Consider the following 144,179-nt stretch of genomic DNA (forward strand, 5'->3'; position numbering starts at 1 on the left):
TCCTCTACCGTCTCCTATCCACTATCCTATCCTATCCTCAACCCTATCCTATCCTCAATTCAATCGTATACTCCATACTATCCTATCCGCTATCCTATCCTATCCTCTATCCTATAATATCCTCTATCCTATCCAATCCTCTATCCTATCCTCTATCCTATCCTCTATTCTATCCTATCCTCTATCCGTATCCTATCTTCTATCCTATCCTATCCTCTCTCCTATCCTATCCTCTATCCCATCCTATCCTCTATAATATCGTATCCTGTATCGTATCCTGTCCTCTTTACTATCCTATCCTCAATCCTATCCTATCCTCTATCCTATCCTATCCTATATCCTATCCTATCCTCTATCCTATCATATCCTCTATCCTATCCTATCCTCTATCCTATCCTATCCTCTATCTTATCCTATCCTCTATCCTATCCTATCCTCTATAATATCGTATCCTGTATCCTATACTGTAATCTTTCCTATCCTATCATCAATCCTATCCTATCCTCTATCGTCTCCTATCCTCTATCCTATCCAATCCCCTATGTTATCCTCTATCCTATCTTATCCTCTATCCTATCCTATCCTCCATCCTATCCTATCCCCTATCCTATAATATCCTCTATCCTATCCAATCCTCTACCGTCTCCTATCCTCTATCCTATCCAATCCCCTATGTTATCCTCTATCCTATCTTATCCTCTATCCTATCCTATCCTCCATCCTATCCTATCCTCTATCCTATAATATACTCTATCCTATCCAATCCTCTACCGTCTCCTATCCTGTATCCGATCCAATCCCCTATCCTCTATCCTATCCTATTCTCTATCCTATCCTCTATCCTATCCTATCCTCAACCCTATCCTATCCTCAATTCTATCGTATACTCCATACTATCCTATCCGCTATCCTATCCTATCCTCTATCCTATAATATCCTCTATCCTATCCTCTATCCTATCCTCTATCCTATCCTATCCTCTATACGTATCCTATCCTCTATCCTATCCTATCCTCTATCCTATCCTATCCTCTATCCTATCCTCTCCTCTATCCTATCATATCCTCTATCCTATCGTATCCTCTATCCCATCCTATCCCCTATCCTATCCTATACTCTATCATATCCTATCCTCTATCCTATCCTATCCTCTATCTTATCCTATACTCTATCCTCTCCTATCCTCTATCCTATCCTATCCTTTATCCTATCCTATCCTCTATCCTATCCTATCCTCTATAATATCGTATCCTCTATAATATCGTATCCTGTATCCTATCCTGTCCTCTTTCCTATCCTATCCTCAATCCTATCCTATCCTCTATCCTTTGGTATCCTCTATAATATCCAATCATCTATCCTATCCTATCCTCTATCCTATCCTATCCTCTATCCTATCCTATCCTCTGTCCTATCCTATCCTCTCTCCTATCCTATCCTCTATCCTATCCTATCCTCTATCCTATCCTATCCTCTATAATATCGTATCCTCTATAATATCGTATCCTGTATACTATCCTGTCCTCTTTCCTATCCTATCCTCAATCCTATCCTATCCTCAATCCTATCCTATCCTCTATCCTTTGGTATCCTCTATCCTATCCAATCCTCTATCCTATCCTATCCTCTGTCCTATCCTATCCTCTCTCCTATCCTATCCTCTATCCTATCCTATCCTCCATCCTATCCTATCCTCTATCCTATAATATCATCTATCCTATCCTATTCTCGATCCTATCCTATATTCTATCCTATCCTATCCTCAATTCTTTCCTATGCTCTATCATCTGCTCTTTCCTCTCCTATCCTCAATCCTATCCTATCCTCTATCCGATCCTATCCTCTATCCTATCCAATCCTATATCCTATCCTCTATCCTATCCTATCCTCCATCCTATCCTATCCTCTATCCTATAATATCCTCTATCCTATCCTCTATCCTATCCTCTATCCTATCCTATCCTCTATACGTATCCTATCCTCTATCCTATCCTATCCTCTATCCTATCCTATCCTCTATCCTATCCTCTCCTCTATCCTATCATATCCTCTATCCTATCGTATCCTCTATCCCATCCTATCCCCTATCCTATCCTATACTCTATCATATCCTATCCTCTATCCTATCCTATCCTCTATCTTATCCTATACTCTATCCTCTCCTATCCTCTATCCTATCCTATCCTTTATCCTATCCTATCCTCTATCCTATCCTATCCTCTATAATATCGTATCCTCTATAATATCGTATCCTGTATCCTATCCTGTCCTCTTTCCTATCCTATCCTCAATCCTATCCTATCCTCTATCCTTTGGTATCCTCTATAATATCCAATCATCTATCCTATCCTATCCTCTATCCTATCCTATCCTCTATCCTATCCTATCCTCTGTCCTATCCTATCCTCTCTCCTATCCTATCCTCTATCCTATCCTATCCTCTATCCTATCCTATCCTCTATAATATCGTATCCTCTATAATATCGTATCCTGTATACTATCCTGTCCTCTTTCCTATCCTATCCTCAATCCTATCCTATCCTCAATCCTATCCTATCCTCTATCCTTTGGTATCCTCTATCCTATCCAATCCTCTATCCTATCCTATCCTCTGTCCTATCCTATCCTCTCTCCTATCCTATCCTCTATCCTATCCTATCCTCCATCCTATCCTATCCTCTATCCTATAATATCATCTATCCTATCCTATTCTCGATCCTATCCTATATTGTATCCTATCCTATCCTCAATTCTTTCCTATGCTCTATCATCTGCTCTTTCCTCTCCTATCCTCAATCCTATCCTATCCTCTATCCGATCCTATCCTCTATCCTATCCAATCCTATATCCTATCCTCTATCCTATCCTATCCTCCATCCTATCCTATCCTCTATCCTATAATATCATCTATCCTATCCTATCCTCTATCCTATCCTATCCTCTATCCTCTCCTATCCTCAATCCTATCCTATCCTCTATCCGATCCTATCCTCTATCCTATCCAATCCTATATCCTATCCTCTATCCTATCCTATCCTCTATCCTATAATATCATCTATCCTATCCTATCCTCTATCCTATCCTATCCTCTATCGTCTCCTATCCTCTATGCTATCCAATCCCCTATCCTATCCTCTGTACTATCCTATCCTCTATCCTAACCTATCCTCTATCCTATCCTGTCCTCTTTCCTATCCTATCCTCAATCCTATCCTATCCTCTATCCTATCGTATCCTGTATCCTATCCAATCCTCAATCCTATCCTATCATCTATCCTATCCTATATTCTATCCTATCCTATCCTCGATTCTTTCCTATGCTCTATCATCTGCTCTATCCTCTCCTATCCTCCATCCTATCCTATCCTCTATCCTATAATATCATCTATCCTATCCTATCCTCTATCCTATCCTATCCTCTATCGTCTCCTATCCTCAATGCTATCCAATCCCCTATGTTATCCTCTATCCTATCATATCCTCTATAATATCCTATCCTCTATCCTATCCTACCCTCTATCCTATCCTACCCTCTATCCTATCGCATCCTCTATCCTATCCAATCCACTATCCTATCCTATCCTCTCTCCTATCCTATCCTGTATCCTATAATATCATCTATCCTATCCTATCCTATCCTCTATCGTCTCCTATCCTCAATGCTATCCAATCCCCTATGTTATCCTCTATCCTATCATATCCTCTATAATATCCTATCCTCTATCCTATCGCATCCTCTATCCTATCCAATCCTCTATCCTATCCTATCCTCTCTCCTATCCTATCCTCTATCCTATAATATCATCTATCCTATCCTATCCTATCCTCTATCGTCTCCTATCCTCTATGCTATCCAATCCCCTATGTTATCCTCTATCCTATCCTATCCTATATAATATCCTATCCTCTATCCTATCCTATCCTCTATCCTATCCTATCCTCTATCCTATCGCATCCTCTATCCTATCCAATCCTCTATCCTATCGTATCCTCTATCCTATAAAATCCTATATCCTATCCTCTATCCTATCCTCCATCCTATCCTATCCTCTATCCTATAATATCATCTATCCTATCCTATTCTCTATCCTATCCTATATTCTATCCTATCCTATCCTCAATTCTTGCCTATGCTCTATCATCTGCTCTATCCTCTCCTATCCTCAATCCTATCCTATCCTCTATCCGATCCTATCCTCTATCCTATCCAATCCTATATCCTATCCTCTATCCTATCCTATCCTCCATCCTATCCTATCCTCTATCCTATAATATCATCTATCCTCTATCCTATCCTATTCTCTATCCTATCCTCTATCGTATCCTATCCTCTATCGTATCCTATCCTCTATCGTATCCTATCCTCTATCCTATCCTATCCTCTATCCTATCCTATCCTCTATCCTATCCTATCCTCTATCCTATCCTATCCTCTATCCTATTCTATCCTCTATCCTATCCTATCCTCTATCCTATCCTATCCTATCCTCTATCCTATCCTATCCTCTATCCTATCCTATCCTCTATCCTATCCTATCCTCTATCCTATCCTATCCTCTATCCTATCCTATCCTCCATCCTATTCTATCCTCTATCCTATAATATCCTCTATCCTATCCTATCCTCTATCCTATCCAATCCTCTACAGTCTCCTATCCTGTATCCGATCCAATCCCCTATCCTCTATCGTATCGTATCCTCGATCCTATCCTATCCTCAACTCTATCCTATCCTCAATTCTATCGTATACTCCATCCTATCCTATCCGCTATCCTATCCTATCCTCTATCCTATAATATCCTCTATCCTATCCAATACTCTATAATATCGTATCCTCTATCATATCTTATAATCTTTCCTGTAATATCATCTATCCTATCCTATCCTCTATCCTATCCTATCCTCTATCCTATCCTATCCTCTATCCTATCCTATCCTCTATCCTATCCTATCCTCTATCCTATCTTATCATCTATCCTATCCTATCCTCCATCCTATCCTATCCTCTATCCTATAATATCATCTATCCTATCCTATCCTCTACCCTATCCTATCCTCTATCCTATCCTATCCTATCCTCTATCCTATCCTATCCTCTATCCGATCCTATCCTCTAGCCTATCCAATCCTATATCCTATCCTCTATCCTATCCTATCCTTCATCCTATCCTATCCTCTATCCTATAATATCATCTATCCTATCCTATCCTCTATCCTATCCTATCCTCTATCGTCTCCTATCCTCTATGCTATCCAATCCCCTATGTTATCCTCTATCCTATCCAATCCTCTATAATATCCTATCCTCTATCCTACCCTATCCTCTGTCCTATCCTATCCTCTATCCTATCCTATCTTCTATCCTATCCTATCCTCTATCCTATCCTATCCTCTGTCCTATCTTATCCTCTATCCTATCCTATCCTCTATCCTATCCTATCCTCTATCCTATCCTATCCTCTATCCTATCCTATCCTCTATCCTATCCTATCCTCTATAATATCGTATCCTCTATCATAACCTATCCTCTTTCCTATAATATCATCTATCCTATCCTATCCTCTATCCTATCCTATCCTCTATCCTATCCTATCCTCTATCCTATCCTATCCTCTATCCTATCCTATCCTCTATCCTATCCTATCCTCTATCCTATCCTATCCTCTATCCTATCCTATCCTCTATCCTATCCTATCCTCTATCCTATCCTATCCTCTATCCTATCCTATCCTCTATCCTATCCTATCCTCTATCCTATCCTATCCTCTATCCTATCCTATCCTCTATCCTATCCTATCCTCTATCCTATCCTATCCTCTATCCTATCCTATCCTATCCTCTATCCTATCCTATCCTATCCTCTATCCTATCCTATCCTCTATCCTATCCCATCCTCTATCCTATCCTATCCTCTATAATATCGTATCCTGTATCCTATCCTGTCCTCTTTCCTATCCTATCATCAATCCTATCCTATCCTCTATCCTATCCAATCCTCTATGTTATCCCCTATCCTATCCTATCGTCGGTAATATCGTATCCTCTATCATATCCTATCCTCTTTCCTATAATATCATCTATCCTATCCTATCCTCTATCCTATCCTATCCTCTGTCCTATCCTATCCTCTATCCTATCCTATCCTCTATCCTATCCTATTCTCTATCCTATCGTATCCTCTATCCTATCCAATCCTCTATCGTATCCTATCCTCTATCCTATCATATCCTCTATCCTATCCTATCCTCTGTACTATCCTATCCTCTATCCTAACCTATCCTCTATCCTATCCTGTCCTCTTTCCTATCCTATCCTCAATCCTATCCTATCCTCTATCCTATCGTATCCTGTATCCTATCCAATCCTCAATCCTATCCTATCATCTATCCTATCCTATATTCTATCCTATCCTATCCTCGATTCTTTCCTATGCTCTATCATCTGCTCTATCCTCTCCTATCCTCCATCCTATCCTATCCTCTATCCTATAATATCATCTATCCTATCCTATCCTCTATCCTATCCTATCCTCTATCGTCTCCTATCCTCAATGCTATCCAATCCCCTATGTTATCCTCTATCCTATCCTATCCTCTATAATATCCTATCCTCTATCCTATCCTATCCTCTATCCTATCCTATCCTCTATCCTATCGCATCCTCTATCCTATCCAATTCTCTATCCTATCCTATCCTCTATCCTATCCAATCCTATATCCTATCCTCTATCCTATCCTCCATCCTATCCTATCCTCTATCCTATCCTATCCTCTATCCTATCCTATCCTCTATCCTATCGCATCCTCTATCCTATCCAATCCTCTATCCTATCCTATTCTCTATCCTATAATATCATCTATCCTATCCTATCCTATCCTCTATCGTCTCCTATCCTCTATGCTATCCAATCCCCTATGTTATCCTCTATCCTATCCTATCCTCTATAATATCCTATCCTCTATCCTGTCCTATCCTCTATCCTATCCTATCCTCTATCCTATCGCATCCTCTATCCTATCCAATCCTCTATCCTATCGTATCCTCTATCCTATAAAATCCTATATCCTATCCTCTATCCTATCCTCCATCCTATCCTATCCTCTATCCTATAATATCATCTATCCTATCCTATTCTCTATCCTATCCTATATTCTATCCTATCCTATCCTCAATTCTTTCCTATCCTCTATCCGATCCTATCCTCTATCCTATCCAATCCTATATCCTATCCTCTATCCTATCCTATCTTCCATCCTATCCTAGCCTCTATCCTATAATATCATCTATCCTATCATATCCTCTATCCTATCCTATCCTCTATCGTCTCCTATCCTCTATGCTATCCAATCCCCTATGTTATCCTCTATCCTATCCTATCCTCTATAATATCCTATCCTCTATCCTATCCTATCCTCTATCCTGTCCTATCCTCCATCCTATCCTATCCTCTATCCTATCCTATCCTCCATCCTATTCTATCCTCTATCCTATAATATCCTCTATCCTATCCTATCCTCTATCCTATCCAATCCTCTACAGTCTCCTATCCTGTATCCGATCCAATCCCCTATCCTCTATCCTATCCTATTCTCTATCCTATCCTCTATCGTATCGTATCCTCGATCCTATCCTATCCTCAACTCTATCCTATCCTCAATTCTATCGTATACTCCATCCTATCCTATCCGCTATCCTATCCTATCCTCTATCCTATAATATCCTCTATCCTATCCTATCCTCAATCCTATCCTATCCTCTATCCTATCGTATCCTGTATCCTATCCAATCCTCAATCCTATCCTATCATCTATCCTATCCTATATTCTATCCTATCCTATCCTCGATTCTTTCCTATGCTCTATCATCTGCTCTATCCTCTCCTATCCTCCATCCTATCCTATCCTCTATCCTATAATATCATCTATCCTATCCTATCCTCTATCCTATCCTATCCTCTATCGTCTCCTATCCTCAATGCTATCCAATCCCCTATGTTATCCTCTATCCTATCCTATCCTCTATAATATCCTATCCTCTATCCTATCCTATCCTCTATCCTATCCTATCCTCTATCCTATCGCATCCTCTATCCTATCCAATTCTCTATCCTATCCTATCCTCTATCCTATCCAATCCTATATCCTATCCTCTATCCTATCCTCCATCCTATCCTATCCTCTATCCTATCCTATCCTCTATCCTATCCTATCCTCTATCCTATCGCATCCTCTATCCTATCCAATCCTCTATCCTATCCTATTCTCTATCCTATAATATCATCTATCCTATCCTATCCTATCCTCTATCGTCTCCTATCCTCTATGCTATCCAATCCCCTATGTTATCCTCTATCCTATCCTATCCTCTATAATATCCTATCCTCTATCCTGTCCTATCCTCTATCCTATCCTATCCTCTATCCTATCGCATCCTCTATCCTATCCAATCCTCTATCCTATCGTATCCTCTATCCTATAAAATCCTATATCCTATCCTCTATCCTATCCTCCATCCTATCCTATCCTCTATCCTATAATATCATCTATCCTATCCTATTCTCTATCCTATCCTATATTCTATCCTATCCTATCCTCAATTCTTTCCTATCCTCTATCCGATCCTATCCTCTATCCTATCCAATCCTATATCCTATCCTCTATCCTATCCTATCTTCCATCCTATCCTAGCCTCTATCCTATAATATCATCTATCCTATCATATCCTCTATCCTATCCTATCCTCTATCGTCTCCTATCCTCTATGCTATCCAATCCCCTATGTTATCCTCTATCCTATCCTATCCTCTATAATATCCTATCCTCTATCCTATCCTATCCTCTATCCTGTCCTATCCTCCATCCTATCCTATCCTCTATCCTATCCTATCCTCCATCCTATTCTATCCTCTATCCTATAATATCCTCTATCCTATCCTATCCTCTATCCTATCCAATCCTCTACAGTCTCCTATCCTGTATCCGATCCAATCCCCTATCCTCTATCCTATCCTATTCTCTATCCTATCCTCTATCGTATCGTATCCTCGATCCTATCCTATCCTCAACTCTATCCTATCCTCAATTCTATCGTATACTCCATCCTATCCTATCCGCTATCCTATCCTATCCTCTATCCTATAATATCCTCTATCCTATCCAATACTCTATAATATCGTATCCTCTATCATATCTTATCCTCTTTCCTGTAATATCATCTATCCTATCCTATCCTCTATCCTATCCTATCCTCTATCCTATCCTATCCTCTATCCTATCCTATCCTCTATCCTATCCTATCCTCTATCCTATCTTATCATCTATCCTATCCTATCCTCCATCCTATCCTATCCTCTATCCTATAATATCATCTATCCTATCCTATCCTCTACCCTATCCTATCCTCTATCCTATCCTATCCTATCCTCTATCCTATCCTATCCTCTATCCGATCCTATCCTCTAGCCTATCCAATCCTATATCCTATCCTCTATCCTATCCTATCCTTCATCCTATCCTATCCTCTATCCTATAATATCATCTATCCTATCCTATCCTCTATCCTATCCTATCCTCTATCGTCTCCTATCCTCTATGCTATCCAATCCCCTATGTTATCCTCTATCCTATCCAATCCTCTATAATATCCTATCCTCTATCCTATCCTATCCTCTATAATATAATATCCTCTATCCTACCCTATCCTCTGTCCTATCCTATCCTCTATCCTATCCTATCTTCTATCCTATACTATCCTCTATCCTATCCTATCCTCTGTCCTATCCTATCCTCTATTTTATCCTATCCTCTATCCTATCCTATCCTCTATCCTATCCTATCCTCTATCCTATCCTATCCTCTATCCTATCCTATCCTCTATCCTATCCTATCCTCTATAATATCGTATCCTCTATCATAACCTATCCTCTTTCCTATAATATCATCTATCCTATCCTATCCTCTATCCTATCCTATCCTCTATCCTATCCTATCCTCTATCCTATCCTATCCTCTATCCTATCCTATCCTCTATCCTATCCTATCCTCTATCCTATCCTATCCTCTATCCTATCCTATCCTCTATCCTATCCTATCCTCTATCCTATCCTATCCTATCCTCTATCCTATCCTATCCTCTATCCTATCCCATCCTCTATCCTATCCTATCCTCTATAATATCGTATCCTGTATCCTATCCTGTCCTCTTTCCTATCCTATCATCAATCCTATCCTATCCTCTATCCTATCCAATCCTCTATGTTATCCCCTATCCTATCCTATCGTCGGTAATATCGTATCATCTATCATATCCTATCCTCTTTCCTATAATATCATCTATCCTATCCTATCCTCTATCCTATCCTACCCTCTGTCCTATCCTATCTTCTATCCTATCCTATCCTCTATCCTATCCTATTCTCTATCCTATCGTATCCTCTATCCTATCCAATCCTCTATCGTATCCTATCCTCTATCCTATCATATCCTCTATCCTATCCTATCCTCTGTACTATCCTATCCTCTATCCTAACCTATCCTCTATCCTATCCTGTCCTCTTTCCTATCCTATCCTCAATCCTATCCTATCCTCTATCCTATCGTATCCTGTATCCTATCCAATCCTCAATCCTATCCTATCATCTATCCTATCCTATATTCTATCCTATCCTATCCTCGATTCTTTCCTATGCTCTATCATCTGCTCTATCCTCTCCTATCCTCCATCCTATCCTATCCTCTATCCTATAATATCATCTATCCTATCCTATCCTCTATCCTATCCTATCCTCTATCGTCTCCTATCCTCAATGCTATCCAATCCCCTATGTTATCCTCTATCCTATCCTATCCTCTATAATATCCTATCCTCTATCCTATCCTACCCTCTATCCTATCCTATCCTCTATCCTATCGCATCCTCTATCCTATCCAATCCACTATCCTATCCTATCCTCTCTCCTATCCTATCCTCTATCCTATAATATCATCTATCCTATCCTATCCTATCCTCTATCGTCTCCTATCCTCTATGCTATCCAATCCCCTATGTTATCCTCTATCCTATCCTATCCTCTATAATATCCTATCCTCTATCCTATCCTATCCTCTATCCTATCCTATCCTCTATCCTATCGCATCCTCTATCCTATCCAATTCTCTATCCTATCCTATCCTCTATCCTATCCAATCCTATATCCTATCCTCTATCCTATCCTCCATCCTATCCTATCCTCTATCCTATCCTATCCTCTATCCTATCCTATCCTCTATCCTATCGCATCCTCTATCCTATCCAATCCTCTATCCTATCCTATTCTCTATCCTATAATATCATCTATCCTATCCTATCCTATCCTCTATCGTCTCCTATCCTCTATGCTATCCAATCCCCTATGTTATCCTCTATCCTATCCTATCCTCTATAATATCCTATCCTCTATCCTATCCTATCCTCTATCCTATCCTATCCTCTATCCTATAAAATCCTATATCCTATCCTCTATCCTATCCTCCATCCTATCCTATCCTCTATCCTATAATATCATCTATCCTATCCTATCCTCTACCCTATCCTATCCTCTATCCTATCCTATCCTATCCTCTATCCTATCCTCTCCTCCATCCTATCCTATCCTCTATCCTATCCTATCCTCTATGCTATCGTATCCTCTATAATATCGGATCCTGTATCCTATCTTGTCCTCTTTCCTATCCTATCCTTAATCATATCCTATCCTCTGTCCTATCGCATGCTCTATCCTATCCAATCCTCTATCCTATCCTATCCTCTATCCTATCCTATCCTCTATCCTATCCTATCCTCTATCCTATCCTATCCTCTATCCTATCCTATCCTCTATCCTATCCTATCCTCAATTCTATCCTATACTCCATCCTATCCTATCCGCTATCCTATCCTATCCTCTATCCTATAATATCCTCTATCCTATCGAATCCTCTATACTATCCTCTATCCTATCCTCTATCCTATCCTATCCTCTATCATATCCTATCCTCTATCCTATCCTATCCTCTATCCTATCCTATCCTCTTTCCTATCCTATCCTCAATCCTATCCTATCCTCTATCCTATCGTATCCTCTATCCTATCCAATCCTCTATCGTATCCTATCCTCTATCCTATCCAATCCACTATCCTATCCTATCCTCTATCCTATCCTATCCTCTATCCTATCCTATCCTCTATCCTATCCAATCCCCTATGTTATCCTCTATCCTATCCTATCCTCTATCCTATCCTGTCCTCTTTCCTATCCTATCCTCTATCCTCTCCTATCCTCTATCCTATCCTCTATCCTATCCTCTATCCTATCCTCTATCCTATTCTCTATCCTATCCTGCTCTATCCTATCCTATCCTCTATCTTATCCTATCCTCTATCCTATCTTATCCTCTATCCTATCCTATCCTCCATCCTATCCTATCCTCTATCCTATAATATCTGTTCCGTCCGATACGGAACACCGTACTTGGGGGTTCCCCGTGAGGGTGCATGGGGCACCGTACGGAGGTTTACTGCTTCCGCATGTCCGAGGGGTACCGCAATAAACCGCCGCTACGGGCCGAATTGGGGTAGTTTTAAGTTATAGTTAAGGCCTGCAAAATCATATTTCGAACCGTCCCTAGAACTCTCCGAAGGCCAACATGTGCAAGCCATATTTCCTTTACCTGCTGACTACCCCTATACACCCCGCTTCTCCTTTCCAACCATATATATTTGCCTCCACTTCCTTAAAGACGAGAGAAACACACTAACCGCGACGCTGAAAACAACGAAACTGTATCTCGATGCTTCTGTAAAATACAACAATTCAAACCTCCATCGACTCGTTCCACTAAAGTTCTTACAGTCCACTTAACATACAATTCGATAGGATTTCTACCGCAGAAATTCCTCCGCGTCGTTCGATCGTCGCTAAATTAATTGTCGACGCCGCGACGTACATACAATATCATGTATCCTATCCTATTCTCTATCCTTTCCTATATTCTATCCTATCCTATCCTCAATTCTTTCCTATGCTCTATCATCTGCTCTATCCTCTCCTATCCTCAATCCTATCCTATCCTCTATCCGATCCTATCCTCTATCCTATCCAATCCTATATCCTATCCTCTATCCTATCCTATCCTCCATCCTATCCTATCCTCTATCCTATACTATCATCTATCCTATTCTATCCTCTATCCTATCCTATCCTCTATCGTCTCCTATCCTCTATGCTATCCAATCCCCTATGTTATCCTCTATCCTATCCAATCCTCTAAAATATCATATCCTCTATCCTATCCTATCCTCTATAATATCCTATCCCCTATCCTATCCTATCCTCGGTCCTATCCTATCCTCTATCCTATCCTATCTTCTATCCTATCCTATCCTCTATCCTATCCTCTGTCCTATCCTATCCTCTATCCTATCCTATCCTCTATCCTATCCTATCCTCTATCCTATCCTATCCTCTATCCTATCCTATCCTCTATAATATCCTCTCCTCTATCCTATCCTATCCTCTGCCCTATAATATACTCTATCCAATCCTATCCTCTATCCTAACCTATCCTCTATCCTATCCTATCCTCTATCCTGTCCTATCCTCCATCCTATCCTATCCTCTATCCTATAACATCATCTATCCTATCCTATTCTCTATCCTATCCTATATTCTATCCTATCCTATCCTCAATTCTTGCCTATGCTGTATCATCTGCTCTATCCTCTCCTATCCTCAATCCTATCCTATCCTCTATCCGATCCTATCCTCTATCCTATCCAATCCTATATCCTATCCTCTATCCTATCCTATCCTCCATCCTATCCTATCCTCTATCCTATAATATCATCTATCCTATCCTATATTCTATCCTATCCTATCCTCTATCGTCTCCTATCCCCTATGCTATCATATCCTCTATCCTATCCTATCCTCTATCCTATCCTATCCTCTATCCTATCCAATCCTCTATCCTCTATCCTATCCTATTCTCTATCCTATCCTCTATCGTATCCTATCCTCTATCGTATCCTATCCTCTATCCTATCCTATCCTCTATCCTATCCTATCCTCTATCCTATCCTATCCTCTATCCTATCCTATCCTCTATCCTATCCTATCCTCTATCCTATCCTATCCTCTATCCTATCTTATCCTCTATAATATCGTATCCTCTATCATATCCTATCCTCTTTCCTATAATATCATCTATCCTATCCTATCCTCTATTCTATCCTATCCTCTATCCTAACCTATCCTCTATCCTATCTTATCATCAATCCTATCCTATCCTCCATCCTATGCTATCCTCTATCCTATAATATCATCTATCCTATCCTATCCTCTATCCTATCCTATCCTCTATCCTATCCTATCCTCTATCCTATCCTATCCTATCCTCTATCCTATCCTATCCTCTATCCTATCCTATCCTCTATCCTATCCTATCCTCTATCCTATCCTATCCTCTATCCTATCCTATGCTCTATAATATCGTATCCTCTATAATATCGTATCCTGTATCCTATCCTGTTCTTTTTCCTATCCTATCCTCAATCCTATCCTATCCTCTATGATATCGTATCCTCTATAATATCGTATCCTGTATCCTATCTTGTCCTCTTTCCTATCCTATCCTTAATCATATCCTATCCTCTGTCCTATCGCATCCTCTATCCTATCCAATCCTCTATACTCTCCTCTATCCTATCCTCTATCCTATCCTATCCTCCATCCTATCCTATCCTCTATCCTATAATATCATGTATCCTATCCTATTCTCTATCCTATCCTATATTCTATCCTATCCTATCCCCAATTCTTTCCTATGCTCAATCATCTGCTCTATCCTATCCTATCCTCAATCCTATCCTATCCTCTATGATATCGTATCCTCTATAATATCGTATCCTGTATCCTATCTTGTCCTCTTTCCTATCCTATCCTTAATCATATCCTATCCTCTGTCCTATCGCATCCTCTATCCTATCCAATCCTCTATACTCTCCTCTATCCTATCCTCTATCCTATCCTATCCTCCATCCTATCCTATCCTCTATCCTATAATATCATGTATCCTATCCTATTCTCTATCCTATCCTATATTCTATCCTATCCTATCCCCAATTCTTTCCTATGCTCAATCATCTGCTCTATCCTCTCCTATCCTCAATCCTATCCTATCTTCTATCCGATCCTATCCTCTACCCTATCCAATCCTATATCCTATCCTCTATCCTATCCTATCCTTCATCCTATCCTATCCTCTATCCTATAATATCATCTATCCTATCCTATCCTCTATCCTATCCTATCCTCTATCGTCTCCTATCCTCTATGCTATCCAATCCCCTATGTTATCCTCTATCCTATCCAATCCTCTATAATATCCTATCCTCTATCCTATCCTATCCTCTATAATATCCTATCCTCTATCCTACCCTATCCTCTGTCCTATCCTATACTCCATCCTATCCTATCCGCTATCCTATCCTATCCTCTATCCTATAATATCCTCTATCCTATCGAATCCTCTATACTATCCTCTATCCTATCCTCTATCCTATCCTCTATCCTATCCTATCCTCTATCATATCCTATCCTCTATCCTATCCTATCCTCTATCCTATCCTATCCTCTTTCCTATCCTATCCTCAATCCTATCCTATCCTCTATCCTATCGTATCCTCTATCCTATCCAATCCTCTATCGTATCCTATCCTCTATCCTATCCAATCCTCTATCCTATCCTATCCTCTATCCTATCCTATCCTCTATCCTATCCTATCCTCTATCCTATCCAATCCCCTATGTTATCCTCTATCCTATCCTATCCTCTATCCTATGCTATCCTCTATCCTATCATATCCTCTATCCTATCCTATCCTCTATCCTATCCTGTCCTCTTTCCTATCCTATCCTCAACCCTATCCTATCCTCAATTCTATCATATACTCAATCCTATCCTATCCGCTATCCTATCCTATCCTCTATCCTATAATATCAACTATCCTATCCTATCCTCCATCCTATCCTATCCTCTATCCTATAATATCATCTATCATATCCTATTCTCTATCCTATCCTATATTCTATCCTATCCTATCCTCAATTCTTTCCTATGCTGTATCATCTGCTCTATATTCTCCTATCCTCTATCCTATCCTCTATCCTATCCTCTATCCTATCCTCTATCCTATCCTCTATCCTATTCTCTATCCTATCCTGCTCTATCCTATCCTATCCTCTATCTTATCCTATCCTCTATCCTATCTTATCCTCTATCCTATCCTATCCTCCATCCTATCCTATCCTCTATCCTATAATATCATGTATCCTATCCTATTCTCTATCCTTTCCTATATTCTATCCTATCCTATCCTCAATTCTTTCCTATGCTCTATCATCTGCTCTATCCTCTCCTATCCTCAATCCTATCCTATCCTCTATCCGATCCTATCCTCTATCCTATCCAATCCTATATCCTATCCTCTATCCTATCCTATCCTCCATCCTATCCTATCCTCTATCCTATAATATCATCTATCCTATCCTATCCTCTATCCTATCCTATCCTCTATCGTCTCCTATCCTCTATGCTATCCAATCCCCTATGTTATCCTCTATCCTATCCAATCCTCTATAATATCCTATCCTCTATCCTATCCTATCCTCTATAATATCCTATCCTCTATCCTACCCTATCCTCTGTCCTATCCTATACTCCATCCTATCCTATCCGCTATCCTATCCTATCCTCTATCCTATAATATCCTCTATCCTATCGAATCCTCTATACTATCCTCTATCCTATCCTCTATCCTATCCTCTATCCTATCCTATCCTCTATCATATCCTATCCTCTATCCTATCCTATCCTCTATCCTATCCTATCCTCTTTCCTATCCTATCCTCAATCCTATCCTATCCTCTATCCTATCGTATCCTCTATCCTATCCAATCCTCTATCGTATCCTATCCTCTATCCTATCCAATCCTCTATCCTATCCTATCCTCTATCCTATCCTATCCTCTATCCTATCCTATCCTCTATCCTATCCAATCCCCTATGTTATCCTCTATCCTATCCTATCCTCTATCCTATGCTATCCTCTATCCTATCATATCCTCTATCCTATCCTATCCTCTATCCTATCCTGTCCTCTTTCCTATCCTATCCTCAACCCTATCCTATCCTCAATTCTATCATATACTCAATCCTATCCTATCCGCTATCCTATCCTATCCTCTATCCTATAATATCAACTATCCTATCCTATCCTCCATCCTATCCTATCCTCTATCCTATAATATCATCTATCATATCCTATTCTCTATCCTATCCTATATTCTATCCTATCCTATCCTCAATTCTTTCCTATGCTGTATCATCTGCTCTATATTCTCCTATCCTCTATCCTATCCTCTATCCTATCCTCTATCCTATCCTCTATCCTATCCTCTATCCTATTCTCTATCCTATCCTGCTCTATCCTATCCTATCCTCTATCTTATCCTATCCTCTATCCTATCTTATCCTCTATCCTATCCTATCCTCCATCCTATCCTATCCTCTATCCTATAATATCATGTATCCTATCCTATTCTCTATCCTTTCCTATATTCTATCCTATCCTATCCTCAATTCTTTCCTATGCTCTATCATCTGCTCTATCCTCTCCTATCCTCAATCCTATCCTATCCTCTATCCGATCCTATCCTCTATCCTATCCAATCCTATATCCTATCCTCTATCCTATCCTATCCTCCATCCTATCCTATCCTCTATCCTATAATATCATCTATCCTATTCTATCCTCTATCCTATCCTATCCTCTATCGTCTCCTATCCTCTATGCTATCCAATCCCCTATGTTATCCTCTATCCTATCCAATCCTCTAAAATATCCTATCCTCTATCCTATCCTATCCTCTATAATATCCTATCCCCTATCGTATCCTATCCTCGGTCCTATCCTATCCTCTATCCTATCCTATCTTCTATCCTATCCTATCCTCTATCCTATCCTCTGTCCTATCCTATCCTCTATCCTATCCTATCCTCTATCCTATCCTATCCTCTATCCTATCCTATCCTCTATCCTATCCTATCCTCTATCCTATCCTATCTTCTATCCTATCCTATCCTCTATCCTATCCTCTGTCCTATCCTATCCTCTATCCTATCCTATCCTCTATCCTATCCTATCCTCTATCCTATCCTATCCTCTTTCCTATCCTATCCTCTATCCTATCCTATCCTCTATCCTATTCTATCCTCTATCCTATCCTATCCTCTATCCTATCCTATCCTCTATCCTATCCTATCCTCTATCCTATCCTATCCTCTATCCTATCCTATCCTCTATCCTATCCTATCCTCTATCCTATCCTATCCTCTGTAATATCGTATCCTCTATCATATCCTATCCTCTTTCCTATAATATCATCTATCCTATCCTATCCTCTATCCTATCCTATCCTCTATCCTATCATATCCTCTATCCTATCGTATCCTCTATCCTATCCTATCCTCTGTCCTATCCTATCCTCTATCCTATAATATCATCTATCCTATCCTATCCTCTATCCTATCCTATCCTCTATCCTATCCTATCCTCTATCCTATCCTATCCTATCCTCTATCCTATCCTATCCTCTATCCTATCCTATCCTCTATCCTATCCTATCCTCTATCCTATCCTATGCTCTATAATATCGTATCCTCTATAATATCGTATCCTGTATCCTATCCTGTTCTCTTTCCTATCCTATCATCAATCCTATCCTATCCTCTATGCTATCGTATCCTCTATAATATCGTATCCTGTATCCTATCTTGTCCTCTTTCCTATCCTATCCTTAATCATATCCTATCCTCTGTCCTATCGCATCCTCTATCCTATCCAATCCTCTATCCTATCCTATCCTCTATCCTATCCTATCCTCTATCCTATCCTATCCTCTATCCTATCCTATCCTCAATTCTATCCTATACTCCATCCAATCCTATCCGCTATCCTATCCTATCCTCTATCCTATAATATCCTCTATCCTATCCAATCCTCTATACTATCCTCTATCCTATCCTCTATCCTATCCTCTATCCTATCCTATCCTCTATCCTATCCTATCCTATATCCTATCCTATCCTCTTTCCTATCCTATCATCAATCCTATCCTATCCTCTATCCTATCCAATCCTCTATGTTATCCCCTATCCTATCCTATCCTCTGTAATATCGTATCCTCTATCATATCCTATCCTCTTTCCTATAATATCATCTATCCTATCCTATCCTCTATCCTATCCTATCCTCTATCCTATCATATCCTCTATCCTATCGTATCCTCTATCCTATCCTATCCTCTGTCCTATCCTATCCTCTATCCTATCCTATCCTATATCCTATCCTATCCTCTATCCTATCGTATCCTCTATCCTATCCAATCCTCTATCCTATCCTATCCTCTATCATATGCTATCCTCTATCCTATCCTATCCTCTGTCCTATCCTATCCTCTATCCTATCCTATCCTCTATCCTATCCTGTCCTCTTTCCTTTCCTATCCTCAATCCTATCCTATCCTCTATCCTATCGTATCCTCTATCCTATCCAATCCTCTATCGTATCCTACCCTCTATCCTATCCTATCCTCTATCCTATCCTATCCTCTATCCTATCCTATGCTCTATCCTATCCTATCCTCTATAATATTGTATCCTCTATCATATCCTATCCTCTTTCCTATAATATCATCTATCCTATCCTATCCTCTATCCTATCCAATCCTCTATCGTATCCTATCCTCTATCCTATCCTATCCTCTATCCTATCCTATCCTATATCCTATCCTATCCTCTATCCTATCCTATCCTCTATCCTATCCTATCCTCTATCCTATCCTGTCCTCTTTCCTATCCTATCCTCAACCCTATCCTATTCTCAATTCTATCCTATACTCCATCCTATCCTATCCGCTATCCTATCCTATCCTCTATCCTATAATATCCTCTATCCTATCCAATCCTCTATCCTATCCTCTATCCTATCCTCTATCCTATCCTCTATCCTATCCTGCTCTATCCTATCCTATCCTCTATCCTATCCTGCTCTATCCTATCCTATCCTCTATCCTATCCTATCCTCTATCCTATCTTATCCTCTATCCTATCCTATCCTCCATCCTATCCTATCCTGTATCCTATAATATCATCTATCCTATCCTATTCTCTATCCTATCCTATATTCTATCCTATCCTATTCTCAATTCTTTCCTATGCTCTATCATCTGCTCTATCCTCTCCTATCCTCAATCCTATCCTATCCTCTATCCGATCCTATCCTCTATCCTATCCAATCCTATATCATATCCTCTATCCTATCCTATCCTCCATCCTATCCTATCCTCTATCCTATAATATCATCTATCCTATCGTATCCTTTATCCTATCCTATCCTCTATCGTCTCCTATCCTCTATGCTATCCAATCCACTATGTTATCCTCTATCCTATCCTATCCTCTATAATATCCTATCCTCTATCCTATCCTATCCTCTATTCTAACCTATCCTCTATCCTATCCTATCCTCTATTATATCCTATCCTCTATCCTATCCTATCCTGTATCCCATCCTATCCTCTATCCTATCCTATCCTCTATCCTATCCTATCCTCTATATTATCTTATCCTCTATCCTATCCTATCCTCTGTCCAATCCTATCCTGTATCCTATCCTATCCTCAACCCTATCCTATCCTCAATTCTATCGTATACTCCATACTATCCTATCCGCTATCCTATCCTATCCTCTATCCTATAATATCCTCTATCCTATCAAATCCTCTATCCTATCCTCTATCCTATCCTCTATTCTATCCTATCCTCTATCCGTATCCTATCCTCTGTCCTATCCTATCCTCTATCCTATCCTATCCTCTCTCCTATCCTATCCTCTATCCTATCCTATCCTCTATAATATCCTATCCTCTATCCTATCCTATCCTATATCCTATCCTATCCTCTATCCTATCCTATCCTCTATCCTATCCTATCCTCTATCCTATCCTGTCCTCTTTCCTATCCTATCCTCAACCCTATCCTATCCTCAATTCTATCCTATACTCCATCCTATCCTATCCGCTATCCTATCCTATCCTCTATCCTATAATATCCTCTATCCTATCCAATCCTCTATCCTATCCTCTATCCTATCCTCTATCCTATCCTCTATCCTATCCTGCTCTATCCTATACTATCCTCTATCCTATCCTGCTCTATCCTATCCTATCCTCTATCCTATCCTATCCTCTATCCTATCTTATCCTCTATCCTATCCTATCCTCCATCCTATCCTATCCTGTATCGTATAATATCATCTATCCTATCCTATTCTCTATCCTATCCTATATTCTCTCCTATCCTATCCTCAATTCTTTCCTATGCTCTATCATCTGCTCTATCCTCTCCTATCCTCAATCCTATCCTATCCTCTATCCTATCGTGTCCTCTATCCTATCCAATCCTCTATCGTATCCTATCCTCTATCCTATCCTATCCTCTATCCTATCCTATCCTCCATCCTATCCTATCCTCTATCCTATAATATCATCTATCCTATCGTATCCTCTATCCTATCCTATCCTCTATCGTCTCCTATCCTCTATGCTATCCAATCCACTATGTTATCCTCTATCCTATCCTATCCTCTATAATATCCTATCCTCTCTCCTATCCTATCCTCTATCCTATCCTATCCTCTATCCTATCCTATCCTCTATCCTATCCAATCCTCTATCCTATCCTATCCTCTATCCTATCCTATCCTATCCTCTATCCTATCCTATCCTATATCCTATCCTATCCTCTATCCTATCCTATCCTCTATCCTATCCTATCCTCTATCCTATCCTGTCCTCTTTCCTATCCTATCCTCAACCCTATCCTATCCTCAATTCTATCCTATACTCCATCCTATCCTATCCGCTATCCTATCCTATCCTCTATCCTATAATATCCTCTATCCTATCCAATCCTCTATCCTATCCTCTATCCTATCCCCTATCCTATCCTCTATCCTATCCTGCTCTATCCTATCCTATCCTCTATCCTATCCTGCTCTATCCTATCCTACCCTCTATCCTATCCTATCCTCTATCCTATCTTATCCTCTATCCTATCCTATCCTCCATCCTATCCTATCCTCTATCCTATAATATCATCTATCCTATCCTATTCTCTATCCTATCCTATATTCTATCCTATCCTATCCTCAATTCTTTCCTATGCTCTATCATCTGCTCTATCCTCTCCTATCCTCAATCCTATCCTATCCTCTATCCGATCCTATCCACTATCCTATCCAATCCTATATCCTATCCTCTATCCTATCCTATCCTCCATCCTATCCTATCCTCTATCCTATAATATCATCTATCCTATCGTATCCTCTATCCTATCCTATCCTCTATCGTCTCCTATCCTCTATGCTATCCAATCCACTATGTTATCCTCTATCCTATCCTATCCTCCATAATATCCTATCCTCTATCCTATCCTATCCTCTATCCTAACCTATCCTCTATCCTATCCTATCCTCTATCCTATCCTATCCTCTATCCTATCCTATCCTGTATCCCATCCTATCCTCTATCCTATCCTATCATCTATCCTATCCTATCCTCTATATTATCTTATCCTCTATCCTATCCTATCCTCTGTCCTATCCTATCCTGTATCCTATCCTATCCTCAACCCTATCCTATCCTCAATTCTATCGTATACTCCATACTATCCTATCCGCTATCCTATCCTATCGTCTATCCTATAATATCCTCTATCCTATCCAATCCTCTATCCTATCCTCTATACTATCCTCTATTCTATCCTATCCTCTATCCGTATCCTATCCTCTGTCCTATCCTATCCGCTATCCTATCCTATCCTCTATCCTATCCTATCCTCTATCCTATCCTATCCTCTATAATATCGTATCCTGTATCCTATCCTGTCGTCTTTACTATCCTATCCTCAATCCTATCCTATCCTCTATCGTCTCCTATCCTCTATGCTATCCAATCCCCTATGTTATCCTCTATCCTATCCTATCCTCTATAATATCCTTTCCTCTATCCTATCCTATCCTCTGTCCTATCCTATCCTCTATCCTATAATATCCTCTATCCTATCCTCTATCCTATCCTCTAACCTATCCTCTATCCTATCCTGCTCTATCCTATCCTATCCTCTATCCTATCCTGCTCTATCCTATCCTACCCTCTATCCTATCCTATCCTCTATCCTATCTTATCCTCTATCCTATCCTATCCTCCATCCTATCCTATCCTCTATCCTATAATATCATCTATCCTATCCTATTCTCTATCCTATCCTATATTCTATCCTATCCTATCCTCAATTCTTTCCTATGCTCTACCATCTGCTCTATCCTCTCCTATCCTCAATCCTATCCTATCCTCTATCCGATCCTATCCTCTATCCTATCCAATCCTATATCCTATCCTCTATCCTATCCTATCCTCCATCCTATCCTATCCTCTATCCTATAATATCATCTATCCTATCGTATCCTCTATCCTATCCTATCCTCTATCGTCTCCTATCCTCTATGCTATCCAATCCACTATGTTATCCTCTATCCTATCCTATCCTCCATAATATCCTATCCTCTATCCTATCCTATCCTCTATCCTAACCTATCCTCTATCCTATCCTATCCTCTATCCTATCCTATCCTCTATCCTATCCTATCCTGTATCCCGTCCTATCCTCTATCCTATCCTATCATCTATCCTATCCTATCCTCTATATTACCTTATCCTCTATCCTATCCTATCCTCTGTCCTATCCTATCCTGTATCCTATCCTATCCTCAACCCTATCCTATCCTCAATTCTATCGTATACTCCATACTATCCTATCCGCTATCCTATCCTATCGTCTATCCTATAATATCCTCTATCCTATCCAATCCTCTATCCTATCCTCTATACTATCCTCTATTCTACCCTATTCTCTATCCGTATCCTATCCTCTGTCCTATCCTATCCTCTATCCTATCCTATCCTCAATCCTATCCTATCCTCTATCCTATCCTATCCTCTATAATATCGTATCCTGTATCCTATCCTGTCGTCTTTACTATCCTATCCTCAATCCTATCCTATCCTCTATCGTCTCCTATCCTCTATGCTATCCAATCCCCTATGTTATCCTCTATCCTATCCTATCCTCTATAATATCCTTTCCTCTATCCTATCCTATCCTCTGTCCTATCCTATCCTCTATCATATCCTATCCTATATCCTATCCTATCCTGTATCCTATCCTATCAACTATCCTATCCTATCCTCTATCCTATCCTATCCTATCAACTATCCTATCCTATCCTCTATCAAATCCTATCCTCTATCCTATCCTATCCTCTATCCTATCATATCCTCTGTCCTATCCTATACTCCATCCTATCCTATCCGCTATCCTATCCTATCCTCTATCCTATAATATCCTCTATCCTATCCAATCCTCTATCCTATCCTCTATCCTATCCTCTATCCTATCCTCTATCCTATCCTGCTCTATCCTACCCTATCCTCTATCCTATCCTGCTCTATCCTATCCTACCCTCTATCCTATCCTATCCTCTATCCTATCTTATCCTCTATCCTATCCTATCCTCCATCCTATCCTATCCTCTATCCTATAATATCATCTATCCTATCCTATTCTCTATCCTATCCTATATTCTATCCTATCCTATCCTCAATTCTTTCCTATGCTCTATCATCTGCTCTATCCTCTCCTATCCTCAATCCTATCCTATCCTCTATCCGATCATATCCTCTATCCTATCCAATCCTATATCCTATCCTGCTCTATCCTATCCTATCCTCTATCCTATCCTGCTCTATCCTATCCTACCCTCTATCCTATCCTATCCTCTATCCTATCTTATCCTCTATCCTATCCTATCCTCCATCCTATCCTATCCTCTATCCTATAATATCATCTATCCTATCCTATTCTCTATCCTATCCTATATTCTATCCTATCCTATCCTCAATTCTTTCCTATGCTCTATCATCTGCTCTATCCTCTCCTATCCTCAATCCTATCCTATCCTCTATCCGATCCCATCCACTATCCTATCCAATCCTATATCCTATCCTCTATCCTATCCTATCCTCCATCCTATCCTATCCTCTATCCTATAATATCATCTATCCTATCGTATCCTCTATCCTATCCTATCCTCTATCGTCTCCTATCCTCTATGCTATCCAATCCACTATGTTATCCTCTATCCTATCCTATCCTCCATAATATCCTATCCTCTATCCTATCCTATCCTCTATCCTAACCTATCCTCTATCCTATCCTATCCTCTATCCTATCCTATCCTCTATCCTATCCTATCCTGTATCCCATCCTATCCTCTATCCTATCCTATCATCTATCCTATCCTATCCTCTATATTATCTTATCCTCTATCCTATCCTATCCTCTATATTATCTTATCCTCTATCCTATCCTATCCTCTGTCCTATCCTATCCTGTATCCTATCCTATCCTCAACCCTATCCTATCCTCAATTCTATCGTATACTCCATACTATCCTATCCGCTATCCTATCCTATCGTCTATCCTATAATATCCTCTATCCTATCCAATCCTCTATCCTATCCTCTATACTATCCTCTATTCTATCCTATCCTCTATCCGTATCCTATCCTCTGTCCTATCCTATCCGCTATCCTATCCTATCCTCTATCCTGTCCTATCCTCTATCCTATCCTATCCTCTATAATATCGTATCCTGTATCCTATCCTGTCGTCTTTACTATCCTATCCTCAATCCTATCCTATCCTCTATCGTCTCCTATCCTCTATGCTATCCAATCCCCTATGTTATCCTCTATCCTATCCTATCCTCTATAATATCCTTTCCTCTATCCTATCATATCCTCTGTCCTATCCTATCCTCTATCCTATAATATCCTCTATCCTATCCTCTATTCTATCCTCTATCCTATCCTCTATCCTATCCTGCTCTATCCTATCCTATCCTCTATCCTATCCTGCTCTATCCTATCCTACCCTCTATCCTATCCTATCCTCTATCCTATCTTATCCTCTATCCTATCCTATCCTCCATCCTATCCTATCCTCTATCCTATAATATCATCTATCCTATCCTATTCTCTATCCTATCCTATATTCTATCCTATCCTATCCTCAATTCTTTCCTATGCTCTACCATCTGCTCTATCCTCTCCTATCCTCAATCCTATCCTATCCTCTATCCGATCCTATCCTCTATCCTATCCAATCCTATATCCTATCCTCTATCCTATCCTATCCTCCATCCTATCCTATCCTCTATCCTATAATATCATCTATCCTATCGTATCCTCTATCCTATCCTATCCTCTATCGTCTCATATCCTCTATGCTATCCAATCCACTATGTTATCCTCTATCCTATCCTATCCTCCATAATATCCTATCCTCTATCCTATCCTATCCTCTATCCTAACCTATCCTCTATCCTATCCTATCCTCTATCCTATCCTATCCTCTATCCTATCCTATCCTGTATCCCATCCTATCCTCTATCCTATCCTATCATCTATCCTATCCTATCCTATCAACTATCCTATCCTATCCTCTATCCTATCCTATCCTCTATCCTATCCTATCCTCTATCCTATCCTATCCTCTGTCCTATCCTATCCTCTCTCCTATCCTATCCTCTATCCTATCCTATCCTCTATCCTATCCTATCCTCTATCCTATCCTATCATCTATCCTATCCTATCCTCTATAATATCGTATCCTCTATAATATCGTATCCTGTATCCTATCCTGTCCTCTTTCCTATCCTATCCTCTATCCTATCCTATCCTCTATCCTATCCTATTCTCTATCCTATCCTATCCTCTATCCTATCCTATCCTCTCTCCTATCCTATCCTCTATCCTATAATATCATCTATCCTATCCTATTCTCTATCCTATCCTATATTCTATCCTATCCTATCCTCAATTCTTTCCTATGCTCTATCATCTGCTCTATCCTCTCCTATCCTCAATCCTATCCTATCCTCTATCCGATCCTATCCTCTATCCTATCCAATCCTATATCCTATCCTCTATCCTATCCTATCGTCCATCCTATCCTATCCTCTATCCTATAATATCATCTATCCTATCGTATCCTCTATCCTATCCTATCCTCTATCGTCTCCTATCCTCTATGCTATCCAATCCACTATGTTATCCTCTATCCTATCCTATCCTCCATAATATCCTATCCTCTATCCTATCCTATCCTCTATCCTAACCTATCCTCTATCCTTTCCTATCCTCTATCCTATCCTATCCTCTATCCTATCCTATCCTGTATCCCATCCTATCCTCTATCCTATCCTATCATCTATCCTATCGTATCCTCTATATTATCTTATCCTCTATCCTATCCTATCCTCTGTCCTATCCTATCCTGTATCCTATCCTATCCTCAACCCTATCCTATCCTCAATTCAATCGTATACTCCATACTATCCTATCCGCTATCCTATCCTATCGTCTATCCTATAATATCCTCTATCCTACCCAATCCTCTATCCTATCCTCTATACTATCCTCTATTCTATCCTATCCTCTGTCCTATCCTATCCTCTATCCTATCCTATCCTCTATCCTATCCTATCCTCTATCCTATCCTATCCTCTACAATATCGTATCCTGTATCCTATCCTGTCGTCTTTACTATCCTATCCTCAATCCTATCCTATCCTCTATCGTCTCCTATCCTCTATGCTATCCAATCCCCTATGTTATCCTCTATCCTATCCTATCCTCTATAATATCCTTTCCTCTATCCTATCCTATCATCTGTCCTATCCTATCCTCTATCCTATAATATCCTCTATCCTATCCAATCCTCTATCCTATCCTCTATCCTATCCTCTATCCTATCCTCTATCCTATCCTGCTCTATCCTATCCTATCCTCTATCCTATCCTGCTCTATCCTATCCTACCCTCTATCCTATCCTATCCTCTATCCTATCTTATCCTCTATCCTATCCTATCCTCCATCCTATCCTATCCTCTATCCTATAATATCATCTATCCTATCCTATTCTCTATCCTATCCTATATTCTATCCTATCCTATCCTCAATTCTTTCCTATGCTCTATCATCTGCTCTATCCTCTCCTATCCTCAATCCTATCCTATCCTCTATCCGATCCTATCCTCTATCCTATCCAATCCTATATCCTATCCTCTATCCTATCCTATCCTCCATCCTATCCTATCCTCTATCCTATAATATCATCTATCCTATCGTATCCTCTATCCTATCCTATCCTCTATCGTCTCCTATCCTCTATGCTATCCAATCCACTATGTTATCCTCTATCCTATCCTATCCTCTATAATATCGTATCCTGTATCCTATCCTGTCGTCTTTACTATCCTATCCTCTATCCTATCCTATGCTCTATCCTATCCTATTCTCTATCCTATCCTATCCTCTATCCTATCCTATTCTCTATCCTATCCTATCCTCTATCCTATCCTATCCTCTCTCCTATCCTATCCTCTATCCTATCCTATCCTCTATCCTATCCTATCCTCCATCCTATCCTATCGTCTATCCTATAATATCATCTATCCTATCCTATTCTCTATCCTATCCTATATTCTATCCTATCCTATCCTCAATTCTTTCCTATGCTCTATCATCTGCTCTATCCTCTCCTATCCTCAATCCTATCCTATCCTCTATCCTATCCTATCCTCTATAATATCGTATCCTGTATCCTATCCTGTCGTCTTTACTATCCTATCCTCTATCCTATCCTATCCTCTATCCTATCCTATTCTCTATCCTATCCTATCCTCTATCCTATCCTATCCTCTCTCCTATCCTATCCTCTATCCTATCCTATCCTCTATCCTATCCTATCCTCCATCCTATCCTATCCTCTATCCTATAATATCATCTATCCTATCCTATTCTCTATCCTATCCTATATTCTATCCTATCCTATCCTCTATCCTATCCTCCATCCTATCCTATCCTCTATCCTATAATATCATCTATCCTATCCTATTCTCTATCCTATCCTATATTCTATCCTATCCTATCCTCAATTCTTTCCTATGCTCTATCATCTGCTCTATCCTCTCCTATCCTCAATCCTATCCTATCCTCTATCCGATCCTATCCTCTATCCTATCCAATCCTATATCCTATCCTCTATCCTATCCTATCCTCCATCCTATCCTATCCTCTATCCTATCCTATCCTCTACAATATCGTATCCTGTATCCTATCCTGTCGTCTTTACTATCCTATCCTCAATCCTATCCTATCCTCTATCGTCTCCTATCCTCTATGCTATCCAATCCCCTATGTTATCCTCTATCCTATCCTATCCTCTATAATATCCTTTCCTCTATCCTATCCTATTCTCTGTCCTATCCTATCCTCTATATTATAATATCCTCTATCCTATCCAATCCTCAATCCTATCCTTTATCCTATCCTCTATCCTATCCTCTATCCTATCCTGCTCTATCCTATCCTATCCTCTATCCTATCCTGCTCTATCCTATCCTACCCTCTATCCTATCCTATCCTCTATCCTATCTTATCCTCTATCCTATCCTATCCTCCATCCTATCCTATCCTCTATCCTATAATATCATCTATCCTATCCTATTCTCTATCCTATCCTATATTCTATCCTATCCTATCCTCAATTCTTTCCTATGCTCTATCATCTGCTCTATCCTCTCCTATCCTCAATCCTATCCTATCCTCTATCCGATCCTATCCTCTATCCTATCCAATCCTATATCCTATCCTCTATCCTATCCTATCCTCCATCCTATCCTATCCTCTATCCTATCCTATCCTCTACAATATCGTATCCTGTATCCTATCCTGTCGTCTTTACTATCCTATCCTCAATCCTATCCTATCCTCTATCGTCTCCTATCCTCTATGCTATCCAATCCCCTATGTTATCCTCTATCCTATCCTATCCTCTATAATATCCTTTCCTCTATCCTATCCTATCCTCTGTCCTATCCTATCCTCTATATTATAATATCCTCTATCCTATCCAATCCTCAATCCTATCCTTTATCCTATCCTCTATCCTATCCTCTATCCTATCCTGCTCTATCCTATCCTATCCTCTATCCTATCCTGCTCTATCCTATCCTACCCTCTATCCTATCCTATCCTCTATCCTATCTTATCCTCTATCCTATCCTATCCTCCATCCTATCCTATCCTCTATCCTATAATATCATCTATCCTATCCTATTCTCTATCCTATCCTATATTCTATCCTATCCTATCCTCAATTCTTTCCTATGCTCTATCATCTGCTCTATCCTCTCCTATCCTCAATCCTATCCTATCCTCTATCCTATCCTATCCTCTATAATATCGTATCCTGTATCCTATCCTGTCGTCTTTACTATCCTATCCTCTATCCTATCCTATCCTCTATCCTATCCTATCCTCCATCCTATCCTATCCTCTATCCTATAATATCATCTATCCTATCCTATTCTCTATCCTATCCTATATTCTATCCTATCCTATCCTCTATCCTATCCTCCATCCTATCCTATCCTCTATCCTATAATATCATCTATCCTATCCTATTCTCTATCCTATCCTATATTCTATCCTATCCTATCCTCAATTCTTTCCTATGCTCTATCATCTGCTCTATCCTCTCCTATCCTCAATCCTATCCTATCCTCTATCCGATCCTATCCTCTATCCTATCCAATCCTATATCCTATCCTCTATCCTATCCTATCCTCCATCCTATCCTATCCTCTATCCTATCCTATCCTCTACAATATCGTATCCTGTATCCTATCCTGTCGTCTTTACTATCCTATCCTCAATCCTATCCTATCCTCTATCGTCTCCTATCCTCTATGCTATCCAATCCCCTATGTTATCCTCTATCCTATCCTATCCTCTATAATATCCTTTCCTCTATCCTATCCTATTCTCTGTCCTATCCTATCCTCTATATTATAATATCCTCTATCCTATCCAATCCTCAATCCTATCCTTTATCCTATCCTCTATCCTATCCTCTATCCTATCCTGCTCTATCCTATCCTATCCTCTATCCTATCCTGCTCTATCCTATCCTACCCTCTATCCTATCCTATCCTCTATCCTATCTTATCCTCTATCCTATCCTATCCTCCATCCTATCCTATCCTCTATCCTATAATATCATCTATCCTATCCTATTCTCTATCCTATCCTATATTCTATCCTATCCTATCCTCAATTCTTTCCTATGCTCTATCATCTGCTCTATCCTCTCCTATCCTCAATCCTATCCTATCCTCTATCCGATCCTATCCTCTATCCTATCCAATCCTATATCCTATCCTCTATCCTATCCTATCCTCCATCCTATCCTATCCGCTATCCTATAATATCATCTATCCTATCGTATCCTGTATCCTATCCTATCCTCTATCGTCTCCTATCCTCTATGCTATCCAATCCACTATGTTATCCTCTATCCTATCCTATCCTCCATAATATCCTATCCTCTATCCTATCCTATCCTCTATCCTAACCTATCCTCTATCCTATCCTATCCTCTATCCTATCCTATCCTCTATCCTATCCTATCCTGTATCCCATCCTATCCTCTATCCTATCCTATCATCTATCCTATCCTATCCTCTATATTATCTTATCCTCTATCCTATCCTATCCTCTGTCCTATCCTATCCTGTATCCTATCCTATCCTCAACCCTATCCTATCCTCAATTCTATCGTATACTCCATACTATCCTATCCGCTATCCTATCCTATCGTCTATCCTATAATATCCTCTATCCTATCCAATCCTCTATCCTATCCTCTATACTATCCTCTATTCTATCCTATCCTCTATCCGTATTCTATCCTCTGTCCTATCCTATCCTCTATCCTATCCTATCCTCTATCCTATCCTATCCTCTATAATATCGTATCCTGTATCCTATCCTGTCGTCTTTACTATCCTATCCTCTATCCTATCCTATCCTCTATCCTATCCTATTCTCTATCCTATCCTATCCTCTATCCTATCCTATCCTCTCCTATCCTATCTTATATCCTATCCTATCCTCCATCCTATCCTATCCTCTATCCTATAATATCATCTATCCTATCCTATTCTCTATCCTATCCTATATTCTATCCTATTTTATCCTCAATTCTTTCCTTTGCTCTATCATCTGCTCTATCCTCTCCTATCCTCAATCCTATCCTATCCTCTATCCTATCCTATCCTCTATAATATCGTATCGTGTATCCTATCCTGTCGTCTTTACTATCCTATCCTCTATCCTATCCTATCCTCTATCCTATCCTATTCTCTATCCTATCCTATCCTCTATCCTATCCTATCCTCTCTCCTATCCTATCCTCTATCCTATCCTATCCTCTATCCTATCCTATCCTCCATCCTATCCTATCCTCTATCCTATAATATCATCTATCCTATCCTATTCTCTATCCTATCCTATATTCTATCCTATCCTATCCTCTATCCTATCCTATCCTCTATCCTATCCTATCCTCCATCCTATCCTATCCTCTATCCTATAATATCATCTATCCTATCCTATTCTCTATCCTATCCTATATTCTATCCTATCCTATCCTTAATTCTTTCCTATGCTCTATCATCTGCTCTATCCTCTCCTATCCTCAATCCTATCCTATCCTCTATCCGATCCTATGCTCTATCCTATCCAATCCTATATCCTATCCTCTATCCTATCCTATCCTCCATCCTATCCTATCCTCTATCCTATAATATCATCTATCCTATCGTATCCTCTATCCTATCCTATCCTCTATCGTCTCCTATCCTCTATGCTATCCAATCCACTATGTTATCCTCTATCCTATCCTATCCTCCATAATATCCTATCCTCTATCCTATCCTATCCTCTATCATAACCTATCCTCTATCCTTTCCTATCCTCTATCCTATCCTATCCTCTATCCTATCCTATCCTGTATCCCATCCTATCCTCTATCCTATCCTATCATCTATCCTATCCTATCCTCTATATTATCTTATCCTCTATCCTATCCTATCCTCTGTCCTATCCTATCCTGTATCCTATCCTATCCTCAACCCTATCCTATCCTCAATTCTATCGTATACTCCATACTATCCTATCCGCTATCCTATCCTATCGTCTATCCTATAATATCCTCTATCCTACCCAATCCTCTATCCTATCCTCTATACTATCCTCTATTCTATCCTATCCTCTATCCGTATCCTATCCTCTGTCCTATCCTATCCTCTATCCTATCCTATCCTCTATCCTATCCTATCCTCTATCCTATCCTATCCTCTACAATATCGTATCCTGTATCCTATCCTGTCGTCTTTACTATCCTATCCTCAATCCTATCCTATCCTCTATCGTCTCCTATCCTCTATGCTATCCAATCCCCTATGTTATCCTCTATCCTATCCTATCCTCTATAATATCCTTTCCTCTATCCTATCCTATCCTCTGTCCTATCCTATCCTCTATCCTATAATATCCTCTATCCTATCCAATCCTCTATCCTATCCTCTATCCTATCCTCCATCCTATCCTCTATCCTATCCTGCTCTATCCTATCCTATCCTCTATCCTATCCTGCTCTATCCTATCCTACCCTCTATCCTATCCTATCCTCTATCCTATCTTATCCTCTATCCTATCCTATCCTCCATCCTATCCTATCCTCTATCCTATAATATCATCTATCCTATCCTATTCTCTATCCTATCCTATATTCTATCCTATCCTATCCTCAATTCTTTCCTATGCTCTATCATCTGCTCTATCCTCTCCTATCCTCAATCCTATCCTATCCTCTATCCGATCCTATCCTCTATCCTATCCAATCCTATATCCTATCCTCTATCCTATCCTATCCTCCATCCTATCCTATCCTCTATCCTATAATATCATCTATCCTATCGTATCCTCTATCCTATCCTATCCTCTATCGTCTCCTATCCTCTATGCTATCCAATCCACTATGTTATCCTCTATCCTATCCTATCCTCCATAATATCCTATCCTCTATCCTAACCTATCCTCTATCCTATCCTATCCTCTATCCTATCCTATCCTCTATCCTATCCTATCCTCTATCCTATCCTATCCTGTATCCCATCCTATCCTCTATCCTATCCTATCATCTATCCTATCCTATCCTCTATATTATCTTATCCTCTATCCTATCCTATCCTCTGTCCTATCCTATCCTGTATCCTATCCTATCCTCAACCCTATCCTATCCTCAATTCTATCGTATACTCCATACTATCCTATCCGCTATCCTATCCTATCGTCTATCCTATAATATCCTCTATCCTATCCAATCCTCTATCCTATCCTCTATACTATCCTCTATTCTATCCTATCCTCTATCCGTATCCTATCCTCTGTCCTATCCTATCCTCTATCCTATCCTATCCTCTATCCTATCCTATCCTCTATAATATCGTATCCTGTATCCTATCCTGTCGTCTTTACTATCCTATCCTCTATCCTATCCTATCCTCTATCCTATCCTATTCTCTATCCTATCCTATCCTCTATCCTATCCTATCCTCTCTCCTATCCTATCCTCTATCCTATCCTATCCTCTATCCTATCCTATCCTCCATCCTATCCTATCCTCTATCCTATAATATCATCTATCCTATCCTATTCTCTATCCTATCCTCTATCGTATCCTATCCTCTATCCTATCCTATCCTCTATCTTCTCCTATCCACTATCCTATCCTATCCTCAACCCTATCCTATCCTCAATTCAATCGTATACTCCATACTATCCTATCCGCTATCCTATCCTATCCTCTATCCTATCCTATCCTCTATCCTATCCTATCCTCTATCCTATCCTATCCTGTATCCCATCCTATCCTCTATCCTATCCTATCATCTATCCTATCCTATCCTCTATATTATCTTATCCTCTATCCTATCCTATCCTCTGTCCTATCCTATCCTGTATCCTATCCTATCCTCAACCCTATCCTATCCTCAATTCTATCGTATACTCCATACTATCCTATCCGCTATCCTATCCTATCGTCTATCCTATAATATCCTCTATCCTATCCAATCCTCTATCCTATCCTCTATACTATCCTCTATTCTATCCTATCCTCTATCCGTATCCTATCCTCTGTCCTATCCTATCCTCTATCCTATCCTATCCTCTATCCTATCCTATCCTCTATAATATCGTATCCTGTATCCTATCCTGTCGTCTTTACTATCCTATCCTCTATCCTATCCTATCCTCTATCCTATCCTATTCTCTATCCTATCCTATCCTCTATCCTATCCTATCCTCTCTCCTATCCTATCCTCTATCCTATCCTATCCTCTATCCTATCCTATCCTCCATCCTATCCTATCCTCTATCCTATAATATCATCTATCCTATCCTATTCTCTATCCTATCCTCTATCGTATCCTATCCTCTATCCTATCCTATCCTCTATCTTCTCCTATCCACTATCCTATCCTATCCTCAACCCTATCCTATCCTCAATTCAATCGTATACTCCATACTATCCTATCCGCTATCCTATCCTATCCTCTATCCTATAATATCCTCTATCCTATCCAATCCTCTATCCTATCCTCTATCCTATCCTCTATTCTATCCTATCCTCTATCCGTATCCTATCCTCTATCCTATCCTATCCTCTATCCTATCCTATCCTCTATAATATCGTATCCTGTATCCTATCCTGTCCTCTTTACCATCCTATCCTCAATCCTATCCTATCCTCTATCCTATGGTATCCTCTATCCTATCCAATCCTCTATCCTATCCTATCATCTAGCCTATCCTATCCTCTATCCTATCCTATCCTATATCCTATCCTATCCTCTATCCTATCGTATCCTCTATCCTATCCTATCCTCTATCCTATCCTATCCTCTATCCTATCCTATCCTCTATCCTATCCTCTATCGTATCCTATCCTCTATCCTATCCTATCCTCTATCCTATCCTATCCTATATCCTATCCTATCCTCTATCCTATCCTATCCTCTATCCTATCCTATCCTCTATCCTATCCTATCCTCTATCCTATCCTATCGTCTATCCTATCCTATCCTGTATACCATCCTATACTCTATCCTATCCTATCCTCTATCCTATCCTATCCTCTATCCTATCCTATCCTCTGTCCTATCCTATCCTCTATCCTATCCTATCCTCTATCCTATCCTATCCTCTATCCTATCCTATCCTCTATAATATCGTATCCTCTATAATATCGTATCCTGTATCCTATCCTGTCCTCTTTCCTATCCTATCATCAATCCTATCCTATCCTCTATCCTATAATATCCTCAATCCTATCCAATCCTCTACCGTCTCCTATCCTGTATCCGATCCAATCCCCTATCCTCTATCCTATCCTATTCTCTATCCTGTCCTCTTTCCTATCCTATCCTCAATCCTATCCTATCCTCTATCCTTTGGTATCCTCTATCCTATCCAATCATCTATCCTATCCTATCCTCTATCCTATCCTATCCTCTATCCTATCCTATCCTATATCCTATCCTATCCTCTATCCTATCCTATCCTCTATCCTATCCTATCCTCTATCGTCTCCTATCCTCTATCCTATCCAATCCCCTATGTTATCCTCTATCCTATCTTATCCTCTATCCTATCCTATCCTCCATCCTATCCTATCCTCTAGCCTATAATATCCTCTATCCTATCCAATCCTCTACCGTCTCCTATCCTGTATCCGATCCAATCCCCTATCCTCTATCCTATCCTCTATCGTATCGTATCCTCTATCCTATCCTATCCTCTATCCTATCCTATCCTCTATCCTATCCTGTCCTCTTTCCTATCCTATCCTCAACCCTATCCTATCCTCAATTCTATCCTATACTCCATCCTATCCTATCCGCTATCCTATCCTATCCTCTATCCTATAATATCCTCTATCCTATCCAATCCTCTATCCTATCCTCTATCCTATCCTCTATCCTATCCTGCTCTATCCTATCCTATCCTCTATCGTATCCTATCCTCTATCCTATCCTGTCCTCTTTCCTATCCTATCCTCAACCCTATCCTATCCTCAATTCTATCCTATACTCCGTCCTATCCTATCCGCTATCCTATCCTATCCTCTATCCTATAATATCCTCTATCCTATCCAATCCTCTATCCTATCCTCTATCCTATCCTCTATCCTATCCTGCTCTATCCTATCCTATCCTCTATCCTATCCTATCCTCTATCCTATCTTATCCTCTATCCTATCCTATCCTCTATCCTATCCTATCCTCTATCCTATCCTATCCTCTGTCCTATCCTATCCTCTATCCTATCCTATCCTCTATCCTATCCTATCCTCTATCGTATTCTATCCTCTATCCTATCCTATCCTCTATAATATAGTATCCTCTATAATATCGTATCCTGTATCCTATCCTGTCCTCTTTCCTATCCTATCCTCATTCCTATCCTATCCTCTATCCTTTGGTATCCTCTATCCTATCCAATCCTCTATCCTATCCTATCCTCTATCCTATCCTATGCTCTATCCTATCCTATCCTATATCCTATCCTATCCTCTATCCTATCCTATCCTCTATCCTATCCTATCCTCTATCCTATCCTATCCTCTATAATATCGTATCCTCTATAATATCGTATCCTGTATCCTATCCTGTAATCTTTCCTATCCTAACATCAATCCTATCCTATCCTCTATCCTATAATATCCTCTATCCTATCCTATCCTCTATCCTATCCAATCCTCTACCGTCTCCTATCCTGTATCCGATCCAATCCCCTATCCTCTATCCTATCCTATTCTCTATCCTATCCTCTATCGTATCCTATCCTCTATCCTATCCTATCCTCTATCCTATCCTATCCTCTATCCTATCCTATCCTCTATCCTATCCTATCCTCTATCCTATCCCATCCTCTATCCTATCCTATCCTCTCCTCTATCCTATCCTATCCTCTATCCTATCCTATCCTCTATAATATCGTATCCTGTATCCTACCCTGTCCCCTTTCCTATCCTATCCTCAATCCTATCCTATCCTCTATCCTTTGGTATCCTCTATCCTATCCAATCCTCTATCCTATCCTATCCTCTATCCTATCCTATGCTCTATCCTATCCTATCCTATATCCTATCCTATCCTCTATCCTATCCTATCCTATCCTCTATCCTATCCTATCCTCTATCCTATCCTATCCTCTATCCTATCCTATCCTCTATCCTATCCTATCCTCTATAATATCGTATCCTCTATAATATCGTATCCTCTATAATATCGTATCCTGTATCCTATCCTGTAATCTTTCCTATCCTATCATCAATCCTATCCTATCCTCTATCCTATAATATCCTCTATCCTATCCAATCCTCTACCGTCTCCTATCCCATATCCGATCCAATCCCCTATCCTCTATCCTATCCTATCCTCTATCCTATCCTATCCTCTATAATATCGTATCCTCTATAATATCGTATCCTCTATAATATCGTATCCTGTATCCTATCCTGTAATCTTTCCTATCCTATCATCAATCCTATCCTATCCTCTATCGTCTCCTATCCTCTATCCTATCCACTCCCCTATGTTATACTCTATCCTATCTTATCCTCTATCCTATCCTATCCTCCATCCTATCCTATACCCTATCCTATCCTATCCTCTATAATATCGTATCCACTATCATATCCTATCCTCTTTCCTATAATATCATCTATCCTATCCTATCATCAATCCTATCCTATCCTCTATCGTCTCCTATCCTCTATCCTACCCAATCCCCTATGTTATCCTCTATCCTATCCTATCCTCTATCCTATGCTATCCTCTATCCTATCATATCCTCTATCCTATCCTATCCTCTATCCTATCCTGTCCTCTTTCCTATCCTATCCTCAACCCTATCCTATCCTCAATTCTATTCTATAGTCGATCCTATCCTATCCGCTATCCTATCCTATCCTCTATCCTATAATATCCTCTATCCTATCCAATCCTCTATCCTATCCTCTATCCTATCCTCTATCCTATCCAATCCTCTACCGTCTCCTATTATGTATCCGATCCAATCCCCTATCCTCTATCCTATCCTATTCTCTATCCTATCCTCTATCGTATCCTATCCTCTATCCTATCCTATCCTCTATCTTCTCCTATCCACTATCCTATCCTATCCTCAACCCTATCCTATCCTCAATTCAATCGTATACTCCATACTATCCTATCCGCTATCCTATCCTATCCTCTATCCTATAATATCCTCTATCCTATCCAATCCTCTATCCTATCCTCTATCCTATCCTCTATTCTATCCTATCCTCTATCCGTATCCTATCCTCTATCCTATCCTATCCTCTATCCTATCCTATCCTCTATCCTATCCTATCCTCTATCCTATCCTATCCTCTGTCCTATCCTATCCTCTATCCTATTCTATCCTCTATCCTATCCTATCCTCTATCCTATCCTATCCTCTATCCTATCCTATCCTCTATAATATCGTATCCTCTATAATATCGTATCCTCTATAATATCGTATCCTCTATAATATCGTATCCTGTATCCTATCCTGTCCTCTTTCCTATCCTATCCTCAATCCTATCCTATCCTCTATCCTTTGGTATCTTCTATCCTATCCAATCATCTATCCTATCCTATCCTCTATCCTATCCTATCCTCTATCCTATCCTATCCTCTATAATATCGTATCCTCTATAATATCGTATCCTCTATAATATCGTATCCTGTATCCTATCCTGTAATCTTTCCTATCCTATCATCAATCCTATCCTATCCTCTATCGTCTCCTATCCTCTATCCTATCCAATCCCCTATGTTATACTCTATCCCATCTTATCCTCTATCCTATCCTATCCTCCATCCTATCCTATACCCTATCCTATCCTATCCTCTATAATATCGTATCCACTATCATATCCTATCCTCTTTCCTATAATATCATCTATCCTATCCTATCATCTATCCTATCCTATCCTCTATCGTCTCCTATCCTCTATCCTATCCAATCCCCTATGTTATCCTCTATCCTATCCTATCCTCTATCCTATGCTATCCTCTATCCTATCATATCCTCTATCCTATCCTATCCTCTATCCTATCCTCTATCCTATCCTCTATCCTATCCAATCCTCTACCGTCTCCTATTATGTATCCGATCCAATCCCCTATCCTCTATCCTATCCTATTCTCTATCCTATCCTCTATCGTATCCTATCCTCTATCCTATCCTATCCTCTATCCTATCCTATCCTCTATCCTATCCTCTATCCTATCCTATCCTCTATCCTATCCTATCCTCTATCCTATCCTATGCTCTATCCTATCCTATCCTATATCCTATCCTATCCTCTATCCTATCCTGTCCTCTTTCCTATCCTATCCTCAACCCTATCCTATCCTCAATTCTATTCTATAGTCGATCCTATCCTATCCGCTATCCTATCCTATCCTCTATCCTATAATATCCTCTATCCTATCCAATCCTCTATCCTATCCTCTATCCTATCCTCTATCCTATCCAATCCTCTACCGTCTCCTATTATGTATCCGATCCAATCCCCTATCCTCTATCCTATCCTATTCTCTATCCTATCCTCTATCGTATCCTATCCTCTATCCTATCCTATCCTCTATCTTCTCCTATCCACTATCCTATCCTATCCTCAACCCTATCCTATCCTCAATTCAATCGTATACTCCATACTATCCTATCCGCTATCCTATCCTATCCTCTATCCTATAATATCCTCTATCCTATCCAATCCTCTATCCTATCCTCTATCCTATCCTCTATTCTATCCTATCCTCTATCCGTATCCTATCCTCTATCCTATCCTATCCTCTATCCTATCCTATCCTCTATCCTATCCTATCCTCTATCCTATCCTATCCTCTATCCTATCCTATCCTGTATCCCATCCTATCCTCTATCCCATCCTATCCTCTATCCTATCATATCCTCTATCCTATCCTATCCTCTGTCCTATCCTATCCTCTATCCTATCCTATCCTCTATCCTATCCTCTCCTCTATAATATCGTATCCTCTATAATATCGTATCCTCTATAATATCGTATCCTGTATCCTATCCTGTAATCTTTCCTATCCTATCATCAATCCTATCCTATCCTCTATCGTCTCCTATCCTCTATCCTATCCAATCCCCTATGTTATACTCTATCCCATCTTATCCTCTATCCTATCCTATCCTCCATCCTATCCTATACCCTATCCTATCCTATCCTCTATAATATCGTATCCACTATCATATCCTATCCTCTTTCCTATAATATCATCTATCCTATCCTATCATCTATCCTATCCTATCCTCTATCGTCTCCTATCCTCTATCCTATCCAATCCCCTATGTTATCCTCTATCCTATCCTATCCTCTATCCTATGCTATCCTCTATCCTATCATATCCTCTATCCTATCCTATCCTCTATCCTATCCTCTATCCTATCCTCTATCCTATCCAATCCTCTACCGTCTCCTATTATGTATCCGATCCAATCCCCTATCCTCTATCCTATCCTATTCTCTATCCTATCCTCTATCGTATCCTATCCTCTATCCTATCCTATCCCCTATCTTCTCCTATCCACTATCCTATCCTATCCTCAACCCTATCCTATCCTCAATTCAATCGTATACTCCATACTATCCTATCCGCTATCCTATCCTATCCTCTATCCTATAATATCCTCTATCCTATCCAATCCTCTATCCTATCCTCTATCCTATCCTCTATTCTATCCTATCCTCTATCCGTATCCTATCCTCTATCCTATCCTATCCTCTATCCTATCCTATCCTCTATCCTATCCTATCCTCTATCCTATCCTCTATCCTATCCTATCCTCTATCCTATCCTATCCTCTATCCTATACTATGCTCTATCCTATCCTATCCTATATCCTATCCTATCCTCTATCCTATCCTATCCTCTATCCTATCCTATCCTCTATCCTATCCTATCCTCTATCCTATCCTATCCTCTATCCTATCCTATCCTCTATAATATCGTATCCTCTATAATATCGTATCCTGTATCCTATCCTGTAATCTTTCCTATCCTAACATCAATCCTATCCTATCCTCTATCCTATAATATCCTCTATCCTATCCTATCCTCTGTCCTATCCAATCCTCTACCGTCTCCTATCCTGTATCCGATCCAATCCCCTATCCTCTATCCTATCCTATTCTCTATCCTATCCTCTATCGTACCCTATCCTCTATACTATCCTATCATCTATCCGTATCCTATCCTCTATCCTATCCTATCCTCTATCCTATCCTATCCTCTATAATATCGTATCCTGTATCCTATCCTGTCCTCTTTACTATCCTATCCTCAATCCTATCCTATCCTCTATCCTATGGTATCCTCTATCCTATCCAATCCTCTATCCTATCCTATCATCTATCCTATCCTATCCTCTATCCTATCCTATCCTATATCCTATCCTATCCTCTATCCTATCCTATCCTCTATCCTATACTATCCTCTATCCTATCCTATCCTCTATCCTATCCTATCCTCTATCCTATCCTATCCTCTATAATATCGTATCCTCTATAATATCGTATCCTGTATCCTATCCTGTAATCTTTCCTATCCTAACATCAATCCTATCCTATCCTCTATCCTATCCTATCCTCTATCCTATCCAATCCTCTACCGTCTCCTATCCTGTATCCGATCCAATCCCCTATCCTCTATCCTATCCTATTCTCTATCCTATCCTCTATCGTATCCTATCCTCTATCCTATCCTATCCTCAATTCTATCCTATACTCCATCCTATCCTATCCGCTATCCTATCCTATCCTCTATCCTATAATGTCCTCTATCCTATCCAATCATCTATCCTATCCTCTATCCTATCCTCTATCCTATCCTGCTCTATCCTATCCTATCCTCTATCCTATCCTATCCTCTATCCTATCCTATCCTCTATCGTATCCTATCCTCTATCCTATCCTATCCTCAATTCTATCCTATACTCCATCCTATCCTATCCGCTATCCTATCCTATCCTCTATCCTATAATGTCCTCTATCCTATCCAATCATCTATCCTATCCTCTATCCTATCCTCTATCCTATCCTGCTCTATCCTATCCTATCCTCAATTCTATCCTATACTCCATCCTATCCTATCCGCTATCCTATCCTATCCAATCCTCTATCCTATCCTCTATCCTATCCGCTATCCTATCCTATCCTCTGTCCTATCCTATCCTCTATCCTATCCTATCCTCTATCCTATCCTATCCTCTATCCTATCCTATCCTCTATCCTATCCTATCCTCTATCCTATCCTCTATCCCATCCTATCCTCTATCCTATCCTATCCTCTATCCTATTCTATCCTCTATCCTATACTATCCTCTGTCCTATCCTATCCTCTATCCTATCCTATCCTCTATCCTATCCTATCCTCTATCCTATCCTATCCTCTATCCTATCCTATCCTCTATCCTATCCTATCCTCTATAATATAGTATCCTCTATAATATCGTATCCTGTATCCTATCCTGTCCTCTTTCCTATCCTATCCTCATTCCTATCCTATCCTCTATCCTTTGGTATCCTCTATCCTATCCAATCCTCTATCCTATCCTATCATCTATCCTATCCTATCCTCTATCCTATCCCATCCTATATCCTATCCTATCCTCTATAATATCCTATCCTCTATCCTATCCTATCCTCTATCCTATCCTATCCTCTATCCTATCCTATCCTCTATCCTATCCTATCCTCTATAATATTTTATCCTCTATAATATCGTATCCTGAATCCTATCCTGTAATCTTTCCTATCCTATCCTCTATCCTATCCTATCCTCTATCCTATCCTATCCTCTATAATATCGTATCCTCTATAATATCGTATCCTGTATCCTATCCTTTAATCTTTCCTATCCTATCATCAATCCTATCCTATCCTCTATCCTATAATATCCTCTATCCTATCCAATCCTCTACCGTCTCCTATCCTGTATCCGATCCAATCCCCTATCCTCTATCCTATCCTATTCTCTATCCTATCCTCTATCGTATCCTATCCTCTATCCTATCCTATCCTCTATCTTCTCCTATCCTCTTTCCTATCCTATCCTCTATCCTATCCAATCCTCTATCCTATCCTTTATCCTATCCTATCCTCTATCCGTATCCTATCCTCTATCCTATCCTATCCTCTGTCCTATCCTATCCTCTATCCTATTCTATCGTCTATCCTATCCTATCCTCTATCCTATTCTATCCTCTATCTTATCCTATCCTCTATAATATCGTATCCTCTATAATATCGTATCCTCTATAATATCGTATCCTGTATCCTATCCTGTAATCTTTCCTATCCTAACATCAATCCTATCCTATCCTCTATCCTATAATATCCTCTATCCTATCCTATCCTCTGTCCTATCCAATCCTCTACCGTCTCCTATCCTGTATCCGATCCAATCCCCTATCCTCTATCCTATCCTATTCTCTATCCTATCCTCTATCGTACCCTATCCTCTATACTATCCTATCCTCTATCCTATCCTATCCTCTATCCTATCCTATCCTCTATCCTATCCTATTCTCTATCCTATCCTATCGTCTATCCTATCCTATCCTGTATACCATCCTATCCTCTATCCTACCCTATCCTCTATCCTATCCTATCCTCTATCCTATCCTATCCTCTGTCCTATCCTATCCTCTATCCTATCCTATCCTCTATCCTATCCTATCCTCTATCCTATCCTATCCTCTCCTCTATCCTATCCTATCCTCTATCCTATCCTAACCTCTATAATATCGTATCCTCTATAATATCGTATCCTGTATCCTATCCTGTCCCCTTTCCTATCCTATCCTCAATCCTATCCTATCCTCTATTCTTTGGTATCCTCTATCCTATCCAATCCTCTATCCTATCCTCTATCCTATCCTCTATTCTATCCTATCCTCTATCCGTATCCTATCCTCTATCCTATCCTATCCTCTATCCTATCCTATCCTCTATAATATCGTATCCTGTATCCTATCCTGTCCTCTTTACTATCCTATCCTCAATCCTATCCTATCCTCTATCCTATGGTATCCTCTATCCTATCCAATCCTCTATCCTATCCTATCATCTATCCTATCCTATCCTCTATCCTATCCTATCCTATATCCTATCCTATCCTCTATCCTATCCTATCCTCTATCCTATACTATCCTCTATCCTATCCTATCCTCTATCCTATCCTATCCTCTATCCTATCCTATCCTCTATAATATCGTATCCTCTATAATATCGTATCCTGTATCCTATCCTGTAATCTTTCCTATCCTAACATCAATCCTATCCTATCCTCTATCCTATAATATCCTCTATCCTATCCTATCCTCTATCCTATCCAATCCTCTACCGTCTCCTATCCTGTATCCGATCCAATCCCCTATCCTCTATCCTATCCTATTCTCTATCCTATCCTCTATCGTATCCTATCCTCTATCCTATCCTATCCTCAATTCTATCCTATACTCCATCCTATCCTATCCGCTATCCTATCCTATCCTCTATCCTATAATGTCCTCTATCCTATCCAATCATCTATCCTATCCTCTATCCTATCCTCTATCCTATCCTGCTCTATCCTATCCTATCCTCTATCCTATCCTATCCTCTATCCTATCCTGTCCTCTTTCCTATCCTATCCTCAACCCTATCCTATCCTCAATTCTATCCTATACTCCATCCTATCCTATCCGCTATCCTATCCTATCCAATCCTCTATCCTATCCTCTATCCTATCCTGCTCTATCCTATCCTATCCTCTATCCTATCCTATCCTCTATCCTATCTTATCCTCTATCCTATCCTATCCTCTATCCTATCCTATCCTCTATAATATCGTATCCTGTATCCTATCCTGTCCTCTTTCCTATCCTATCATCAAACCTATCCTGTCCTCTATCGTCTCCTATGCTCTATGCTATCCAATCCCCTATGTTATCCTCTAACCTATCCTATCCTCTATAATATCCTATCCTCTATCCTATCCTATCCTCTATAATACCCTATCCTCTATCCTATCCTATCCTCTGTCCTATCCTATCCTCTATCCTATCCTATCCTCTATCCTATCCTATCCTCTATCCTATCCTATCCTCTATCCTATCCTATCCTCTATCCTATCCTCTATCCCATCCTATCCTCTATCCTATCCTATCCTCTATCCTATTCTATCCTCTATCCTATACTATCCTCTGTCCTATCCTATCCTCTATCCTATCCTATCCTCTATCCTATCCTATCCTCTATCCTATCCTATCCTCTATCCTATCCTATCCTCTATCCTATCCTATCCTCTATCCTATCCTATCCTCTATAATATAGTATCCTCTATAATATCGTATCCTGTATCCTATCCTGTCCTCTTTCCTATCCTATCCTCATTCCTATCCTATCCTCTATCCTTTGGTATCCTCTATCCTATCCAATCCTCTATCCTATCCTATCATCTATCCTATCCTATCCTCTATCCTATCCCATCCTATATCCTATCCTATCCTCTATAATATCCTATCCTCTATCCTATCCTATCCTCTATCCTATCCTATCCTCTATCCTATCCTATCCTCTATAATATTTTATCCTCTATAATATCGTATCCTGAATCCTATCCTGTAATCTTTCCTATCCTATCCTCTATCCTATCCTATCCTCTATCCTATCCTATCCTCTATAATATCGTATCCTCTATAATATCGTATCCTGTATCCTATCCTTTAAACTTTCCTATCCTATCATCAATCCTATCCTATCCTCTATCCTATAATATCCTCTATCCTATCCAATCCTCTACCGTCTCCTATCCTGTATCCGATCCAATCCCCTATCCTCTATCCTATCCTATTCTCTATCCTATCCTCTATCGTATCCTATCCTCTATCCTATCCTATCCTCTATCTTCTCCTATCCTCTTTCCTATCCTATCCTCTATCCTATCCAATCCTCTATCCTATCCTTTATCCTATCCTATCCTCTATCCGTATCCTATCCTCTATCCTATCCTATCCTCTGTCCTATCCTATCCTCTATCCTATTCTATCCTCTATCCTATCCTATCCTCTATCCTATTCTATCCTCTATCTTATCCTATCCTCTATAATATCGTATCCTCTATAATATCGTATCCTCTATAATATCGTATCCTGTATCCTATCCTGTCCTCTTTCCTATCCTATCCTCAATCCTATCCTATCCTCTATCCTTTGGTATCCTCTATCCTATCCAATCATCTATCCTATCCTATCCTCTATCCTATCCTATCCTCTATCCTATCATATCCTATATCCTATCCTATCCTCTATCCTATCCTATCCTATCCTCTATCCTATCCAATCCTCTATCCTATCCTCTATCCTATCCTCTATCCTATCCTCTATCCTATCCAATCCTCTACCGTCTCCTATCCTGTATCCGATCCAATCCCCTATCCTCTATCCTATCCTATTCTCTATCCTATCCTCTATCGTATCCTATCCTCTATCCTATCCTACCCTCTATCTTCTCCTATCCACTATCCTATCCTATCCTCAACCCTATCCTATCCTCAATTCTATCGTATACTCCATACTATCCTATCCGCTATCCTATCCTATCCTCTATCCTATAATATCCTCTATCCTATCCAATCCTCTATCCTATCCTCTATCCTATCCTTTATCCTATCCTATCCTCTATCCGTATCCTATCCTCTATCCTATCCTATCCTCTATCCTATCCTATCCTCTGTCCTATCCTATCCTCTATCCTATTCTATCCTCTATCCTATCCTATCCTCTATCCTATTCTATCCTCTATCCTATCCTATCCTCTATAATATCGTATCCTCTATAATATCGTATCCTCTATAATATCGTATCCTCTATAATATCGTATCCTGTATCCTATCCTGTCCTCAATCCTATCCTATCCTCTATCCTTTGGTATCCTCTATCCTATCCAATCATCTATCCTATCCTATCCTCTATCCTATCCTATCCTCTATCCTATCCTATCCTCAATCCTATCCTATCCTCTATCCTTTGGTATCCTCTATCCTATCCAATCCTCTATCCTATCCTATCCTTTATCCTATCCTATGCTCTATCCTATCCTATCCTCTATCCTATCCTATCCTCTATCCTATCCTATCCTCTATAATATCGTATCCTGTATCCTATCCTGTAATCTTTCCTATCCTATCATCAATCCTATCCTATCCTCTATCCTATAACATCCTCTATCCTATCCAATCCTCTACCGTCTCCTATCCTGTATCCGATCCAATCCCCTATCCTCTATCCTATCCTATTCTCTATCCTATCCTCTATCGTATCCTATCCTCTATCCTATCCTATCCTCTATCTTCTCCTATCCACTATCCTATCCTATCCTCAACCCTATCCTATCCTCAATTCAATCGTATACTCCATACTATCCTATCCGCTATCCTATCCTATCCTCTATCCTATAATATCCTCTATCCTATCCAATCCTCTATCCTATCCTCTATCCTATCCTCTATTCTATCCTATCCTCTATCCGTATCCTATCCTCTATCCTATCCTATCCTCTATCCTATCCTATCCTCTATAATATCGTATCCTGTATCCTATCCTGTCCTCTTTACTATCCTATCCTCAATCCTATCCTATCCTCTATCCTATGGTATCCTCTATCCTATCCAATCCTCTATCCTATCCTATCATCTATCCTATCCTAACCTCTATCCTATCCTATCCTATATCCTATCCTATCCTCTATCCTATCCTATCCTCTATCCTATACTATCCTCTATCCTATCCTATCCTCTATCCTATCCTATCCCCTATCCTATCCTATCCTCTATAATATCGTATCCTCTATAATATCGTATCCTGTATCCTATCCTGTAATCTTTCCTATCCTAACATCAATCCTATCCTATCCTCTATCCTATAATATCCTCTATCCTATCCTATCCTCTATCCTATCCAATCCTCTACCGTCTCCTATCCTGTATCCGATCCAATCCCCTATCCTCTATCCTATCCTATTCTCTATCCTATCCTCTATCGTATCCTATCCTCTACCCTATCCTATCCTCAATTCTATCCTATACTCCATCCTATCCTATCCGCTATCCTATCCTATCCTCTATCCTATAATGTCCTCTATCCTATCCAATCCTCTATCCTATCCTCTATCCTATCCTCTATCCTATCCTGCTCTATCCTATCCTATCCTCTATCCTATCCTATCCTCTATCCTATCCTGTCCTCTTTCCTATCCTATCCTCAACCCTATCCTATCCTCAATTCTATGCTATACTCCATCCTATCCTATCCGCTATCCTATCCTATCCAATCCTCTATCCTATCCTCTATCCTATCCTGCTCTATCCTATCCTATCCTCTATCCTATCCTATCCTCTATCCTATCTTATCCTCTATCCTATCCTATCCTCTATCCTATGCTATCCTCTATCCTATCATATCCTCTATCCTATCCTATCCTCTATCCTATCCTGTCCTCTTTCCTATCCTATCCTCAACCCTATCCTATCCTCAATTCTATCCTATACTCGATCCTATCCTATCCGCTATCCTATCCTATCCTCTATCCTATAATATCCTCTATCCTATCCAATCCTCTATCCTATCCTCTATCCTATCCTCTATCCTATCCAATCCTCTACCGTCTCCTATCCTGTATCTGATCCAATCCTCTATCCTCTATCCTATCCTATTCTCTATCCTATCCTCTATCGTATCCTATCCTCTATCCTATCCTATCCTCTATCTTCTCCTATCCACTATCCTATCCTATCCTCAACCCTATCCTATCCTCAATTCAATCGTATACTCCATACTATCCTATCCGCTATCCTATCCTATCCTCTATCCTATAATATCCTCTATCCTATCCAATCCTCTATCCTATCCTCTATCCTATCCTCTATTCTATCCTATCCTCTATCCGTATCCTATCCTCTATCCTATCCTATCCTCTATCCTATCCTATCCTCTATAATATCGTATCCTGTATCCTATCCTGTCCTCTTTACTATCCTATCCTCAATCCTATCCTATCCTCTATCCTATGGTATCCTCTATCCTATCCAATCCTCTATCCTATCCTATCATCTATCCTATCCTATCCTCTATCCTATCCTATCCTATATCCTATCCTATCCTCTATCCTATCCTCTATCCTATCCTATCCTCTATCCTATCCTATCCTCTATCCTATCCTATCCTCTATCCTATCCTATCCTCTATAATATCCTATCCTCTATAATATCGTATCCTGTATCCTATCCTGTAATCTTTCCTATCCTAACATCAATCCTATCCTATCCTCTATCCTATCCTATCCTCTATCCTATCCTATCTTCTATCCTATCCTATCGTCTATCCTATCCTATCCTGTATACCATCCTATACTCTATCCTATCCTATCCTCTATCCTATCTTATCCTCTGTCCTATCCTATCCTCTATCCTATCCTATCCTCTATCCTATCCTATCCTCTATCCTATCCTATCCTCTATCGTATTCTATCCTCTATCCTATCCTATCCTCTATAATATAGTATCTTCTATAATATCGTATCCTGTATCCTATCCTGTCCTCTTTCCTATCCTATCCTCATTCCTATCCTATCCTCTATCCTTTGGTATCCTCTATCCTATCCAATCCTCTATCCTATCCTATCCTCTATCCTATCCTATGCTCTATCCTATCCTATCCTATATCCTATCCTATCCTCTATCCTATCCTATCCTCTATCCTATCCTATCCTCTATCCTATCCTATCCTCTATCCTATCCTATCCTCTATAATATCGTATCCTCTATAATATCGTATCCTGTATCCTATCCTGTAATCTTTCCTATCCTAACATCAATCCTATCCTATCCTCTATCCTATAATATCCTCTATCCTATCCTATCCTCTATCCTATCCAATCCTCTACCGTCTCCTATCCTGTATCCGATCCAATCCCCTATCCTCTATCCTATCCTATTCTCTATCCTATCCTCTATCGTATCCTATCCTCTATCCTATCCTATCCTCTATCCTATCCTATCCTCTATCCTATCCTATCCTCTATCCTATCCTATCGTCTATCCTATCCTATCCTGTATACCATCCTATCCTCTATCCTACCCTATCCTCTATCCTATCCTGTCCTCTTTCCTATCGTATCCTCAACCCTATCCTATCCTCAATTCTATCCTATACTCGATCCTATCCTATCCGCTATCCTATCCTATCCTCTATCCTATAATATCCTCTATCCTATCCAATCCTCTATCCTATCCTCTATCCTATCCTCTATCCTATCCTCTATCCTATCCTCTATCCTATCCTCTATCCTATCCAATCCACTACCGTCTCCTATCCTGTATCCGATCCAATCCCCTATCCTCTATCCTATCCTATTCTCTATCCTATTCTCTATCGTATCCTATCCTCTATCCTATCCTATCCTCTATCCTATCCTATCCTCTATCCTATCCTATCCTCTATCCTATCCTATCCTCTATCCTATCCTATCCTCTATCCTATCCTATCCTCTATCCTATCCTATCGTCTATCCTATCCTATCCTTTATACCATCCTATCCTCTATCCTATCCTATCCTCTATCCTATCCTATCCTCTATCCTATCCTATCCTCTGTCCTATCCTATCCTCTATCCTATCCTATCCTCTATCCTATCCTATCCTCTATCCTATCCTATCCTCTATCCTATCCTATCCTCTATAATATCGTATCCTCTATAATATCGTATCCTGTATCCTATCCTATCCTCTGTCCTATCCTATCCTCTATCCTATCCTATCCTCTATCCTATCCTATCCTCTATCCTATCCTATCCTCTATCCTATCCTATCCTCTATCCTATCCTATCTTCTATCCTATCCTATCCTCTATAATATCGTATCCTCTATAATATCGTATCCTGTATCCTATCCTGTCCTCTTTCCTATCCCACCCTCAATCCTATCCTATCCTCTATAATATCCTATCCTCTATACTATCCTATCCTCTGTCCTATCCTATCCTCTATCCTATCCTATCCTCTATCCTATCCTATCCTCTATCCTATCCCATCCTCTATAATATCGTATCCTGTATCCTATCCTGTCCCCTTTCCTATTATATCCTCAATCCTATCCTATCCTCTATCCTTTGGTATCCTCTATCCTATCCAATCCTCTATCCTATCCTATCCTCTATCCTATCCTATGCTCTATCCTATCCTATCCTATATCCTATCCTATCCTCTATCCTGTCCTATCCTATCCTCTATCCTATCCTATCCTCTATCCTATCCTATCCTCTATCCTATCCTATCCTCTATAATATCGTATCCTCTATAATATCGTATCCTGTATCCTATCCTGTAATCTTTCCTATCCTATCATCAATTCTATCCTATCCTCTATCCTATAATATCCTCTATTGTATCCAATCCTCTACCGTCTCCTATCCCATATCCGATCCAATCCCCTATCCTCTATCCTATCCTATCCTCTATCGTATCCTATCCTCTATCCTATCCTATCCTCTATCTTCTCCTATCCTCTTTCCTATCCTATCCTCAACCCTATCCCATCCTCAATTCTATCGTATACTCCATACTATCCTATCCGCTATCCTATCCTATCCTCTATCCTATAATATCCTCTATCCTATCCAATCCTCTATCCTATCCTCTATCCTATCCTATCTTATCCTCTATCCTATCCTATCCTCCATCCTATCCTATACCCTATCCTATCCTATCCTCTATAATATCGTATCCACTATCATATCCTATCCTCTTTCCTATAATATCATCTATCCTATCCTATCATCAATCCTATCCTATCCTCTATCGTCTCCTATCCTCTATCCTATCCAATCCCCTATGTTATCCTCTATCCTATCCTATCCTCTATCCTATGCTATCCTCTATCCTATCATATCCTCTATCCTATCCTATCCTCTATCCTATCCTGTCCTCTTTCCTATCCTATCCTCAACCCTATCCTATCCTCAATTCTATCCTATACTCGATCCTATCCTATCCGCTATCCTATCCTATCCTCTATCCTATAATATCCTCTATCCTATCCAATCCTCTATCCTATCCTCTATCCTATCCTTTATCCTATCCTATCCTCTATCCGTATCCTATCCTCTATCCTATCCTATCCTCTATCCTATCCTATCCTATCCTCTATCCTATCCTATCCTCTATAATATCGTATCCTCTATAATATCGTATCCTCTATAATATCGTATCCTGTATCCTATCCTGTAATCTTTCCTATCCTAACATCAATCCTATCCTATCCTCTATAATATAGTATCCTCTATAATATCGTATCCTGTATCCTATCCTGTCCTCTTTCCTATCCTATCCTCATTCCTATCCTATCCTCTATCCTTTGGTATCCTCTATCCTATCCAATCCTCTATCCTATCCTATCCTCTATCCTATCCTATGCTCTATCCTATCCTATCCTCTATCCTATCCTATCCTCTATAATATCGTATCCTCTATAATATCGTATCCTGTATCCTATCCTGTAATCTTTCCTATCCTATCATCAATCCTATCCTATCCTCTATCCTATAATATCCTCTATCCTATCCAATCCTCTATCCTATCCTCTATCCTATCCTCTATCCTATCCAATCCTCTACCGTCTCCTATCCCATATCCGATCCAATCCCCTATCCTCTATCCTGTCCTATTCTCTATCCTATCCTCTATCGTATCCTATCCTCTATCGTATCCTATCCTCTATCCTATCCTATCCTCTATCTTCTCCTATCCTCTTTCCTATCCTATCCTCAACCCTATCCCATCCTCAATTCTATCGTATACTCCATACTATCCTATCCGCTATCCTATCCTATCCTCTATCCTATAATATCCTCTATCCTATCCAATCCTCTATCCTATCCTCTATCCTATCCTTTATCCTATCCTATCCTCTATCCGTATCCTATCCTCTATCCTATCCTATCCTCTATCCTATCCTATCCTCTGTCCTATCCTATCCTCTATCCTATTCTATCCTCTATCCTATCCTATCCTCTATCCTATTCTATCCTGTATCCTATCCTATCCTCTATAATATCGTATCCTCTATAATATCGTATCCTCTATAATATCGTATCCTGTATCCTATCCTGTCCTCTTTCCTATCCTATCCTCAATCCTATCCTATCCTCTATCCTTTGGTATCCTCTATCCTATCCAATCATCTATCCTATCCTATCCTCTATCCTATCCTATCCTCTATCCTATCCTATCCTATATCCTATCCTATCCTCTATCCTATCCTATCCTCTATCCTATCCTATCCTCTATCCTATCCTATCCTCTATAATATCGTATCCTCTATAATATCGTATCCTCTATAATATCGTATCCTGTATCCTATCCTATCCTCTATAATATCGTATCCTCTATAATATCGTATCCTCTATAATATCGTATCCTGTATCCTATCCTGTCCTCTTTCCTATCCTATCCTCAATCCTATCCTATCCTCTATCCTTTGGTATCCTCTATCCTATCCAATCATCTATCCTATCCTATCCTCTATCCTATCCTATCCTCTATCCTATCCTATCCTATATCCTATCCTATCCTCTATCCTATCCTATCCTCTATCCTATCCTATCCTCTATCCTATCCTATCCTCTATAATATCGTATCCTCTATAATATCGTATCCTGTATCCTATCCTGTAATCTTTCCTATCCTATCATCAATCCTATCCTATCCTCTATCGTCTCCTATACTCTATCCTATCCAATCCCCTATGTTATACTCTATCCTATCTTATCCTCTATCCTATCCTATCCTCCATCCTATCCTATACCCTATCCTATCCTATCCTCTATAATATCGTATCCACTATCATATCCTATCCTCTTTCCTATAATATCATCTATCCTATCCTATCATCAATCCTATCCTATCCTCTATCGTCTCCTATCCTCTATCCTATCCAATCCCCTATGTTATCCTCTATCCTATATTATCCTCTATCCTATGCTATCCTCTATCCTATCATATCCTCTATCCTATCCTATCCTCTATCCTATCCTGTCCTCTTTCCTATCCTATCCTCAACCCTATCCTATCCTCAATTCAATCGTATACTCCATACTATCCTATCCGCTATCCTATCCTATCCTCTATCCTATAATATCCTCTATCCTATCCAATCCTCTATCCTATCCTCTATCCTATCATCTATTCTATCCTATCCTCTATCCGTATCCTATCCTCTATCCTATCCTATCCTCTATCCTATCCTATCCTCTATAATATCGTATCCTGTATCCTATCCTGTCCTCTTTACTATCCTATCCTCAATCCTATCCTATCCTCTATCCTATGGTATCCTCTATCCTATCCAATCCTCTATCCTATCCTATCATCTATCCTATCCTATCCTCTATCCTATCCTATCCTATATCCTATCCTATCCTCTATCCTATCCTATCCTCTATCCTATCCTATCCTCTATCCTATCCTATCCTCTATCCTATCCTATCCTCTATAATATCCTATCCTCTATAATATCGTATCCTGTATCCTATCCTGTAATCTTTCCTATCCTAACATCAATCCTATCCTATCCTCTATCCTATAATATCCTCTATCCTATCCTATCCTCTATCCTATCCAATCCTCTACCGTCTCCTATCCTGTATCCGATCCAATCCCCTATCCTCTATCCTATCCTATTCTCTATCCTATCCTGTATCGTATCCTATCCTCTATCCTATCCTATCCTCTATCCTATCCTATCCTCTATCCTATCCTATCCTCTATCCTATCCTATCCTCTATCCTATCCTATCGTCTATCCTATCCTATCCTGTATACCATCCTATACTCTATCCTATCCTATCCTCTATCCTATCCTATCCTCTATCCTATCCTATCCTCTGTCCTATCCTATCCTCTATCCTATCCTATCCTCTATCCTATCCTATCCTATCCTCTATCCTATCCTATCCTATCCTCTATCCTATCCTATCCTCTATAATATCGTATCCTCTATAATATCGTATCCTGTATCCTATCCTGTCCTCTTTCCTATCCTATCATCAATCCTATCCTATCCTCTATCCTATAATATCCTCAATCCTATCCAATCCTCTACCGTCTCCTATCCTGTATCCGATCCAATCCCCTATCCTCTATCCTATCCTATTCTCTATCCTGTCCTCTTTCCTATCCTATCCTCAATCCTATCCTATCCTCTATCCTTTGGTATCCTCTATCCTATCCAATCATCTATCCTATCCTATCCTCTATCCTATCCTATCCTCTATCCTATCCTATCCTATATCCTATCCTATCCTCTATCCTATCCTATCCTCTATCGTCTCCTATCCTCTATCCTATCCAATCCCCTATGTTATCCTCTATCCTATCTTATCCTCTATCCTATCCTATCCTCCATCCTTTCCTATCCTCTTGCCTATAATATCCTCTATCCTATCCAATCCTCTACCGTCTCCTATCCTGTATCCGATCCAATCCCCTATCCTCTATCCTATCCTCTATCGTATCGTATCCTCTATCCTATCCTATCCTCTATCCTATCCTATCCTCTATCCTATCCTGTCCTCTTTCCTATCCTATCCTCAACCCTATCCTATCCTCAATTCTATCCTATACTCCATCCTATCCTATCCGCTATCCTATCCTATCCTCTATCCTATAATATCCTCTATCCTATCCAATCCTCTATCCTATCCTCTATCCTATCCTCTATCCTATCCTGCTCTATCCTATCCTATCCTCTATCCTATCCTATCCTCTATCCTATCCTGTCCTCTTTCCTATCGTATCCTCAACCCTGTCCTATCCTCAATTCTATCCTATACTCGATCCTATCCTATCCGCTATCCTATCCTATCCTCTATCCTATAATATCCTCTATCCTATCCAATCCTCTATCCTATCCTCTATCCTATCCTCTATCCTATCCTCTATCCTATCCTCTATCCTATCCAATCCACTACCGTCTCCTATCCTGTATCCGATCCAATCCCCTATCCTCTATCCTATCCTATTCTCTATCCTATTCTCTATCGTATCCTATCCTCTATCCTATCCTATCCTCTATCCTATCCTATCCTCTATCCTATCCTATCCTCTATCCTATCCTATCCTCTATCCTATCCTATCCTCTATCCTATCCTATCCTCTATCCTATCCTATCGTCTATCCTATCCTATCCTTTATACCATCCTATCCTCTATCCTATCCTATCCTCTATCCTATCCTATCCTCTATCCTATCCTATCCTCTGTCCTATCCTATCCTCTATCCTATCCTATCCTCTATCCTATCCTATCCTCTATCCTATCCTATCCTCTATCCTATCCTATCCTCTATAATATCGTATCCTCTATAATATCGTATCCTGTATCCTATCCTATCCTCTGTCCTATCCTATCCTCTATCCTATCCTATCCTCTATCCTATCCTATCCTCTATCCTATCCTATCCTCTATCCTATCCTATCCTCTATCCTATCCTATCCTCTATCCTATCCTATCCTCTATAATATCGTATCCTCTATAATATCGTATCCTGTATCCTATCCTGTCCTCTTTCCTATCCCACCCTCAATCCTATCCTATCCTCTATAATATCCTATCCTCTATACTATCCTATCCTCTGTCCTATCCTATCCTCTATCCTATCCTATCCTCTATCCTATCCTATCCTCTATCCTATCCCATCCTCTATAATATCGTATCCTGTATCCTATCCTGTCCCCTTTCCTATCCTATCCTCAATCCTATCCTATCCTCTATCCTTTGGTATCCTCTATCCTATCCAATCCTCTATCCTATCCTATCCTCTATCCTATCCTATGCTCTATCCTATCCTATCCTATATCCTATCCTATCCTCTATCCTGTCCTATCCTATCCTCTATCCTATCCTATCCTCTATCCTATCCTATCCTCTATCCTATCCTATCCTCTATAATATCGTATCCTCTATAATATCGTATCCTGTATCCTATCCTGTAATCTTTCCTATCCTATCATCAATCCTATCCTATCCTCTATCCTATAATATCCTCTATTGTATCCAATCCTCTACCGTCTCCTATCCCATATCCGATCCAATCCCCTATCCTCTATCCTATCCTATCCTCTATCGTATCCTATCCTCTATCCTATCCTATCCTCTATCTTCTCCTATCCTCTTTCCTATCCTATCCTCAACCCTATCCCATCCTCAATTCTATCGTATACTCCATACTATCCTATCCGCTATCCTATCCTATCCTCTATCCTATAATATCCTCTATCCTATCCAATCCTCTATCCTATCCTCTATCCTATCCTTTATCCTATCCTATCCTCTATCCGTATCCTATCCTCTATCCTATCCTATCCTCTATCCTATCCTATCCTCTGTCCTATCCTATCCTCTATCCTATTCTATCCTCTATCCTATCCTCTCCTCTATCCTATTCTATCCTCTATCCTATCCTATCCTCTATAATATCGTATCCTCTATAATATCGTATCCTCTCTAATATCGTATCCTGTATCCTATCCTGTCATCTTTCCTATCCTATACTCAATCCTATCCTATCCTCTATCCTTTGGTATCCTCTCTCCTATCCAATCATCTATCCTATCCTATCCTCTATCCTATCCTATCCTCTATCCTATCCTATCCTATATCCTATCCTATCCTCTATCCTATCCTATCCTCTATCCTATCCTACCCTCTATCCTATCCTATCCTCTATAATATCGTATCCTCTATAATATCGTATCCTCTATAATATCGTATCCTGTATCCTATCCTGTAATCTTTCCTATCCTATCATCAATCCTATCCTATCCTCTATCGTCTCCTATCCTCTATCCTATCCAATCCCCTATGTTATACTCTATCCTATCTTATCCTCTATCCTATCCTATCCTCCATCCTATCCTATACCCTATCCTATCCTATCCTCTATAATATCGTATCCACTATCATATCCTATCCTCTTTCCTATAATATCATCTATCCTATCCTATCATCAATCCTATCCTATCCTCTATCGTCTCCTATCCTCTATCCTATCCAATCCCCTATGTTATCCTCTATCCTATCCTATCCTCTATCCTATGCTATCCTCTATCCTATCATATCCTCTATCCTATCCTATCCTCTATCCTATCCTGTCCTCTTTCCTATCCTATCCTCAACCCTATCCTATCCTCAATTCTATCCTATACTCGATCCTATCCTATCCGCTATCCTATCCTATCCTCTATCCTATAATATCCTCTATCCTATCCAATCCTCTATCCTATCCTCTATCCTATCCTTTATCCTATCCTATCCTCTATCCGTATCCTATCCTCTATCCTATCCTATCCTCTATCCTATCCTATCCTATCCTCTATCCTATCCTATCCTCTATAATATCGTATCCTCTATAATATCGTATCCTCTATAATATCGTATCCTGTATCCTATCCTGTAATCTTTCCTATCCTAACATCAATCCTATCCTATCCTCTATAATATAGTATCCTCTATAATATCGTATCCTGTATCCTATCCTGTCCTCTTTCCTATCCTATCCTCATTCCTATCCTATCCTCTATCCTTTGGTATCCTCTATCCTATCCAATCCTCTATCCTATCCTATCCTCTATCCTATCCTATGCTCTATCCTATCCTATCCTCTATCCTATCCTATCCTCTATAATATCGTATCCTCTATAATATCGTATCCTGTATCCTATCCTGTAATCTTTCCTATCCTATCATCAATCCTATCCTATCCTCTATCCTATAATATCCTCTATCCTATCCAATCCTCTATCCTATCCTCTATCCTATCCTCTATCCTATCCAATCCTCTACCGTCTCCTATCCCATATCCGATCCAATCCCCTATCCTCTATCCTGTCCTATTCTCTATCCTATCCTCTATCGTATCCTATCCTCTATCGTATCCTATCCTCTATCCTATCCTATCCTCTATCTTCTCCTATCCTCTTTCCTATCCTATCCTCAACCCTATCCCATCCTCAATTCTATCGTATACTCCATACTATCCTATCCGCTATCCTATCCTATCCTCTATCCTATAATATCCTCTATCCTATCCAATCCTCTATCCTATCCTCTATCCTATCCTTTATCCTATCCTATCCTCTATCCGTATCCTATCCTCTATCCTATCCTATCCTCTATCCTATCCTATCCTCTGTCCTATCCTATCCTCTATCCTATTCTATCCTCTATCCTATCCTATCCTCTATCCTATTCTATCCTGTATCCTATCCTATCCTCTATAATATCGTATCCTCTATAATATCGTATCCTCTATAATATCGTATCCTGTATCCTATCCTGTCCTCTTTCCTATCCTATCCTCAATCCTATCCTATCCTCTATCCTTTGGTATCCTCTATCCTATCCAATCATCTATCCTATCCTATCCTCTATCCTATCCTATCCTCTATCCTATCCTATCCTATATCCTATCCTATCCTCTATCCTATCCTATCCTCTATCCTATCCTATCCTCTATCCTATCCTATCCTCTATAATATCGTATCCTCTATAATATCGTATCCTCTATAATATCGTATCCTGTATCCTATCCTATCCTCTATAATATCGTATCCTCTATAATATCGTATCCTCTATAATATCGTATCCTGTATCCTATCCTGTCCTCTTTCCTATCCTATCCTCAATCCTATCCTATCCTCTATCCTTTGGTATCCTCTATCCTATCCAATCATCTATCCTATCCTATCCTCTATCCTATCCTATCCTCTATCCTATCCTATCCTATATCCTATCCTATCCTCTATCCTATCCTATCCTCTATCCTATCCTATCCTCTATCCTATCCTATCCTCTATAATATCGTATCCTCTATAATATCGTATCCTGTATCCTATCCTGTAATCTTTCCTATCCTATCATCAATCCTATCCTATCCTCTATCGTCTCCTATACTCTATCCTATCCAATCCCCTATGTTATACTCTATCCTATATTATCCTCTATCCTATGCTATCCTCTATCCTATCATATCCTCTATCCTATCCTATCCTCTATCCTATCCTATCCTCCATCCTATCCTATACCCTATCCTATCCTATCCTCTATAATATCGTATCCACTATCATATCCTATCCTCTTTCCTATAATATCATCTATCCTATCCTATCATCAATCCTATCCTATCCTCTATCGTCTCCTATCCTCTATCCTATCCAATCCCCTATGTTATCCTCTATCCTATATTATCCTCTATCCTATGCTATCCTCTATCCTATCATATCCTCTATCCTATCCTATCCTCTATCCTATCCTGTCCTCTTTCCTATCCTATCCTCAACCCTATCCTATCCTCAATTCAATCGTATACTCCATACTATCCTATCCGCTATCCTATCCTATCCTCTATCCTATAATATCCTCTATCCTATCCAATCCTCTATCCTATCCTCTATCCTATCCTCTATTCTATCCTATCCTCTGTCCGTATCCTATCCTCTATCCTATCCTATCCTCTATCCTATCCTATCCTCTATAATATCGTATCCTGTATCCTATCCTGTCCTCTTTACTATCCTATCCTCAATCCTATCCTATCCTCTATCCTATGGTATCCTCTATCCTATCCAATCCTCTATCCTATCCTATCATCTATCCTATCCTATCCTCTATCCTATCCTATCCTATATCCTATCCTATCCTCTATCCTATCCTATCCTCTATCCTATCCTATCCTCTATCCTATCCTATCCTCTATCCTATCCTATCCTCTATAATATCCTATCCTCTATAATATCGTATCCTGTATCCTATCCTGTAATCTTTCCTATCCTAACATCAATCCTATCCTATCCTCTATCCTATAATATCCTCTATCCTATCCTATCCTCTATCCTATCCAATCCTCTACCGTCTCCTATCCTGTATCCGATCCAATCCCCTATCCTCTATCCTATCCTATTCTCTATCCTATCCTGTATCGTATCCTATCCTCTATCCTATCCTATCCTCTATCCTATCCTATCCTCTATCCTATCCTATCCTCTATCCTATCCTATCCTCTATCCTATCCTATCGTCTATCCTATCCTATCCTGTATACCATCCTATACTCTATCCTATCCTATCCTCTATCCTATCCTATCCTCTATCCTATCCTATCCTCTGTCCTATCCTATCCTCTATCCTATCCTATCCTCTATCCTATCCTATCCTATCCTCTATCCTATCCTATCCTATCCTCTATCCTATCCTATCCTCTATAATATCGTATCCTCTATAATATCGTATCCTGTATCCTATCCTGTCCTCTTTCCTATCCTATCATCAATCCTATCCTATCCTCTATCCTATAATATCCTCAATCCTATCCAATCCTCTACCGTCTCCTATCCTGTATCCGATCCAATCCCCTATCCTCTATCCTATCCTATTCTCTATCCTGTCCTCTTTCCTATCCTATCCTCAATCCTATCCTATCCTCTATCCTTTGGTATCCTCTATCCTATCCAATCATCTATCCTATCCTATCCTCTATCCTATCCTATCCTCTATCCTATCCTATCCTATATCCTATCCTATCCTCTATCCTATCCTATCCTCTATCGTCTCCTATCCTCTATCCTATCCAATCCCCTATGTTATCCTCTATCCTATCTTATCCTCTATCCTATCCTATCCTCCATCCTTTCCTATCCTCTAGCCTATAATATCCTCTATCCTATCCAATCCTCTACCGTCTCCTATCCTGTATCCGATCCAATCCCCTATCCTCTATCCTATCCTCTATCGTATCGTATCCTCTATCCTATCCTATCCTCTATCCTATCCTATCCTCTATCCTATCCTGTCCTCTTTCCTATCCTATCCTCAACCCTATCCTATCCTCAATTCTATCCTATACTCCATCCTATCCTATCCGCTATCCTATCCTATCCTCTATCCTATAATATCCTCTATCCTATCCAATCCTCTATCCTATCCTCTATCCTATCCTCTATCCTATCCTGCTCTATCCTATCCTATCCTCTATCCTATCCTATCCTCTATCCTATCCTGTCCTCTTTCCTATCGTATCCTCAACCCTGTCCTATCCTCAATTCTATCCTATACTCCATCCTATCCTATCCGCTATCCTATCCTATCCTCTATCCTATAATATCCTCTATCCTATCCAATCCTCTATCCTATCCTCTATCCTATCCTCTATCCTATCCTGCTCTATCCTATCCTATCCTCTATCCTATCCTATCCTCTATCCTATCTTATCCTCTATCCTATCCTATCCTCTATCCTATCCTATCCTCTATCCTATCCTATCCTCTGTCCTATCCTATCCTCTATCCTATCCTATCCTCTATCCTATCATATCCTCTATCCTATCCTATCCTCTATAATATCGTATCCTCTATAATATCGTATCCTGTATCCTATCCTGTAATCTTTCCTATCCTAACATCAATCCTATCCTATCCTCTATAATATAGTATCCTCTATAATATCGTATCCTGTATCCTATCCTGTCCTCTTTCCTATCCTATCCTCATTCCTATCCTATCCTCTATCCTTTGGTATCCTCTATCCTATCCAATCCTCTATCCTATCCTATCCTCTATCCTATCCTATGCTCTATCCTATCCTATCCTATATCCTATCCTATCCTCTATCCTATCCTATCCTCTATCCTATCCTATCCTATCCTCTATCCTATCCTATCCTCTATCCTATCCTATCCTCTATAATATCGTATCCTCTATAATATCGTATCCTGTATCCTATCCTGTAATCTTTCCTATCCTAACATCAATCCTATCCTATCCTCTATCCTATAATATCCTCTATCCTATCCTATCCTCTATCCTATCCAATCCTCTACCGTCTCCTATCCTGTATCCGATCCAATCCCCTATCCTCTATCCTATCCTATTCTCTATCCTATCCTCTATCGTATCCTATCCTCTATCCTATCCTATCCTCTATCCTATCCTATCCTCTATCCTATCCTATCCTCTATCCTATCCTATCCTCTATCCTATCCTATCTTCTATCCTATCCTATCCTCTATCCTATCCTATCCTCTATAATATCGTATCCTCTATAATATCGTATCCTGTATCCTATCCTGTAATCTTTCCTATCCTAACATCAATCCTATCCTATCCTCTATAATATAGTATCCTCTATAATATCGTATCCTGTATCCTATCCTGTCCTCTTTCCTATCCTATCCTCATTCCTATCCTATCCTCTATCCTTTGGTATCCTCTATCCTATCCAATCCTCTATCCTATCCTATCCTCTATCCTATCCTATGCTCTATCCTATCCTATCCTATATCCTATCCTATCCTCTATCCTATCCTATCCTATCCTCTATCCTATCCTATCCTCTATCCTATCCTATCGTCTATCCTATCCTATCCTGTATACCATCCTATACTCTATCCTATCCTATCCTCTATCCTATCCTATCCTCTGTCCTATCCTATCCTCTATCCTATCCTATCCTCTATCCTATCCTATCCTCTATCCTATCCTATCCTCTATCGTATTCTATCCTCTATCCTATCCTATCCTCTATAATATCGTATCCTGTATCCTATCCTGTCCTCTTTCCTATCCTATCCTCATTCCTATCCTATCCTCTATCCTTTGGTATCCTCTATCCTATCCAATCCTCTATCCTATCCTATCCTCTATCCTATCCTATGCTCTATCCTATCCTATCCTATATCCTATCCTATCCTCTATCCTATCCTATCCTCTATCCTATCCTATCCTATATCCTATCCTATCGTCTATCCTATCCTATCCTGTATACCATCCTATACTCTATCCTATCCTATCCTCTATCCTATCCTATCCTCTGTCCTATCCTATCCTCTATCCTATCCTATCCTCTATCCTATCCTATCCTCTATCCTATCCTATCCTCTATCGTATTCTATCCTCTATCCTATCCTATCCTCTATAATATAGTATCTTCTATAATATCGTATCCTGTATCCTATCCTATCCTCATTCCTATCCTATCCTCTATCCTTTGGTATCCTCTATCCTATCCAATCCTCTATCCTATCCTATCCTCTATCCTATCCTATGCTCTATCCTATCCTATCCTATATCCTATCCTATCCTCTATCCTATCCTATCCTATCCTCTATCCTATCCTATCCTCTATCCTATCCTATCCTCTATCCTATCCTATCCTCTATCCTATCCTATCCTCTATAATATCGTATCCTGTATCCTATCCTGTAATCTTTCCTATCCTAACATCAATCCTATCCTATCCTCTATCCTATAATATCCTCTATCCTATCCAATCCTCTACCGTCTCCTATCCTGTATCCGATCCAATCCCCTATCCTCTATCCTATCCTATTCTCTATCCTATCCTCTATCGTATCCTATCCTCTATTCTATCCTATCCTCTATCCTATCCTATCCTCTATCCTATCCTATCCTCTATCCTATCCTATCGTCTATCCTATCCTATCCTGTATACCATCCTATACTCTATCCTATCCTATCCTCTATCCTATCCTATCCTCTATCCTATCCTATCCTCTGTCCTATCCTATCCTCTATCCTATCCTATCCTCTATCCTATCCTATCCTATCCTCTATCCTATCCTATCCTATCCTCTATCCTATCCTATCCTCTATAATATCGTATCCTCTATAATATCGTATCCTGTATCCTATCCTGTCCTCTTTCCTATCCTATCATCAATCCTATCCTATCCTCTATCCTATAATATCCTCAATCCTATCCAATCCTCTACCGTCTCCTATCCTGTATCCGATCCAATCCCCTATCCTCTATCCTATCCTATTCTCTATCCTGTCCTCTTTCCTATCCTATCCTCAATCCTATCCTATCCTCTATCCTTTGGTATCCTCTATCCTATCCAATCATCTATCCTATCCTATCCTCTATCCTATCCTATCCTCTATCCTATCCTATCCTATATCCTATCCTATCCTCTATCCTATCCTATCCTCTATCCTATCCTATCCTCTATCGTCTCCTATCCTCTATCCTATCCAATCCCCTATGTTATCCTCTATCCTATCTTATCCTCTATCCTATCCTATCCTCCATCCTTTCCTATCCTCTAGCCTATAATATCCTCTATCCTATCCAATCCTCTACCGTCTCCTATCCTGTATCCGATCCAATCCCCTATCCTCTATCCTATCCTCTATCGTATCGTATCCTCTATCCTATCCTATCCTCTATCCTATCCTATCCTCTATCCTATCCTGTCCTCTTTCCTATCCTATCCTCAACCCTATCCTATCCTCAATTCTATCCTATACTCCATCCTATCCTATCCGCTATCCTATCCTATCCTCTATCCTATAATATCCTCTATCCTATCCAATCCTCTATCCTATCCTCTATCCTATCCTCTATCCTATCCTGCTCTATCCTATCCTATCCTCTATCCTATCCTATCCTCTATCCTATCCTGTCCTCTTTCCTATCCTATCCTCAACCCTGTCCTATCCTCAATTCTATCCTATACTCCATCGTATCCTATCCGCTATCCTATCCTATCCTCTATCCTATAATATCCTCTATCCTATCCAATCCTCTATCCTATCCTCTATCCTATCCTCTATCCTATCCTGCTCTATCCTATCCTATCCTCTATCCTATCCTATCCTCTATCCTATCTTATCCTCTATCCTATCCTATCCTCTATCCTATCCTATCCTCTATCCTATCCTATCCTCTGTCCTATCCTATCCTCTATCCTATCCTATCCTCTATCCTATCATATCCTCTATCCTATCCTATCCTCTATAATATCGTATCCTCTATAATATCGTATCCTGTATCCTATCCTGTAATCTTTCCTATCCTAACATCAATCCTATCCTATCCTCTATAATATAGTATCCTCTATAATATCGTATCCTGTATCCTATCCTGTCCTCTTTCCTATCCTATCCTCATTCCTATCCTATCCTCTATCCTTTGGTATCCTCTATCCTATCCAATCCTCTATCCTATCCTATCCTCTATCCTATCCTATGCTCTATCCTATCCTATCCTATATCCTATCCTATCCTCTGTCCTATCCTATCCTCTATCCTATCCTATCCTATCCTCTATCCTATCCTATCCTCTATCCTATCCTATCCTCTATAATATCGTATCCTCTATAATATCGTATCCTGTATCCTATCCTGTAATCTTTCCTATCCTAACATCAATCCTATCCTATCCTCTATCCTATAATATCCTCTATCCTATCCTATCCTCTATCCTATCCAATCCTCTACCGTCTCCTATCCTGTATCCGATCCAATCCCCTATCCTCTATCCTATCCTATTCTCTATCCTATCCTCTATCGTATCCTATCCTCTATCCTATCCTATCCTCTATCCTATCCTATCCTCTATCCTATCCTATCCTCTATCCTATCCTATCCTCTATCCTATCCTATCCTCTATCCTATCCTATCCTCTATAATATCGTATCCTCTATAATATCATATCCTGTATCCTATCCTGTAATCTTTCCTATCCTAACATCAATCCTATCCTATCCTCTATAATATAGTATCCTCTATAATATCGTATCCTGTATCCTATCCTGTCCTCTTTCCTATCCTATCCTCATTCCTATCCTATCCTCTATCCTTTGGTATCCTCTATCCTATCCAATCCTCTATCCTATCCTATCCTCTATCCTATCCTATGCTCTATCCTATCCTATCCTATATCCTATCCTATCCTCTATCCTATCCTATCCTCTATCCTATCCTATCCTCTATCCTATCCTATCGTCTATCCTATCCTATCCTGTATACCATCCTATACTCTATCCTATCCTATCCTCTATGCTATCCTATCCTCTGTCCTATCCTATCCTCTATCCTATCCTATCCTCTATCCTATCCTATCCTCTATCCTATCCTATCCTCTATCGTATTCTATCCTCTATCCTATCCTATCCTCTATAATATAGTATCCTCTATAATATCGTATCCTGTATCCTATCCTGTCCTCTTTCCTATCCTATCCTCATTCCTATCCTATCCTCTATCCTTTGGTATCCTCTATCCTATCCAATCCTCTATCCTATCCTATCCTCTATCCTATCCTATGCTCTATCCTATCCTATCCTATATCCTATCCTATCCTCTATCCTATCCTATCCTCTATCCTATCCTATCCTCTATCCTATCCTATCGTCTATCCTATCCTATCCTGTATACCATCCTATACTCTATCCTATCCTATCCTCTATCCTATCCTATCCTCTGTCCTATCCTATCCTCTATCCTATCCTATCCTCTATCCTATCCTATCCTCTATCCTATCCTATCCTCTATCGTATTCTATCCTCTATCCTATCCTATCCTCTATAATATAGTATCTTCTATAATATCGTATCCTGTATCCTATCCTGTCCTCTTTCCTATCCTATCCTCATTCCTATCCTATCCTCTATCCTTTGGTATCCTCTATCCTATCCAATCCTCTATCCTATCCTATCCTCTATCCTATCCTATGCTCTATCCTATCCTATCCTATATCCTATCCTATCCTCTATCCTATCCTATCCTATCCTCTATCCTATCCTATCCTCTATCCTATCCTATCCTCTATCCTATCCTATCCTCTATAATATCGTATCCTCTATAATATCGTATCCTGTATCCTATCCTGTAATCTTTCCTATCCTAACATCAATCCTATCCTATCCTCTATCCTATAATATCCTCTATCCTATCCTATCCTCTATCCTATCCAATCCTCTACCGTCTCCTATCCTGTATCCGATCCAATCCCCTATCCTCTATCCTATCCTATTCTCTATCCTATCCTCTATCGTATCCTATCCTCTATCCTATCCTATCCTCTATCCTATCCTATCCTCTATCCTATCCTATGCTCTATCCTATCCTATCCTATATCCTATCCTATCCTCTATCCTATCCTATCCTCTATCCTATCCTATCCTCTATCCTATCCTATCGTCTATCCTATCCTATCCTGTATACCATCCTATACTCTATCCTATCCTATCCTCTATGCTATCCTATCCTCTGTCCTATCCTATCCTCTATCCTATCCTATCCTCTATCCTATCCTATCCTCTGTCCTATCCTATCCTCTATCCTATCCTATCCTCTATCCTATCCTATCCTCTGTCCTATCCTATCCTCTATCCTATTCTATCCTCTATCCTATCCTATCCTCTATCCTATCCTATCCTCTATCCTATCCTATCCTCTCCTCTATCCTATCCTATCCTCTATCCTATCCTATCCTCTATAATATCGTATCCTGTATCCTATCCTGTCCCCTTTCCTATCCTATCCTCAATCCTATCCTATCCTCTATCCTTTGGTATCCTCTATCCTATCCAATCCTCTATCCTATCCTATCCTCTATGCTATCCTATGCTCTATCCTATCCTATCCTATATCCTATCCTATCCTCTATCCTATCCTATCCTATCCTCTATCCTATCCTATCCTCTATCCTATCCTATCCTCTATCCTATCCTATCCTCTATAATATCGTATCCTCTATAATATCGTATCCTGTATCCTATCCTGTAATCTTTCCTATCCTATCATCAATCCTATCCTATCCTCTATCCTATAATATCCTCTATCCTATCCAATCCTCTACCGTCTCCTATCCCATATCCGATCCAATCCCCTATCCTCTATCGTATCCTATCCTCTATCCTATCCTATCCTCTATCTTCTCCTATCCTCTTTCGTATCCTATCCTCAACCCTATCCCATCCTCAATTCTATCGTATACTCCATACTATCCTATCCGCTATCCTATCCTATCCTCTATCCTATAATATCCTCTATCCTATCCAATCCTCTATCCTATCCTCTATCCTATCCTTTATCCTATCCTATCCTCTATCCGTATCCTATCCTCTATCCTATCCTATCCTATACTCTATCCTATCCTATCCTCTGTCCTATCCTATCCTCTATCCTATTCTATCCTCTATCCTATCCTATCCTCTATCCTATCCTATCCTCTATCCTATCCTATCCTCTATAATATCGTATCCTCTATAATATCGTATCCTATATCCTATCGTGTCCTCTTTCCTATCCTATCCTCAATCCTATCCTATCCTCTATCCTTTGGTATCCTCTATCCTATCCAATCATCTATCCTATCCTATCCTCTATCCTATCCTATCCTCTATCCTATCCTATCCTCTATCCTATCCTATCCTCTATAATATCGTATCCTCTATAATATCGTATCCTCTATAATATCGTATCCTGTATCCTATCCTGTAATCTTTCCTATCTTATCATCAATCCTATCCTATCCTCTATCGTCTCCTATCCTCTATCCTATTCTATCCCCTATGTTATACTCTATCCTATCTTATCCTCTATCCTATCCTATCCTCCATCCTATCCTATACCCTATCCTATCCTATCCTCTATAATATCGTATCCACTATCAAATCCTATCCTCTTTCCTATAATATCATCTATCCTATCCTATCATCAATCCTATCCTATCCTCTATCGTCTCCTATCCTCTATCCTATCCAATCCCCTATGTTATCCTCTATCCTATCCTATCCTCTATCCTATGCTATCCTCTATCCTATCATATCCTCTATCCTATCCTATCCTCTATCCTATCCTGTCCTCTTTCCTATCCTATCCTCAACCCTATCCTATCCTCAATTCTATCCTATACTCGATCCTATCCTATCCGCTATCCTATCCTATCCTCTATCCTATAATATCCTCTATCCTATCCAATCCTCTATCCTATCTTCTATCCTATCCTCTATCCTATCCTCTATCCTATCCAATCCTCTACCGTCTCCTATCCTGTATCCGATCCAATCCCCTATCCTCTATCCTATCCTATTCTCTATCCTATCCTCTATCGTATCCTATCCTCTATCCTATCCTATCCTCTATCTTCTCCTGTCCACTATCCTATCCTATCCTCAACCCTATCCTATCCTCAATTCAATCGTATACTCCATACTATCCTATCCGCTATCCTATCCTATCCTCTATCCTATAATATCCTCTATCCTATCCAATCCTCTATCCTATCCTCTATCCTATCCTCTATTCTATCCTATCCTCTATCCGTATCCTATCCTCTATCCTATCCTATCCTCTATCCTATCCTATCCTCTATAATATCGTATCCTGTATCCTATCCTGTCCTCTTTACTATCCTATCATCAATCCTATCCTATCCTCTATCCTATGGTATCCTCTATCCTATCCAATCCTCTATCCTATCCTATCATCTATCCTATCCTATCCTCTATCCTATCCTATCCTATATCCTATCCTAACCTCTATCCTATCCTATCCTCTATCCTATCCTATCCTCTATCCTAGCCTATCCTCTATCCTATCCTATCCTCTATAATATCGTATCCTCTATAATATCGTATCCTGTATCCTATCCTGTAATCTTTCCTATCCTAACATCAATCCTATCCTATCCTCTATCCTATAATATCCTCTATCCTATCCTCTATCCTATCCAATCCTCTACCGTCTCCTATCCTGTATCCGATCCAATCCCCTATCCTCTATCCTATCCTATTCTCTACCCTATCCGCTATCCTATCCTATCCTCTATCCTATAATGTCCCCTATCCTATCCAATCCTCTATCCTATCCTCTATCCTATCCTCTATCCTATCCTGCTCTATCCTATCCTATCCTCTATCCTATCCTATCCTCTATCCTATCTTATCCTCTATCCTATCCTATCCTCTATCCTATCCTATCCTCTATCCTATCCTATCCTCTGTCCTATCCTATCATCTATCCTATCCTATCCTCTATCCTATCCTATCCTATATCCTATCCTAACCTCTATCCTATCCTATCCTCTATCCTATCCTATCCTCTATCCTATCATATCCTCTATCCTATCCTATCCTATCCTCTATCCTATCCTATCCTCTATCCTATCCTATCCTCTATAATATCGTATCCTCTATAATATCGTATCCTGTATCCTATCCTGTAATCTTTCCTATCCTAACATCAATCCTATCCTATCCTCTATCCTATAATATCCTCTATCCTATCCTATCCTCTATCCTATCCAATCCTCTACCGTCTCCTATCCTGTATCCGATCCAATCCCCTATCCTCTATCCTATCCTATTCTCTATCCTATCCTCTATCGTATCCTATCCTCTATCCTATCCTATCCTCTATCCTATCCTATCCTCTATCCTATCCTATCCTCTATCCTATCCTATCCTCTATCCTATCCTATCCTCTATCCTATCCTATCCTCTATAATATCGTATCCTCTATAATATCATATCCTGTATCCTATCCTGTAATCTTTCCTATCCTAACATCAATCCTATCCTATCCTCTATAATATAGTATCCTCTATAATATCGTATCCTGTATCCTATCCTGTCCTCTTTCCTATCCTATCCTCATTCCTATCCTATCCTCTATCCTTTGGTATCCTCTATCCTATCCAATCCTCTATCCTATCCTATCCTCTATCCTATCCTATGCTCTATCCTATCCTATCCTATATCCTATCCTATCCTCTATCCTATCCTATCCTCTATCCTATCCTATCCTCTATCCTATCCTATCGTCTATCCTATCCTATCCCGTATACCATCCTATACTCTATCCTATCCTATCCTCTATGCTATCCTATCCTCTGTCCTATCCTATCCTCTATCCTATCCTATCCTCTATCCTATCCTATCCTCTATCCTATCCTATCCTCTATCGTATTCTATCCTCTATCCTATCCTATCCTCTATAATATAGTATCCTCTATAATATCGTATCCTGTATCCTATCCTGTCCTCTTTCCTATCCTATCCTCATTCCTATCCTATCCTCTATCCTATCCTATCCTCTATCCTATCCTATCCTCTATCCTATCCTATCCTCTATCGTATTCTATCCTCTATCCTATCCTATCCTCTATAATATAGTATCTTCTATAATATCGTATCCTGTATCCTATCCTGTCCTCTTTCCTATCCTATCCTCATTCCTATCCTATCCTCTATCCTTTGGTATCCTCTATCCTATCCAATCCTCTATCCTATCCTATCCTCTATCCTATCCTATGCTCTATCCTATCCTATCCTATATCCTATCCTATCCTCTATCCTATCCTATCCTATCCTCTATCCTATCCTATCCTCTATCCTATCCTATCCTCTATCGTATTCTATCCTCTATCCTATCCTATCCTCTATAATATAGTATCTTCTATAATATCGTATCCTGTATCCTATCCTGTCCTCTTTCCTATCCTATCCTCATTCCTATCCTATCCTCTATCCTTTGGTATCCTCTATCCTATCCAATCCTCTATCCTATCCTATCCTCTATCCTATCCTATGCTCTATCCTATCCTATCCTATATCCTATCCTATCCTCTATCCTATCCTATCCTATCCTCTATCCTATCCTATCCTCTATCCTATCCTATCCTCTATCCTATCCTATCCTCTATCCTATCCTATCCTCTATAATATCGTATCCTCTATAATATCGTATCCTGTATCCTATCCTGTAATCTTTCCTATCCTAACATCAATCCTATCCTATCCTCTATCCTATAATATCCTCTATCCTATCCTATCCTCTATCCTATCCAATCCTCTACCGTCTCCTATCCTGTATCCGATCCAATCCCCTATCCTCTATCCTATCCTATTCTCTATCCTATCCTCTATCGTATCCTATCCTCTATCCTATCCTATCCTCTATCCTATCCTATCCTCTATCCTATCCTATGCTCTATCCTATCCTATCCTATATCCTATCCTATCCTCTATCCTATCCTATCCTCTATCCTATCCTATCCTCTATCCTATCCTATCGTCTATCCTATCCTATCCTGTATACCATCCTATACTCTATCCTATCCTATCCTCTATGCTATCCTATCCTCTGTCCTATCCTATCCTCTATCCTATCCTATCCTCTATCCTATCCTATCCTCTGTCCTATCCTATCCTCTATCCTATCCTATCCTCTATCCTATCCTATCCTCTGTCCTATCCTATCCTCTATCCTATTCTATCCTCTATCCTATCCTATCCTCTATCCTATCCTATCCTCTATCCTATCCTATCCTCTCCTCTATCCTATCCTATCCTCTATCCTATCCTATCCTCTATAATATCGTATCCTGTATCCTATCCTGTCCCCTTTCCTATCCTATCCTCTATCCTATGGTATCCTCTATCCTATCCAATCCTCTATCCTATCCTATCATCTATCCTATCCTATCCTCTATCCTATCCTATCCTATATCCTATCCTAACCTCTATCCTATCCTATCCTCTATCCTATCCTATCCTCTATCCTAGCCTATCCTCTATCCTATCCTATCCTCTATAATATCGTATCCTCTATAATATCGTATCCTGTATCCTATCCTGTAATCTTTCCTATCCTAACATCAATCCTATCCTATCCTCTATCCTATAATATCCTCTATCCTATCCTCTATCCTATCCAATCCTCTACCGTCTCCTATCCTGTATCCGATCCAATCCCCTATCCTCTATCCTATCCTATTCTCTACCCTATCCGCTATCCTATCCTATCCTCTATCCTATAATGTCCCCTATCCTATCCAATCCTCTATCCTATCCTCTATCCTATCCTCTATCCTATCCTGCTCTATCCTATCCTATCCTCTATCCTATCCTATCCTCTATCCTATCTTATCCTCTATCCTATCCTATCCTCTATCCTATCCTATCCTCTATCCTATCCTATCCTCTGTCCTATCCTATCATCTATCCTATCCTATCCTCTATCCTATCCTATCCTATATCCTATCCTAACCTCTATCCTATCCTATCCTCTATCCTATCCTATCCTCTATCCTATCATATCCTCTATCCTATCCTATCCTCTATAATATCGTATCCTCTATAATATCGTATCCTGTATCCTATCCTGTAATCTTTCCTATCCTAACATCAATCCTATCCTATCCTCTATAATATAGTATCCTCTATAATATCGTATCCTGTATCCTATCCTGTCCTCTTTCCTATCCTATCCTCATTCCTATCCTATCCTCTATCCTTTGGTATCCTCTATCCTATCCAATCCTCTATCCTATCCTATCCTCTATCCTATCCTATGCTCTATCCTATCCTATCCTATATCCTATCCTATCCTCTATCCTATCCTATCCTCTATCCTATCCTATCCTCTATCCTATCCTATCCTCTATAATATCGTATCCTCTATAATATCGTATCCTGTATCCTATCCTGTAATCTTTCCTATCCTAACATCAATCCTATCCTATCCTCTATCCTATAATATCCTCTATCCTATCCTATCCTCTATCCTATCCAATCCTCTACCGTCTCCTATCCTGTATCCGATCCAATCCCCTATCCTCTATCCTATCCTATTCTCTATCCTATCCTCTATCGTATCCTATCCTCTATCCTATCCTATCCTCTATCCTATCCTATCCTCTATCCTATCCTATCCTCTATCCTATCCTATCCTCTATCCTATCCTATCCTCTATCCTATCCTATCCTCTATAATATCGTATCCTCTATAATATCATATCCTGTATCCTATCCTGTAATCTTTCCTATCCTAACATCAATCCTATCCTATCCTCTATAATATAGTATCCTCTATAATATCGTATCCTGTATCCTATCCTGTCCTCTTTCCTATCCTATCCTCATTCCTATCCTATCCTCTATCCTTTGGTATCCTCTATCCTATCCAATCCTCTATCCTATCCTATCCTCTATCCTATCCTATGCTCTATCCTATCCTATCCTATATCCTATCCTATCCTCTATCCTATCCTATCCTCTATCCTATCCTATCCTCTATCCTATCCTATCGTCTATCCTATCCTATCCCGTATACCATCCTATACTCTATCCTATCCTATCCTCTATGCTATCCTATCCTCTGTCCTATCCTATCCTCTATCCTATCCTATCCTCTATCCTATCCTATCCTCTATCCTATCCTATCCTCTATCGTATTCTATCCTCTATCCTATCCTATCCTCTATAATATAGTATCCTCTATAATATCGTATCCTGTATCCTATCCTGTCCTCTTTCCTATCCTATCCTCATTCCTATCCTATCCTCTATCCTTTGGTATCCTCTATCCTATCCAATCCTCTATCCTATCCTATCCTCTATCCTATCCTATGCTCTATCCTATCCTATCCTATATCCTATCCTATCCTCTATCCTATCCTATCCTCTATCCTATCCTATCCTCTATCCTATCCTATCGTCTATCCTATCCTATCCTGTATACCATCCTATACTCTATCCTATCCTATCCTCTATCCTATCCTATCCTCTGTCCTATCCTATCCTCTATCCTATCCTATCCTCTATCCTATCCTATCCTCTATCCTATCCTATCCTCTATCGTATTCTATCCTCTATCCTATCCTATCCTCTATAATATAGTATCTTCTATAATATCGTATCCTGTATCCTATCCTGTCCTCTTTCCTATCCTATCCTCATTCCTATCCTATCCTCTATCCTTTGGTATCCTCTATCCTATCCAATCCTCTATCCTATCCTATCCTCTATCCTATCCAATGCTCTATCCTATCCTATCCTATATCCTATCCTATCCTCTATCCTATCCTATCCTATCCTCTATCCTATCCTATCCTCTATCCTATCCTATCCTCTATCCTATCCTATCCTCTATAATATCGTATCCTCTATAATATCGTATCGTGTATCCTATCCTGTAATCTTTCCTATCCTAACATCAATCCTATCCTATCCTCTATCCTATAATATCCTCTATCCTATCCTATCCTCTATCCTATCCAATCCTCTACCGTCTCCTATCCTGTATCCGATCCAATCCCCTATCCTCTATCCTATCCTATTCTCTATCCTATCCTCTATCGTATCCTATCCTCTATCCTATCCTATCCTCTATCCTATCCTATCCTCTATCCTATCCTATGCTCTATCCTATCCTATCCTATATCCTATCCTATCCTCTATCCTATCCTATCCTCTATCCTATCCTATCCTCTATCCTATCCTATCGTCTATCCTATCCTATCCTGTATACCATCCTATACTCTATCCTATCCTATCCTCTATGCTATCCTATCCTCTGTCCTATCCTATCCTCTATCCTATCCTATCCTCTATCCTATCCTATCCTCTGTCCTATCCTATCCTCTATCCTATCCTATCCTCTATCCTATCCTATCCTCTGTCCTATCCTATCCTCTATCCTATTCTATCCTCTATCCTATCCTATCCTCTATCCTATCCTATCCTCTATCCTATCCTATCCTCTCCTCTATCCTATCCTATCCTCTATCCTATCCTATCCTCTATAATATCGTATCCTGTATCCTATCCTGTCCCCTTTCCTATCCTATCCTCAATCCTATCCTATCCTCTATCCTTTGGTATCCTCTATCCTATCCAATCCTCTATCCTATCCTATCCTCTATGCTATCCTATGCTCTATCCTATCCTATCCTATATCCTATCCTATCCTCTATCCTATCCTATCCTATCCTCTATCCTATCCTATCCTCTATCCTATCCTATCCTCTATCCTATCCTATCCTCTATCGTATTCTATCCTCTATCCTATCCTATCCTCTATAATATAGTATCCTCTATAATATCGTATCCTGTATCCTATCCTGTAATCTTTCCTATCCTATCATCAATCCTATCCTATCCTCTATCCTATAATATCCTCTATCCTATCCAATCCTCTACCGTCTCCTATCCCATATCCGATCCAATCCCCTATCCTCTATCGTATCCTATCCTCTATCCTATCCTATCCTCTATCTTCTCCTATCCTCTTTCGTATCCTATCCTCAACCCTATCCCATCCTCAATTCTATCGTATACTCCATACTATCCTATCCGCTATCCTATCCTATCCTCTATCCTATAATATCCTCTATCCTATCCAATCCTCTATCCTATCCTCTATCCTATCCTTTATCCTATCCTATCCTCTATCCGTATCCTATCCTCTATCCTATCCTATCCTATACTCTATCCTATCCTATCCTCTGTCCTATCCTATCCTCTATCCTATTCTATCCTCTATCCTATCCTATCCTCTATCCTATCCTATCCTCTATCCTATCCTATCCTCTATAATATCGTATCCTCTATAATATCGTATCCTATATCCTATCGTGTCCTCTTTCCTATCCTATCCTCTATCCTATCCTATCCTCTATCCTATCCTATCCTCTATAATATCGTATCCTCTATAATATCGTATTCTCTATAATATCGTATCCTCTATAATATCGTATCCTGTATCCTATCCTGTAATCTTTCCTATCCTATCATCAATCCTATCCTATCCTCTATCGTCTCCTATCCTCTATCCTATTCTATCCCCTATGTTATACTCTATCCTATCTTATCCTCTATCCTATCCTATCCTCCATCCTATCCTATACCCTATCCTATCCTATCCTCTATAATATCGTATCCACTATCAAATCCTATCCTCTTTCCTATAATATCATCTATCCTATCCTATCATCAATCCTATCCTATCCTCTATCGTCTCCTATCCTCTATCCTATCCAATCCCCTATGTTATCCTCTATCCTATCCTATCCTCTATCCTATGCTATCCTCTATCCTATCATATCCTCTATCCTATCCTATCCTCTATCCTATCCTGTCCTCTTTCCTATCCTATCCTCAACCCTATCCTATCCTCAATTCTATCCTATACTCGATCCTATCCTATCCGCTATCCTATCCTATCCTCTATCCTATCCTCTATCCTATCCAATCCTCTACCGTCTCCTATCCTGTATCCGATCCAATCCCCTATCCTCTATCCTATCCTATTCTCTATCCTATCCTCTATCGTATCCTATCCTCTATCCTATCCTATCCTCTATCTTCTCCTGTCCACTATCCTATCCTATCCTCAACCCTATCCTATCCTCAATTCAATCGTATACTCCATACTATCCTATCCGCTATCCTATCCTATCCTCTATCCTATAATATCCTCTATCCTATCCAATCCTCTATCCTATCCTCTATCCTATCCTCTATTCTATCCTATCCTCTATCCGTATCCTATCCTCTATCCTATCCTATCCTCTATCCTATCCTATCCTCTATAATATCGTATCCTGTATCCTATCCTGTCCTCTTTACTATCCTATCATCAATCCTATCCTATCCTCTATCCTATGGTATCCTCTATCCTATCCAATCCTCTATCCTATCCTATCATCTATCCTATCCTATCCTCTATCCTATCCTATCCTATATCCTATCCTAACCTCTATCCTATCCTATCCTCTATCCTATCCTATCCTCTATCCTAGCCTATCCTCTATCCTATCCTATCCTCTATAATATCGTATCCTCTATAATATCGTATCCTGTATCCTATCCTGTAATCTTTCCTATCCTAACATCAATCCTATCCTATCCTCTATCCTATAATATCCTCTATCCTATCCTCTATCCTATCCAATCCTCTACCGTCTCCTATCCTGTATCCGATCCAATCCCCTATCCTCTATCCTATCCTATTCTCTACCCTATCCTCTATCGTATCCTATCCTCTATCCTATCCTATCCTCAATTCTATCCTATACTCCATCCTATCCTATCCGCTATCCTATCCTATCCTCTATCCTATAATGTCCCCTATCCTATCCAATCCTCTATCCTATCCTCTATCCTATCCTCTATCCTATCCTGCTCTATCCTATCCTATCCTCTATCCTATCCTATCCTCTATCCTATCGTGTCCTCTTTCCTATCCTATCCTCAACCCTATCCTATCCTCAATTCTATCCTATACTCCATCCTATCCTATCCGCTATCCTATCCTATCCAATCCTCTATCCTATCCTCTATCCTATCCTGCTCTATCCTATCCTATCCTCTATCCTATCCTATCCTCTATCCTATCTTATCCTCTATCCTATCCTATCCTCTATCCTATCCTATCCTCTATAATATCGTATCCTGTATCCTATCCTGTCCTCTTTCCTATCCTATCATCAAACCTATCCTGTCCTTTATCGTCCCCTATGCTCTATGCTATCCAATCCCCTATGTTATCCTCTAACCTATCCTATCCTCTATAATATCCTATCCTCTATCCTATCCTATCCTCTATAATATCCTATCCTCTATCCTATCCTATCCTCTGTCCTATCCTATCCTCTATCCTATCCTATCCTCTATCCTATCCTATCCTTTATCCTATCCTATCCTCTATCCTATCCTATCCTCTATCCTATCCTATCCTCTATCCCATCCTATCCTCTATCCTATCCTATCCTCTATCGTATTCTATCCTCTATCCTATCCTATCCTCTATAATATAGTATCTTCTATAATATCGTATCCTGTATCCTATCCTGTCCTCTTTCCTATCCTATCCTCATTCCTATCCTATCCTCTATCCTTTGGTATCCTCTATCCTATCCAATCCTCTATCCTATCCTATCCTCTATCCTATCCTATGCTCTATCCTATCCTATCCTATATCCTATCCTATCCTATATCCTATCCTATCCTCTATCCTATCCTATCCTCTATCCTATCCTATCCTCTATCCTATCCTATCGTCTATCCTATCCTATCCTGTATACCATCCTATACTCTATCCTATCCTATCCTCTATGCTATCCTATCCTCTGTCCTATCCTATCCTCTATCCTATCCTATCCTCTATCCTATCCTATCCTCTGTCCTATCCTATCCTCTATCCTATCCTATCCTCTATCCTATCCTATCCTCTGTCCTATCCTATCCTCTATCCTATTCTATCCTCTATCCTATCCTATCCTCTATCCTATCCTATCCTCTATCCTATCCTATCCTCTCCTCTATCCTATCCTATCCTCTATCCTATCCTATCCTCTATAATATCGTATCCTGTATCCTATCCTCTCCCCTTTCCTATCCTATCCTCAATCCTATCCTATCCTCTATCCTTTGGTATCCTCTATCCTATCCAATCCTCTATCCTATCCTATCCTCTATGCTATCCTATGCTCTATCCTATCCTATCCTATATCCTATCCTATCCTCTATCCTATCCTATCCTATCCTCTATCCTATCCTATCCTCTATCCTATCCTATCCTCTATCCTATCCTATCCTCTATCCTATCCTATCCTCTATAATATCGTATCCTCTATAATATCGTATCCTGTATCCTATCCTGTAATCTTTCCTATCCTATCATCAATCCTATCCTATCCTCTATCCTATAATATCCTCTATCCTATCCAATCCTCTACCGTCTCCTATCCCATATCCGATCCAATCCCCTATCCTCTATCGTATCCTATCCTCTATCCTATCCTATCCTCTATCTTCTCCTATCCTCTTTCGTATCCTATCCTCAACCCTATCCCATCCTCAATTCTATCGTATACTCCATACTATCCTATCCGCTATCCTATCCTATCCTCTATCCTATAATATCCTCTATCCTATCCAATCCTCTATCCTATCCTCTATCCTATCCTTTATCCTATCCTATCCTCTATCCGTATCCTATCCTCTATCCTATCCTATCCTATACTCTATCCTATCCTATCCTCTGTCCTATCCTATCCTCTATCCTATTCTATCCTCTATCCTATCCTATCCTCTATCCTATCCTATCCTCTATCCTATCCTATCCTCTATAATATCGTATCCTCTATAATATCGTATCCTATATCATATCGTGTCCTCTTTCCTATCCTATCCTCAATCCTATCCTATCCTCTATCCTTTGGTATCCTCTATCCTATCCAATCATCTATCCTATCCTATCCTCTATCCTATCCTATCCTCTATCCTATCCTATCCTATATCCTATCCTATCCTCTATCCTATCCTATCCTCTATCCTATCCTATCCTCTATCCTATCCTATCCTCTATAATATCGTATCCTCTATAATATCGTATCCTGTATCCTATCCTGTAATCTTTCCTATCCTATCATCAATCCTATCCTATCCTCTATCGTCTCCTATCCTCTATCCTATTCTATCCCCTATGTTATACTCTATCCTATCTTATCCTCTATCCTATCCTATCCTCCATCCTATCCTATACCCTATCCTATCCTATCCTCTATAATATCGTATCCACTATCAAATCCTATCCTCTTTCCTATAATATCATCTATCCTATCCTATCATCAATCCTATCCGATCCTCTATCGTCTCCTATCCTCTATCCTATTCTATCCCCTATGTTATACTCTATCCTATCTTATCCTCTATCCTATCCTATCCTCCATCCTATCCTATACCCTATCCTATCCTATCCTCTATAATATCGTATCCACTATCAAATCCTATCCTCTTTCCTATAATATCATCTATCCTATCCTATCATCAATCCTATCCTATCCTCTATCGTCTCCTATCCTCTATCCTATCCAATCCCCTATGTTATCCTCTATCCTATCCTATCCTCTATCCTATGCTATCCTCTATCCTATCATATCCTCTATCCTATCCTATCCTCTATCCTATCCTGTCCTCTTTCCTATCCTATCCTCAACCCTATCCTATCCTCAATTCTATCCTATACTCGATCCTATCCTATCCGCTATCCTATCCTATCCTCTATCCTATAATATCCTCTATCCTATCCAATCCTCTATCCTATCTTCTATCCTATCCTCTATCCTATCCTCTATCCTATCCAATCCTCTACCGTCTCCTATCCTGTATCCGATCCAATCCCCTATCCTCTATCCTATCCTATTCTCTATCCTATCCTCTATCGTATCCTATCCTCTATCCTATCCTATCCTCTATCTTCTCCTGTCCACTATCCTATCCTATCCTCAACCCTATCCTATCCTCAATTCAATCGTATACTCCATACTATCCTATCCGCTATCCTATCCTATCCTCTATCCTATAATATCCTCTATCCTATCCAATCCTCTATCCTATCCTCTATCCTATCCTCTATTCTATCCTATCCTCTATCCGTATCCTATCCTCTATCCTATCCTATCCTCTATCCTATCCTATCCTCTATAATATCGTATCCTGTATCCTATCCTGTCCTCTTTACTATCCTATCATCAATCCTATCCTATCCTCTATCCTATGGTATCCTCTATCCTATCCAATCCTCTATCCTATCCTATCATCTATCCTATCCTATCCTCTATCCTATCCTATCCTATATCCTATCCTAACCTCTATCCTATCCTATCCTCTATCCTATCCTATCCTCTATCCTAGCCTATCCTCTATCCTATCCTATCCTCTATAATATCGTATCCTCTATAATATCGTATCCTGTATCCTATCCTGTAATCTTTCCTATCCTAACATCAATCCTATCCTATCTTCTATCCTATAATATCCTCTATCCTATCCTCTATCCTATCCAATCCTCTACCGTCTCCTATCCTGTATCCGATCCAATCCCCTATCCTCTATCCTATCCTATTCTCTACCCTATCCTCTATCGTATCCTATCCTCTATCCTATCCTATCCTCAATTCTATCCTATACTCCATCCTATCCTATCCGCTATCCTATCCTATCCTCTATCCTATAATGTCCCCTATCCTATCCAATCCTCTATCCTATCCTCTATCCTATCCTCTATCCTATCCTGCTCTATCCTATCCTATCCTCTATCCTATCCTATCCTCTATCCTATCGTGTCCTCTTTCCTATCCTATCCTCTATCCTATCCTATCCTCTATAATATCGTATCCTGTATCCTATCCTGTCCTCTTTCCTATCCTATCATCAAACCTATCCTGTCCTTTATCGTCCCCTATGCTCTATGCTATCCAATCCCCTATGTTATCCTCTAACCTATCCTATCCTCTATAATATCCTATCCTCTATCCTATCCTATCCTCTATAATATCCTATCCTCTATCCTATCCTATCCTCTGTCCTATCCTATCCTCTATCCTATCCTATCCTCTATCCTATCCTATCCTTTATCCTATCCTATCCTCTATCCTATCCTATCCTCTATCCTATCCTATCATCTATCCCATCCTATCCTCTATCCTATCCTATCCTCTATCCTATTCTATCCTCTATCCTATACTATCCTCTGTCCTATCCTATCCTCTATCCTATCCTATCCTCTATCCTATCCTATCCTCTATCCTATCCTATCCTCTATCCTATCCTATCCTCTATCCTATCCTATCCTATATCCTATCCTATCCTCTATCCTATAATCTCCTCTATCCTATCCTATCCTCTATCCTATCCTATCCTCTATCCTATCCTATCCTCTATCCTATCCTATCCTCTATAATATCGTATCCTCTATAATATCGTATCCTGTATCCTATCCTGTAATCTTTCCTATCCTAACACAATCCTATCCTATCCTCTATCCTATAATATCCTCTATCCTATCCTATCCTCTATCCTATCCAATCCTCTACCGTCTCCTATCCTGTATCCGATCCAATCCCCTATCCTCTATCCTATCCTATTCTCTATCCTATCCTCTATCGTATCCTATCCTCTATCCTATCCTATCCTCAATTCTATCCTATACTCCATCCTATCCTATCCGCTATCCTATCCTATCCTCTATCCTATAATATCCTCTATCCTATCCAATCCTCTATCCTATCCTCTATCCTATCCTCTATCCTATCCTGCTCTATCCTATCCTATCCTCTATCCTATCCTACCCTCTATCCTATCGTGTCCTCTTTCCTATCCTATCCGCAACACTATCCTATCCTCAATTCTATCCTATACTCCATCCTATCCTATCCGCTATCCTATCCTATCCAATCCTCTATCCTATCCTCTATCCTATCCTGCTCTATCCTATCCTATCCTCTATCCTATCCTATCCTCTATCCTATCTTATCCTCTATCCTATCCTATCCTCTATCCTATCCTATCCCCTATAATATCGTATCCTGTATCCTATCCTGTCCTCTTTCCTATCCTATCATCAAACCTATCCTGTCCTCTATCGTCCCCTATGCTCTATGCTATCCAATCCCCTATGTTATCCTCTAACCTATCCTATCCTCTATAATATCCTATCCTCTATCCTATCCTATCCTCTATAATATCCTATCCTCTATCCTATCCTATCCTCTGTCCTATCCTATCCTCTATCCTATCCTATCCTCTATCCTATCCTATCCTTTATCCTATCCTATCCTCTATCCTATCCTATCCTCTATCCTCTATCCTATCCTATCCTCTATCCCATCCTATCCTCTATCCTATCCTATCCTCTATCCTATTCTATCCTCTGTCCTATCCTATCCTCTGTCCTATCCTATCCTCTATCCTATCCTATGCTCTATCCTATCCTATCCTATATCCTATCCTATCCTCTATCCTATCCTATCCTCTATCCTATCCTATCCTCTATCGTATCCTATCCTCTATCCTATCCTATCCTCTATAATATCGTATCCTGTATCCTATCCTGTAATCTTTCCTATCCTAACATCAATCCTATCCTATCCTCTATCCTATAATATCCTCTATCCTATCCTATCCTCTATCCTATGCTATCCTCTATCCTATACTATCCTCTATCCTATCATATCCTCTATCCTATCGTATCCTCTATCCCATCCTATCCTCTGTCCTATCCTATCCTCTATCCTATCCTATGCTCTATCCTATCCTATCCTCTATCCTATCCTATCCTCTATCCTATCCTATCCTCTATCCTATCCTATCCTCTATCCTATCCTATCCTCTATAATATCGTATCCTGTATCCTATCCTGTAATCTTTCCTTTCCTATCATCAATCCTATCCTATCCTCTATCCTATAATATCCTCTATCCTATCCAATCCTCTACCGTCTCCTATCCTGTATCCGATCCAATCCCCTATCCTCTATCCTATCCTATTCTCTATCCTATCCTCTATCGTATCCTATCCTCTATCCTATCCTATCCTCTATCTTCTCCTATCCTCTATCCTATCCTATCCTCAACCCTATCCTATCCTCAATTCTATCGTATACTCCATACTATCCTATCCGCTATCCTATCCTATCCTCTATCCTATAATATCCTCTATCCTATCCAATCCTCTATCCTATCCTCTATCCTATCCTATCCTGAACCCTATCCTATCCTCAATTCTATCCTATACTCGATCCTATCCTATCCTCTATCCTATCCAATCCACTACCGTCTCCTATCCTGTATCCGATCCAATCCCCTATCCTCTATCCTATCCTATTCTCTATCCTATCCTCTATCGTATCCTATCCTCTATCCTATCCTATCCTCTATCCTATCCTATCCTCTATCCTATCCGATCCTCTATCCTATCCTATCGTCTATCCTATCCTATCCTTTATACCATCCTATCCTCTATCCTATCCTATCCTCTATCCTATCCTATCCTCTATCCTATCCTATCCTCTGTCCTATCCTATCCTCTATCCTATCCTATCCTCTATCCTATCCTATCGTCTATCCTATCCTATCCTCTATCCTATCCTATCCTCTGTCCTATCCTATCCTCTATCCTATCGTATCCTCTATCCTATCCTATCCTCTATCCTATCCTATCCTCTATTCTATCCTATCCTCTATAATATCGTATCCTCTATAATATCGTATCCTGTATCCTATCCTATCTTCTGTCCTATCCTATCCTCTATCCTATCCTATCCTCTATCCTATCCTATCCTCTATCCTACCCTATCCTCTATCCTATCCTATCCTCTATAATATCGTATCCTGTATCCTATCCTGTCCTCTTTCCTATCCTATCCTCAATCCTATCCTATCCTCTATCCTTTGGTATCCTCTATCCTATCCAATCATCTATCCTATCCTATCCTCTATCCTATCCTATCCTCTATCCTATCCTATCCTATATCCTATATCCTATATCCTATATCCTATATCCTATCCTATCCTATCCTCTATCCTATCCTATCCTCTATCCTATCCTATCCTCTATCCTATCCTATCCTCTATAATATCGTATCCTCTATAATATCGTATCCTGCATCCTATCCTGTAATCTTTCCTATCCTATCATCAATCCTATCCTATCCTCTATCGTCTCCTATCCTCTATCCTATCCAATCCCCTATGTTATCCTCTATCCTATCCTATCCTCTATCCTATGCTATCCTCTATCCTATCCTATCCTCTATCCTATCATATCCTCTATCCTTTCGTATCCTCTATCCCATCCTATCCTCTATCCTATCCTATACTCTATCCTATCCTATCCTCTATCCTATCCTATACTCTATCCTCTCCTATCCTCTATCCTATCCTATCCTTTATCCAATCTTATCCTCTATCCTATCCTATCCTCTATCCTGTCCTATCCTCTATCCTATCCTATCCTCTATCCTATCCTATCCTCTATCCTATCCTATCGTATATCCTATCCTATCCTCTATCCTATCCTATCCTCTATCCTATCCTATCCTCTATCCTATCCTATCCTCTATAATATCGTATCCTCTATAATATCGTATCCTGTATCCTATCCTGTAATCTTTCCTATCCTATCATCAATCCTATCCTATCCTCTATCGTCTCCTATCCTCTATCCTATCCAATCCCCTATGTTATCCTCTATCCTATCTTATCCTCTATCCTATCCTATCGTATATCCTATCCTATCCTCTATCCTATCCTATCCTCTATCCTATCCTATCCTCTATCCTATCCTATCCTCTATAATATCGTATCCTCTATAATATCGTATCCTGTATCCTATCCTGTAATCTTTCCTATCCTATCATCAATCCTATCCTATCCTCTATCGTCTCCTATCCTCTATCCTATCCAATCCCCTATGTTATCCTCTATCCTATCTTATCCTCTATCCTATCCTATCCTCCATCCTATCCTATCCTCTAGCCTATAATATCTTCTATCCTATCCAATCCTCTACCGTCTCCTATCCTGTATCCGATCCAATCCCCTATCCTCTATCGTACCGTATCCTCTATCCTATCCTATCCTCTATCCTATCCTATCCTCTATCCTATCCTGTCCTCTTTCCTATCCTATCCTCAACCCTATCCTATCCTCAATTCTATCCTATACTCCATCCTATCCTATCCGCTATCCTATCCTATCCTCTATCCTATAATGTCCTCTATCCTATCCAATCCTCTATCCTATCCTCTGTCCTATCCTCTATCCTATCCTGCTCTATCCTATCCTATCCTCTATCCTATCCTATCCTCTATCCTATCCTGTCCTCTTTCCTATCCTATCCTCAACCCTATCCTATCCTCAATTCTATCCTATACTCCATCCTATCCTATCCGCTATCCTATCCTATCCAATCCTCTATCCTATCCTCTATCCTATCCTGCTCTATCCTATCCTATCCTCTATCCTATCCTATCCTCTATCCTATCTTATCCTCTATCCTATCCTATCCTCTATCCTATCTTATCCTCTATCCTATCCTATCCTCTATCCTATCCTATCCTCTATAATATCGTATCCTCTATAATATCGTATCCTGTATCCTATCCTGTCCTCTTTCCTATCCTATCATCAAACCTATCCTGTCCTCTATCGTATCCTGTATCCTATCCTGTCCTCTTTCCTATCCTATCATCAAACCTATCCTGTCCTCTATCGTCTCCTATGCTCTATGCTATCCAATCCCCTATGTTATCCTCTAACCTATCCTATCCTCTATAATATCCTATCCTCTATCCTATCCTATCCTCTATCCTATCCTATCCTCTATCCTATCCTATCCTCTATCCTATCCTATCCTCTATCCTATCCTATCCTCTATCCTATCCTATCGTCTATCCTATCCTATCGTGTATACCATCCTATCCTCTATCCTATCCTATCCTCTATCCTATCCTATCCTCTATCCTATCCTATCCTCTGTCCTATCCTATCCTCTATCCTATCCTATCCTCTATCCTATCCTATCCTCTATCCTATCCTATCCTCTATCCTATCCTATCCTCTATAATATCGTATCCTGTATCCTATCCTGTACTCTTTCCTATCCTACCCTCAATCCTATCCTATCCTCTATCCTTTGGTATCCTCTATCCTATCCAATCCTCTATCCTATCCTATCCTCTATCCTATCCTATGCTCTATCCTATCCTATCCTCTATCCTATCCTATCCTCTATCCTATCCTATCCTCTATAATATCGTATCCTGTATCCTATCCTGTAATCTTTCCTATCCTATCATCAATCCTATCCTATCCTCTATCCTATAATATCCTCTATCCTATCCAATCCTCTACCGTCTCCTATCCTGTATCCGATCCAATCCCCTATCCTCTATCCTATCCTATTCTCTATCCTATCCTCTATCGTATCCTATCCTCTATCCTATCCTATCCTCTATCTTCTCCTATCCTCTATCCTATCCTATCCTCAACCCTATCCTATCCTCAATTCTATGGTATACTCCATACTATCCTATCCGCTATCCTATCCTATCCTCTATCCTATCCTATCCTCTATCCTATCCTATCCTCTATCCTATCCTATCCTCTATCCTATCCTATCCTCTATCCTATCCTATCCTCTATAATATCGTATCCTCTATAATATCGTATCCTCTATAATATCGTATCCTGTATACTATCCTGTCCTCTATAATATCGTATCCTCTATAATATCGTATACTGTATCCTATCCTGTAATCTTTCCTATCCTATCATCAATCCTATCCTATCCTCTATCGTCTCCTATCCTCTATCCTATCCAATCCCCTATGTTATCCTCTATCCTATGTTATCCTCTATCCTATCCTATCCTCCATCCTATCCTATCCTCTAGCCTATAATATCCTCTATCCTATCCAATCCTCTACCGTCTCCTATCCTGTATCCGATCCAATCCCCTATCCTCTATCCTATCCTCTATCGTATCGTATCCTCTATCCTATCCTATCCTCTATCCTATCCTATCCTCTATCCTATCCTGTCCTCTTTCCTATCCTATCCTCAACCCTATCCTATCCTCAATTCTATCCTATACTCCATCCTATCCTATCCGCTATCCTATCCTATCCTCTATCCTATAATATCCTCTATCTTATCCAATCCTCTATCCTATCCTCTATCCTATCCTCTATCCTATCCTGCTCTATCCTATCCTATCCTATCCTCTATCCTATCTTATCCTCTATCCTATCCTATCCTCTATCCTATCCTATCCTCTATAATATCGTATCCTCTATAATATCGTATCCTGTATCCTATCCTGTCCTCTATCCTATCCTATCCTCTATCCTATCCTATCCTCTATCCTATCCTATCCTCTATCCTATCCTATCCTCTATCCTATCCTATCCTCTATCCTATCCTATCGTCTATCCTATCCTATCGTGTATACCATCCTATCCTCTATCCTATCCTATCCTCTATCCTATCCTATCCTCTATCCTATCCTATCCTCTGTCCTATCCTATCCTCTATCCTATCCTATCCTCTATCCTATCCTATCCTCTATCCTATCCTATCCTCTATCCTATCCTATCCTCTATAATATCGTATCCTCTATAATATCGTATCCTGTATCCTATCCTGTCCTCTTTCCTATCCTACCCTCAATCCTATCCTATCCTCTATCCTTTGGTATCCTCTATCCTATCCAATCCTCTATCCTATCCTATCCTCTATCCTATCCTATGCTCTATCCTATCCTATCCTCTATCCTATCCTATCCTCTATCCTATCCTATCCTCTATCCTATCCTATCCTCTATAATATCGTATCCTGTATCCTATCCTGTAATCTTTCCTATCCTATCATCAATCCTATCCTATCCTCTATCCTATAATATCCTCTATCCTATCCAATCCTCTACCGTCTCCTATCCTGTATCCGATCCAATCCCCTATCCTCTATCCTATCCTATTCTCTATCCTATCCTCTATCGTATCCTATCCTCTATCCTATCCTATCCTCTATCTTCTCCTATCCTCTATCCTATCCTATCCTCAACCCTATCCTATCCTCAATTCTATGGTATACTCCATACTATCCTATCCGCTATCCTATCCTATCCTCTATCCTATCCTATCCTCTATCCTATCCTATCCTCTATCCTATCCTATCCTCTATCCTATCCTATCCTCTATCCTATCCTATCCTCTATAATATCGTATCCTCTATAATATCGTATCCTCTATAATATCGTATCCTGTATACTATCCTGTCCTCTATAATATCGTATCCTCTATAATATCGTATACTGTATCCTATCCTGTAATCTTTCCTATCCTATCATCAATCCTATCCTATCCTCTATCGTCTCCTATCCTCTATCCTATCCAATCCCCTATGTTATCCTCTATCCTATGTTATCCTCTATCCTATCCTATCCTCCATCCTATCCTATCCTCTAGCCTATAATATCCTCTATCCTATCCAATCCTCTACCGTCTCCTATCCTGTATCCGATCCAATCCCCTATCCTCTATCCTATCCTCTATCGTATCGTATCCTCTATCCTATCCTATCCTCTATCCTATCCTATCCTCTATCCTATCCTGTCCTCTTTCCTATCCTATCCTCAACCCTATCCTATCCTCAATTCTATCCTATACTCCATCCTATCCTATCCGCTATCCTATCCTATCCTCTATCCTATAATATCCTCTATCTTATCCAATCCTCTATCCTATCCTCTATCCTATCCTCTATCCTATCCTGCTCTATCCTATCCTATCCTATCCTCTATCCTATCTTATCCTCTATCCTATCCTATCCTCTATCCTATCCTATCCTCTATAATATCGTATCCTCTATAATATCGTATCCTGTATCCTATCCTGTCCTCTATCCTATCCTATCCTCTATCCTATCCTATCCTCTATCCTATCCTATCCTCTATCCTATCCTATCCTCTATCCTATCCTATCCTCTATCCTATCCTATCCTGTATCCCATCCTATCCTCTATCCCATCCTATCCTCTATCCTATCCTATCCTCTATCCTATCCTATCCTCTGTCCTATCCTATCCTCTATCCTATCCTATCCTCTATCCTATCCTATCCTCAATCCAATCCTATCCTCTATCCTATCCTATCCTCTATCCTATCCTATCCTCTATAATATAGTATCCTCTATAATATCGTATCCTGTATCCTATCCTGTCCTCTTTCCTATCCTATCCTCATTCCTATCCTATCCTCTATCCTTTGGTATCCTCTATCCTATCCAATCCTCAATCCTATCCTATCCTCTATCCTATCCCATGCTCTATCCTATCCTATCCTATATCCTATCCTATCCTCTATCCTATCCTATCCTCTATCCTATCCTATCCTCTATCCTATCCTATCCTCTATAATATCGTATCCTCTATAATATCGTAGCCTGTATCCTATCCTGTAATCTTTCCTATCCTATCATCAATCCTATCCTATCCTCTATCCTATAATATCCTCTATCCTATCCAATCCTCTACCGTCTCCTATCCCATATCCGATCCAATCCCCTATCCTCTATCCTATCCTATTCTCTATCCTATCCTCTATCGTATCCTATCCTCTATCCTATCCTATCCTCTATCTTCTCCTATCCTCTATCCTATCCTATCCTCAACCCTATTCTATCCTCAATACTATCGTATACTCCATACTATCCTATCCGCTATCCTATCCTATCCTCTATCCTATAATATCCTCTATCCTATCCAATCCTCTATCCTATCCTCTATCCTATCCTTTATCCTATCCTATCCTCTATCCGTATCCTATCCTCTATCCTAACCTATCCTCTATCCTATCCTATCCTCTGTCCTATCCTATCCTCTATCCTATCCTATCCTCTATCCTATCCTATCCTCTATCCAATCCTATCCTCTATCCTATCCTATCCTCTATAATATCGTATCCTCTATAATATCGTATCCTGTACCCTATCCTGTCCTCTTTCCTATCCTATCCTCTATCCTTTGGTGTCCTCTATCCTATCCTATCCTCTATCCAATCCCATGCTCTATCCTATCCTATCCTATATCCTATCCTATCCTCTATCCTATCCTATCCTCTATCCTATCCTATCCAATCCTCTATCCTATCCTCTATCCTATCCTTTATCCTATCCTATCCTCTATCCGTATCCTATCCTCTATCCTATCCTATCCTCTATCCTATCCTATCCTCTGTCCTATCCTATCCTCTATCCTATCCTATCCTCTATCCTATCCTATCCTCTATCCTATCCTATCCTCTATCCTATCCTATCCTCTATAATATCGTATCCTCTATAATATCGTATCCTCTATAATATCGTATCCTGTATACTATCCTGTCCTCTTTCCTATCCTATCCTCAATCCTATCCTATCCTCTATCCTTTGGTATCCTCTATCCTATCCAATCATCTATCCTATCCTATCCTCTGTCCTATCCTATCCTCTATCCTATCCTATCCTCTATCCTATCCTATCCTTTATCCTATCCTATCCTCTATCCTATCCTATCCTCTATCCTATCCTATCCTCTATCCCATCCTATCCTCTATCCTATCCTATCCTCTATCCTATTCTATCCTCTATCCTATACTATCCTCTGTCCTATCCTATCCTCTATCCTATCCTATCCTCTATCCTATCCTATCCTCTATCCTATCCTATCCTCTATCCTATCCTATCCTCTATCCTATCCTATCCTATATCCTATCCTATATCCTATCCTATCCTCTATCCTATAATCTCCTCTATCCTATCCTATCCTCTATCCTATCCTATCCTCTATCCTATCCTATCCTCTATCCTATCCTATCCTCTATAATATCGTATCCTCTATAATATCGTATCCTGTATCCTATCCTGTAATCTTTCCTATCCTAACACAATCCTATCCTATCCTCTATCCTATAATATCCTCTATCCTATCCTATCCTCTATCCTATCCAATCCTCTACCGTCTCCTATCCTGTATCCGATCCAATCCCCTATCCTCTATCCTATCCTATTCTCTATCCTATCCTCTATCGTATCCTATCCTCTATCCTATCCTATCCTCAATTCTATCCTATACTCCATCCTATCCTATCCGCTATCCTATCCTATCCTCTATCCTATAATATCCTCTATCCTATCCAATCCTCTATCCTATCCTCTATCCTATCCTCTATCCTATCCTGCTCTATCCTATCCTATCCTCTATCCTATCCTATCCTCTATCCTATCGTGTCCTCTTTCCTATCCTATCCTCAACACTATCCTATCCTCAATTCTATCCTATACTCCATCCTATCCTATCCGCTATCCTATCCTATCCAATCCTCTAAATTATCCTCTATCCTATCCTGCTCTATCCTATCCTATCCTCTATCCTATCCTATCCTCTATCCTATCTTATCCTCTATCCTATCCTATCCTCTATCCTATCCTATCCCCTATAATATCGTATCCTGTATCCTATCCTGTCCTCTTTCCTATCCTATCATCAAACCTATCCTGTCCTCTATCGTCCCCTATGCTCTATGCTATCCAATCCCCTATGTTATCCTCTAACCTATCCTATCCTCTATAATATCCTATCCTCTATCCTATCCTATCCTCTATAATATCCTATCCTCTATCCTATCCTATCCTCTGTCCTATCCTATCCTCTATCCTATCCTATCCTCTATCCTATCCTATCCTTTATCCTATCCTATCCTCTATCCTATCCTATCCTCTATCCTATCCTATCCTCTATCCCATCCTATCCTCTATCCTATCCTATCCTCTATCCTATTCTATCCTCTGTCCTATCCTATCCTCTGTCCTATCCTATCCTCTATCCTATCCTATGCTCTATCCTATCCTATCCTATATCCTATCCTATCCTCTATCCTATCCTATCCTCTATCCTATCCTATCCTCTATCGTATCCTATCCTCTATCCTATCCTATCCTCTATAATATCGTATCCTGTATCCTATCCTGTAATCTTTCCTATCCTAACATCAATCCTATCCTATCCTCTATCCTATAATATCCTCTATCCTATCCTATCCTCTATCCTATCCAATCCTCTATAATATCGTATCCTCTATAATATCGTATCCTTTATAATATCGTATCCTGTATCCTATCCTATCCTCTGTCCTATCCTATCCTCTATCCTATCCTATCCTCTATCCTATCCTATCCTCTATCCTATCCTATCCTCTATAATATCGTATCCTGTATCCAACCTGTCCTCTTTCCTATCCTATCCTCAATCCTATCCTATCCTCTATCCTTTGGTATCCTCTATCCTATCCAATCATCTATCCTATCCTATCCTCTATCCTATCCTATCCTCTATCCTATCCTATCCTCTATCCTATCCTATCCTCTATAATATCGTATCCTCTATAATATCTTATCCTGTATCCTATCCTGTCCTCTTTCCTATCCTACCCTCAATCCTATCCTATCCTCTATAATATCTTATCCTCTATCCTATCCTATCCTCTGTCCTATCCTATCCTCTATCCTATCCTGTCCTCTATCCTATCCTATCCTCTATCCTATCCTATCCTCTATAATATAGTATCCTCTATAATATCGTATCCTGTATCCTATCCTGTCCTCTTTCCTATCCTATCCTCATTCCTATCCTATCCTCTATCCTTTGGTATCCTCTATCCTATCCAATCATCTATCCTATCCTATCCTCTATCCTATCCTATCCTCTATCCTATCCTATCCTATATCCTATCCTATCCTCTATCCTATCCTATCCTCTATCCTATCCTATCCTCTATCCTATCCTATCCTCTATAATATCGTATCCTCTATAATATCGTATCCTGTATCCTATCCTGTAATCTTTCCTATCCTATCATCAATCCTATCCTGTCCTCTATCGTCTCCTATCCTCTATCCTATCCAATCCCCTATGTTATCCTCTATCCTATCCTATCCTCTATCCTATGCTATCCTCTATCCTATACTATCCTCTATCCTATCATATCCTCTATCCTATCGTATCCTCTATCCCATCCTATCCTCTATCCTATCCTATACTCTATCCTATCCTATCCTCTATCCTATCCTATCCTCTATCCTATCCTATACTCTATCCTATCCTATCCTCTATCCTATCCTATCCTCTATAATATCGTATCCTCTATAATATCGTATCCTGTATCCTATCCTGTCCTCTTTCCTATCCTATCCTCAATCCTATCCTATCCTCTATCCTTTGGTATCCTCTATCCTATCCAATCCTCTATCCTATCCTATCCTCTATCCTATCCTATGCTCTATCCTATCCTATCCTCTATCCTATCCTATCCTCTATCCTATCCTATCCTCTATCCTATCCTATCCTCTATCCTATCCTATCCTCTATAATATCGTATCCTGTATCCTATCCTGTAATCTTTCCTATCCTATCATCAATCCTATCCTATCCTCTATCCTATAATATCCTCTATCCTATCCAATCCTCTACCGTCTCCTATCCTGTATCCGATCCAATCCCCTATCCTCTATCCTATCCTATCCTCAATCCTATCCTATCCTCTATCCTTTGGTATCCTCTATCCTATCCAATCCTCTATCCTATCCTATCCTCTATCCTATCCTATCGTCTATCCTATCCTATCCTTTATACCATCCTATCCTCTATCCTATCCTATCGTCTATCCTATCCTATCCTCTATCCTATCCTATCCTCTGTCCTATCCTATCCTCTATCCTATCGTATCCTCTATCCTATCCTATCCTCTATCCTATCCTATCCTCTATTCTATCCTATCCTCTATAATATCGTATCCTCTATAATATCGTATCCTGTATCCTATCCTATCCTCTGTCCTATCCTATCCTCTATCCTATCCTATCCTCTATCCTATCCTATCCTCTATCCTACCCTATCCTCTATCCTACCCTATCCTCTATAATATCGTATCCTGTATCCTATCCTGTCCTCTTTCCTATCCTATCCTCAATCCTATCCTATCCTCTATCCTTTGGTATCCTCTATCCTATCCAATCATCTATCCTATCCTATCCTCTATCCTATCCTATCCTCTATCCTATCCTATCCTATATCCTATATCCTATATCCTATATCCTATCGAATCCTCTATCCTATCCTATCCTCTATCCTATCCTATCCTCTATCCTATCCTATCCTCTGTCCTATCCTATCCTCTATCCTATCCTATCCTCTATCCTATCCTATCCTCTATCCTATCCTATCCTCTATCCTATCCTATCCTCTATCCTATCCTATCCTCTATCCTATCCTATCGTCTATCCTATCCTATCGTGTATACCATCCTATCCTCTATCCTATCCTATCCTCTATCCTATCCTATCCTCTATCCTATCCTATCCTCTGTCCTATCCTATCCTCTATCCTATCCTATCCTCTATCCTATCCTATCCTCTATCCTATCCTATCCTCTATCCTATCCTATCCTCTATAATATCGTATCCTCTATAATATCGTATCCTGTATCCTATCCTGTCCTCTTTCCTATCCTACCCTCAATCCTATCCTATCCTCTATCCTTTGGTATCCTCTATCCTATCCAATCCTCTATCCTATCCTATCCTCTATCCTATCCTATGCTCTATCCTATCCTATCCTCTATCCTATCCTATCCTCTATCCTATCCTATCCTCTATCCTATCCTATCCTCTATAATATCGTATCCTGTATCCTATCCTGTAATCTTTCCTATCCTATCATCAATCCTATCCTATCCTCTATCCTATAATATCCTCTATCCTATCCAATCCTCTACCGTCTCCTATCCTGTATCCGATCCAATCCCCTATCCTCTATCGTATCGTATCCTCTATCCTATCCTCTATCGTATCCTATCCTCTATCCTATCCTATCCTCTATCTTCTCCTATCCTCTATCCTATCCTATCCTCAACCCTATCCTATCCTCAATTCTATGGTATACTCCATACTATCCTATCCGCTATCCTATCCTATCCTCTATCCTATAATATCCTCTATCCTATCCAATCCTCTATCCTATCCTCTATCCTATCCTTTATCCTATCCTATCCTCTATCCGTATCCTATCCTCTATCCTATCCTATCCTCTATCCTATCCTATCCTCTGTCCTATCCTATCCTCTATCCTATCCTATCCTCTATCCTATCCTATCCTCTATCCTATCCTATCCTCTATCCTATCCTATCCTCTATAATATCGTATCCTCTATAATATCGTATCCTCTATAATATCGTATCCTGTATACTATCCTGTCCTCTTTCCTATCCTATCCTCAATCCTATCCTATCCTCTATCCTTTGGTATCCTCTATCCTATCCAATCATCTATCCTATCCTATCCTCTATCCTATCCTATCCTCTATCCTATCCTATCCTCTATCCTATCCTATCCTATATCCTATCCTATCCTCTATCCTATCCTATCCTCTATCCTATCATATCCTCTATCCTATCCTATCCTCTATAATATCGTATCCTCTATAATATCGTATACTGTATCCTATCCTGTAATCTTTCCTATCCTATCATCAATCCTATCCTATCCTCTATCGTCTCCTATCCTCTATCCTATCCAATCCCCTATGTTATCCTCTATCCTATGTTATCCTCTATCCTATCCTATCCTCCATCCTATCCTATCCTCTAGCCTATAATATCCTCTATCCTATCCAATCCTCTACCGTCTCCTATCCTGTATCCGATCCAATCCCCTATCCTCTATCCTATCCTCTATCGTATCGTATCCTCTATCCTATCCTATCCTCTATCCTATCCTATCCTCTATCCTATCCTGTCCTCTTTCCTATCCTATCCTCAACCCTATCCTATCCTCAATTCTATCCTATACTCCATCCTATCCTATCCGCTATCCTATCCTATCCTCTATCCTATAATATCCTCTATCTTATCCAATCCTCTATCCTATCCTCTATCCTATCCTCTATCCTATCCTGCTCTATCCTATCCTATCCTATCCTCTATCCTATCTTATCCTCTATCCTATCCTATCCTCTATCCTATCCTATCCTCTATAATATCGTATCCTCTATAATATCGTATCCTGTATCCTATCCTGTCCTCTATCCTATCCTATCCTCTATCCTATCCTATCCTCTATCCTATCCTATCCTCTATAATATAGTATCCTCTATAATATCGTATCCTGTATCCTATCCTGTCCTCTTTCCTATCCTATCCTCATTCCTATCCTATCCTCTATCCTTTGGTATCCTCTATCCTATCCAATCCTCTATCCTATCCTATCCTCTATCCTATCCCATGCTCTATCCTATCCTATCCTATATCCTATCCTATCCTCTATCCTATCCTATCCTCTATCCTATCCTATCCTCTATCCTATCCTATCCTCTATAATATCGTATCCTCTATAATATCGTAGCCTGTATCCTATCCTGTAATCTTTCCTATCCTATCATCAATCCTATCCTATCCTCTATCCTATAATATCCTCTATCCTATCCAATCCTCTACCGTCTCCTATCCCATATCCGATCCAATCCCCTATCCTCTATCCTATCCTATTCTCTATCCTATCCTCTATCGTATCCTATCCTCTATCCTATCCTATCCTCTATCTTCTCCTATCCTCTATCCTATCCTATCCTCAACCCTATTCTATCCTCAATACTATCGTATACTCCATACTATCCTATCCGCTATCCTATCCTATCCTCTATCCTATAATATCCTCTATCCTATCCTCTATCCTATCCTTTATCCTATCCTATCCTCTATCCGTATCCTATCCTCTATCCTAACCTATCCTCTATCCTATCCTATCCTCTGTCCTATCCTATCCTCTATCCTATCCTATCCTCTATCCTATCCTATCCTCTATCCAATCCTATCCTCTATCCTATCCTATCCTCTATAATATCGTATCCTCTATAATATCGTATCCTCTATAATATCGTATCCTGTATCCTATCCTGTCCTCTTTCCTATCCTATCCTCTATCCTTTGGTGTCCTCTATCCTATCCTATCCTCTATCCAATCCCATGCTCTATCCTATCCTATCCTATATCCTATCCTATCCTCTATCCTATCCTATCCTCTATCCTATCCTATCGTCTATCCTATCCTATCCTCTATCCTATCCTATCCTCTATCCTATCCTATCCTCTATCCTATCCTATCCTCTATAATATCCTATCCTCTATCCTATCCTATCCTCTGTCCTATCCTATCCTCTATCCTATCCTATCCTCTATCCTATCCTATCCTCTATCCTATCCTATCCTCTATCCTATCCTATCCTCTATCCTATCCTATCCTCTATCCTATCCTATCGTCTATCCTATCCTATCGTGTATACCATCCTATCCTCTATCCTATCCTTTCCTCTATCCTATCCTATCCTCTATCCTATCCTATCCTCTGTCCTATCCTATCCTCTATCCTATCCTATCCGCTATCCTATCCTATCCTCTATCCTATCCTATCCTCTATCCTATCCTATCCTCTATAATATCGTATCCTCTATAATATCGTATCCTGTATCCTATCCTGTCCTCTTTCCTATCCTACCCTCAATCCTATCCTATCCTCTATCCTTTGGTATCCTCTATCCTATCCAATCCTCTATCCTATCCTATCCTCTATCCTATCCTATGCTCTATCCTATCCTATCCTCTATCCTATCCTATCCTCTATCCTATCCTATTCTCTATCCTATCCTCTATCGTATCCTATCCTCTATCCTATCCTATCCTCTATCTTCTCCTATCCTCTATCCTATCCTATCCTCAACCCTATCCTATCCTCAATTCTATGGTATACTCCATACTATCCTATCCGCTATCCTATCCTATCCTCTATCCTATAATATCCTCTATCCTATCCAATCCTCTATCCTATCCTCTATCCTATCCTTTATCCTATCCTATCCTCTATCCGTATCCTATCCTCTATCCTATCCTATCCTCTATCCTATCCTATCCTCTGTCCTATCCTATCCTCTATCCTATCCTATCCTCTATCCTATCCTATCCTCTATCCTATCCTATCCTCTATAATATCGTATCCTCTATAATATCGTATCCTGTATCCTATCCTGTCCTCTTTCCTATCCTACCCTCAATCCTATCCTATCCTCTATCCTTTGGTATCCTCTATCCTATCCAATCCTCTATCCTATCCTATCCTCTATCCTATCCTATGCTCTATCCTATCCTATCCTCTATCCTATCCTATCCTCTATCCTATCCTATCCTCTATCCTATCCTATCCTCTATAATATCGTATCCTGTATCCTATCCTGTAATCTTTCCTATCCTATCATCAATCCTATCCTATCCTCTATCCTATAATATCCTCTATCCTATCCAATCCTCTACCGTCTCCTATCCTGTATCCGATCCAATCCCCTATCCTCTATCCTATCCTATTCTCTATCCTATCCTCTATCGTATCCTATCCTCTATCCTATCCTATCCTCTATCTTCTCCTATCCTCTATCCTATCCTATCCTCAACCCTATCCTATCCTCAATTCTATGGTATACTCCATACTATCCTATCCGCTATCCTATCCTATCCTCTATCCTATAATATCCTCTATCCTATCCAATCCTCTATCCTATCCTCTATCCTATCCTTTATCCTATCCTATCCTCTATCCGTATCCTATCCTCTATCCTATCCTATCCTCTATCCTATCCTATCCTCTGTCCTATCCTATCCTCTATCCTATCCTATCCTCTATCCTATCCTATCCTCTATCCTATCCTATCCTCTATAATATCGTATCCTCTATAATATCGTATCCTCTATAATATCGTATCCTGTATACTATCCTGTCCTCTTTCCTATCCTATCCTCAATCCTATCCTATCCTCTATCCTTTGGTATCCTCTATCCTATCCAATCATCTATCCTATCCTATCCTCTATCCTATCCTATCCTCTATCCTATCCTATCCTCTATCCTATCCTATCCTATATCCTATCCTATCCTCTATCCTATCCTATCCTCTATCCTATCATATCCTCTATCCTATCCTATCCTCTATAATATCGTATCCTCTATAATATCGTATACTGTATCCTATCCTGTAATCTTTCCTATCCTATCATCAATCCTATCCTATCCTCTATCGTCTCCTATCCTCTATCCTATCCAATCCCCTATGTTATCCTCTATCCTATGTTATCCTCTATCCTATCCTATCCTCCATCCTATCCTATCCTCTAGCCTATAATATCCTCTATCCTATCCAATCCTCTACCGTCTCCTATCCTGTATCCGATCCAATCCCCTATCCTCTATCCTATCCTCTATCGTATCGTATCCTCTATCCTATCCTATCCTCTATCCTATCCTATCCTCTATCCTATCCTGTCCTCTTTCCTATCCTATCCTCAACCCTATCCTATCCTCAATTCTATCCTATACTCCATCCTATCCTATCCGCTATCCTATCCTATCCTCTATCCTATAATATCCTCTATCCTATCCAATCCTCTATCCTATCCTCTATCCTATCCTTTATCCTATCCTATCCTCTATCCGTATCCTATCCTCTATCCTATCCTATCCTCTATCCTATCCTATCCTCTGTCCTATCCTATCCTCTATCCTATCCTATCCTCTATCCTATCCTATCCTCTATCCTATCCTATCCTCTATAATATCGTATCCTCTATAATATCGTATCCTGTATCCTATCCTGTCCTCTTTCCTATCCTACCCTCAATCCTATCCTATCCTCTATCCTTTGGTATCCTCTATCCTATCCAATCCTCTATCCTATCCTATCCTCTATCCTATCCTATGCTCTATCCTATCCTATCCTCTATCCTATCCTATCCTCTATCCTATCCTATCCTCTATCCTATCCTATCCTCTATAATATCGTATCCTGTATCCTATCCTGTAATCTTTCCTATCCTATCATCAATCCTATCCTATCCTCTATCCTATAATATCCTCTATCCTATCCAATCCTCTACCGTCTCCTATCCTGTATCCGATCCAATCCCCTATCCTCTATCCTATCCTATTCTCTATCCTATCCTCTATCGTATCCTATCCTCTATCCTATCCTATCCTCTATCTTCTCCTATCCTCTATCCTATCCTATCCTCAACCCTATCCTATCCTCAATTCTATGGTATACTCCATACTATCCTATCCGCTATCCTATCCTATCCTCTATCCTATAATATCCTCTATCCTATCCAATCCTCTATCCTATCCTCTATCCTATCCTTTATCCTATCCTATCCTCTATCCGTATCCTATCCTCTATCCTATCCTATCCTCTATCCTATCCTATCCTCTGTCCTATCCTATCCTCTATCCTATCCTATCCTCTATCCTATCCTATCCTCTATCCTATCCTATCCTCTATAATATCGTATCCTCTATAATATCGTATCCTCTATAATATCGTATCCTGTATACTATCCTGTCCTCTTTCCTATCCTATCCTCAATCCTATCCTATCCTCTATCCTTTGGTATCCTCTATCCTATCCAATCATCTATCCTATCCTATCCTCTATCCTATCCTATCCTCTATCCTATCCTATCCTCTATCCTATCCTATCCTATATCCTATCCTATCCGCTATCCTATCCTATCCTCTATCCTATCCTATCCTCTATCCTATCCTATCCTCTATAATATCGTATCCTCTATAATATCGTATCCTGTATCCTATCCTGTCCTCTTTCCTATCCTACCCTCAATCCTATCCTATCCTCTATCCTTTGGTATCCTCTATCCTATCCAATCCTCTATCCTATCCTATCCTCTATCCTATCCTATGCTCTATCCTATCCTATCCTCTATCCTATCCTATCCTCTATCCTATCCTATTCTCTATCCTATCCTCTATCGTATCCTATCCTCTATCCTATCCTATCCTCTATCTTCTCCTATCCTCTATCCTATCCTATCCTCAACCCTATCCTATCCTCAATTCTATGGTATACTCCATACTATCCTATCCGCTATCCTATCCTATCCTCTATCCTATAATATCCTCTATCCTATCCAATCCTCTATCCTATCCTCTATCCTATCCTTTATCCTATCCTATCCTCTATCCGTATCCTATCCTCTATCCTATCCTATCCTCTATCCTATCCTATCCTCTGTCCTATCCTATCCTCTATCCTATCCTATCCTCTATCCTATCCTATCCTCTATCCTATCCTATCCTCTATAATATCGTATCCTCTATAATATCGTATCCTGTATCCTATCCTGTCCTCTTTCCTATCCTACCCTCAATCCTATCCTATCCTCTATCCTTTGGTATCCTCTATCCTATCCAATCCTCTATCCTATCCTATCCTCTATCCTATCCTATGCTCTATCCTATCCTATCCTCTATCCTATCCTATCCTCTATCCTATCCTATCCTCTATCCTATCCTATCCTCTATAATATCGTATCCTGTATCCTATCCTGTAATCTTTCCTATCCTATCATCAATCCTATCCTATCCTCTATCCTATAATATCCTCTATCCTATCCAATCCTCTACCGTCTCCTATCCTGTATCCGATCCAATCCCCTATCCTCTATCCTATCCTATTCTCTATCCTATCCTCTATCGTATCCTATCCTCTATCCTATCCTATCCTCTATCTTCTCCTATCCTCTATCCTATCCTATCCTCAACCCTATCCTATCCTCAATTCTATGGTATACTCCATACTATCCTATCCGCTATCCTATCCTATCCTCTATCCTATAATATCCTCTATCCTATCCAATCCTCTATCCTATCCTCTATCCTATCCTTTATCCTATCCTATCCTCTATCCGTATCCTATCCTCTATCCTATCCTATCCTCTATCCTATCCTATCCTCTGTCCTATCCTATCCTCTATCCTATCCTATCCTCTATCCTATCCTATCCTCTATCCTATCCTATCCTCTATAATATCGTATCCTCTATAATATCGTATCCTCTATAATATCGTATCCTGTATACTATCCTGTCCTCTTTCCTATCCTATCCTCAATCCTATCCTATCCTCTATCCTTTGGTATCCTCTATCCTATCCAATCATCTATCCTATCCTATCCTCTATCCTATCCTATCCTCTATCCTATCCTATCCTCTATCCTATCCTATCCTATATCCTATCCTATCCTCTATCCTATCCTATCCTCTATCCTATCATATCCTCTATCCTATCCTATCCTCTATAATATCGTATCCTCTATAATATCGTATACTGTATCCTATCCTGTAATCTTTCCTATCCTATCATCAATCCTATCCTATCCTCTATCGTCTCCTATCCTCTATCCTATCCAATCCCCTATGTTATCCTCTATCCTATGTTATCCTCTATCCTATCCTATCCTCCATCCTATCCTATCCTCTAGCCTATAATATCCTCTATCCTATCCAATCCTCTACCGTCTCCTATCCTGTATCCGATCCAATCCCCTATCCTCTATCCTATCCTCTATCGTATCGTATCCTCTATCCTATCCTATCCTCTATCCTATCCTATCCTCTATCCTATCCTGTCCTCTTTCCTATCCTATCCTCAACCCTATCCTATCCTCAATTCTATCCTATACTCCATCCTATCCTATCCGCTATCCTATCCTATCCTCTATCCTATAATATCCTCTATCTTATCCAATCCTCTATCCTATCCTCTATCCTATCCTCTATCCTATCCTGCTCTATCCTATCCTATCCTATCCTCTATCCTATCTTATCCTCTATCCTATCCTATCCTCTATCCTATCCTATCCTCTATAATATCGTATCCTCTATAATATCGTATCCTGTATCCTATCCTGTCCTCTATCCTATCCTATCCTCTATCCTATCCTATCCTCTATCCTATCCTATCCTCTATAATATAGTATCCTCTATAATATCGTATCCTGTATCCTATCCTGTCCTCTTTCCTATCCTATCCTCATTCCTATCCTATCCTCTATCCTTTGGTATCCTCTATCCTATCCAATCCTCTATCCTATCCTATCCTCTATCCTATCCCATGCTCTATCCTATCCTATCCTATATCCTATCCTATCCTCTATCCTATCCTATCCTCTATCCTATCCTATCCTCTATCCTATCCTATCCTCTATAATATCGTATCCTCTATAATATCGTAGCCTGTATCCTATCCTGTAATCTTTCCTATCCTATCATCAATCCTATCCTATCCTCTATCCTATAATATCCTCTATCCTATCCAATCCTCTACCGTCTCCTATCCCATATCCGATCCAATCCCCTATCCTCTATCCTATCCTATTCTCTATCCTATCCTCTATCGTATCCTATCCTCTATCCTATCCTATCCTCTATCTTCTCCTATCCTCTATCCTATCCTATCCTCAACCCTATTCTATCCTCAATACTATCGTATACTCCATACTATCCTATCCGCTATCCTATCCTATCCTCTATCCTATAATATCCTCTATCCTATCCAATCCTCTATCCTATCCTCTATCCTATCCTTTATCCTATCCTATCCTCTATCCGTATCCTATCCTCTATCCTAACCTATCCTCTATCCTATCCTATCCTCTGTCCTATCCTATCCTCTATCCTATCCTATCCTCTATCCTATCCTATCCTCTATCCAATCCTATCCTCTATCCTATCCTATCCTCTATAATATCGTATCCTCTATAATATCGTATCCTCTATAATATCGTATCCTGTATCCTATCCTGTCCTCTTTCCTATCCTATCCTCTATCCTTTGGTGTCCTCTATCCTATCCTATCCTCTATCCAATCCCATGCTCTATCCTATCCTATCCTATATCCTATCCTATCCTCTATCCTATCCTATCCTCTATCCTATCCTATCCTCTATCCTATCCTATCCTCTATCCTATCCTATCCTCTATCCTATCCTATCCTCTATCCTATCCTATCCTCTATCCTATCCTATCCTCTATAATATCCTATCCTCTATCCTATCCTATCCTCTGTCCTATCCTATCCTCTATCCTATCCTATCCTCTATCCTATCCTATCCTCTATCCTATCCTATCCTCTATCCTATCCTATCCTCTATCCTATCCTATCCTCTATCCTATCCTATCCTCTATCCTATCCTATCGTCTATCCTATCCTATCGTGTATACCATCCTATCCTCTATCCTATCCTTTCCTCTATCCTATCCTATCCTCTATCCTATCCTATCCTCTGTCCTATCCTATCCTCTATCCTATCCTATCCTCTATCCTATCCTATCCTCTATCCTATCCTATCCTCTATAATATCGTATCCTCTATAATATCGTATCCTGTATCCTATCCTGTCCTCTTTCCTATCCTACCCTCAATCCTATCCTATCCTCTATCCTTTGGTATCCTCTATCCTATCCAATCCTCTATCCTATCCTATCCTCTATCCTATCCTATGCTCTATCCTATCCTATCCTCTATCCTATCCTATCCTCTATCCTATCCTATCCTCTATCCTATCCTATCCTCTATAATATCGTATCCTGTATCCTATCCTGTAATCTTTCCTATCCTATCATCAATCCTATCCTATCCTCTATCCTATAATATCCTCTATCCTATCCAATCCTCTACCGTCTCCTATCCTGTATCCGATCCAATCCCCTATCCTCTATCCTATCCTATTCTCTATCCTATCCTCTATCGTATCCTATCCTCTATCCTATCCTATCCTCTATCTTCTCCTATCCTCTATCCTATCCTATCCTCAACCCTATCCTATCCTCAATTCTATGGTATACTCCATACTATCCTATCCGCTATCCTATCCTATCCTCTATCCTATAATATCCTCTATCCTATCCAATCCTCTATCCTATCCTCTATCCTATCCTTTATCCTATCCTATCCTCTATCCGTATCCTATCCTCTATCCTATCCTATCCTCTATCCTATCCTATCCTCTGTCCTATCCTATCCTCTATCCTATCCTATCCTCTATCCTATCCTATCCTCTATCCTATCCTATCCTCTATCCTATCCTATCCTCTATAATATCGTATCCTCTATAATATCGTATCCTCTATAATATCGTATCCTGTAAACTATCCTGTCCTCTTTCCTATCCTATCCTCAATCCTATCCTATCCTCTATCCTTTGGCATCCTCTATCCTATCCAATCATCTATCCTATCCTATCCTCTATCCTATCCTATCCTCTATCCTATCCTATCCTATATCCTATCCTATCCTCTATCCTATCCTATCCTCTATCCAATCCTATCCTCTATCCTATCCTATCCTCTATAATATCGTATCCTCTATAATATCGTATACTGTATCCTATCCTGTAATCTTTCCTATCCTATCATCAATCCTATCCTATCCTCTATCGTCTCCTATCCTCTATCCTATCCAATCCCCTATGTTATCCTCTATCCTATCCTATCCTCTATCCTATCTTATCCTCTATCCCATCCTATCCTCTATCCTATCCTATACTCTATCCTATCCTATCCTCTATCCTATCCTATCCTCTATCCTATCCTATACTCTATCCTCTCCTATCCTGTATCCTATCCTGTATCCTATCCTATCCTTTATCCAATCCTATCCTCTATCCTATCCTATCCTCTATCCTATCCTATCCTCTATAATATCGTATCCTCTATAATATCGTATCCTGAATCCTATCCTGTAATCTTTCCTATCCTATCATCAGATCTATCCTGTAATCTTTCCTATCCTATCATCAATCCTATCCTATCCTCTATCGTCTCCTATCCTCTATCCTATCCAATCCCCTATGTTATCCTCTATCCTATCTTATCCTCTATCCTATCCTATCCTCCATCCTATCCTATCCTCTAGCCTATAATATCCTCTATCCTATCCAATCCTCTACCGTCTCCTATCCTGTATCCGATCCAATCCCCTATCCTCTATCCTATCCTCTATCGTATCGTATCCTCTATCCTATCCTATCCTCTATCCTATCCTATCCTCTATCCTATCCTGTCCTCTTTCCAATCCTATCCTCAACCCTATCCTATCCTCAATTCTATCCTATACTCCATCCTATCCTATCCGCTATCCTATCCTATCCTCTATCCTATAATGTCCTCTATCCTATCCAATCCTCTATCCTATCCTCTATCCTATCCTCTATCCTATCCTGCTCTATCCTATCCTATCCTCTATCCTATCCTATCCTCTATCCTATCCTATCCTCTATCCTATCCTATCCTCTATAATATAGTATCCTCTATAATATCGTATCCTGTATCCTATCCTGTCCTCTTTCCTATCCTATCCTCATTCCTATCCTATCCTCTATCCTTCGGTATCCTCTATCCTATCCAATCCTCTATCCTATCCTATCCTATATCCAATCCTATCCTCTATCCTATCCTATCCTCTATCCTATCCTATCCTCTATCCTATCCTATCCTCTATAATATCGTATCCTCTATAATATCGTATCCTGAATCCTATCCTGTAATCTTTCCGATCCTATCATCAATCCTATCCTATCCTCTATCGTCTCCTATCCTCTATCCTATCCTATCCTCCATCCTATCCTATCCTCTAGCCTATAATATCCTCTATCCTATCCAATCCTCTACCGTCTCCTATCCTGTATCCGATCCAATCCCCTATCCTCTATCCTATCCTCTATCGTATCGTATCCTCTATCCTATCCTATCCTCTATCCTATCCTATCCTCTATCCTATCCTGTCCTCTTTCCTATCCTATCCTCAACCCTATCCTATCCTCAATTCTATCCTATACTCCATCCTATCCTATCCGCTATCCTATCCTATCCTCTATCCTATAATATCCTCTATCTTATCCAATCCTCTATCCTATCCTCTATCCTATCCTCTATCCTATCCTGCTCTATCCTATCCTATCCTCTATCCTATCCTATCCTATCCTCTATCCTATCTTATCCTCTATCCTATCCTATCCTCTATCCTATCCTATCCTCTATAATATCGTATCCTCTATAATATCGTATCCTGTATCCTATCCTGTCCTCTTTCCTATCCTATCATCAAACCTATCCTGTCCTCTATCGTCTCCTATGCTCTATGCTATCCAATCCCCTATGTTATCCTCTAACCTATCCTATCCTCTATAATATCCTATCCTCTATCCTATCCTATCCTCTATAATATCCTATCCTCTATCCTATCCTATCCTCTGTCCTATCCTATCCTCTATCCTATCCTATCCTCTATCCTATCCTATCCTCTATCCTATCCTATCCTCTATCCTATCCTATCCTCTATCCTATCCTATCCTCTATCCTATCCTATCCTGTATCCCATCCTATCCTCTATCCCATCCTATCCTCTATCCTATCCTATCCTCTATCCTATCCTATCCTCTGTCCTATCCTATCCTCTATCCTATCCTCTATCCTATCCTATCCTATCCTCTATCCTATCCTATCCTCTATCCTATCCTATCCTCTATCCTATCCTATCCTCTATCCTATCCTATCCTCTATCCTATCCTATCCTCTATTCTATCCTATCCTCTATCCTATCCTATCCTCTATAATATAGTATCCTCTATAATATCGTATCCTGTATCCTATCCTGTCCTCTTTCCTATCCTATCCTCATTCCTATCCTATCCTCTATCCTTTGGTATCCTCTATCCTATCCAATCCTCTATCCTATCCTATCCTCTATCCTATCCCATGCTCTATCCTATCCTATCCTATATCCTATCCTATCCTCTATCCTATCCTATCCTCTATCCTATCCTATCCTCTATAATATCGTATCCTCTATAATATCGTATCCTGTATCCTATCCTGTAATCTTTCCTATCCTATCATCAATCCTATCCTATCCTCTATCCTATAATATCCTCTATCCTATCCAATCCTCTACCGTCTCCTATCCCATATCCGATCCAATCCCCTATCCTCTATCCTATCCTATTCTCTATCCTATCCTCTATCGTATCCTATCCTCTATCCTATCCTATCCTCTATCTTCTCCTATCCTCTATCCTATCCTATCCTCAACCCTATCCTATCCTCAATACTATCGTATACTCCATACTATCCTATCCGCTATCCTATCCTATCCTCTATCCTATAATATCCTCTGTCCTATCCAATCCTCTATCCTATCCTCTATCCTATCCTTTATCCTATCCTATCCTCTATCCGTATCCTATCCTCTATCCTAACCTATCCTCTATCCTATCCTATACTCTGTCGTATCCTATCCTCTATCCTATCCTATCCTCTATCCTATCCTATCCTCTATCCAATCCTATCCTCTATCCTATCCTATCCTCTATAATATCGTATCCTCTATAATATCGTATACTCTATAATATCGTATCCTGTATCCTATCCTGTCCTCTTTCCTATCCTATCCTCTATCCTTTGGTGTCCTCTATCCTATCCAATCATCTATCCTATCCTATCCTCTATCCTATCCTATCCTCTATCCTATCCTATCCTATATCCTATCCTATCCTCTATCCTATCCTATCCTCTATCCTATCCTATCCTCTATCCTATCCTATCCTCTATAATATCGTATCCTGTATCCTATCCTGTAATCTTTCCTATCCTATCCTCTATCCTTTGGTGTCCTCTATCCTATCCAATCCTCTATCCTATCCTCTATCCTATCCTTTATCCTATCCTATCCTCTATCCGTATCCTATCCTCTATCCTATCCTATCCTCTATCCTATCCTATCCTCTGTCCTATCCTATCCTCTATCCTATCCAATCCTCTACCGTCTCCTATCCTGTATCCGATCCAATCCCCTATCCTCTATCCTATAATATCCTCTATCCTATCCAATCCTCTATCCTATCCTCTATCCTATCCTCTATCCTATCCTATCCTCTATCCGTATCCTATCCTCTATCCTATCCAATCATCTATCCTATCCTATCCTCTGTCCTATCCTATCCTCTATCCTATCCTATCCTCTATCCTATCCTATCCTCTATCCTATCCTATCCTCTATCCTATCCTATCCTCTATAATATCGTATCCTCTATAATATCGTATCCTCTATAATATCGTATCCTGTATCCTATCCTGTCCTCTTTCCTATCCTATCCTCAATCCTATCCTATCCTCTATCCTTTGGTATCCTCTATCCTATCCAATCATCTATCCTATCCTATCCTCTATCCTATCCTATCCTCTATCCTATCCTATCCCCTATCCTATCCTATCCTCTATCCTATCCTATCCTCTATCCTATCCTATCCTCTATCCTATCCTATCCTCTATAATATCGTATCCTCTATAATATCGTATCCTCTATAATATCGTATCCTGTATCCTATCCTATCCTCTATCCTATCCTATCCTCTATCCTATCCTGTCCTCTTTCCTATCCTATCCTCAACCCTATCCTATCCTCTATAATATCGTATCCTCTATAATATCGTATACTCTATAATATCGTATCCTGTATCCTATCCTGTAATCTTTCCTATCCTATCCTCTATCCTTTGGTGTCCTCTATCCTATCCAATCCTCTATCCTATCCTCTATCCTATCCTTTATCCTATCCTATCCTCTATCCGTATCCTATCCTCTATCCTATCCTATCCTCTATCCTATCCTATCCTCTGTCCTATCCTATCCTCTATCCTATCCAATCCTCTACCGTCTCCTATCCTGTATCCGATCCAATCCCCTATCCTCTATCCTATAATATCCTCTATCCTATCCAATCCTCTATCCTATCCTCTATCCTATCCTCTATCCGTATCCTATCCTCTATCCTATCCAATCATCTATCCTATCCTATCCTCTGTCCTATCCTATCCTCTATCCTATCCTATCCTCTATCCTATCCTATCCTCTATCCTATCCTATCCTCTATCCTATCCTATCCTCTATAATATCGTATCCTCTATAATATCGTATCCTGTATCCTATCCTGTCCTCTTTCCTATCCTATCCTCAATCCTATCCTATCCTCTATCCTTTGGTATCCTCTATCCTATCCAATCATCTATCCTATCCTATCCTCTATCCTATCCTATCCTCTATCCTATCCTATCCTCTATCCTATCCTATCCTCTATCCTATCCTATCCTCTATCCTATCCTATCCTCTATCCTATCCTATCCTCTATCCTATCCTATCCTCTATCCTATCCTATCCTCTATCCTATCCTATCCTCTATAATATCGTATCCTGTATCCTATCCTGTAATCTTTCCTATCCTATCATCAATCCTATCCTATCCTCTATCGTCTCCTATCCTCTATCCTATCCAATCCCCTATGTTATACTCTATCCTATCTTATCCTCTATCGTATCCTATCCTCCATCCTATCCTATCCCCTATCCTATCCTATCCTCTATAATATCGTATCCTCTATCATATCCTATCCTCTTTCCTATAACATCATCTATCCTATCCTATCATCAATCCTATCCTATCCTCTATCGTCTCCTATCCTCTATCCTATCCAATCCCCTATGTTATTCTCTATCCTATCCTATCCTCTATCCTATGCTATCCTCTATCCTATCATATCCTCTATCCTATCCTATCCTCTATCCTATCCTGTCCTCTTTCCTATCCTATCCTCAACCCTATCCTATCCTCAATTCTATCCTATACTCGATCCTATCCTATCAGCTATCCTATCCTATCCTCTATCCTATAATATCCTCTATCCTATCCAATCCTCTATCCTATCCTCTATCATATCCTCTATCCTATCCTCTATCCTATCCAATCCTCTACCGTCTCCTATCCTGTATCCGATCCAATCCCCTATCCGCTATCCTATCCTATTCTCTATCCTATCCTCTATCGTATCCTATCCTCTATCCTATCCTATCCTCTATCTTCTCCTATCCACTATCCTATCCTATCCTCAACCCTATCCTATCCTCAATTCAATCGTATACTCCATACTATCCTATCCGCTATCCTATCCTATCCTCTATCCTATAATATCCTCTATCCTATCCAATCCTCTATCCTATCCTCTATTCTATCCTATCCTCTATAATATCGTATCCTCTATAATATCGTATCCTGTATCCTATCCTGTAATCTTTCCTATCCTATCATCAATCCTATCCTATCCTCTATCGTCTCCTATCCTCTATCCTATCCAATCCCCTATGTTATCCTCTATCCTATCTTATCCTCTATCCTATCCTATCCTTTATCCTATCCTATCCTCTATCCTATCCTGTCCTCTTTCCTACCCTATCCTCAACCCTATCCTATCCCCAATTCTATCCTATACTCCATCCTATCATATCCGCTATCCTATCTTATCCTCTATCCTATAATATCCTCTATCCTATCCAATCCTCTATCCTATCCTCTATCCTATCCTCTATCCTATCCTGCTCTATCCTATCCTATCCTCTATCCTATCCTATCCTCTATCCTATCTTATCCTCTATCCTATCCTATCCTCTATCCTATCCTATCCTCTATAATATCGTATCCTCTATAATATCCTATCCTCTATCCTATCCTGTCCTCTTTCCTATCCTATCATCAAACCTATCCTGTCCTCTATCGTCTCCTATCCTCTATGCTATCCAATCCCCTATGTTATCCTCTAACCTATCCTATCCTCTATAATATCCTATCCTCTATCCTATCCTATCCTCTATAATATCCTATCCTCTATCCTATCCTATCCTCTGTCCTATCCTATCCTCTATCCTATCCTATCCTCTATCCTATCCTATCCTCTATCCTATCCTATCCTCTATCCTATCCTATCCTCTATCCTATCCTATCCTCTATCCTATCCTATCCTCTATAATATCGTATCCTCTATAATATCGTATCCTGTATCCTATCCTGTAATCTTTCCTATCCTAACATCAATCCTATCCTATCCTCTATCCTATAATATCCTCTATCCTATCCTATCCTCCATCCTATCCAATCCTCTACCGTCTCCTATCCTGTATCCGATCCAATCCCCTATCCTCTATCCTATCCTATTCTCTATCCTATCCTCTATCCTATCCTATTCTCTATCCTATCCTCTATCGTATCCTATCCTCTATCCTATCCTATCCTCTATCCTATCCTATCCTCTATCCTATCCTATCCTCTATCCTATCCTATCCTGTATCCTATCCTATCGTCTATCCTATCCTATCCTGTATACCATCCTATCCTCTATACTATCCTATCCTCTATCCTATCCTATCCTCTGTCCTATCCTATCCTCTATCCTATCCTATCCTCTATCCTATCCTATCCTCTATCCTATCCTATCATCTATCCTATCCTATCCTCTATAATATCATATCCTCTATATTATCGTATCCTGTATCCTATCCTGTCCTCTTTCCTATCCTATCCTCAATCCTATCCTATCCTCTATCCTTTGGTATCCTCTATCCTATCTTATCCTCTATCCTATCCTATCCTCCATCCTATCCTATCCCCTATCCTATAATATCCTCTATCCTATCCAATCCTCTACCGTCTCCTATCCTCTATCCTATCCAATCCCCTATGTTATCCTCTATCCTATCTTATCCTCTATCCTATCCTATCCTCCATCCTATCCTATCCTCTATCCTATAATATACTCTATCCTATCCAATCCTCTACCGTCTCCTATCCTGTATCCGATCCAATCCCCTATCCTCTATCCTATCCTATTCTCTATCCTATCCTCTATCCTATCCTATCCTCAACCCTATCCTATCCTCAATTCTATCGTATACTCCATACTATCCTATCCGCTATCCTATCCTATCCTCTATCCTATAATATCCTCTATCCTATAATATCCTCTATCCTATCCAATCCTCTATCCTATCCTCTATCCAATCCTCTATCCTAACCTATCCTCTATCCGTATCCTATCCTCTATCCTATCCTATCCTCTGTCCTATCCTATCCTCTATCCTATCCAATCCTCTACCGTCTCCTATCCTGTATCCGATCCAATCCCCTATCCTCTATCCAATAATATCCTCTATCCTATCCAATCCTCTATCCTATCCTCTATCCTATCCTCTATCCTATCCTATCCTCTATCCGTATCCTATCCTCTATCCTATCCAATCATCTATCCTATCCTATCCTCTGTCCTATCCTATCCTCTATCCTATCCTATCCTCTATCCTATCCTATCCTCTATCCTATCCTATCCTCTATCCTATCCTATCCTCTATAATATCGTATCCTCTATAATATCGTATCCTCTATAATATCGTATCCTCTATAATATCGTATCCTCTATAATATCGTATCCTGTATCCTATCCTGTCCTCTTTCCTATCCTATCCTCAATCCTATCCTATCCTCTATCCTTTGGTATCCTCTATCCTATCCAATCATCTATCCTATCCTATCCTCTATCCTATCCTATCCTCCATCCTATCCTATCCCCTATCCTATCCTATCCTCTATAATATCGTATCCTCTATCATATCCTATCCTCTTTCCTATAACATCATCTATCCTATCCTATCATCAATCCTATCCTATCCTCTATCGTCTCCTATCCTCTATCCTATCCAATCCCCTATGTTATTCTCTATCCTATCCTATCCTCTATCCTATGCTATCCTCTATCCTATCATATCCTCTATCCTATCCTATCCTCTATCCTATCCTGTCCTCTTTCCTATCCTATCCTCAACCCTATCCTATCCTCAATTCTATCCTATACTCGATCCTATCCTATCAGCTATCCTACCCTATCCTCTATCCTATAATATCCTCTATCCTATCCAATCCTCTATCCTATCCTCTATCATATCCTCTATCCTATCCTCTATCCTATCCAATCCTCTACCGTCTCCTATCCTGTATCCGATCCAATCCCCTATCCTCTATCCTATCCTATTCTCTATCCTATCCTCTATCGTATCCTATCCTCTATCCTATCCCATCCTCTATCTTCTCCTATCCACTATCCTATCCTATCCTCAACCCTATCCTATCCTCAATTCAATCGTATACTCCATACTATCCTATCCGCTATCCTATCCTATCCTCTATCCTATAATATCCTCTATCCTATCCAATCCTCTATCCTATCCTCTATTCTATCCTATCCTCTATCCGTATCCTATCCTCTATCCTATCCTATCCTCTCTCCTTTGGTATCCTCTATCCTATCCAATCCTCTATCCTATCCTATCCTCTATCCTATCCCATGCTCTATCCTATCCTATCCTATATCCTATCCTATCCTCTATCCTATCCTATCCTCTATCCTATCCTATCCTCTATCCTATCCTATCCTCTATAATATCGTATCCTCTATAATATCGTAGCCTGTATCCTATCCTGTAATCTTTCCTATCCTATCATCAATCCTATCCTATCCTCTATCCTATAATATCCTCTATCCTATCCAATCCTCTACCGTCTCCTATCCCATATCCGATCCAATCCCCTATCCTCTATCCTATCCTATTCTCTATCCTATCCTCTATCGTATCCTATCCTCTATCCTATCCTATCCTCTATCTTCTCCTATCCTCTATCCTATCCTATCCTCAACCCTATTCTATCCTCAATACTATCGTATACTCCATACTATCCTATCCGCTATCCTATCCTATCCTCTATCCTATAATATCCTCTATCCTATCCAATCCTCTATCCTATCCTCTATCCTATCCTTTATCCTATCCTATCCTCTATCCGTATCCTATCATCTATCCTAACCTATCCTCTATCCTATCCTATCCTCTGTCCTATCCTATCCTCTATCCTATCCTATCCTCTATCCTATCCTATCCTCTATCCAATCCTATCCTCTATCCTATCCTATCCTCTATAATATCGTATCCTCTATAATATCGTATCCTGTATCCTATCCTGTCCTCTTTCCTATCCTATCCTCTATCCTTTGGTGTCCTCTATCCTATCCTATCCTCTATCCAATCCCATGCTCTATCCTATCCTATCCTATATCCTATCCTATCCTCTATCCTATCCTATCCTCTATCCTATCCTATCCTCTATCCTATCCTATCCTCTATCCTATCCTATCCTCTATCCTATCCTATCCTCTATAATATCCTATCCTCTATCCTATCCTATCCTCTGTCCTATCCTATCCTCTATCCTATCCTATCCTCTATCCTATCCTATCCTCTATCCTATCCTATCCTCTATCCTATCCTATCCTCTATCCTATCCTATCCTCTATCCTATCCTATCGTCTATCCTATCCTATCGTGTATACCATCCTATCCTCTATCCTATCCTTTCCTCTATCCTATCCTATCCTCTATCCTATCCTATCCTCTGTCCTATCCTATCCTCTATCCTATCCTATCCTCTATCCTATCCTATCCTCTATCCTATCCTATCCTCTATCCTATCCTATCCTCTATAATATCGTATCCTCTATAATATCGTATCCTGTATCCTATCCTGTCCTCTTTCCTATCCTACCCTCAATCCTATCCTATCCTCTATCCTTTGGTATCCTCTATCCTATCCAATCCTCTATCCTATCCTATCCTCTATCCTATCCTATGCTCTATCCTATCCTATCCTCTATCCTATCCTATCCTCTATCCTATCCTATCCTCTATCCTATCCTATCCTCTATAATATCGTATCCTGTATCCTATCCTGTAATCTTTCCTATCCTATCATCAATCCTATCCTATCCTCTATCCTATAATATCCTCTATCCTATCCAATCCTCTATCCTATCCTCTATCCTATCCTTTATCCTATCCTATCCTCTATCCGTATCCTATCCTCTATCCTATCCTATCCTCTATCCTATCCTATCCTCTGTCCTATCCTATCCTCTATCCTATCCTATCCTCTATCCTATCCTATCCTCTATCCTATCCTATCCTCTATCCTATCCTATCCTCTATAATATCGTATCCTCTATAATATCGTATCCTCTATAATATCGTATCCTGTAAACTATCCTGTCCTCTTTCCTATCCTATCCTCAATCCTATCCTATCCTCTATCCTTTGGAATCCTCTATCCTATCCAATCATCTATCCTATCCTATCCTCTATCCTATCCAATCCTCTATCCTATCCTCTATCCTATCCTCTATCCTATCCTGCTCTATCCTATCCTATCCTCTATCCTATCCTATCCTCTATCCTATCCTATCCTCTATCCTATCCTATCCTCTATCCTATCCTATCCTCTATCCTATCCTATCCTCTATAATATCGTATCCTCTATAATATCGTATCCTGAATCCTATCCTGTAATCTTTCCGATCCTATCATCAATCCTATCCTATCCTCTATCGTCTCCTATCCTCTATCCTATCCTATACTCCATCCTATCCTATCCTCTAGCCTATAATATCCTCTATCCTATCCAATCCTCTACCGTCTCCTATCCTGTATCCGATCCAATCCCCTATCCTCTATCCTATCCTCTATCGTATCGTATCCTCTATCCTATCCTATCCTCTATCCTATCCTATCCTCTATCCTATCCTGTCCTCTTTCCTATCCTATCCTCAACCCTATCCTATCCTCTATAATATCGTATCCTCTATAATATCGTATCCTGTATCCTATCCTGTCCTCTTTCCTATCCTATCATCAAACCTATCCTGTCCTCTATCGTCTCCTATGCTCTATGCTATCCAATCCCCTATGTTATCCTCTAACCTATCCTATCCTCTATAATATCCTATCCTCTATCCTATCCTATCCTCTATAATATCCTATCCTCTATCCTATCCTATCCTCTGTCCTATAATATCCTCTATCCTATCCTATCCTCTATCCTATCCTATCCTCTATCCTATCCTATCCTCTATAATATAGTATCCTCTATAATATCGTATCCTGTATCCTATCCTGTCCTCTTTCCTATCCTATCCTCATTCCTATCCTATCCTCTATCCTTTGGTATCCTCTATCCTATCCAATCCCCTATGTTATACTCTATCCTATCTTATCCTCTATCGTATCCTATCCTCCATCCTATCCTATCCCCTATCCTATCCTATCCTCTATAATATCGTATCCTCTATCATATCCTATCCTCTTTCCTATAACATCATCTATCCTATCCTATCATCAATCCTATCCTATCCTCTATCGTCTCCTATCCTCTATCCTATCCAATCCCCTATGTTATTCTCTATCCTATCCTATCCTCTATCCTATGCTATCCTCTATCCTATCATATCCTCTATCCTATCCTATCCTCTATCCTATCCTGTCCTCTTTCCTATCCTATCCTCAACCCTATCCTATCCTCAATTCTATCCTATACTCGATCCTATCCTATCAGCTATCCTATCCTATCCTCTATCCTATAATATCCTCTATCCTATCCAATCCTCTATCCTATCCTCTATCATATCCTCTATCCTATCCTCTATCCTATCCAATCCTCTACCGTCTCCTATCCTGTATCCGATCCAATCCCCTATCCTCTATCCTATCCTATTCTCTATCCTATCCTCTATCGTATCCTATCCTCTATCCTATCCTATCCTCTATCTTCTCCTATCCACTATCCTATCCTATCCTCAACCCTATCCTATCATCAATTCAATCGTATACTCCATACTATCCTATCCGCTATCCTATCCTATCCTCTATCCTATAATATCCTCTATCCTATCCAATCCTCTATCCTATCCTCTATTCTATCCTATCCTCTATCCGTATCCTATCCTCTATCCTATCCTATCCTCTCTCCTATCCTATCCTCTATCCCATCCTATCCTCTATAATATCGTATCCTGTATCCTATCCTGTCCTCTTTACTATCCTATCCTCAATCCTATCCTATCCTCTATCCTATGGTATTCTCTATCCTATCCAATCCTCTATCCTATCCTATCATCTATCCTATCCTATCCTCTATCCTATCCTATCCTATATCCTATCCTATCCTCTATCCTATCATATCCTCTATCCTATCCTATCCTCTATCCTATCCTATCCTCTATCCTATCCTATCCTCTATCCTATCCTATCCTCTATCCTCTCCTATCCTCTATAATATCGTATCCTGTATCCTATCCTGTAATCTTTCCTATCCTATCATCAATCCTATCCTATCCTCTATCGTCTCCTATCCTCTATCCTATCCAATCCCCTATGTTATCCTCTATCCTATCTTATCCTCTATCCTATCCTATCCTTTATCCTATCCTATCCTCTATCCTATCCTATCCTCTATAATATCGTATCCTCTATAATATCGTATCCTGTATCCTATCCTGTAGTCTGTCCTATCCTATCCTCTATCCTATCCTATCCTCTATCCTATCCTATCCTCTATCCTATCCTATCCTCTATCCTGTCCTACCCTCTATCCTATCTTATGCTCTATCCTATCCTATCCTCCATCCTATCCTATCCTCTAGCCTATAATATCCTCTATCCTATCCAATCCTCTACCGTCTCCTATCCTATATCCGATCCAATCCCCTATCCTCTATCCTATCCTCTATCGTATCGTATCCTCTATCCTATCCTGTCCTCTTTCCTATCCTATCATCAAACCTATCCTGTCCTCTATCGTCTCCTATCCTCTATGCTATCCAATCCCCTATGTTATCCTCTAACCTATCCTATCCTCTATAATATCCTATTCTCTATCCTATCCTATCCTCTATAATATCCTATCCTCTATCCTATCCTATCCTCTGTCCTATCCTATCCTCTATCCTATCCTATCCTCTATCCTATCCTATCCTCTGTCCTATCCTATCCTCTATCCTATCCAATCCTATATCGTATCCTATCCTCTATCCTATCCTATCCTCTATCCTATCCTATCCTCTATCCTATCCTATCCTCTATCCTATCCTATCCTCTATCCTATCCTATCCTCTATAATATCGTATCCTCTATAATATCGTATCCTGTATCCTATCCTGTAATCTTTCCTATCCTAACATCAATCCTATCCTATCCTCTATCCTATAATATCCTCTATCCTATCCTATCCTCCATCCTATCCAATCCTCTACCGTCTCCTATCCTGTATCCGATCCAATCCCCTATCCTCTATCCTATCCTATTCTCTATCCTATCCTCTATCGTATCCTATCCTCTATCCTATCCTATCCTCTATCCTATCCTATCCTCTATCCTATCCTATCCTCTATCCTATCCTATCCTGTATCCTATCCTATCGTCTATCCTATCCTATCCTGTATACCATCCTATCCTCTATACTATCCTATCCTCTATCCTATCCTATCCTCTGTCCTATCCTATCCTCTATCCTATCCTATCCTATCCTCTATCCTATCCTATCCTCTATCCTATCCTATCATCTATCCTATCCTATCCTCTATAATATCATATCCTCTATATTATCGTATCCTGTATCCTATCCTGTCCTCTTTCCTATCCTATCCTCAATCCTATCCTATCCTCTATCCTTTGGTATCCTCTATCCTATCTTATCCTCTATCCTATCCTATCCTCCATCCTATCCTATCCCCTATCCTATAATATCCTCTATCCTATCCAATCCTCTACCGTCTCCTATCCTCTATCCTATCCAATCCCCTATGTTATCCTCTATCCTATCTTATCCTCTATCCTATCCTATCCTCCATCCTATCCTATCCTCTATCCTATAATATACTCTATCCTATCCAATCCTCTACCGTCTCCTATCCTGTATCCGATCCAATCCCCTATCCTCTATCCTATCCTATTCTCTATCCTATCCTCTATCCTATCCTATCCTCAACCCTATCCTATCCTCAATTCTATCGTATACTCCATACTATCCTATCCGCTATCCTATCCTATCCTCTATCCTATAATATCCTCTATCCTATAATATCCTCTATCCTATCCAATCCTCTATCCTATCCTCTATCCAATCCTCTATCCTAACCTATCCTCTATCCGTATCCTATCCTCTATCCTATCCTATCCTCTGTCCTATCCTATCCTCTATCCTATCCAATCCTCTACCGTCTCCTATCCTGTATCCGATCCAATCCCCTATCCTCTATCCAATAATATCCTCTATCCTATCCAATCCTCTATCCTATCCTCTATCCTATCCTCTATCCTATCCTATCCTCTATCCGTATCCTATCCTCTATCCTATCCAATCATCTATCCTATCCTATCCTCTGTCCTATCCTATCCTCTATCCTATCCAATCATCTATCCTATCCTATCCTCTATCCTATCCTATCCTCTATCCGTATCCTATCCTCTATCCTATCCAATCATCTATCCTATCCTATCCTCTGTCCTATCCTATCCTCTTTCCTATCCTATCCTCAATCCTATCCTATCCTCTATCCTTTGGTATCCTCTATCCTATCCAATCATCTATCCTATCCTATCCTCTATCCTATCCTATCCTCTATCCTATCCTATCCTCTATCCTATCCTATCCTCTATAATATCGTATCCTGTATCCTATCCTGTAATCTTTCCTATCCTATCATCAATCCTATCCTATCCTCTATCGTCTCCTATCCTCTTTCCTATCCAATCCCCTATGTTATACTCTATCCTATCTTATCCTCTATCGTATCCTATCCTCCATCCTATCCTATCCCCTATCCTATCCTATCCTCTATAATATCGTATCCTCTATCATATCCTATCCTCTTTCCTATAACATCATCTATCCTATCCTATCATCAAACCTATCCTGTCCTCTATCCTATCCAATCCTATATCGTATCCTATCCTCTATCCTATCCTATCCTCTATCCTATCCTATCCTCTATAATATCGTATCCTCTATAATATCGTATCCTGTATCCTATCCTGTAATCTTTCCTATCCTAACATCAATCCTATCCTATCCTCTATCCTATAATATCCTCTATCCTATCCTATCCTCCATCCTATCCAATCCTCTACCGTCTCCTATCCTGTATCCGATCCAATCCCCTATCCTCTATCCTATCCTATTCTCTATCCTATCCTCTATCGTATCCTATCCTCTATCCTATCCTATCCTCTATCCTATCCTATCCTGTATCCTATCCTATCGTCTATCCTATCCTATCCTGTATACCATCCTATCCTCTATACTATCCTATCCTCTATCCTATCCTATCCTCTGTCCTATCCTATCCTCTATCCTATCCTATCCTCTATCCTATCCTATCCTCTATCCTATCCTATCATGTATCCTATCCTATCCTCTATAATATCATATCCTCTATATTATCGTATCCTGTATCCTATCGTGTCCTCTTTCCTATCCTATCCTCAATCCTATCCTATCCTCTATCCTTTGGTATCCTCTATCCTATCTTATCCTCCATCCTATCCTATCCTCTATCCTATAATATCATCTATCCTATCCTATCCTCTATCCTGTCCTATCCTCTATCCTATCCTATCCTCTGTCCTATCCTATCCTCTCTCCTATCCTATCCTCTATCCTATCCTATCCTCTATCCTATCCTATCCTCTATAATATCGTATCCTCTATAATATCGTATCCTGTATACTATCCTGTCCTCTTTCCTATCCTATCCTCAATCCTATCCTATCCTCAATCCTATCCTATCCTCAATCCTATCCTATCCTCTATCCTTTGGTATCCTCTATCCTATCCAATCCTCTATCCTATCCTATCCTCTGTCCTATCCTATCCTCTATCCTATCCTATCCTCTGTCCTATCCTATCCTCTCTCCTATCCTATCCTCTATCCTATCCTATCCTCTATCCTATCCTATCCTCTATAATATCGTATCCTCTATAATATCGTATCCTGTATACTATCCTGTCCTCTTTCCTATCCTATCCTCAATCCTATCCTATCCTCAATCCTATCCTATCCTCTATCCTTTGGTATCCTCTATCCTATCCAATCCTCTATCCTATCCTATCCTCTATCCTATCCTATCCTCTATCCTATCCTATCCTCTATCGTCTCCTATCCTCTATGCTATCCAATCCCCTATGTTATCCTGTATCCTATCCTATCCTCTATAATATCCTATCCTCTATCCTATCCTATCCTCTGTCCTATAATATCCTCTATCCTATAATATCCTCCATCCTATCCTATCCTCTATCCTATCCTATCCTCTATCCTGTCCTATCCTCCATCCTATCCTATCCTCTATCCTATAACATCATCTATCCTATCCTATTCTCTATCCTATCCTATATTCTATCCTATCCTATCCTCGATTCTTGCCTATGCTCTATCATCTGCTCTATCCTCTCCTATCCTCAATCCTATCCTATCCTCTATCCGATCCTATCCTCTGTCCTATCCAATCCTATATCCTATCCTCTATCCTATCCTATCCTCCATCCTATCCTATCCTCTATCCTATAATATCATCTATCCTATCCTATCCTCTATCCTATCCTATCCTCTATCGTCTCCTATCCTCTATGCTATCCAATCCCCTATGTTATCCTCTATCCTATCCTATCCTCTATAATATCCTATCCTCTATCCTATCCTATCCTCTATCCTATCCTATCCTCTATCCTATCGCATCCTCTATCCTATCCAATTCTCTATCCTATCCTATCCTCTCTCCTATCCTATCCTCTATCCTATCCTATCCTCTATCCTATCCTATCCTCTCTCCTATCCTATCCTCTATCCTATAATATCATCTATCCTATCCTATCCTCTATCCTATCCTATCCTCTATCGTCTCCTATCCTCTATGCTATCCAATCCCCTATGTTATCCTCTATCCTATCCTATCCTCTATAATATCCTATCCTCTATCCTATCCTATCCTCTATCCTATCCTATCCTCTTTCCTATCGCATCCTCTATCCTATCCAATCCTCTATCCTATCCTATCCACTCTCCTATCCTACCCTCTATCCTATCCTATCCTCTATCCTATCCTATCCTCTATCCTATCCTATCCTATCAACTATCCTATCCTATCCTATCCTCTATCCTATCCTATCCTCTATCCTATCCTATCCTCTATAATATCGTATCCTCTATAATATCGTATCCTGTATACTATCCTGTCCTCTTTCCTATCCTATCCTCAATCCTATCCTATCCTCTATCCTTTGGTATCCTCTATCCTATCCAATCCTCTATCCTATCCTATCCTCTATCCTATCCTATCCTCTATCCTATCCTATCCTATATCCTATACTATCCTCACTCCTATCCTATCCTCTATCCTTTGGTATCCTCTATCCTATCCAATCCTCTATCCTATCCTATCCTCTATCCTATCCTATCCTCTATCCTATCCTATCCTATCCTATATCCTATCCTATCCTCTATCCTATCCTATCCTCTATCCTATCCTATTATCTATCCTATCCTATCCTCTATAATATCGTATCCTCTATAATATCGTATCCTGTATCCTATCCTGTAATCTTTCCTATCCTATCATCAATCCTATCCTATCCTCTATGGTCTCCTCTCCTCTATCCTATCCAATTCCCTATGTTATCCTCTATACTATCTTATCCTCTATCCTATCCTAACCTCCATCCTATCCTATCCTCTATCCTATCCTATCCTCCATCCTATCCTATCCTCTATCCTATAATATCATCTATCCTATCCTATTCTCGATCCTATCCTATATTCTATCCTATCCTATCCTCAATTCTTTCCTATGCTCTATCATCTGCTCTATCCTCTCCTATCCTAAATCCTATCCTATCCTCTATCCGATCCTATCCTCTATCCTATCCTCTATCCTATCCTATCCTCCATCCTATCCTATCCTCTATCCTATAATATCATCTATCCTATCCTATCCTGTATCCTATCCTATCCTCTATCGTCTCCTATCCTCTATGCTATCCAATCCCCTATGTTATCCTGTATCCTATCCTATCCTCTATAATATCCTATCCTCTATCCTATCCTATCCTCTGTCCTATAATATCCTCTATCCTATCCTATCCTCTATCCTATCCTATCCTCTATCCTATCCTATCCTCTATCCTGTCCTATCCTCCATCCTATCCTATCCTCTATCCTATAACATCATCTATCCTATCCTATTCTCTATCCTATCCTATATTCTATCCTATCCTATCCTCAATTCTTGCCTATGCTCTATCATCTGCTCCATCCTCTCCTATCCTCAATCCTATCCTATCCTCTATCCGATCCTATCCTCTATCCTATCCAATCCTATATCCTATCCTCTATCCTATCCTATCCTCTATCCTATAATATCATCTATCCTATCCTATCCTCTATCCTATCCTATCCTCTATCGTCTCCTATCCTCTATGCTATCCAATCCCCTATGTTATCCTCTATCCTATCCTATCCTCTATAATATCCTATCCTCTATCCTATCCTATCCTCTATCCTATCCTATCCTCTATCCTATCCTATCATCAATCCTATCCTATCCTCTATGGTCTCCTATCCTCTATCCTATCCAATCCCCTATGTTATCCTCTATCCTATCTTATCCTCTATCCTATCCTAACCTCCATCCTATCCTATCCTCTATCCTATCCTATCCTCCATCCTATCCTATCCTCTATCCTATAATATCATCTAAACTATCCTATTCTCGATCCTATCCTATATTCTATCCTATCCTATCCTCAATTCTTTCCTATGCTCTATCATCTGCTCTATCCTCTCCTATCCTCAATCCTATCCTATCCTCTATCCGATCCTATCCTCTATCCTATCCAATCCTATATCCTATCCTCTATCCTATCCTATCCTCTATCCTATCCTATCCTATCCTATATCCTATCCTATCCTCTATCCTATCCTATCCTCTATCCTATCCTATTATCTATCCTATCCTATCCTCTATAATATCGTATCCTCTATAATATCGTATCCTGTATCCTATCCTGTAATCTTTCCTATCCTATCATCAATCCTATCCTATCCTCTATGGTCTCCTCTCCTCTATCCTATCCAATTCCCTATGTTATCCTCTATACTATCTTATCCTCTATCCTATCCTAACCTCCATCCTATCCTATCCTCTATCCTATCCTATCCTCCATCCTATCCTATCCTCTATCCTATAATATCATCTATCCTATCCTATTCTCGATCCTATCCTATATTCTATCCTATCCTATCCTCAATTCTTTCCTATGCTCTATCATCTGCTCTATCCTCTCCTATCCTAAATCCTATCCTATCCTCTATCCGATCCTATCCTCTGTCCTATCCTCTATCCTATCCTATCCTCCATCCTATCCTATCCTCTATCCTATAATATCATCTATCCTATCCTATCCTGTATCCTATCGTATCCTCTATCGTCTCCTATCCTCTATGCTATCCAATCCCCTATGTTATCCTGTATCCTATCCTATCCTCTATAATATCCTATCCTCTATCCTATCCTATCCTCTGTCCTATAATATCCTCTATCCTATCCTATCCTCTATCCTATCCTATCCTCTATCCTATCCTATCCTCTATCCTGTCCTATCCTCCATCCTATCCTATCCTCTATCCTATAACATCATCTATCCTATCCTATTCTCTATCCTATCCTATATTCTATCCTATCCTATCCTCAATTCTTGCCTATGCTCTATCATCTGCTCTATCCTCTCCTATCCTCAATCCTATCCTATCCTCTATCCGATCCTATCCTCTATCCTATCCAATCCTATATCCTATCCTCTATCCTATCCTATCCTCTATCCTATAATATCATCTATCCTATCCTATCCTCTATCCTATCCTATCCTCTATCGTCTCCTATCCTCTATGCTATCCAATCCCCTATGTTATCCTCTATCCTATCCTATCCTCTATAATATCCTATCCTCTATCCTATCCTATCCTCTATCCTATCCTATCCTCTATCCTATCGCATCCTCTATCCTATCCAATCCTCCATCCTATCCTATCCTCTATCCTATAATATCATCTATCCTATCCTATTCTCTATCCTATCCTATATTCTATCCTCTGCTATCCTCAATTCTTTCCTATGCTCTATCATCTGCTCTATCCTCTCCTATCCTCAATCCTATCCTATCCTCTATCCGATCCTATACTCTATCCTATCCAATCCTATATCCTATCCTCTATCCTATCCTATCTTCCATCCTATCCTAGCCTCTATCCTATAATAGCATCTATCCTATCCTATCCTCTATCCTATCCTATCCTCTGTCCTATAATATCCTCTATCCAATCCTATCCTCTATCCTAACCTATCCTCTATCCTATCCTATCCTCTATCCTGTCCTATCCTCCATCCTATCCTATCCTCTATCCTATAACATCATCTATCCTATCCTATTCTCTATCCTATCCTATATTCTATCCTATCCTATCCTCAATTCTTGCCTATGCTCTATCATCTGCTCTATCCTCTCCTATCCTCAATCCTATCCTATCCTCTATCCGATCCTATCCTCTATCCTATCCAATCCTATATCCTATCCTCTATCCTATCCTATCCTCCATCCTATGCTATCCTCTATCCTATAATATCATCTATCCTATCCTATCCTCTATCCTATCCTATCCTCTATCCTATCCTATCCTCTATCCTATCCTATCCTATCCTCTATCCTATCCTATCCTCTATCCTATCCTGTCCTCTATCCTATCCTATCCTCTATCCTATCCTATCCTCTATCCTATCCTATCCTCTATCCTATCCTATCCTATCCTCTATCCTATCCTATCCTCTATCCTATCCTGTCCTCTATCCTATCCTATCCTCTATCCTATCCTATCCTCTATCCTATCCTATGCTCTATAATATCGTATCCTCTATAATATCGTATCCTGTATCCTATCCTGTTCTCTTTCCTATCCTATCCTCAATCCTATCCTATCCTCTATGCTATCGTATCCTCTATAATATCGTATCCTGTATCCTATCTTGTCCTCTTTCCTATCCTATCCTTAATCATATCCTATCCTCTGTCCTATCGCATCCTCTATCCTATCCAATCCTCTATACTCTCCTCTATCCTATCCTCTATCCTATCCTATCCTCCATCCTATCCTATCCTCTATCCTATAATATCATGTGTCCTATCCTATCCTCTATCCTATAATATCATGTGTCCTATCCTATTCTCTATCCTATCCTATATTCTATCCTATCCTATCCCCAATTCTTTCCTATGCTCTATCATCTGCTCTATCCTCTCCTATCCTCAATCCTATCCTATCCTCTATCCGATCCTATCCTCTATCCTAACCAATCCTATATCCTATCCTCTATCCTATCCTATCCTTCATCCTATCCTATCCTCTATCCTATAATATCATCTATCCTATCCTATCCTCTATCCTATCCTATCCTCTATCGTCTCCTATCCTCTATGCTATCCAATCCCCTATGTTATCCTCTATCCTATCCAATCCTCTATAATATCCTATCCTCTATCCTATCCTATCCTCTATAATATCCTATCCTCTATCCTACCCTATCCTCTGTCCTATCCTATCCTCTATCCTATCCTATCTTCTATCCTATCCTATCCTCTATCCTATCCTATTCTCTGTCCTATCCTATCCTCTATCCTATCCTATCCTCTATCCTATCCTATCCTCTATCCTATCCTATCCTCTATCCTATCCTATCCTCTATCCTATCCTATCCTCTATAATATCGTATCCTCTATCATAACCTATCCTCTTCCCTATAATATCATCTATCCTATCCTATCCTCTATCCTATCCTATCCTCTATCCTATCCTATTCTCTATCCTATCGTATCCTCTATCCTATCCAATCCTCTATCGTATCCTATCCTCTATCCTATCCTATCCTCTATCCTATCCTATCCTCTGTCCTATCCTATCCTCTATCCTAACCTATGCTCTATCCTATCCTGTCCTCTTTCCTATCCTATCCTCAATCCTATCCTATCCGCTATCCTATCGTATCCTGTATCCTATCCAATCCTCAATCCTATCCTATCATCTATCCTATCCTATATTCTATCCTATCCTATCCTCGATTCTTTCCTATGCTCTATCATCTGCTCTATCCTCTCCTATCCTCCATCCTATCCTATCCTCTATCCTATAATATCATCTATCCTATCCTATCCTCTATCCTATCCTATCCTCTATCGTCTCCTATCCTCAATGCTATCCAATCCCCTATGTTATCCTCTATCCTATCCTATCCTCTATAATATCCTATCCTCTATCCTATCCTATCCTCTGTCCTATAATATCCTCTATCCAATCCTATCCTCTATCCTATCCTATCCTCTATCCTATCCTATCCTCTATCCTGTCCTATCCTCCATCCTATCCTATCCTCTATCCTATAACATCATCTATCCTATCCTATTCTCTATACTATCCTATATTCTATCCTATCCTATCCTCAATTCTTGCCTATGCTCTATCATCTGCTCTATCCTCTCCTATCCTCAATCCTATCCTATCCTCTATCCGATCCTATCCTCTATCCTATCCAATCCTATATCCTATCCTCTATCCTATCCTATCCTCCATCCTATCCTATCCTCTATCCTATAATACCATCTATCCTATCCTATATTCTATCCAATCCTATCCTCTACCGTCTCCTATCCCCTATGCTATCATATCCCCTATGCTATCATATCCTCTATCCTATCCTATCCTCTATCCTATCCTATCCTCTATCCTATCCAATCCTCTATCCTATGCTATCCTCTATCCTATCCTATCCTCTATCCTATCCTATCCTCCATCCTATTCTATCCTCTATCCTATAATATCCTCTATCCTATCCTATCCTCTATCCTATCCAATCCTCTACAGTCTCCTATCCTGTATCCGATCCAATCCCCTATCCTCTATCCTATCCTCTTCTCTATCCTATCCTCTATCGTATCGTATCCTCGATCCTATCCTATCCTCAACTCTATCCTATCCTCAATTCTATCGTATACTCCATCCTATCCTATCCGCTATCCTATCCTATCCTCTATCCTATCCAATACTCTATAATATCGTATCCTCTATCATATCCTATACTCTTTCCTATAATATCATCTATCCTATCCTATCCTCTATCCTATCCTATCCTCTATCTTATCCTATTCTCTATCCTATCTTATCATCTATCCTATCCTATCCTCCATCCTATCCTATCCTCTATCCTATAATATCATCTATCCTATCCTATCCTCTATCCTATCCTATCCTCTATCCGATCCTATCCTCTATCCTATCCAATCCTATATCCTATCCTCTATCCTATCCTATCCTGCATCCTATCCTATCCTCTATCCTATAATATCATCTATCCTATTCTATCCTCTATCCTATCCTATCCTCTATCGTCTCCTATCCTCTATGCTATCCAATCCCCTATGTTATCCTCTATCCTATCCAATCCTCTATAATATCCTATCCTCTATCCTATCCTATCCTCTATAATATCCTATCCCCTATCCTATCCTATCCTCGGTCCTATCCTATCTTCTATCCTATCCTATCTTCTATCCTATCCTATCCTCTATCCTATCCTATCCTCTGTCCTATCCTATCCTCTATCCTATCCTATCCTCTATCCTATCCTATCCTCTATCCTATCCTATCCTCTTTCCTATCCTATCCTCTATCCTATCCTATCCTCTATCCTATCCTATCCTCTATCCTATCCTATCCTCTATCCTATCCTATCCTCTATCCTATCCTATCCTCTATAATATCGTATCCTCTATCATAACCTATCCTCTTTCCTATAATATCATCTATCCTATCCTATCCTCTATCCTATCCTATCCTCTATCCTATAATATCCTCTATCCTATCCAATCCTCTATACTATCCTCTATCCTATCCTCTATCCTATCCTATCCTCTATCCTATCCTATCCTCTTTCCTATCCTATCCTCAATCCTATCCTATCCTCTATCCTATCCTATCCTCTTTCCTATCCTATCCTCTATAATATCGTATCCTCTATCATAACCTATCCTGTTTCCTATCCTATCATCTATCCTATCCTATCCACTATCCTATCCTATCCTCTATCCTATCCTATCCTCTATCCTATTATATCCTATCCTCTATCCTATCCTATCCTCTATCCTATCCTATCCTCTATCCTATCCTATCCTCTATCGTATCCTATCCTCTATAATATCATATCCTCTATAATATCGTATCCTGTATCCTATCCTGTCCTCTTTCCTATCCTATCATCAATCCTATCCTATCCTCTATCCTATCCAATCCTCTATGTTATCCCCTATCCTATCCTATCCTCTGTAATATCGTATCCTCTATCATATCCTATCCTCTTTCCTATAATATCATCTATCCTATCCTATCCTCTATCCTATCCTATCCTCAATCCTATCATATCCTCTATCCTATCGTATCCTCTATCCTATCCTATTCTCTGTCCTATCCTAATCTCTATCCTATCCTATCCTCTATCCTATCCTATCCTCTATCCTATCGTATCCTCTATCCTATCCAATCCTCTATCGTATCCTATCCTCTATCCTACCCTATCCTCTATCCTATCCTCTCCTCTATCCTATCCTATCCTCTATCCTATCCTACCCTCTATCCTATCCTATCCTCTATCCTATCCTATCCTCTATCCTATCCTATCCTCTATCCTATCCTATCCTCTATAATATCGTATCCTCTATCATATCCTATCCTCTTTCCTATAATATCATCTATCCTATCCTATCCTCTATCCTATCCTATCCTCTATCCTATCCTATCCTCTATCCTATCTTATCATCTATCCTATCCTATCCTCCATCCTATAATGTCATCTATCCTATCCTATCCTCTATCCTATCCTATCCTCTATCCTATCCTATCCTCTATCCTATCCTATCCTCTATCCTATCCTATCCTATCCTCTATCCTATCCTATCCTCTATCCTATCCTATCCTCTATCCTATCCTATCCTCTATCCTATCCTATGCTCTATAATATCGTATCCTCTATAATATCGTATCCTGTATCCTATCCTGTTCTCTTTCCTATCCTATCCTCAATCCTATCCTATCCTCTATGCTATCGTATCCTCTATAATATCGTATCCTGTATCCTATCTTGTCCTCTTTCCTATCCTATCCTTAATCATATCCTATCCTCTGTCCTATCGCATCCTCTATCCTATCCAATCCTCTATCCTATCCTATCCTCTATCCTATCCTATCCTCTATCCTATCCTATCCTCTATCCTATCCTATCCTCTATCCTATCCTATCCTCAATTCTATAATATACTCCATCCTATCCTATCCGCTATCCTATCCTATCCTCTATCCTATAATATCCTCTATCCTATCCAATCCTCTATACTATCCTCTATCCTATCCTCTATCCTATCCTATCCTCTATCATATCCTATCCTCTATCCTATCCTATCCTCTATCCTATCCTATCCTCTTTCCTATCCTATCCTCAATCCTATCCTATCCTCTATCCTATCGTAACCTCTATCCTATCCAATCCTCTATCGTATCCTATCCTCTATCCTATCCTATCCTCTATCCTATCCAATCCCCTATGTTATCCTCTATCCTATCCTATCCTCTATCCTATGCTATCCTCTACCCTATCATATCCTCTATCCTATCCTATCCTCTATCCTATCCTGTCCTCTTTCCTATCCTATCCTCAACCCTATCCTATCCTCAATTCTATCATATACTCAATCCTATCCTATCCGCTATCCTATCCTATCCTCTATCCTATAATATCCCCTATCCTATCCTATCCTCTATCCTATCCTATCCTCTATCCTATAATATCATCTATCCTATCCTATTCTCTATCCTATCCTATATTCTATCCTATCCTATCCTCCATTCTTTCCTATGCTCTATCATCTGCTCTATCCTCTCCTATCCTCTATCCTATCCTCTATCCTATCCTCTATCCTATCCTCTATCCTATCCTCTATCCTATTCTCTATCCTATCCTGCTCTATCCTATCCTATCCTCTATCCTATCCAATCCTATATCCTATCCTCTATCCTATCCTATCCTCCATCCTATCCTATCCTCTATCCTATAATATCATCTATCCTATCCTATCCTCTATCCTATCCTATCCTCTATCGTCTCCTATCCTCTATGCTATCCAATCCCCTATGTTATCCTCTATCCTATCCAATCCTCTATAATATCCTATCCTCTATCCTATACTATCCTCTATAATATCCTATCCCCTATCCTATCCTATCCTCTGTCCTATCCTATCCTCTATCCTATCCTATCTTCTATCCTATCCTATCCTCTATCCTATCCTATCCTCTGTCCTATCCTATCCTCTATCCTATCCTATCCTCTATCCTATCCTATCCTCTATCCTATCCTATCCTCTATCCTATCCTATCCTCTATCTTATAATGTCCTCTATCCTATCCTATCCTCTATAATATCGTATCCTCTATCATAACCTATCCTCTTTCCTATAATATCATCTATCCTATCCTAGCCTCTATCCTATCCTATCCTCTATCCTATCCTATCCTCTATCCTATCCTATCCTCTATCCTATCCTATCCTATCCTCTATCCTATCCTATCCTCTATCCTATCCTATCCTCTATCCTATCCTATCCTATCCTCTATCCTATCCTATCCTCTATCCTATCCTATCCTCTATCCTATCCTGTCCTCTATAATATCATATCCTCTATAATATCGTATCCTGTATCCTATCCTATCCTCTTTCCTATCCTATCATCAATCCTATCCTATCCTCTATCCTATCCTATCCTCTATGTTATCCCCTATCCTATCCTATCCTCTGTAATATCGTATCCTCTATCATATCCTATCCTCTTTCCTATAATATCATCTATCCTATCCTATCCTCTATCCTATCCTATCCTCTAACCTATCATATCCTCTATCCTATCGTATCCTCTATCCTATCCTATCCTCTGTCCTAACCTATCCTCTATCCTATCCTATCCTCTATCCTATCCTATCCTCTATCCTATCCTATCCTCTATCCTATCCTATTCTCTATCCTATCCTATCCCCTATCCTATCCTATCCTCTATCCTATCCTATTCTCTATCCTATCCTATCCTCTATCCTATCCTATCCTGTATCGTATGCTCTATCCTATCCTATCCTCTATCCTATCCTATCCTCTATCCTATCCTATTCTCTATCCTATCCTATCCTATCCTATCCTATCCTATCCTATCCTATCCTATCCTATCCTATCCTCTATCAGATCCTCTATCAGATCCTCTATCCTATCCTCTATCCTATCCTATCCTCTATCCTATCCTATCCTCTATCCTATCCTATCCTCTATCCTATCCTATCCTCAATCCTATCCTATCCTCAATCCTAACCTATCCTCTATCCTATCCTCTATCCTATCCTATCCTATCCTATCCTATCTTATCATATCCTATCCTCTATCCTATCCTCAATCCTATCCTATCCTCTATCCTATCCAATCCTCTATCCTATCCTATCCTCTATCCTATCCTATCCTCTATCCTATCCAATCCTCTATCCTATCCTCTATCCTATCCTATCCTCAATCCTATCCTATCCTCAATCCTATCATATCCTCTATCCTATCCTATCCTCTATCCTATCCTATCCTCTATCGTATGCTCTATCCTATCCTATCCTCTATCCTATCCAATCCCCTATCCTATCCTCTATCCTATCCTATCCTCTATCCTATCCTATCCTCTATCCTATCCTATCCTCTATCGTATACTCTATCCTTTCCTATCCACTATCCTATCCTATTCTCAATCCTATCCTATCCTCTATCATATCCTATCCTCTATCCTATCCTATCCACTATCCTATCCTATCCTCTATCCTATCCTATCCGCTATCCTATCCTATCCTGTATACTATCCTAATCTCTATCCTATCAATCCCCTATCCTATCCTCTATCCTATCCAATTCTCTATCCTCTATCCAATCCTATCCTATCCTATCCTCAATCCTAACCTATTCTCTATCCTATCCTATCCTCTATCCTATCCTATCCTCTATCCTATCCTATCTTCTATAATATCGTATCTCCTATCCTATCCTATTCTCTACCCTATCCTTTCCTCTATAATATCGTATCTTCTATCGTATCCTATCCTCTATCCTATCCTATCCTATCCTCTATCCTATCCTATCGTCAATCTTTTTCTATCCTCTATCCTATCCTATCCTCTTATCGTATCCTATCCTCTATCCATTCCTCCATCCTATCCTATTCTCTATCCTATCCTTTCCTCTATAATATCGTATCTTCTATCGTATCCTATCCTCTATCCTATCCTATTCTCTATCTTATCCTATCCCCTATCCTATTCTATCCTATATCGTGTGCTCTATCCTATCCTATCCTCTATCATATCCTATCCTCTATCATATCCTATCCTCTCTCCTATACTATCCTCTATCCTATCCTATCCTCTATCATATCCTATCCTCTATCCTATACTATCCTCTATCCTATCCTATCCTCTATCGTATACTCTATCCTTTCCTATCCACTATCCCATCCTATCCTCAATATTATCCTATCCTCTATCATATCCTATCCTCTATCCTATCCTATCCACTATCCTATCCTATCCTCTATCCTATCCTATCCGCTATCCTATCCTATCCTCTATACCATCCTAATCTCTATCCTACCAATCCCCTATCCTATCCTCTATCGTACCCTATCCTCTATCCTATCCAATTCTCTATCCTCTATCCAATCCTATCCTCAATTCTATTCTATCCTCTATCCTATCCTATCCTATCCTCAATCCTAACCTATTCTCTATCCTATCCTATCCTCTATCCTATCCTATCCTCTATCCTATCCTATCCTCTATCCTATCCTATCCTCTATAATATCGTATCTCCTATCCTATCCTATCCTCTATCCTATCCTATCCTTTATCCTTTATCCTATCCTATCCTCTATCCTATAATATCGTCAATCCTTTTCTATCCTCTATCCTATCCTATCCGCTATCCTATCCTATCCTCTATACTATCCTAATCTCTATCCTATCAATCCCCTATCCTATCCTCTATCGTACCCTATCCTCTATCCTATCCAATTCTCTATCCTCTATCCAATCCTATCCTCAATTCTATTCTATCCTCTATCCTATCCTATCCTATCCTCAATCCTAACCTATTCTCTATCCTATCCTATCCTCTATCCTATCCTATCCTCTATCCTATCCTATCCTCTATCCTATCCTATCCTCTATAATATCGTATCTCCTATCCTATCCTATCCTCTATCCTATCCTATCCTCTATAATATCGTATCTCCTATCCTATCCTATCCTCTATCCTATCCTATCCTTTATCCTATCCTATCCTCTATCCTATCCTATCGTCAATCCTTTTCTATCCTCTATCCTATCCTATCCTCTTATCGTATCCTATCCTCTATCCATTCCTCCATCCTATCCTATTCTCTATCCTATCCTTTCCTCTATAATATCGTATCTTCTATCGTATCCTATCCTCTATCCTATCCTATTCTCTATCCTATCCTATCCCCTATCCTATTCTATCCTATATCGTGTGCTCTATCCTATCCTATCCTCTATCCTATCCTATCCTCTATCATATCCTATCCTCTCTCCTATACTATCCTCTATCCTATCCTATCCTCTATCATATCCTATCCTCTATCCTATACTATCCTCTATCCTATCCTATCCTCTATCGTATACTCTATCCTTTCCTATCCACTATCCCATCCTATCCTCAATATTATCCTATCCTCTATCATATCCTATCCTCTATCCTATCCTATCCACTATCCTATCCTATCCACTATCCTATCCTATCCTCTATCCTATCCTATCCGCTATCCTATCCTATCCTCTATACCATCCTAATCTCTATCCTACCAATCCCCTATCCTATCCTCTATCGTACCCTATCCTCTATCCTATCCAATTCTCTATCCTCTATCCAATCCTATCCTCAATTCTATTCTATCCTCTATCCTATCCTATCCTATCCTCAATCCTAACCTATTCTCTATCCTATCCTATCCTCTATCCTATCCTATCCTATCCTCAATCCTAACCTATTCTCTATCCTATCCTATCCTCTATCCTATCCTATCCTCTATAATATCGTATCTCCTATCCTATCCTATCCTCTATCCTATCCTATCCTTTATCCTATCCTATCCTCTATCCTATAATATCGTCAATCCTTCTCTATCCTCTATCCTATCCTATCCGCTATCCTATCCTATCCTCTATACTATCCTAATCTCTATCCTATCAATCCCCTATCCTATCCTCTATCGTACCCTATCCTCTATCCTATCCAATTCTCTATCCTCTATCCAATCCTATCCTCAATTCTATTCTATCCTCTATCCTATCCTATCCTATCCTCAATCCTAACCTATTCTCTATCCTATCCTATCCTCTATCCTACCCTATCCTCTATCCTATCCTATCCTCTATCCTATCCTATCCTCTATAATATCGTATCTCCTATCCTATCCTATCCTCTATCCTATCCTATCCTCTATAATATCGTATCTCCTATCCTATCCGATCCTCTATCCTATCCTATCCTTTATCCTATCCTATCCTCTATCCTATCCTATCGTCAATCCTTTTCTATCCTCTATCCTATCCTATCCTCTTTTCGTATCCTATCCTCTATCCATTCCTCCATCCTATCCTATTCTCTATCCTATCCTTTCCTCTATAATATCGTATCTTCTATAGTATCCTATCCTCTATCCTATCCTACCCTCTATCCTATCCAATCTCATATCCTATCCAACATCATATCCTATCCTATCCTCTATCATATCCTATCCTCTATCGTATCCAATCTTCTATCCTATCCTCTATCCTGTCCTATCCTCTATCCTATCCTATCCTCAATCCTATCCTATCCTCTATCCTATCCAATTCTCTATCCTCTATCCAATCCTATCCTCAATTCTATTCTATCCTCTATCCTATCCTATCCTATCCTCAATCCTAACCTATTCTCTATCCTATCCTATCCTCTATCCTATCCTATCCTATCCTCAATCCTAACCTATTCTCTATCCTATCCTATCCTCTATCCTATCCTATCCTCTATCCTATCCTATCCTCTATCGTATACTCTATCCTTTCCTATCCACTATCCTATCCTATTCTCAATCCTATCCTATCCTCTATCATATCCTATCCTCTATCCTATCCTACCCACTATCCTATCCTATCCTCTATCCAATCCTATCCTCAATTCTATTCTATCCTCTATCCTATCCTATCCTATCCTCAATCCTAACCTATTCTCTATCCTATCCTATCCTCTATCCTATCCTATCCTCTATAATATCGTATCTCCTATCCTATCCTATCCTCTATCCTATCCTATCCTCTATAATATCGTATCTCCTATCCTATCCTATCCTCTATCCTATCCTATCCTTTATCCTATCCTATCCTCTATCCTATTCTATCGTCAATCCTTTTCTATCCTCTATCCTATCCTATCCTCTTATCGTATCCTATCCTCTATCCATTCCTCCATCCTATCCTATTCTCTATCCTATCCTTTCCTCTATAATATCGTATCTTCTATCGTATCCTATCCTCTATCCTATCCTACCCTCTATGCTATCCAATCTCATATCCTATCCAACATCATATCCTATCCTATCCTCTATCATATCCTATCCTCTATCGTATCCAATCTTCTATCCTATCCTCTATCCTGTCCTATCCTCTATCCTATCCTATTCTCTATCCTATCCTATTATCTATCCTATCCTATCCTCTATCCTATCCTATTCTCTATCCTATCCTATCCTCTATCCTATCCTATCCTGTATCGTATGCTCTATCCTATCCTATCCTCTATCCAATCCCATCCTCTATCATATCCTATCCTCTCTCCTATACTATCCTCTATCCTATCCTATCCTCTATCATATCCTATCCTCTATCCTATACTATCCTCTATCCTATCCTATCCTCTATCCCATCCAATCCTCTATCCTATGCTATCCTCTATCCTATGCTATCCTCTATCCTATTCTATCCTCAATCCTATCATATCCTCAATCCTATCCTATCATCTATCCTATCCTATCCTCTATCATATCCTATCCTCTATCCTATACTATCCTCTATCCTATCCTATCCTCTATCGTATACTCTATCCTTTCCTATCCACTATCCCATCCTATCCTCAATCCTATCCTATCCTCTGTCATATCCTATCCTCTATCCTATCCTATCCACTATCCTATCCTATCCTCTATCCTATCCTATCCGCTATCCTATCCTATCCTCTATACTATCCTAATCTCTATCCTACCAATCCCCTATCCTATCCTCTATCGTACCCTATCCTCTATCCTATCCAATTCTCTATCCTCTATCCAATCCTATCCTCAATTCTATTCTATCCTCTATCCTATCCTATCCTATCCTCAATCCTAACCTATTCTCTATCCTATCCTATCCTCTATCCTATCCTATCCTATCCTTAATCCTAACCTATTCTCTATCCTATCCTATCCTCTATCCTATCCTATCCTCTATCCTATCCTATCCTCTATAATATCGTATCTCCTATCCTATCCTATCCTCTATCCTATCTTATCCTGTATCCTATCCTATCGTCAATCCTTTTCTATCCTCTATCCTATCCTATCCGCTATCCTATCCTATCCTCTATACTATCCTAATCTCTATCCTATCAATCCCCTATCCTATCCTCTATCGTACCCTATCCTCTATCCTATCCTCTATCGTACCCTATCCTCTATCCTATCCAATTCTCTATCCTCTATCCAATCCTATCCTCAATTCTATTCTATCCTCTATCCTATCCTATCCTATCCTCAATCCTAACCTATTCTCTATCCTATCCTATCCTCTATCCTATCCTATCCTCTATCCTATCCTATCCTCTATAATATCGTATCTCCTATCCTATCCTATCCTCTATCCTATCCTATCCTCTATAATATCGTATCTCCTATCCTATCCTATCCTCTATCCTATCCTATCCTTTATCCTATCCTATCCTCTATCCTATCCTATCGTCAATCCTTTTCTATCCTCTATCCTATCCTATCCTCTTATCGTATCCTATCCTCTATCCATTCCTCCATCCTATCCTATTCTCTATCCTATCCTTTCCTCTATAATATCGTATCTTCTATCGTATCCTATCCTCTATCCTATCCTACCCTCTATCCTATCCAATCTCATATCCTATCTAACATCATATCCTATCCTATCCTCTATCATATCCTATCCTCTATCGTATCCAATCTTCTATCCTATCCTCTATCCTGTCCTATCCTCTATCCTATCCTATTCTCTATCCTATCCTATTATCTATCCTATCCTATCCTCTATCCTATCCTATTCTCTATCCTATCCTATCCTCTATCCTATCCTATCCTGTATCGTATGCTCTATCCTATCCTATCCTCTATCCTATCCTATCCTCTATCCTATCCAATCCTCTATCCTATCCTCTATCCTATCCTATCCTCAATCCTATCCTATCCTCAATCCTATCATATCCTCTATCCTATCCTATCCTCTATCGTATGCTCTATCCTATCCTATCCTCTATCCTATCCAATCCCCTATCCTATCCTCTATCCTATCATATCCTCAATCCTATCCTATCCTCTATCCTATCCTATCCTCAATCCTATCCTATCCTCTATCCTATCGTATCCTCTATCCTATCCAATCCTCTATCGTATCCTATCCTCTATCCTATCCTATCCTCTATCCTATCCTATCCTCTATCCTATCCAATCCCCTATGTTATCCTCTATCCTATCCTATCCTCTATCCTATCCAATCCCCTATGTTATCCTCTATCCTATCCTATCCTCTATCCTATGCTATCCTCTACCCTATCATATCCTCTATCCTATCCTATCCTCTATCCTATCCTGTCCTCTTTCCTATCCTATCCTCAACCCTATCCTATCCTCAATTCTATCATATACTCAATCCTATCCTATCCGCTATCCTATCCTATCCTCTATCCTATAATATCCCCTATCCTATCCTATCCTCTATCCTATCCTATCCTCTATCCTATAATATCATCTATCCTATCCTATTCTCTATCCTATCCTATATTCTATCCTATCCTATCCTCCATTCTTTCCTATGCTCTATCATCTGCTCTATCCTCTCCTATCCTCTATCCTATCCTCTATCCTATCCTCTATCCTATCCTCTATCCTATTCTCTATCCTATCCTGCTCTATCCTATCCTATCCTCTATCCTATCCAATCCTATATCCTATCCTCTATCCTATCCTATCCTCCATCCTATCCTATCCTCTATCCTATAATATCATCTATCCTATCCTATCCTCTATCCTATCCTATCCTCTATCGTCTCCTATCCTCTATGCTATCCAATCCCCTATGTTATCCTCTATCCTATCCAATCCTCTATAATATCCTATCCTCTATCCTATACTATCCTCTATAATATCCTATCCCCTATCCTATCCTATCCTCTGTCCTATCCTATCCTCTTTCCTATCCTATCTTCTATCCTATCCTATCCTCTATCCTATCCTATCCTCTGTCCTATCCTATCCTCTATCCTATCCTATCCTCTATCCTATCCTATCCTCTATCCTATCCTATCCTCTATCCTATCCTATCCTCTATCTTATAATGTCCTCTATCCTATCCTATCCTCTATAATATCGTATCCTCTATCATAACCTATCCTCTTTCCTATAATATCATCTATCCTATCCTAGCCTCTATCCTATCCTATCCTCTATCCTATCCTATCCTCTATCCTATCCTATCCTCTATCCTATCCTATCCTATCCTCTATCCTATCCTATCCTCTATCCTATCCTATCCTCTATCCTATCCTGTCCTCTATAATATCATATCCTCTATAATATCGTATCCTGTATCCTATCCTATCCTCTTTCCTATCCTATCATCAATCCTATCCTATCCTCTATCCTATCCTATCCTCTATGTTATCCCCTATCCTATCCTATCCTCTGTAATATCGTATCCTCTATCATATCCTATCCTCTTTCCTATAATATCATCTATCCTATCCTATCCTCTATCCTATCCTATCCTCTAACC

Source organism: Halictus rubicundus, unplaced genomic scaffold (assembly GCF_050948215.1).
Source record: "Halictus rubicundus isolate RS-2024b unplaced genomic scaffold, iyHalRubi1_principal scaffold0085, whole genome shotgun sequence".
In the NCBI taxonomy this organism is placed as follows: Eukaryota; Metazoa; Arthropoda; class Insecta; order Hymenoptera; family Halictidae; genus Halictus; species Halictus rubicundus.